Source organism: Pelophylax lessonae (genome assembly GCF_965119305.1).
Source record: "Pelophylax lessonae genome assembly, chromosome: 2".
Classification (NCBI taxonomy): Eukaryota; Metazoa; Chordata; class Amphibia; order Anura; family Ranidae; genus Pelophylax; species Pelophylax lessonae.
The window spans coordinates 92,720,209-92,864,387 of record NC_138769.1 but is presented as its reverse complement, the minus strand read 5'-3'; the positions used below and the strand labels follow the sequence as shown (position 1 = coordinate 92,864,387).

At 44.4% G+C, this 144,179-nt stretch overlaps 3 protein-coding genes across 4 annotated transcripts in view; 2 read left to right on the top strand and 1 right to left on the bottom strand.

Moving 5' to 3' along the window:
* Nucleotides 1-25,145: 25,145 nt before the first annotated feature.
* On the bottom strand, nucleotides 25,146-93,702 carry USP16 (ubiquitin specific peptidase 16). Of its 2 annotated transcripts, XM_082246625.1 has the most exons (18): nucleotides 93,685-93,702; nucleotides 86,917-86,987; nucleotides 84,917-85,098; nucleotides 81,274-81,377; nucleotides 77,689-77,798; nucleotides 74,810-74,997; nucleotides 74,623-74,718; nucleotides 66,599-66,732; nucleotides 64,063-64,150; nucleotides 60,658-60,739; nucleotides 56,082-56,173; nucleotides 41,219-41,275; nucleotides 38,821-38,985; nucleotides 31,921-32,731; nucleotides 29,793-29,884; nucleotides 27,065-27,151; nucleotides 25,595-25,751; nucleotides 25,146-25,511 (listed from the first exon to the last, which is right to left on the bottom strand). In XM_082246625.1, exons 2-18 carry the CDS (start codon nucleotides 86,966-86,968, stop codon nucleotides 25,387-25,389), a joined length of 2,622 nt encoding a protein of 873 aa, XP_082102751.1. In that variant the 5' UTR covers nucleotides 86,969-86,987; nucleotides 93,685-93,702; the 3' UTR covers nucleotides 25,146-25,386. The 2 variants fall into 2 exon arrangements, with proteins under 2 accessions (XP_082102751.1, XP_082102750.1); XM_082246624.1 differs by lacking the exon at nucleotides 93,685-93,702 and having other exon boundaries at nucleotides 86,917-86,994.
* Nucleotides 93,703-97,798: 4,096 nt separating this feature from the next.
* On the top strand, nucleotides 97,799-112,773 carry RWDD2B (RWD domain containing 2B). Its single transcript, XM_082244296.1, has 4 exons — nucleotides 97,799-98,022; nucleotides 101,631-101,698; nucleotides 102,640-103,002; nucleotides 112,397-112,773. The coding sequence occupies exons 1-4, from the start codon at nucleotides 97,810-97,812 to the stop codon at nucleotides 112,641-112,643; spliced, it is 891 nt and encodes a 296-aa protein (XP_082100422.1). The 5' UTR covers nucleotides 97,799-97,809; the 3' UTR covers nucleotides 112,644-112,773.
* Nucleotides 112,774-124,653: 11,880 nt separating this feature from the next.
* LTN1 (listerin E3 ubiquitin protein ligase 1) overlaps nucleotides 124,654-144,179 on the top strand; it is a 197,260-nt gene continuing 177,734 nt past the window's right edge. The window contains exons 1-4 of the mRNA XM_082246619.1: nucleotides 124,654-124,724; nucleotides 129,921-130,124; nucleotides 137,351-137,449; nucleotides 141,084-141,314. Coding sequence (XP_082102745.1) covers nucleotides 124,683-124,724; nucleotides 129,921-130,124; nucleotides 137,351-137,449; nucleotides 141,084-141,314 — 576 coding nt within the window. The 5' untranslated portion in view covers nucleotides 124,654-124,682. The remainder of the gene's footprint in view (nucleotides 124,725-129,920; nucleotides 130,125-137,350; nucleotides 137,450-141,083; nucleotides 141,315-144,179) is intronic.

Sequence of the window (144,179 nt, the reverse complement as noted above, 5' to 3'; positions counted from 1 at the left end):
TCTAATTTAGCAAGGTGCTGCCACCAAACTGACCTGCTTATTTTGGATGCTTGGGCTTGTGAAATGAATCAGATTGAATATTTAGAAAGTATGATAATAGCCTTGGATGATGACAAAAATCAGACTCTGTCTTATGTGAACTGTCTGGAATAATTTCTGTTATTCTTGTAATTTTGATACTTTTACCTCTTGTACGGTTTAATTAAAAAAAAAAAAAATTTTTTCTTCTTTCCATTTCCTTCTCACCCCTCGTCTTCCCCCGATTTCTTTCCACTTTCTTACATCTTGCTTTTTTTTTTTTTTTTTTGTTATCCCTTTGTTAACATGTGCTTACGCTTCTAGTCTATACTGTAATACCCTCTGGACTAGGGTCTCGTTGGCAGTTTCACACACCTACTCGTATATCTATAGATACCGTTTGTATTCCTGTTACAGTATCTCACAAAAGTGAGTACACCCCTCACATTTTAATAAACATTTTATGAGATCTTTTCATGTGACAACACATAACAAATTATGCTTTGCTACAATGTAAAGTAGTGAGTGTACAGCTTGTATAACAGTGTAAATTTACTGTCCCCTCAAAATAACAACACAGCCATTAATGTCTAAACCGCTGGCAACAAAAGTGAGTACACCCCTAAGTCAAAATGTCCAAATTGGGCCCAAAGTGTCAATATTTTGTGTGGCCACCATTATTTTCCAGCACTGCATTAACCCTCTTGGGCATGGAGCTCACCAGAGCTTCACAGGTTGCCACTGGAGTCCTCTTCCACTCCTCCATGACGACATCACGGAGCTGGTAGATGTTAGAGACCTTGAGCTCCTCCATATTCCATTTGCGGATGCCCCACAGATGCTCAATAGGGTTTAGGTCTGGAGACATGCTTGGCCAGTCCATCACCTTTACCCTTAGCTTCTTTTTAGCAAGGCAGTGGTCTTCTTAGAGGTGTGTTGGGGGTCGTTAAAGTGCCTTGCGAAAGTATTTGGCCCCCTTGAGCTTTGCAATCTTTTGACACATTTCAGGCTTCAAACATAAAGATATAAAACTGTAATTTTTGTGAAGAATCAACAAGTGGGACACAATCATGAAGTAGAACAAAATGTATTGGACATTTCAAACTTTAACAAATAAAAAACTTGCAAAGCGAGCAAAATTATTCAGCCCCCTTAAGTTAATACTTTGTAGCGCCACCTTTTGCTGCGATTACAGCTGTAAGTCGCTTGGGGTATGTCTCTATCAGTTTTGCACATCGAGAGACTGAAATTTTTGCCCATTCCTCCTTGCAAAACAGCTCGAGCTCAGTGAGGTTGGATGGAGAGCGTTTGTGAACAGCAGTTTTCAGATCTTTCCACAGATTCTCGATTGGATTCAGGTCTGGACTTTGACTTGGCCATTCTAACACCTGGATATGTTTGTGAACCATTCCATTGTAGATTTTGCTTTATGTTTTGGATCATTGTCTTGTTGGAAGAAAAATCTCCATCCCAGTCTCAGGTCTTTTGCAGACTCTATCAGGTTTTCTTCCAGAATGGTCCTGTATTTGGCTCCATCCATCTTCCCATCAATTTTAACCATCTTCCCTGTCCCTGCTGAAGAAAAGCAGGCCCAAACCATGATGCTGCCACCACCATGTTTGACAGTGGGGATGGTGTGTTCAGGGTGATGAGCTGTGTTACTTTTACGCCAAACATAACGTTTTGCATTGTTGCCAAAAAGTTTGATTTTGGTTTCATCTGACCAGAGCATCTTCGTCCACATGTTTGGTGTGTCTCCCAGGTGGCTTGTGGCAAACTTAAAACGACACTTTTTATGGATATCTTTAAGAAATGGCTTTCTTCTTGCCAATCTTCCATAAAGGCCAGATTTGTGCAGTATACGACTGATTGTTGTCCTATGGACAGAGTCTCGCACCTCAGCTGTAGATCTCTGCAGTTCATCCAGAGTGATCATGCACCTCTTGGCTGCATCTCTGATCAGTCTTCTCCTTGCATGAGCTGAAAGTTTAGAAGGACGGCCAGGTCTTCGTAGATTTGCAGTGGTCTGATACTCCTTCTATTTCAACATTATCGCTTGCACAGTGCTCCTTGGGATGTTTAAAGCTTGGGAAATCTTTTTGTATCCAAATCCGGCTTTAAACTTCCCCACAACAGTATCTCGGACCTGCCTGGTGTGTTCCTTTTTCTTCATAATGCTCTCTGCGCTTTAAACGGACCTCTGAGACTATCACAGTGCAGGTGCATTTATACGGAGACTTGATTACACACAGGTGGATTCTATTTATCATCATTAGTCATTTAGGTCAACATTGGATCATTCAGAGATCCTCACTGAACTTCTAGAGAGATTGTGCTGCACTGAAAGTAAAGGGGCTGAATAATTTTGCACGCCCAGTTTTTCAGTTTTTTATTTGATAACAAAGTTTGAAATATCCAATAAATTTCATTCCACTTCATGATTGTGTCCCACTTGTTGATTCTTCACAAAAAATTACAGTTTTATATCTTTATTTGAAGCCTGGGGGAAAAAGAGATTGGACTTTATAGGCACCAATGTAAAATGATATGTTCTTTATTAGAAAAAATTTTTTTACAAAAACACATACATAATAAACCACAAAAAGGGGGGGACATATAAAAAGAGCAACATGTCATATACATTAATAATTGCAGTATGGCGGCAGAGCCTACAAAAAGGAGTACCAGTCACATAGCCTTATCAGATATTGATTATTGTACAGTGTTCACAAGTGATACAAGGAAAACCTATATTCCTGAGGCGGCCCTGGAGAAGGGATGACCGTCTCCAAAGGGTCGTCTGTATGTAGTGGGCACAGATGTTAGGTTGAATCCCAGCTGCTCTACATGTTTCGCTTAACCTATTAAGCTTCTTCTGGAGCATATGGTAAAGACAAACATCTGCATAGAGACAAAGCATTAACGATGAATATTCTTATGTAAGGACGTAACGTTTACATTTATAATCAAACACAAAACAAGACAAGTTGTTATACAGTCATGACTGAGTAGATCTAATAGTCAGTCGGCATATAATTGCATTCTAAGGCTGCATGCCATACCCTTGTCACAGCAGAGAAATAGGAGAAAAATGAGTAGGAAAAAATGAGAATAAGAAAGCCGGGTGGAAAAGAAGGAAAAAAGGGAAGAAGGAAGTGAACTGGGGAAAGGAGAAAAGGAGAGAAACAGAGAAAGTAAGAAGGATGAGGAGAGAGAGAAGAGAAAGAAGGGAGTTGAAAAGAAAAGAAAGGAGCCTGAGCGTTTAGGAGTGCTAGCCATGCCCAGAGACATAGAGCCAGACGTAGGGACCAGGGCTTGGTATTGAAGTAGACTGGGGTATAACCGGAAAAAAGAGCAAAACAGCAACAATATACTAAGCAAAGTACATACCTGAAAAAAGATATTACAGGTGAAAGAACTTTCTGATGAATCCTGCCATAAAGGCTGGGAAAGGTAATAACGAGGGGGATCGGTACGCTGCAGTTAGAAAAAGGAGCCAGGTAGAAACGTCCAAACTATCATAAGATATAAAGCTTGGAGTGGCCTAAAATAAATGGTGTAATAAGTATGATATACAATGTTTGAAAATAAGTCATTTTAAAGGGAAAATTTAGGATGGGGATAGTTGTCCAGCACTTCACCTCCGTGCAACTAGATGGATATAGTTTGAAAAAGAACCCCAAGTTAATGCCAGAGTTAATGTTATACATATTACTTAATAAGAGTAATGGTGGTAGGTAAAGAAAGAAAGATTCCAAAAGAATATAATGGCATGCATCGATGAGCTAGAAATGGAGGTTAAGGTGCCTAAGATGAGAATTAGGCATCCCCACTATGATGGGTGGCCATAAACACCAAGCTGTGATAAAGCAGAAATAAAGGAGTTGATGAATAATACTCACATACATATAGAGCAAAATATTGGCTTGTTACTATGGGGAGTATGGTCCCATAGAGAAATCATGTGTGGCGACCAGGTGGGGAGAAAAAGCCCCAGCCTATAGACCCAAATCACAGACCAGTGAGACAGAAAGCTCACATGCCAAAGGACCTGTAAAAATTAGGAGTAATGAGTACAGTAGAGCGCCATGTAAGAGAGTAGTTATTCACCAAATCATAAAGTCTCACCAATAGTATGTTGAAGTAAAGGATCCTGATACTGCAGCGACCGTATGTGCACCCCCCCGGATGGGGATACCGCCATGTTTTTAGAGCGAGTACCGCGCTCTATTTGAAGGCCGTGGTCCCGGGTGATGAGTCAGACATGTGACATCATCAACCCCGGCCGGTGTTTCCCGCGCATGCGCGGGCCAGAGGCGTCACCATGGTGACCCAGCAAACAACTGGCCGCGTCATGACACGGGAGGAGGGAAGCTCTTGTGGGTCAGCTGACCCACAGCGCCTCCTCCTATCCACGCCAGCGGTAACGCCCATAGGCAGTCAGCCGCTGGGCGTGGTTACCCGGCCGTACGTCGGCTCCGAGCAGTCAGCGGGGATGGTGTACACACCCCCACACACGCACGGCGCCTTCCTAGAAAAAGTAGATGAAGAGAGAATGCTGGGGTAAAGCAAAAAAGTGGAGATAAAGAAAAGTATGAACATAAATAGGGACCGGGGGAAGAGAAGCGGAGGAGGGCCCCCGACAAAAACTAAAAAGGTGGTGAAAATCAAAAATATATCTGACAAGTGCGCCGTTAATCTAACCTGGGAGAAACGGGGCACTTGCATAGTATCAATGAATCCTAGCTAGATACATGTCACATACAGTGGATCGAGAGCCCATACAACCATGTGTTGGACAGTGCTGTCATAGGCGCATGGGTATGGTGCGATCGATCCATATAACCATTCATAATGATCGCAATAAAATACATGATATTGGGTAATAGTGCTGGATGTATCCAACAGTAATGTCTGAAGCTTTGAACCAGTTGAACTGAGAGGGGAGGGGGGGGGGAAAAAAGGGGGGGGGGAAAAAACACACAAGAGGGGGGGGGGGGGAAGGGGGGAAAGAAAAAAGAAAGAAAGGGCCAGAGAAAGAGCAAAGGGAGAAAGACAACTATATAAAGGGGATAAATAGCGCTGCTAGTTACGCACGAACCAACAGCGCCATTGATCCTTTACAGAAAGCATTTGTAGGAGTGCGCCTCGTTGAGCCCTGGGCGGACGTTGGCATTCAGACGTTCAATCCAGAGGGATTCCCTCTGGAGGATACGCTGATTCCAATCGCCGCCCCTGGGGTCACGGGGTATGATCTCCAAGACAATAAAATTGACATTCATAGTATTGAACTTATGGTACAGGTCCAGGTGCCTGCTTACCGGGGTGATCATCTTGCCACCTGATGAGTAGTAGATGTGGTCGTTTATCCGTCGTCGGAATTGACGAAAGGTCTTCCCCACATAAAACATATTACATTTGCATGACATGAGATAGACCACCCCCTCAGTGCCACAGTCGGCTCTGAAGGTCGGAACAAAAGTTTCGCCATTGGGTAGGGTAAATCTGTTGCCCTCGGCCACCCAGGGGCACATGTCACAGTGGCGGCATTTGTAAATGCCTCGTGGCCCAGAGGCTATGGTTTTCTTACGGCTGTAAAAGCTGCGGGTTAGGCGGTCTCGCAAAGAGGTTGTCCGCCTATAGGTGATCTGAGGTACTGCATTGACATGTTTGCCCACTGTAGGGTCTTCGTGCAATAGGTGCCAGTGTTTAGTAAGGATATTACGTAATGTGCCATGGTGACTAGAAAATTTCGTAATAAACTTAACTGGATGGTTTGAAGTCGTAGGTTTGGTACCATAGAGAAGGGAGTGTCTATCCTTTGACAGGGCTGAATTGTAGGCCTTGCGAAGGGTGCTTTTGCTGTAACCTCTCTTCAGTAAACGCGTCCGCAAAAAACCGGACTGTCTCTTGTAGTTTGTAAGTGATGTACAGTTCCGCCGTAATCTGATATACTGAGCATATGGAATGCTGCGGATCAGTGCTGGCGGGTGTGCACTGGTGGCATGCAGGATAGTGTTTCCTGCCGAGGTTTTACGGAAGAGATCCGTGGTGACATGGCCGCTCAAGTCTTTCCTCACCGTCAAATCTAAGAAATTTACTTCATGTTCATCTACAGAGAACGTGAATTGTAGGTTGAAGTGGTTGATGTTTAGGTGTTGGACAAAGTCCGTCAAAAGTTGGCGAGGACCCGTCCACACCACAAATACGTCGTCGATATATCTTAACCAAATCTCAACATATTGAGTATATTGAGATAAAGTTTCATCGGAAAAGATGTAGTGTTCCCACCCCCCCAGGTACAGGTTGGCGTAGGCAGGGGCACAACAAGTGCCCATTGCCACGCCCTGTACCTGGAGGTAGTGGGAACCATTGAACGAAAACCAATTATTAGTGAGAATGAAGGATAACAACTTGAGGAGGAAGTCATTGAGCGGCCATGTCCGGTCATCTTTTTGCTGAAGGAAGGTTTTAACCATCCCGACACCCTGCTCGTGAGGGATGCTGGAGTAGAGAGCTTCCACATCCAGTGTCACGAGCAGGGCGTCGGGAGGGAGAACCAAACCATCTAAAGTTTTCAAAAAATCAACGGTATCCTTAATGTACGATGGGAGGGCCTGTACATGGGGCATTAAAAAGAAGTCAATGAATCGGCTCGCATTCTCGGTAAGATTGCCAATACCAGAGATAATAGGGCGGCCAGGGGGAGAAATTAAATTTTTATGGGTTTTGGGCAAAGCATAAAACGTAGCCTCCCTAGGGAAGCGGGTATTAAGAAAATTATAAGTGTCTTGGTCAATGAGACCCAATTGAAAAGCCTGTCCAATCAAGTCTTTGTAGGCCGACTTGAATTTGGCCGTTTGCGAGGGCTGGATTTTCTTGTACCATGATTCATTGCTCAGTATGTCCATGCACATTTTCTCATAGTATTCCCTGGTCATTAAGACTATGTTCCCACCCTTATCTGATGCCTTGATGATCAGGTCAGGATGGTTTTGTAGCCTATCAATGATACGTTTCTGTTCTGAAGAGAGGTTAGAGCGAGAAGAAGGTAGAGGGCAGCGTTTCAATTCGCTGACGCATGCATTGAGGAATGCCCAAATCTTAGGATTAGTAGTGAGGTCCGGGAACTGGGTAGATTTAGGTTTGAATTTCCTTTTAGGTATATATGGCAAAGGCTGTGTCGTCGACAGTACATTGGCGGAGGTCCCATAAGTTGAGGAGCTGCATCCTTCCTGATCATTTTCCTCCAGAAGGAGGATTAGATCACGGAGTGCGCGAAATTCCTTCATTGTAAAACTTTTAACTCGTTCAGAGATTTGGCGTTCTTGGTTAGCCCTAACGTTAGAAGGATCAAAAATGTACCTATACGTCAAGTTCCTGCAGAACAGGTATAAGTCTTTGATGACGTCGTATCTATCCAGGGGGGCTGTGGGACAAAAAGTTAGGCCTAATTTAAGGACTTCGTCTTCCTCACTTGACAGTTTGTATGGAGTCAAGTTGATAATTGATAAATTCAAGTCGGTAATGTTAGAGTTTGACTCAACGGAAAATTTGTGGGCTGTGATGGGGCAGGGTTGAAATGTGTATCGAGAGTGGTCTGTTTGGTACCTACATTGGAGGATATGGGTGCCAAAGATGTTAATGTACCCTGTATGGATGATAAGGTGCTCGGTGCTACATAAGCACCCTGTCCTAATCCATTGGTATTGGATGCTCTCACTTGGGTTGTGACTGACCCAGGTTGCATCATCTGCAGGGCCTGTAGGGCCACATTCCCCAAATATGTACCTTGTGTATGGGTATCTGTGTCCCTTGGATTAGAGGACGTATTTGATTTGGCAGCTGGATCCTGTCCCCTTTTAGGGTGTGAGGTATGGTGGCCCCCACGAGGTGTACGTGCACGTGGGCCGCCCCTAGTTTTGGAGCGTGTCATAATGATATTAGAATGTGTTGATTGATGTGAAGTGTTTGATACTGATGACGAGTCTGATTCCCATTCAGTCTCTCTCTGATCCGATGCTAAGGTTGAGTCAGTTTGGCCATGTGGGTAACGGGGTCTACGGGAGCGTGGCGGGCCCTGCCAACGATAGGCAAACCCTTCTGAGAAGGCAAGTTGGTCTTTGAGGAATTTCGTTTGCTTTTTGTTGACAATGTCCTTGTTTAATTTAGTAAGATATTGTTTCACCTCGTCCCACTTTTTTGCATAGGACTCGTGAGTTTTGATAGCCTCATTCTTGGTATAGAGTGTGGCCAGTTCAGAATCGAGGGCCAAGAGGTCTGACTGATATTGTGCAACTAAGAGTTGACATAGCTCCAGACTGCATCTAGTAAGGGCATTCTCCCACTGGGTTTTGAAAACGTTAGAAGCATTATCAAAGGAGGGGAAAAGTTGGATCCTAAGTCCCAATGGACAAATCCCCTCTTTGATATATTTCAAAAAGAACTCTATGTGCCAATAGAGATTGGATTTGCGTTTCAATAGTCTCCTAGCAGTACTAATGTACTGATTCAATCCTATGTCATTTCTGACAGAGGTATTGCAACTTAATTGGATCTCCGCCATGTATCCTGTCCACGAATTGCCTACAAATTCCATGTTTAGACTCATTAGTTACAGACCTACGTGGCAAGATGATCAGTGGTTCCAGAAGCTAGACAGACCCCACAATTGGGGTACTACCTGGTAGAGGATGTACCTGGAAAAAAGAAAAAGAACATAAGTGTAGGGAACAAAGTAATTAGTAAGACGAGTTAGTATTGGTTCAGAGGTTATAGTGTAGTCAGACAGACAGATACAAGTAAAAAATCAAAAAAGGGGTTTATAAAATGCCTGCTTGTTGGTGAAAACACCAACGGGTGCTACCACCCTAAAGTTTAATTGGAAAAATTAGATATGTGCGCTCCTAGGTCGCAGGATGTCTAGGCGCATCAAAGAAAAGGTAAAAAAGTGCCACATCCTAGTTAACAGAATTGAGAGTGGGGGAAAAAGAGATTGGACTTTATAGGCACCAATGTAAAATGATATGTTCTTTATTAGAAAAATTTTTTTTACAAAAACACATACATAATAAACCACAAAAAGGGGGGGACATATAAAAAGAGCAACATGTCATATACATTAATAATTGCAGTATGGCGGCAGAGCCTACAAAAAGGAGTACCAGTCACATAGCCTTATCAGATATTGATTATTGTACAGTGTTCACAAGTGATACAAGGAAAACCTATATTCCTGAGGCGGCCCTGGAGAAGGGATGACCGTCTCCAAAGGGTCGTCTGTATGTAGTGGGCACAGATGTTAGGTTGAATCCCAGCTGCTCTACATGTTTCGCTTAACCTATTAAGCTTCTTCTGGAGCATATGGTAAAGACAAACATCTGCATAGAGACAAAGCATTAACGATGAATATTCTTATGTAAGGACATAACGTTTACATTTATAATCAAACACAAAACAAGACAAGTTGTTATACAGTCATGACTGAGTAGATCTAATAGTCAGTCGGCATATAATTGCATTCTAAGGCTGCATGCCATACCCTTGTCACAGCAGAGAAATAGGAGAAAAATGAGTAGGAAAAAATGAGAATAAGAAAGCCGGGTGGAAAAGAAGGAAAAAAGGGAAGAAGGAAGTGAACTGGGGAAAGGAGAAAAGGAGAGAAACAGAGAAAGTAAGAAGGATGAGGAGAGAGAGAAGAGAAAGAAGGGAGTTGAAAAGAAAAGAAAGGAGCCTGAGCGTTTAGGAGTGCTAGCCATGCCCAGAGACATAGAGCCAGACGTAGGGACCAGGGCTTGGTATTGAAGTAGACTGGGGTATAACCGGAAAAAAGAGCAAAACAGCAACAATATACTAAGCAAAGTACATACCTGAAAAAAGATATTACAGGTGAAAGAACTTTCTGATGAATCCTGCCATAAAGGCTGGGAAAGGTAATAACGAGGGGGATCGGTACGCTGCAGTTAGAAAAAGGAGCCAGGTAGAAACGTCCAAACTATCATAAGATATAAAGCTTGGAGTGGCCTAAAATAAATGGTGTAATAAGTATGATATACAATGTTTGAAAATAAGTCATTTTAAAGGGAAAATTTAGGATGGGGATAGTTGTCCAGCACTTCACCTCCGTGCAACTAGATGGATATAGTTTGAAAAAGAACCCCAAGTTAATGCCAGAGTTAATGTTATACATATTACTTAATAAGAGTAATGGTGGTAGGTAAAGAAAGAAAGATTCCAAAAGAATATAATGGCATGCATCGATGAGCTAGAAATGGAGGTTAAGGTGCCTAAGATGAGAATTAGGCATCCCCACTATGATGGGTGGCCATAAACACCAAGCTGTGATAAAGCAGAAATAAAGGAGTTGATGAATAATACTCACATACATATAGAGCAAAATATTGGCTTGTTACTATGGGGAGTATGGTCCCATAGAGAAATCATGTGTGGCGACCAGGTGGGGAGAAAAAGCCCCAGCCTATAGACCCAAATCACAGACCAGTGAGACAGAAAGCTCACATGCCAAAGGACCTGTAAAAATTAGGAGTAATGAGTACAGTAGAGCGCCATGTAAGAGAGTAGTTATTCACCAAATCATAAAGTCTCACCAATAGTATGTTGAAGTAAAGGATCCTGATACTGCAGCGACCGTATGTGCACCCCCCCGGATGGGGATACCGCCATGTTTTTAGAGCGAGTACCGCGCTCTATTTGAAGGCCGTGGTCCCGGGTGATGAGTCAGACATGTGACATCATCAACCCCGGCCGGTGTTTCCCGCGCATGCGCGGGCCAGAGGCGTCACCATGGTGACCCAGCAAACAACTGGCCGCGTCATGACACGGGAGGAGGGAAGCTCTTGTGGGTCAGCTGACCCACAGCGCCTCCTCCTATCCACGCCAGCGGTAACGCCCATAGGCAGTCAGCCGCTGGGCGTGGTTACCCGGCCGTACGTCGGCTCCGAGCAGTCAGCGGGGATGGTGTACACACCCCCACACACGCACGGCGCCTTCCTAGAAAAAGTAGATGAAGAGAGAATGCTGGGGTAAAGCAAAAAAGTGGAGATAAAGAAAAGTATGAACATAAATAGGGACCGGGGGAAGAGAAGCGGAGGAGGGCCCCCGACAAAAACTAAAAAGGTGGTGAAAATCAAAAATATATCTGACAAGTGCGCCGTTAATCTAACCTGGGAGAAACGGGGCACTTGCATAGTATCAATGAATCCTAGCTAGATACATGTCACATACAGTGGATCGAGAGCCCATACAACCATGTGTTGGACAGTGCTGTCATAGGCGCATGGGTATGGTGCGATCGATCCATATAACCATTCATAATGATCGCAATAAAATACATGATATTGGGTAATAGTGCTGGATGTATCCAACAGTAATGTCTGAAGCTTTGAACCAGTTGAACTGAGAGGGGAGGGGGGGGGGAAAAAAGGGGGGGGGAAAAAAACACACAAGAGGGGGGGGGGGGGGAAGGGGGGAAAGAAAAAAGAAAGAAAGGGCCAGAGAAAGAGCAAAGGGAGAAAGACAACTATATAAAGGGGATAAATAGCGCTGCTAGTTACGCACGAACCAACAGCGCCATTGATCCTTTACAGAAAGCATTTGTAGGAGTGCGCCTCGTTGAGCCCTGGGCGGACGTTGGCATTCAGACGTTCAATCCAGAGGGATTCCCTCTGGAGGATACGCTGATTCCAATCGCCGCCCCTGGGGTCACGGGGTATGATCTCCAAGACAAGCTGACCCACAAGAGCTTCCCTCCTCCCGTGTCATGACGCGGCCAGTTGTTTGCTGGGTCACCATGGTGACGCCTCTGGCCCGCGCATGCGCGGGAAACACCGGCCGGGGTTGATGATGTCACATGTCTGACTCATCACCCGGGACCACGGCCTTCAAATAGAGCGCGGTACTCGCTCTAAAAACATGGCGGTATCCCCATCCGGGGGGGTGCACATACGGTCGCTGCAGTATCAGGATCCTTTACTTCAACATACTATTGGTGAGACTTTATGATTTGGTGAATAACTACTCTCTTACATGGCGCTCTACTGTACTCATTACTCCTAATTTTTACAGGTCCTTTGGCATGTGAGCTTTCTGTCTCACTGGTCTGTGATTTGGGTCTATAGGCTGGGGCTTTTTCTCCCCACCTGGTCGCCACACATGATTTCTCTATGGGACCATACTCCCCATAGTAACAAGCCAATATTTTGCTCTATATGTATGTGAGTATTATTCATCAACTCCTTTATTTCTGCTTTATCACAGCTTGGTGTTTATGGCCACCCATCATAGTGGGGATGCCTAATTCTCATCTTAGGCACCTTAACCTCCATTTCTAGCTCATCGATGCATGCCATTATATTCTTTTGGAATCTTTCTTTCTTTACCTACCACCATTACTCTTATTAAGTAATATGTATAACATTAACTCTGGCATTAACTTGGGGTTCTTTTTCAAACTATATCCATCTAGTTGCACGGAGGTGAAGTGCTGGACAACTATCCCCATCCTAAATTTTCCCTTTAAAATGACTTATTTTCAAACATTGTATATCATACTTATTACACCATTTATTTTAGGCCACTCCAAGCTTTATATCTTATGATAGTTTGGACGTTTCTACCTGGCTCCTTTTTCTAACTGCAGCGTACCGATCCCCCTCGTTATTACCTTTCCCAGCCTTTATGGCAGGATTCATCAGAAAGTTCTTTCACCTGTAATATCTTTTTTCAGGTATGTACTTTGCTTAGTATATTGTTGCTGTTTTGCTCTTTTTTCCGGTTATACCCCAGTCTACTTCAATACCAAGCCCTGGTCCCTACGTCTGGCTCTATGTCTCTGGGCATGGCTAGCACTCCTAAACGCTCAGGCTCCTTTCTTTTCTTTTCAACTCCCTTCTTTCTCTTCTCTCTCTCCTCATCCTTCTTACTTTCTCTGTTTCTCTCCTTTTCTCCTTTCCCCAGTTCACTTCCTTCTTCCCTTTTTTCCTTCTTTTCCACCCGGCTTTCTTATTCTCATTTTTTCCTACTCATTTTTCTCCTATTTCTCTGCTGTGACAAGGGTATGGCATGCAGCCTTAGAATGCAATTATATGCCGACTGACTATTAGATCTACTCAGTCATGACTGTATAACAACTTGTCTTGTTTTGTGTTTGATTATAAATGTAAACGTTATGTCCTTACATAAGAATATTCATCGTTAATGCTTTGTCTCTATGCAGATGTTTGTCTTTACCATATGCTCCAGAAGAAGCTTAATAGGTTAAGCGAAACATGTAGAGCAGCTGGGATTCAACCTAACATCTGTGCCCACTACATACAGACGACCCTTTGGAGACGGTCATCCCTTCTCCAGGGCCGCCTCAGGAATATAGGTTTTCCTTGTATCACTTGTGAACACTGTACAATAATCAATATCTGATAAGGCTATGTGACTGGTACTCCTTTTTGTAGGCTCTGCCGCCATACTGCAATTATTAATGTATATGACATGTTGCTCTTTTTATATGTCCCCCCCTTTTTGTGGTTTATTATGTATGTGTTTTTGTAAAAAAATTTTTTCTAATAAAGAACATATCATTTTACATTGGTGCCTATAAAGTCCAATCTCTTTTTCCCCCACTCTCAATTCTGTTAACTAGGATGTGGCACTTTTTTACCTTTTCTTTGATGCGCCTAGACATCCTGCGACCTAGGAGCGCACATATCTAATTTTTCCAATTAAACTTTAGGGTGGTAGCACCCGTTGGTGTTTTCACCAACAAGCAGGCATTTTATAAACCCCTTTTTTGATTTTTTACTTGTATCTGTCTGTCTGACTACACTATAACCTCTGAACCAATACTAACTCGTCTTACTAATTACTTTGTTCCCTACACTTATGTTCTTTTTCTTTTTTCCAGGTACATCCTCTACCAGGTAGTACCCCAATTGTGGGGTCTGTCTAGCTTCTGGAACCACTGATCATCTTGCCACGTAGGTCTGTAACTAATGAGTCTAAACATGGAATTTGTAGGCAATTCGTGGACAGGATACATGGCGGAGATCCAATTAAGTTGCAATACCTCTGTCAGAAATGACATAGGATTGAATCAGTACATTAGTACTGCTAGGAGACTATTGAAACGCAAATCCAATCTCTATTGGCACATAGAGTTCTTTTTGAAATATATCAAAGAGGGGATTTGTCCATTGGGACTTAGGATCCAACTTTTCCCCTCCTTTGATAATGCTTCTAACGTTTTCAAAACCCAGTGGGAGAATGCCCTTACTAGATGCAGTCTGGAGCTATGTCAACTCTTAGTTGCACAATATCAGTCAGACCTCTTGGCCCTCGATTCTGAACTGGCCACACTCTATACCAAGAATGAGGCTATCAAAACTCACGAGTCCTATGCAAAAAAGTGGGACGAGGTGAAACAATATCTTACTAAATTAAACAAGGACATTGTCAACAAAAAGCAAACGAAATTCCTCAAAGACCAACTTGCCTTCTCAGAAGGGTTTGCCTATCGTTGGCAGGGCCCGCCACGCTCCCGTAGACCCCGTTACCCACATGGCCAAACTGACTCAACCTTAGCATCGGATCAGAGAGAGACTGAATGGGAATCAGACTCGTCATCAGTATCAAACACTTCACATCAATCAACACATTCTAATATCATTATGACACGCTCCAAAACTAGGGGCGGCCCACGTGCACGTACACCTCGTGGGGGCCACCATACCTCACACCCTAAAAGGGGACAGGATCCAGCTGCCAAATCAAATACGTCCTCTAATCCAAGGGACACAGATACCCATACACAAGGTACATATTTGGGGAATGTGGCCCTACAGGCCCTGCAGATGATGCAACCTGGGTCAGTCACAACCCAAGTGAGAGCATCCAATACCAATGGATTAGGACAGGGTGCTTATGTAGCACCGAGCACCTTATCATCCATACAGGGTACATTAACATCTTTGGCACCCATATCCTCCAATGTAGGTACCAAACAGACCACTCTCGATACACATTTCAACCCTGCCCCATCACAGCCCACAAATTTTCCGTTGAGTCAAACTCTAACATTACCGACTTGAATTTATCAATTATCAACTTGACTCCATACAAACTGTCAAGTGAGGAAGACGAAGTCCTTAAATTAGGCCTAACTTTTTGTCCCACAGCCCCCCTGGATAGATACGACGTCATCAAAGACTTATACCTGTTCTGCAGGAACTTGACGTATAGGTACATTTTTGATCCTTCTAACGTTAGGGCTAACCAAGAACGCCAAATCTCTGAACGAGTTAAAAGTTTTACAATGAAGGAATTTCGCGCACTCCGTGATCTAATCCTCCTTCTGGAGGAAAATGATCAGGAAGGATGCAGCTCCTCAACTTATGGGACCTCCGCCAATGTACTGTCGACGACACAGCCTTCGCCATATATACCTAAAAGGAAATTCAAACCTAAATCTACCCAGTTCCCGGACCTCACTACTAATCCTAAGATTTGGGCACTCCTCAATGCATGCGTCAGCGAATTGAAACGCTGCCCTCTACCTTCTTCTCGCTCTAACCTCTCTTCAGAACAGAAACGTATCATTGATAGGCTACAAAACCATCCTGACCTGATCATCAAGGCATCAGATAAGGGTGGGAACATAGTCTTAATGACCAGGGAATACTATGAGAAAATGTGCATGGACATACTGAGCAATGAATCATGGTACAAGAAAATCCAGCCCTCGCAAACGGCCAAATTCAAGTCGGCCTACAAAGACTTGATTGGACAGGCTTTTCAATTGGGTCTCATTGACCAAGACACTTATAATTTTCTTAATACCCGCTTCCCTAGGGAGGCTACGTTTTATGCTTTGCCCAAAACCCATAAAAATTTAATTTCTCCCCCTGGCCGCCCTATTATCTCTGGTATTGGCAATCTTACCGAGAATGCGAGCCGATTCATTGACTTCTTTTTAATGCCCCATGTACAGGCCCTCCCATCGTACATTAAGGATACCGTTGATTTTTTGAAAACTTTAGATGGTTTGGTTCTCCCTCCCGACGCCCTGCTCGTGACACTGGATGTGGAAGCTCTCTACTCCAGCATCCCTCACGAGCAGGGTGTCGGGATGGTTAAAACCTTCCTTCAGCAAAAAGATGACCGGACATGGCCGCTCAATGACTTCCTCCTCAAGTTGTTATCCTTCATTCTCACTAATAATTGGTTTTCGTTCAATGGTTCCCACTACCTCCAGGTACAGGGCGTGGCAATGGGCACTTGTTGTGCCCCTGCCTACGCCAACCTGTACCTGGGGGGGTGGGAACACTACATCTTTTCCGATGAAACTTTATCTCAATATACTCAATATGTTGAGATTTGGTTAAGATATATCGACGACGTATTTGTGGTGTGGACGGGTCCTCGCCAACTTTTGACGGACTTTGTCCAACACCTAAACATCAACCACTTCAACCTACAATTCACGTTCTCTGTAGATGAACATGAAGTAAATTTCTTAGATTTGACGGTGAGGAAAGACTTGAGCGGCCATGTCACCACGGATCTCTTCCGTAAAACCTCGGCAGGAAACACTATCCTGCATGCCACCAGTGCACACCCGCCAGCACTGATCCGCAGCATTCCATATGCTCAGTATATCAGATTACGGCGGAACTGTACATCACTTACAAACTACAAGAGACAGTCCGGTTTTTTGCGGACGCGTTTACTGAAGAGAGGTTACAGCAAAAGCACCCTTCGCAAGGCCTACAATTCAGCCCTGTCAAAGGATAGACACTCCCTTCTCTATGGTACCAAACCTACGACTTCAAACCATCCAGTTAAGTTTATTACGAAATTTTCTAGTCACCATGGCACATTACGTAATATCCTTACTAAACACTGGCACCTATTGCACGAAGACCCTACAGTGGGCAAACATGTCAATGCAGTACCTCAGATCACCTATAGGCGGACAACCTCTTTGCGAGACCGCCTAACCCGCAGCTTTTACAGCCGTAAGAAAACCATAGCCTCTGGGCCACGAGGCATTTACAAATGCCGCCACTGTGACATGTGCCCCTGGGTGGCCGAGGGCAACAGATTTACCCTACCCAATGGCGAAACTTTTGTTCCGACCTTCAGAGCCGACTGTGGCACTGAGGGGGTGGTCTATCTCATGTCATGCAAATGTAATATGTTTTATGTGGGGAAGACCTTTCGTCAATTCCGACGACGGATAAACGACCACATCTACTACTCATCAGGTGGCAAGATGATCACCCCGGTAAGCAGGCACCTGGACCTGTACCATAAGTTCAATACTATGAATGTCAATTTTATTGTCTTGGAGATCATACCCCGTGACCCCAGGGGCGGCGATTGGAATCAGCGTATCCTCCAGAGGGAATCCCTCTGGATTGAACGTCTGAATGCCAACGTCCGCCCAGGGCTCAACGAGGCGCACTCCTACAAATGCTTTCTGTAAAGGATCAATGGCGCTGTTGGTTCGTGCGTAACTAGCAGCGCTATTTATCCCCTTTATATAGTTGTCTTTCTCCCTTTGCTCTTTCTCTGGCCCTTTCTTTCTTTTTTCTTTCCCCCCTTCCCCCCCCCCCCCTCTTGTGTGTTTTTTTCCCCCCCCCTTTTTCCCCCCCCCCCCCTCCCCTCTCAGTTCAACTGGTTCAAAGCTTCAGACATTACTGTTGGATACATCCAGCACTATTACCCAATATCATGTATTTTATTGCGATCATTATGAATGGTTATATGGATCGATCGCACCATACCCATGCGCCTATGACAGCACTGTCCAACACATGGTTGTATGGGCTCTCGATCCACTGTATGTGACATGTATCTAGCTAGGATTCATTGATACTATGCAAGTGCCCCGTTTCTCCCAGGTTAGATTAACGGCGCACTTGTCAGATATATTTTTGATTTTCACCACCTTTTTAGTTTTTGTCGGGGGCCCTCCTCCGCTTCTCTTCCCCCGGTCCCTATTTATGTTCATACTTTTCTTTATCTCCACTTTTTTGCTTTACCCCAGCATTCTCTCTTCATCTACTTTTTCTAGGAAGGCGCCGTGCGTGTGTGGGGGTGTGTACACCATCCCCGCTGACTGCTCGGAGCCGACGTACGGCCGGGTAACCACGCCCAGCGGCTGACTGCCTATGGGCGTTACCGCTGGCGTGGATAGGAGGAGGCGCTGTGGGTCAGCTGACCCACAAGAGCTTCCCTCCTCCCGTGTCATGACGCGGCCAGTTGTTTGCTGGGTCACCATGGTGACGCCTCTGGCCCGCGCATGCGCGGGAAACACCGGCCGGGGTTGATGATGTCACATGTCTGACTCATCACCCGGGACCACGGCCTTCAAATAGAGCGCGGTACTCGCTCTAAAAACATGGCGGTATCCCCATCCGGGGGGGTGCACATACGGTCGCTGCAGTATCAGGATCCTTTACTTCAACATACTATTGGTGAGACTTTATGATTTGGTGAATAACTACTCTCTTACATGGCGCTCTACTGTACTCATTACTCCTAATTTTTACAGGTCCTTTGGCATGTGAGCTTTCTGTCTCACTGGTCTGTGATTTGGGTCTATAGGCTGGGGCTTTTTCTCCCCACCTGGTCGCCACACATGATTTCTCTATGGGACCATACTCCCCATAGTAACAAGCCAATATTTTGCTCTATATGTATGTGAGTATTATTCATCAACTCCTTTATTTCTGCTTTATCACAGCTTGGTGTTTATGGCCACCCATCATAGTGGGGATGCCTAATTCTCATCTTAGGCACCTTAACCTCCATTTCTAGCTCATCGATGCATGCCATTATATTCTTTTGGAATCTTTCTTTCTTTACCTACCACCATTACTCTTATTAAGTAATATGTATAACATTAACTCTGGCATTAACTTGGGGTTCTTTTTCAAACTATATCCATCTAGTTGCACGGAGGTGAAGTGCTGGACAACTATCCCCATCCTAAATTTTCCCTTTAAAATGACTTATTTTCAAACATTGTATATCATACTTATTACACCATTTATTTTAGGCCACTCCAAGCTTTATATCTTATGATAGTTTGGACGTTTCTACCTGGCTCCTTTTTCTAACTGCAGCGTACCGATCCCCCTCGTTATTACCTTTCCCAGCCTTTATGGCAGGATTCATCAGAAAGTTCTTTCACCTGTAATATCTTTTTTCAGGTATGTACTTTGCTTAGTATATTGTTGCTGTTTTGCTCTTTTTTCCGGTTATACCCCAGTCTACTTCAATACCAAGCCCTGGTCCCTACGTCTGGCTCTATGTCTCTGGGCATGGCTAGCACTCCTAAACGCTCAGGCTCCTTTCTTTTCTTTTCAACTCCCTTCTTTCTCTTCTCTCTCTCCTCATCCTTCTTACTTTCTCTGTTTCTCTCCTTTTCTCCTTTCCCCAGTTCACTTCCTTCTTCCCTTTTTTCCTTCTTTTCCACCCGGCTTTCTTATTCTCATTTTTTCCTACTCATTTTTCTCCTATTTCTCTGCTGTGACAAGGGTATGGCATGCAGCCTTAGAATGCAATTATATGCCGACTGACTATTAGATCTACTCAGTCATGACTGTATAACAACTTGTCTTGTTTTGTGTTTGATTATAAATGTAAACGTTATGTCCTTACATAAGAATATTCATCGTTAATGCTTTGTCTCTATGCAGATGTTTGTCTTTACCATATGCTCCAGAAGAAGCTTAATAGGTTAAGCGAAACATGTAGAGCAGCTGGGATTCAACCTAACATCTGTGCCCACTACATACAGACGACCCTTTGGAGACGGTCATCCCTTCTCCAGGGCCGCCTCAGGAATATAGGTTTTCCTTGTATCACTTGTGAACACTGTACAATAATCAATATCTGATAAGGCTATGTGACTGGTACTCCTTTTTGTAGGCTCTGCCGCCATACTGCAATTATTAATGTATATGACATGTTGCTCTTTTTATATGTCCCCCCCTTTTTGTGGTTTATTATGTATGTGTTTTTGTAAAAAAATTTTTTCTAATAAAGAACATATCATTTTACATTGGTGCCTATAAAGTCCAATCTCTTTTTCCCCCACTCTCAATTCTGTTAACTAGGATGTGGCACTTTTTTACCTTTTCTTTGATGCGCCTAGACATCCTGCGACCTAGGAGCGCACATATCTAATTTTTCCAATTTATTTGAAGCCTGAAATGTGGCAAAAGGTCGCAAAGTTAAAGGGGGCCGAATACTTTCGCAAGGCACTGTATGTTGGAATACTGCCCTGTGGCCCGGTCTCTGAAGGGAGGGAGGGGTTCATGCTCTGCTTCAGTATGTCACAATACACTGTAGCTCCCCAGTGCCAGTTTGCTTGACTGTAGGCAAGACACACTTGTCTTTGTACTCCTCACCTGGTTGCCGCCACACACGCTTGACACCATCTGAACCAAATAAGTTTATCTTGGTCTCATCAGGCCACAGGACGTGGTTTCAGTAATCCATGTCCTTAGTCTGCTTGTCTTCAGCAAACTGTTTGCGGACTTTCTTGTACATCATCTTGAGAAAAGGTTTCCTTCTGGGACAACAGCCATGCAGACCAATTTGATGCAGTGTGCGGCGTATGGTCTGAGCACTGACAGGCTGACCCCCCCACCCCTTCAACCTCTGCAGCAATGCTGGCAGTACTCATACGTCTATTTCCCAAAGACAACCTCTGGATATGACGCTGAGCATGTGCACTCAACTTCTTGGGTCAACCATGGCGAGGCCTGTTCTGAGTGGAACCTGTCCTGTTAAACCGCTGTATGGTCTTAACCACCGTGCTGCAGCTCAGTTTCAGGGTCTTGGCAATCTTCTTATAGCCTAGGCCATCTTTATGTAGGGCAACATTTCTTTTTTTCAGATCCTCATAGTTCTTTGCCATGAGGTGCCATGTTGAACTTCCAGTGACCAGTATGAGAGAGTGAGAGCAATAACACCAAATTTAACATACCTGCTCCCCAATTATACCTGAGACCTTGCAACACTAACGAGTCACATGACACCGGGGAGGGAAAATGGCTAATTGGGCCCAATTTGGACATTTTCACTTAGGGGTGTACTCACTTTTGTTGCCAGCGGTTTAGACATTAATGGCTGTGTGTTGAGTTATTTTGAGAGGAAAGCAAATTTACACTGTTATACAAGCTGTACACTCACTACATTGTAACAGTGTAACTTCTTCAGTGTTGTCACATGAAAAGATATAATAAAATATTTACAAAAATGTGAAATACTGTATGTACTACTCGCTTATGTGGAAATGTAAGCACTTTATTTGCCTTGGTTGCCCCCTCTTAAGAATCACATTTTGCCTACATGTCTCGTTTTACTTTTAACCTTTAATAAAATAGATTAAACATTATTAAAACATAAAATGAAAAAGTGTATTTTTTCCAAAATACTTGCGTTTGAATAACCGCTGTGCATACACCATGTGACATAAAAAATAGCAAAACCCACCATTTTATTCTCTAGGGCCTCTGCTTTAAGATAAATATATAAGGTTTGCGGAGGATGCTCGGGAGGATCAGGAGCCCTAAGGCTACATTCACACCTGAGCGTAGCGTTTTTCGCGCGTTTTTACCGCGATTTTACCGCGATTTTTGCGGCGATTTTTACCGCGATTTTACCGCGATTTTTGTGCAGGCGTTTTTAGATTGAATAGAGATCAATGGAAAACGCCTGTAATCTGCCCAAAAAGAAGCTCATGTACTTTTTTGAGCATTGGGCGTTTTGTATACAGCTTCAAAACGCTCAGATGTGAACAGGGGCCATTGAAATGAATAGGATTTGTCTTGTTGGGCGTTTTGAGAGCTGATCCTAGAGCAGAAAAACGCCCCAAAAACGCCTACATGTGAACGGAGCCTTCACGTTTTTATTAAAAAAAATTGTTTTTATTATTTATAGTTGTGTTCAAAATAATAGCAGTGTGTTTAAAAAAGTGAGGAAAGCTCAAATTCTTTATAAATACTTTTATTTCCAAACATGCAAATGCATTGGGAACACTGCACAGTCTATTCCAACTCAAAACATTAAGGAAAATGTTTCAAATGTGTTATTACTTTACATAAAGTGAAGAAAAATGAATATTAGGCTTTTCCAAAAAAAAAAACAAAAAAAAAAACAGCATGTATGCATTTTTCTAGACTGAAAAATGCTTGAAGATTGATCTTTCCTGTGAATCACTGAACTAATATTTAGTTGTATAAGCACTGTTTCTGAGAACTGCTTCACATCTTTGTTGCATGGAGTCGATCAACTTCTGGCACCTGTGAATAAGTATTCCAGCCCAGGACGATTGCACTACATTCCCTATTTCTCTGCATTTCTTGGTTTTACCTCAGAAACAGCATTTTTTAAGCCACCCCACAAGTTTTCTGTTGGATTAAAGTCTGGGGATTGGGCTGGCAGCTCCATAATGTTAATCTTGTTGGTCTGGAACCCAGATGCTGCTTGCTTAATGATGTGTTTGGGGTCGTTGTTTTCTTGAAACACCTATTTCAAGGGCATTTCCTGTTCAGCATAAGGCAACATGACCTCTTCAAGTATTACGATATATTCAAAGCGATCCATGATCCCTGGTAAGCGATAAATAGGCCCAACACCATAGTACGAGAAACATGCCCATATCATGATGCTCACGGGACCACGTTTCACTCTCTTCACAGTGTACTGTGGCCTGAATTGCAGTGTTTGGGGGTCGTCTGACAAACTGGTTGTGGCCCCTAAACCCAAAAAGAACAATCTTGCTTTCATCAGTCCACAAAATGTTGCGCCATTTCTCTTTAGGCCAGTCAATGTGTTCTTTGGCAAATTGTAACCTCTTCAGCATGTTGTCTTTTTCAATAGGACTTTGAGGAGGCTTCTTGCCGATAGCTTGGCTTCACATAGGTGTCTTCTAATTGTTACAGTACTCACAGGTAACTTCAAACCTTCTTTGATCACCCTGGAGCTGATCATTGGCTGAGTCTTTGCCATTCGGCTATTCTTTGATTCATTCAAATGGTAGTTTTCCATTTTCTTTCATGTCTTTTTGGTTTTGGTTGCCATTTTAAAGCATTTGAGATTATTTTAGCTGAGAAGCCTATCTGTTTCTGCACTTCTTTATATTTTGTCCCCTCTCCAATCAATTTTATAATCAAAAGTACGCTGTTCTTCTGAACAATGTCCGGAACGACCCATTTACTCAGATTTTCAGAGAGAAATGCACGATACCCGGCATGTACATTTGCTGCCTCCTTAAATAAGGGCCACCTGTTTGACATCTGTTTTTTCACAGACTGAATGACCTCACTAATTGAACTCCACACTGCTAAAATTTTGAACACGCCCCTTTCAATTATTGATTCAGATACACAGAATCAGCAGCATGCTTGTCATGACTGTGGGGTCTGTTGGTTTTCTATTACTCTACTACACATACTAGTAAATTATTTGCCATGTAGAAATATAAATTTATACCAAAAAAAGTGATTGATCTGGTTAGTGATGTTGGACTTCTATTATTTTAAACACAACTGTAGTAAGTAGCCGTTGTACCCTTAAAGTTGGCTATAGATGGATCGAAACATAGCAGGTTCAGCAGGGACTGGCTGAATTTCGATCCATCTATGGCTATTCTGGTTCATGAGAAGTCGATCTAATTGATCAACTTCTCACAAACGAGCTTGTCGGAAAATTTTGGTTCGAGCAGCGCTGACCAGTGTATTCCAACAGCGGAGGAGTGCCTGCTTTCAGAATACAACAACATAGCAAAAAGAGTTCTTCTATCCCAGGGGTCTTCAAACTATGGCCCTCCAGTTGTTCAGGAACTACAATTCCCATCATACCTAGTCATGTTTGTGAATGTAAGAGTTTTACAATGCCTCATGGGATGTGTAGTTCTGCAACAACTGGAGGGCCGTAGTTTGAGGATCCCTGCTCTATCCAATTAACTTATGCGGATGGGAGAATCTGCTCAGGTTTTGCTCAGATCAGCCCACTGGCTGTTAAAAAACCCATAAATGGCTAGTTTTAGACAGAATGTGTGTAACTACAGAATTGACAGTTAAGGAAAAAAAAAATAATAATAATACCTGAAAAATGAAGACACTCAATTTATAGTAGAACAGAGAGGGAATTCAGTTCTTTTTATTTGGCAAAACTGACATGCATGGTAAAACCAAGCACTGCATTTTTCTTGATTGCAAAGTTGACATAACTAATTGCAAAATGTAATAAAAAAAAGGTCTTGTTTGTACTTATGATTGCATATAATTTATTGCATAAGTACTGATGTACAATTATCAGGGCTGATAATAAAGAGACATCTGAAATGGTCCCTCAAAATAAAATAGCTATGCTTGTGCTTGTATATACATATTTCATACATGGTTTCCAAAATTGTAGGCAAATTACTGAAGTGCACCTGTCTGCCTTCAATGGAAGTAGCCACTTTAGCAGGTGGTGTCCATACTGAGTATTTGAGGTTTGTTACAATCTTTTGACAACAGTAAGCAATGAAGATTGGTTCAGACCCATCATAGCTACCTTCACTGACGAACACTGAGGGGGCATCTGAAGTGCACCTGTCATTTAGCAGTACACAAAAAGTTTTGCTTAAGACCTACTTGTTGAATATGTGTCTGGGCATACACATATATACCCCCCCCCCCCAAAAAAAAAAACACAACATAGACTACATTTGTACAATTCAGTGTGCTCCTAACTTCCATTTGAATGGACAACACAGAGCCTCTGTTGCTCTGAAGTTCCAAGAACTACTGTCAGCCCTGCCTAAGTTCTAACCCCCCCCCCCCCCCCGTCTCTATAACATAGGTGTAGGTATTCTGTAGTCTAGCAAGGATGAACTCAGGCAGGGCTTGGGATTTCAGTGCTGCTAGGGCAGCATTGTCCGCTCAGTCCATGAAATTAGGAGCTCACTGGATTTCTCACAGAACAACTGTTTTTTTCTGTACTTGCAGCATTTTTAAATGCACAAAACAGGAAGCAATGTGCAGGTATTGCAGAGATGTACTAAATATATATATTTTTCCAGACATTTACTTTATGTCTTTTTAAGCCCTACATCCACCCTGTTTTATGTAAGAGTAACAGTGTGCTGAAGCTGGGGGTAAAAAACTGGAAAGGAGATGAGCCACCTGTTCAGCTTTGGTTTATCCTTTGCATTTCTCCCTGTAACTTCAACGGAGAAAAGAATGGCGTCTCTGCCATTCCCTACCTTATTCCTGTTCAGTTCTAAATGACAGGTGCACTTGCACAATAAATATTTCTTGGCAATAGAGATTTTAGCAGATCCATCTGCATGAGTTACAGCATCCTCTCATAAAACAGGAGGTAGGCCTGTGAGGTCAGCACTTTGTTTAGTGGTACCGCTTGTACATGGCTGTCGCTGATGTGGAACCAATGACCCTTTGTAGACTCTGTAATCGGCACTGCAAAAAAGCAAAAGATAAATTAATGCTCACACCCATTTACTATTGGGTTCACCTTCTAAACCACCCACATATTATCTTACCTTCAGGAAGTACTCCCCGAACTACAAGGTCACACAGGTGAGGGTTTGGGGTACGTGATTTTACATAGGCAGTGTAGTGTCCAGAACGCATGGTCCCGCTGTGTTCAATTACACCATACAAGGAGTACAGAAGTCTGTCCTCTCCATCAGAGATATTCTGGAAGGGGAGAAGGAGTTAGAACATTCTATGTTCGGATGTTTTTAGCCTACCACGTCAGCAGTTTTAAACAACCAATTAGATTTTCTCTTTCTTGTCCATCGAGGTACACAGGAAGTCCTAAACTTTTGGTTATATTGCCACTTACAGGAATGGACACTGGCAAAAATCTGTTGGCCGGCCCAGGATAACACCTCCTACTACCAGTATCTGTTTTGCTAGTGTCATAGAAGGGTAGCCCTCTTGAGTTTTAGCTCTAATTGCAGCTATCTGATACAGTACTGCATTAGTCCTCTGCCTGCCTTCGGGAGTACTGCATCTGGACTAAATGGCAACAACGTGGTAATAAGTGGCCCCCTCTGTGACAACATGACAAAGGGCAGCCATTTCCTGCCATGACAAAATAATCTGTTATTGATCCCACGTTCATTAATGGCACACATTCTAGCTAACTGTAAATTCTACAAACTGGCTATAACAGCTTTGAATGGGGGGACCATATCTGACCAGTAAAAAAACATCCATTTCCACTGTAAGGCCTCATTTAGGTTAGCGGATGGAGAGTAGCAAAAATGTACAGTTGAGACCCGCTTAACGCCCTCCTTAAAGTGGTTCTAAAGGCAGAAGGTTGTTTACCTTCATGCATTCTTTGCACTACGATAAAAAAAAACCTTCTGTGTGCAGCAACCCCTCCCCCCAAAACTTACCTGAGCCCCTTCACGATCCAGCAATGTGCACAAGAGCTTCGGCTCTCTCCCTCCTCATTGACAGACAGCAGCAGACGCCATTGGCTCCCACTGCTGTCAATCACAGGCAGTGAGCCAATGAGGAGAGAGGGAGAGGGGCAGAGCCACGGCTATGTGTGTGAATGGACACACAGCGCAGTGGCTCCGGAGCAAGCCTGCTCTGGGGGCACTCAGCAGAAGGGAGGGGCCAGGAGCGCCAGTGGGAATCCCGAGAAGAGAAACATCAGGGCTGCTCTGTGCAAAACCCTTAATATCACTTTAAACTGCAATAGGCAGTGTACAGGGATGTTTTCATGCCACGCCCGAATTGACCTGAAGTGTCGAACACTACACATGCAAGTCAATAGGGAAGCACCACAAATACCCTGTGTGCAATGCATGTGGTTGCGACGTAATTGCCGGCACAAATAGGGTTACCACTGCTTCCTCACCACCTTTTAGTAGCCTCTGGAGCATGATCCTAACGCAGATCAGGCTTTAGAGGCAAGGGAGACCGACGCATCTGCCCTAATAGTGGTGTTATTAGCAGAAACATTGGTGACACATTTTGTGCCAACTGCTACTGACCTTGCATTTTACTGTACTGAAGGGAGCCAGGTCAATGACTTCCGGGAACTTGATGTGTTTGTTAATCTTGTGAAGATTGAAACCGTTCTGGGGATTGAAAGAAAGAAAGTTTACCACTGTAGTTAGTTTCAAAACAACTAAAAATCAGACATTTCAATGGCCTAAACTAGCCTCTCAACCTTTTCAACACAGAGGCACCCTTAAAATAACTTTCCAGTCTCAGGGAACTCTTGCTAAAAATGACTATACCTACAACCCATAATACATTAGTGAGATGGTCAGTGAGAAGAATGCTCCTTACACTTGTGGTCATTGGGAAGAATTATCCCCTACAGATAGCTGAAGGGATCAATGGTGTCAGTGGGAGCTTCTTTGAGAGGCACAAATTGCTCATTGCTCAAGGAACCCCTAGCAAACTGTGAAGGAACCCTTGTGTTCCATGGAACCCTGGTTGAGAAACCCTGATCCAAACCCTACAAAGGTTATTGGTGCTGTGTCATGTTAATACACCTCTATTGAAGCTGAACTCAAGGAAAGCATCTAAATCAAAAATTAAAATCAATATAATATAAGGGCATTTTTGACCTACAAAGGATCTGTGACACTGTTCAGGCAGTATTTTCATCCAGGAACCCCTGCCACACAGAAAACCCAGGTCCCTGACCAAACTGTTCTACACTGCAAACGTACTGACTGGACAGTGAAGGAAGACAGTGATGAGTATTCAGTGTGCACCCAACTCTTGTAAGCATGCACACAGTATTAGAGAAACAGAAATGTGCACTGCAGCACAGCCTGTCTGGATTCTACTCAGTGACCTAGCTGCCAAACGGGAAAAGAAGAAAATTTGGCATGTAGTGCCGGCCACTTGCTCTAGCCACTGAAAGTCTAGCGATGTACAGGTAACGTCGCTGGATGAAAAGTGGTTAAAAAAAAAAAAAAATTGTTTACTTCTGCCCTAGACTGAAAGTGACATCATGATGTCGCTCCGGTCCTCCAAGGTTATAGAGGTGATCAGAGACCATCTGGTCTTTGTTCGCTTCTGTGGCCAGCCGGCCGCACTGTTGGATCGTTTCTCGGGCACACCGGTAAAAACGGTAAAACTTAGACACACCTGTGGGAATGGGGGGAGGGGAGAAGATGCCCTCTCCTGCCGCTTCTAAAAGCGACCGAATGACTAATGAGCCGCTTGGACCGCTTTCATGAGAAAGCCAGCCACCAGCTGAACAAGAAAATACCAGGGTTATGGCCGATAGCGTCAGCCATAACCCTGGTTAACCACTTGCAAACCACAACCTATACAGCAGGTAAAATAAGTTACCATTTTAGTACACATAACTTAATTTCTGAACTTATTTGTTTTGGTGTCTTTTTATGTATGGATTGCATGGGTTGTTACAAACATGTGGTGAACATTTTAGGTCAATAGCACCTTTAGAAACATATTTAGATAGAGAAATGGTGACATGTTAATACTCATTTTACCTGCTGTATATACGTGTAGCACTACCCCCTAGTGGACTGCTGAGTATTACACTTTAAGGATTCCCCTGCGTTACCCGTAGCAACTGTTTGCAGAAACTTATCACTAAGTTCTTGGCTCAATCAAAGATCAGTCCAGGGGATGATGTTTTTGTGGTTTTATTTAAATTGGGATGGGAGAAGGGATGAGTGGGATACTCCAACTGTTAACTATTCACAATGCTGAGGACTTCTGACTTGAGAATGCGGCAAGGCCGCTACTTCATCCTGCCACTTGAATGAAGATGAGGTACAGTATTTTTCTTCAGAGTACTCCCCTAGTACCCCCTTTCTCACTGGGCTAGCTGACACCCGTCCACTGACTCTACACTCCGGAGTGGTCTCCTTCCTGTTCAGACCCCTGGGCAAGTTCCTCTGTACTCACAGACACTGTTTTTCCAGATTCTGCTGTGCCCCAACTCCTGTAGTGAGCTTCTCCTGGACCTCTGCGTTTGGTCTCACACCCCTGAAACTCCAGGCCAACTGTCTGTGACCACCACCAACTGCTGCAGAAGAGGAGGCAGCTGCCACCCTCCTTCTGGGACTCTGCTTCCCGCCCAAAGACCTCTACCTCATGTGCCCATGGGTTTTTATACCCTGACCCATAATGCACCACTGTCTTTGCCAACCCACTGGGACAGTACCAAAAGCCTGTGTACCATCGGTCAGGTTTCCTCCAGCATCCAACGTGCCTCCCCATTGGATCAGCTGGGGACACTCCTTGAGACCAGATGAATACACAATGGGCACACTGAGCAGACCTGACTACACATATGTTTTGCCTGCTGCTCGTCTGATAAGCAGACAGAGCCAAAACTACACTCTCCGACTAGCACCTAACTAGCAGGGTGCTACATACGTATTGCGGTCAGCAAGTGGTCAAACCAAATTTTCGAAAAAAAAAAAAAAAAAACACTTTCTCACCTCTAATTTAATCAGCCTAATACTGCTAACGGGATTATCTGAACTAAACAAAGGCATCTGATATGGTCCCCATGAACAAGGTTCCTACAGGCAGGTGCCCAGATTGCTTGAATGGCAAGCAAGGCCTTCTCAATTCCTGGATGTGCGGCCGTTTCTTTTCTTACAAGGCCTTCTCAAGAATCCATTTATGGGTGCAAGAAAAGTAAAACATTCATAGTCTGTACCAGTTTATCACCGACATCTGCATTGCATTCTTCAATTGACGCCACCAAACAAAACATACCTGCTGAAATCTCTTTAAATGGAGGGTTAGGATAGGAGGCGGAGCTGAGACCAACATTTGTTTCTTGGCGTTAGTGTAAACAAACTTCTTCTCTACGGAGAAAAGACAGAAACTTCTGTGAATTCCACAACTATGAACACCTACAGCTGCAAAATTCATGTTGATTGTGGATATAAAGGTTCTCGATCTAATTATTTCAGTAAAAGGTGTCACAATGGTGGGCTGGTCTCATATCTCTTGACGTGTCCAGCAACAACTATCTGTATCTCTAACTGCTACCCCTCTAAGAAAAGGTCCACAACACAAAAACTAAACTTCAAGGGATCTCTCATTAAAGTGGCTATAAGCAGATGGATGGACTTTCAGTGGGGACACTTGGTCCACTGACAACTGTCTAAGACGGTATTTCTTAACTTCTGTTGTCAGGACAGGAAGAAAAGGGAAATATCCCCAATGGGAGAAACATGGCAATAAAACTTAGACAGAGTTAAGGTTCAACCCTGACATGCTCAATTTATGAAAAAAAAAATAAACTTTGGGCTTTATATAACCTTTAACTCTTGCAGTTTTTATAGACTCTGGGCACGAGGCACAAGGGCCGAAGGAGGACCTCTGCAAGGTTTAACTGCTAATTTTGCCTGATCCTGAATAAGCTGAATTACTAGCCCTATTCTGAACTCTCCACTTGGACCTCTCCTCTGCTGTCGGATATCCGTGGGATGCGTTTGGGCCCTCGGCATTCTCACATACAATGCAGGACCATTGTCCTGAACTGTACATGACGACACTGAAGGGCTGCAACCGGTCAGGTAGAGAAGAGATGCAGTTTGGTGGGACTGGTCATGCAGCACAGAGGAAGCTTACTGGAGTGAAGAATAAGAGAAGTATTTCACCATTCTAATCCCCCAAAATAAAATGAGCAGTTCATCCTTGCAGTGCAGGGAGGGACCCAGTGCAAGGGTAACTTTAGCTTTAACCACTTAAGCCCCAGAAGATTTTACCCCCTTCCTGACCAGGGCCTATTTTGCGATTCGGCACTGTGTGATTTTAATGGACAATTGCGCGGTCGTGCGACGCTGTACCTAAACTAATTTGACGTCCTTTTTTTCCCACAAACAGAGCTTTCTTTTGGTGGTATTTGATCACCTGTGCGATTTTTACTTTTTGCGCTATAAACAAAAAAAGAGCATCAATTTTGCAAAAATAACAATATTTTTTAAATTTTTTTATATGAAATTCCCCCCAAAAAAATGTAAAAATCAAAATTTTTTAACATTTTAGGCCAATTTGTTTTCTGCTACATATGTTTGGTAAAAAAAAATTGCAAAAAGCGTATTTTGATTGGTTTGCGCAAAAGTTATTGCGTTTACTAAGGGAAAGATTGTAATTTTTGTTGTTTTTTTTTAACGCGGTACTGCGACATTGTGGCAGACAGATCGGACCCTTGACTGACATTTTTGACACTTTTGGGGGTACCAGTGACATAACTGCAGTAATCAGTGCTATACATATGCATTGTTACTGTAAAATGACACTGGTAGTGAAGGGGTTAAATTTGAGAGGGAGGGGTTATGTGTGTCCCTAGGGGCGTGATTCTGTGATTGGCTGTGGCTTGAGGTGTATGAACAGTGATCAACGGTCCTACATAGTAGAACCGTATGATCACCATTCATACACAGGGGAGAATGACAGGCGGCTTGTTTACATTAGCCGCCTGCCTTTCTCCCTCTCCACCTGACAATCGCGAGTGACCGGCGGACATCGGGTCCGCCGGTCACACACGCGGGGGGGGGGGGGGGGGGTCCGTGACCGCGCTTCCCTAGACCCTCACAGGCTAGCGACGTAGCCCTACGTCGCTCTGCCTGTGAGGGGCTGACTGCCGACGTAAATAGTCGTGCGGCAGTCGGCAAGTGGTTAAAGGGAAATGGTCATGGAAATCTGAAAGATAAGTCAAACTCTTTCCCATGTAGCTTGTCCATGACCTACATTAGCAAAAAAAACCTGCTCATAGCTGCAGCCAGTAGCACAGCCTACATTAAATCTTACAGGCTCAGACACCTCATTTTGACCTCTACTAAAAATCCTAACACCGGATGTGTGTAATATATGCATTCCCAGCATTACCTACCTTTATTGTTATGTTTCATTGTCTTAGCCTGTCTCTGTGTACATATATTACACAGCAGTTGGTTGTTGCCCACCAGGTCCTCCTTGCGGGTAAACTGATAGAGACAACTGAGGACTGACCACTCATCCAGCTGAAGCTCCTTTCGGTCTGCGAGGGTGCAGAAGGCAGTTCTGGGGTCTTCATTCACCACTTCATAGATCTGTGCAGTGGGCACTTCCTCTATAATTTGAATCTCAATGTCATTAGGTTCAAAGTCTGAGCTCAGATTTAGCCTTTCTAGATCTGAACTCAAATTAAGCCGATTTAGGTTTTCGGTTAGCTGGCTGTCCACTGAATCCTGTTCTGCCTCAGGACTCTCAGACCTCTCGTCTTGCACCTCATCACTGTCTATGTTGGGTTGATTGACATCTCCGTTTTCAAGAACGGCAGTCACTTTGTTGCTGGGCTGACCCTCACTTTCCAGAGTAGACTCAGACTTATGTAGGCTTCTCCGGTTCAGATCAGGACTATTTTCCTGTTCTTCTGTCACAGAATGATTCTGGTTTTCCAGAATTGTATAGCTAGCATCAGCATTACTTTCCATGTTCGTCTGGCATGGTTCTTTGTTTTCCAAATGTCCTAGATCTTCCTCTTTCTTTTCCATATCTACCTCACTGGTTAAACCATTGGTTGAAGTCTCTTCTTGCTGCTCACAGTTATTATCCGGCACATTGTTATTGTCAGGGATAAAGTCTTCATCCTCATTATTGCTCACATTCGGATCATTCAGCAGCAGGGTCTTATCATTTAACTTCTGCTGTCGCCGCTGACTCTGTGGAACGGTAACAGATTTCAGTCAAAAGATTCTAATATAGCTTATAAAAGAGGAGTAGAATAAGAGAGCATATCACAGAGTGCATAGCCAGTATGATTACAATCACTTCTAAAAGAAAAAAAAAAAAAGAAAAAAAAATACTGCCACACCGATTCACGTTTACCATATTCCAGCTATTGGGAGACCACCCTTTAACAGTTTGTACCACCTAAGGTGTTACATGGTTTTCCGCGCCATGTGATTGCTGTGGTCGGCTGTTACAGGCTCCCACTGGCTCCTGATGTGCTGTGGGTGACAAGTGAGCATGCACCCAGCACAGGACAGCAGCACCAGCTGTACACATATGTGGCAGCTCAGCTTTAAAACCCACCACCATATGTCACATATATGCGTACAGCCAGCATTAAGGAGTTAAGGTATGGTGTGCCCATACTTAAAGTGTTACTAAACCCAGGAGCCTGCATTCACTATATCTGGTCTCCCACAGTACACAGAACATGGAAATGCAATTATTTTAGTAAATATAAATTGCTAAATACCTTTTCTCATCAGCAGTATATGGCAGTCCTGTGACTTCTATTAGTACCTGGGCAAAGCTTGTAGAAGTAGTTTTCATACTGCCCTGGCTGTCCTATTAGGATGCAGGACGCCTGACAATCTGTCTGGACAGTGCCGATTGGCCCTGTGCTGATCACATGCACTCTCCCAGGAGAAAAAAAAACTCTCTAGCAATACACACCAAACTGAACATGTGCAGTGTGACTTTATTTACTCTGTCTTATCCAGACATGTTTCGGGGGCAATGCAAGAAGGGGAGGAACTGTGCATACAGGATCAAACAGCCTTTTTTCACAATGCGGATGATTAACTCCTTAGGTTCCACAGTGAGTATAACAATCATGCTTTACTTCATGTTGTGGGTTCAGTAACACTTTAGGTTGCCTCCACTCCCTCACCTCGCTCTTCTGCAGCTAGCAAGAACAACTGGCACTTCGGAATGTGGGAACATGTGACATACAATGTCGCTCCCCTGTAACAGTGCCTGGGCCTGCAGCCAATCGCTAGGTCCGAACACTGTCATCATTTGCCCTGGTCCTGGCCCAGCTGATTTCAGCGATAGCTTCGATGGAGGAAGATGACAATGCCTCTTAAGTATTTTCCTTACCTGCTCAGCCAGTACCTGGTTCTGTCAGTTCTTCAAGTTAATCTGTGGTTACAACTACACCAACAGTAGACAGGGAACCACCATTTAAACCCATTAGAGACATTCCTCTATCTTTTACCCACAACGTGGTATTTTTTGTAGGTATCACATCTGGAATACAAGGGTCTGGATTGTCAGGGGCTTATCCTGCAAGAAAGCCTTTCTGGTTTTGCGTAGGTTAAAAGGTGGTGTTGAGGCACAGTCGTTCCTTCTTTTCACCTCAACCAGAACATTGTTCTTCCTTCCCCATCTTCAGAAGTCAGCTCCAGTTCACCAAAAGGATATTTTCCTTGTCTGGATTTGGTTTAAAGTGATAATAAATCTTCAGCTTTAAAAAAAAAAAAAAAAAAAAAAAAAAAAAGGAAAAAACACAAACGTCATACTTACCTGCTCTGTTCAGTGGTTTGGCACAGAACGGCACCTATCCTTCTCTGCTCGGGTCCCCCGTCAGCGCACCTGGCTCATCCCCTTTGACCAGTGCCCCCAATAGCAAGCCACTTGCTATGGGGGGCACTGGTGCATGCTCGCTCCCGAGCCCTGCTGTATGTGTCCATAAGAAACAGAGCCGCGGCTTGGCCCCACCCCCCACTCCTGCTACTCTCTCAGCTAATGAGGAGAGGGAGTCCCGGGACAGCCAAGGCTCTCGTACACATGGCTGGATCGAGAGGGGGCTCAGGTATTAGGGGGGCTGAGGGGGGGGGGGGGGCAGCACACAGAAGGTTTTTTACCTTCCTGCATAAAAAAACCTTCAGCTTTTACAAACACCTTAAGCTGCGAGAGTCTCTCTCTCAGCCACTGCTTCTTTAAGAGATAAGTACAGTCAAAACCTAACGCTAAACCTGCTTTTTGCCACATTCTAATACTATTCTATCTAACCCTATAAAATCACTGTACTTTTCTTTTCTACACACGATCCAGACTGGTCTCCTGCGATGGAAGCCCTGTGCAGGAGTGGACCGACAATGGCTGCGAAATGAATGGGAAGCGACATCACCCAAAGACTTACTATGGGGCTTCCGTTGTCGAGTGCCTCCCCTGCTCCCACCTCCACGCTGAAGCCGCCGCTGACAGATCAGCGTGGGACTGGACTGGATCGGGTGTAGAAAAGGTAAGTACAGTAATTTTTGCTTTACAGGGTTAGATAGAATAGTCTTAGAATGTGGCAAACAGTGGGTTTTGACTGGACCGATTCCCCTTTTGCAATCCGGGATTGACTCCTAAGTGTCCTCCAGATTTGTGCTCCTCCATCTCTAGGTGGCTCAGGCAAGCCATAATTCAACTGCAGGAATCTTAAAGTATAACAAAAGGCAAAACCTTTTCTTTTTTGTTTTAGACAAGAGTGGAGATGAATTAGAACACCTGTCAGGTTTTTATTGCTGCCTGTACCCCCTTTTTTTTGTAATTAGTTTATTTAACAAAAGTTGCATTATACAGACCAAGGTAGGGGTAAAGCAAGAAACAATGACGTAAGTATGCTAGTAACAAATATTAAATATTGAAATCAAGACTACAAAAGGCAGCTCAACAGATCGGAGCATACACAATTTGACAAGTAAAAAAAAAAAAAAAAAGACCCGATGTAGTACTGCAGCCCTGTGGGATAAAGAGTAAAGAATACCAGGGTCGGTAGAGATCCCCGGGCGGCCAATATAACCCGATAATGGAACAAGATCTACCAAACATGGTCAGATAGATATAAGCAGCAAGGAAACTGCAAGGGAAGGGTTTCCAAGCTAAATGTGTACATACAGAAGGAGAGAGCAACAGAAAGGAGAAGGGAAAATATGGACGGAGATAAAGAAAGAGACAGCACATACAAAAGGAAGAAGACAAAAACTTGGAGAGTCAGAAAGACGGATTCTCTCACCCAGGGCCTTGCAACAGTCCTAGAAAAATCAGCCAGGTTGGGAGAGCTGGTGTAGATAGACATCAGTGAAAACAAAGGGTTGCCATGACCTCCAGGTGTCACGAAAAGGACTCCTCCCAATTGTGGAGGGTAGCTGTAAGGTCCTCAATGTTCTTAAGTTCGTTAATTTTAAAGAACCAAAGAGACCAAGTATGGGTGTACAGACCTCCAAAACAATGGAATGCATGCCTTGGCCGCATTTAAAAGCTGGATGGTAAGAAAGGTCTTGTGTCTTTTATTTTTTTAATGGGCCATTGCATCAGGTGCAGCAGGCATACTGCAGGGTTGTCTGCCAGGTCAACATTAGTCAAGTGTTTGATAGTAGTAGCCACCCATGCCAAAATGGTTTAAGTTTTGGGAATTCCAAGAAAATTTGCAACATGGTACCCTGGCCAACATTGCCCTGCCAGCACATATCAGGCACCTGCAGGAAGATACGGTGTAGAGTCGTGGGCACCCTATACCACCTTGTCAAAATCTTAGAACTGGCTTCTTGTACCTTCGTGGCTATGGAGGATTTCTGTGCAAACTGAAGAATTCTTCCTTTTGAGAGTCGGTAAATTGCATAGCAAGATCGGATGTCCACCACGAGAGGAAGGTAGGGGTAAAGGCAGGCGCCATTCGAGTCAGGGCAGCGTATGACAAATTGGTTCCGTCATATGACATATACATTCCAGCTCAGTAAGCAGAAGAGAGATACCTGGGATACGGGAGCATTTACGGAGAAAATGCCAAAGCTGGAGATCACTCCAAAAATCTAAGGGGGTCTGCAGCGGAGGCAAGTGCAGCGGAGGAGAGTTTGCCTTCTGACCCCAAGAAATCCCAAAGATATAGATGGCCGCCAGGCACCACTCGAATAAACTGGGGGTTCTGGAGACCAGGCTCAAATTCAGGATTGCCTAAAATAGGAATGCCTGTAAAGAAATTCTCCCTCTCTAATTGTCCTGTTTTTTAATTATCATTGAAAGTGAAAGTAAACAAAAATCCCAAATTTTGGGTTGTCCCCAGAAACATGAGAGGGGAAATCTTCTAATGGGGACACTAGTTCTGGTGACCTGTGGGTCCCCAAGGAATTCCCTTAATTAGCAAGGATTTCCTGTCACTTCCTGTTTGGCGATGGGACAGGAAGTGAAGAGAAATCTCTGCAATGGGACACATATGGCAAAAAAAATAATCTGATAGGGGTTATAACCCTTCCTTACTCTATCAAAAAAAAAAAAAAGTTTTGCCTATAGTTCTACTTTAAGAATCAGGTTCCACTCCTTCCTGTCAAGGCGCACTCTACTATTCTGTGAATGCTTTTTGGGCTTTTCCGCATTAAGCAAATGTTTACCAGATTTTTAAAGTTGCCAACTGGTCCTCTATTTACACATTCTATAAAATCGACATTGCAGCCTTATCTGATGCCATCCTGTTTTTTTCTTGGGCCTGTTGTCAATGGTTTGCTGTGTTGCCCACCCCACAGTAGGACTGCTTTTGGATGTCCTGCAGGTGAAAGACTTCCTGTGTCTCTTAACCACTTAAGCCCCGGAGGATTTGGCTGCTAAAGGACCAGGGTTTTTTTTGCGATTTTTTACTGCGTGACTTTAACGGACAATTGCGCGGTCGTGCGACGCTGTACCTAAATGAATTTGACGTCCTTTTTTTCCCACAAACAGAGCTTTCTTTTGGTGGTATTTGATCACCTGTGCGATTTTTTGATCACGCGCTATAAACAAAAAAAGAGCGTAAATTTTGCAAAAATAACAATATTTTTCAAATTTTTTTATATGAAATTCCCCCAAAAAAAATGTAAAAATCAAAATTTTTTAACATTTTTCGGCCAATTTGTTTTATGCTACCTATGTTTGGTAAAAAAAAATCGCAAAAAGCGTATTTTGATTGGTTTGCGCAAAAGTTATCGCGTTTACTAACAAAGGGAAAGATTTTTGTCATTTTTGGTGTTTTTTTTTTTAACGCGTAATGGCGGAGATCTGCGATTTTTTTTTCAGTACTGCGACATTGCGGCGGACAGATCGGACCCTTGACTGACATTTTTGACACTTTTGGGGGTACCAGTGACATTACTGCAGTAATCAGTGCTATACATATGCACTGTTACTGCAAAAATGACACTGGCAGGGAAGGGGTTAACTTTATTGGACAGGGAGGGGTTAAGTGTGTCCTAGGGGCGTGATTCTAACTGTGCAGGGACATTCCTATTGGTGTAAAAGCAAAGATCAACCGTTCTACATAGTAGAACGGACAGATCTTCACTTTTACACAGGGAGAACTGACAGGCAGCTTGTTTACACAAGCCGCTCTGTCTTTCTCCCTTCACAGGAGCGATCGCAGTGTGACTGGCGGACATCGAGTCCGCCGGTCACACGCACTGACTTGTCTGTGAACGAGCCGCGGCGGGCGCGCGCCCGCCCGCAATAGGCTCGCAAGTCAGTGACAGGCGAGTGACGTACCGATACGTCACTCTGCCTGGCCGGGGCTGACCGCCGCAGTATATAGTCGTGCGGCGGTCGGCAACCGGTTAATGAAGAGGAAAGAAAATAGGATCCTGTACTCACTGTCCACTGAGGGACATAGGTCCCAGCCCTCTGTGTTTATGATCATGCTCTTTGTACTTTTTTTGCTACAAAACGGAGGCATGGAGGTAGTAGACAAGGTTATGCTGGGCTGGCCTACCTTATTTACCAGTGTCCTATCCTCCTGTAGGCGAAGTTGAAAAACTTAATGTGTTCCTTATTTGGACAGCAAGAAAAGGATTTTGCGGAAAAAATTTTTATGGAAAAAACAACAGCAATTCTAGATTTTACCCTAAAACACCACTTGCTGATGACAGCAAATATCACACCCTGCCCCTACAGCTATAATACTTTAGGTATTTTATATATTTATGGGTGGACAGACTTTAGCCTACACAATGGCAAGGCAATATTGTTTTCGAACTTCACTTCAAGAGAACAATTTACATTATTGACTGACCTTGGCTTGTTTTTTGGCTTGTTTTTTTGCTTTCTTTTGAAGGTGTTTACTTGGCCCCGAAGGAAGATCATTCCGGTCTTTTACATAACTGTCATTGTCACTTTCTTCTTCACTCTTTTTTTCACAGACCACTTTTGCTGATTTTGCAGTATTTTTCTTGGCAGGCTAAAATAAAAGCACATTACAATAACAATTTGTCACATAGACTTATGGGACAAGTTAGACATCCCCAGCCAATAATGGACAGATTCTTCTTTTTCGTTGAACAGATAGAAACTGTTGCATAAATAACACCTTTACGAAAAGGGGAAAAATGCCCTTTTGTTTAAAGAGGAACTAAACCTCAAAAAGTGAAGAATGGAAAATGTTAATTGTGACTAAGCAGTACCATGATAAACGTACCTTTTGTCTTGAATTACTCCAGGCAAAGAAGAAAAGGCACTCCTGTGCCCATAGTCTCATAACTGTGCAGCTGCAGTGTGAGATCCAAGGCACTGCTACCTCTGACTTCTAGTCTTGGGAGATTTGGTGATTTCACTATTGTACAGTTATATCAAAATGTTTTCATGCTTTACCCGCTTGCCTACTGAGCACTTTTACCCCCTTCCTGCCCAGACCAATTTTCAGCTTTCAGCACTGTTGCACTTTGAATGAAAATTGTCCGGTCATGCAACACTGTACCCAAAATACATTTTTATAATTTTTTTCACACAAATAGAGCTTTCTTTTTCATAGTTTGTAATACAATTTTGCAAACAGGTACTTTTTCTCTTTTACTGATATGCGCTGATGAGGCTTCACTGATGGGCAGTGAACATGTCCCTTTTACACAAGACGGTTATCAGCTCTCTTCTCTCCCCACGCTGTTAGCAAGTCGTTAAATCATTTGTTTATATGTGTTGTGTGTAAATATGTACGTACAGTAAGTGGGGGAGCCATGTTTGCTTGCTGCATATGTATGCTGTTCTCTGCCTTTTGGCTAAGATCAAGTGTAGTATCTGTTCTTATCAGTTGGTATGGACCTCAGCTAGTACCAGTATGACCAAAACCCGGAGCGCTCAGAGTATTGAGGTATGGGGAGTAGGTCATCTGGGAAAGCATGTGGGGACCGCCGCCTTCTGATTCGAATGGGTTGAACTGTCCTAACCAGTTTGAAGGGAGCAGGAAAGCCGGTCTGACTGGGTGGCCGGTGGAACTGCTCCTGGATGTAATGGGCCGAGAAACAGGATGGCGAGAGGAGGGCTTTCTCTCCTGGGTTTTGATCTGGCCTTGCAAAAGGCCTGTCCCCAGTGGTAGGTAAGCTCTCTCTAAGCTGTCCAGGTTCCGATGTCTGCTGGTGGGGATAGGCTACACTCGGTCTGGCCGGGGGCTGAGATTGAAAAAGCCCGTGGTGTAAGTGCCCCTGGGGTGGCAGCCCAGGGGTGCCTTAATTCTCACTGGTGAGAGGCAGCTCGCCTTGAGTTTTTCGGCACCTTGGTCACTGCACCATGCACACCTTTTTCGCACCTGCCTCTTGGGACAGGCCTTTTGGCTTAGAGCAGAGAATTTTTTTTATTTTGGCCGGAAGGCCTGCCTTGGTTCCTCATATGGCACCAGAGCACTTTCCCCACTTCCCCTTCCCCCACTTCTTTGTTTGTGTGTGATTTTTCTTTGTCGTTTTGTCACTTCACTTTCACCTTTTTTTTCCTGGCATGACTTGTAGGGTGTGGGTCCTCGGGCCCAGCCTTGAGTCTTGGGAGGGGGTGGATATGGCCTTCTGGCTTAGTTCGCCCTCTCTCATGGGGTCTCCCTTCGGGGAAGCCCCACCAAGTACTTGGGGAGGGCTGTTTCGGCAGTCCCCCTGGAGAATGGGGTCTGTCTGGTTTCGGCCAGACAGACCATAGGAAGTACCTTAAATCCCTGTCACGAGATTTGCGCCCCAGGGGATCGAGGTTAGGGTCCTACCTCTTCGGAGGGAAGACCATTTCGCACACCCTGTGCACTTTTTGTGTTCTCACATTTGCGTGTGTGCACTTTTTTATGCACCGGGTGTAAGTCTTTTGAGTGTGTTTCACACGCCACGGGCTTTAAAAAAAAAAAAAATATGTATGCTGTCCTTCCTGCTTAGTAGGGCTTCATAGTGTTTCTACTATTCTTCCTGTCTCAGATGCACAACTATTAACTTTACACAGCAAAATCTTTGAATGGCCTTTCTGCTTATAGATATGTTGTCAGAAGTTGTTCAGCAAGGATAGTCACTGCGCTGCCTGACACAGATAATGACAATAGTAATGTAAAATGTCTCTTCACGTTAAATAGAGATTCCCTATAACAAACCCTTTCTTTAAAAAAAAAAAAAAAGTACAGGTACCAAATGGGAATGTATAATAAAATAGTAATAGTAAAAATGCCTTCTTACCGAGTCATCCAGGACAGGGAGTGAAAGATCCAGAAAAGGCTCATGGACTAAAGATACCTTAAAAGAGAGAAGCATAAAGAAACAAATTACAGAAGAAGTTGTGATAGAACATTCATAGAAAGACCCAAAGACACTGTGCAGTCAATGCAGATCAAAGCAGCAATTTCTGAGGACATGCGCTCAGCACTAGGTCATCCTAGAAGAGTGTCTGCATGCTATCAGTTTTGTCTCCAAGTATAGACTTGTTTATCTACAACCCCTGTGCAGAGAGCCCAGCACAGAAAAAGCTGTACAGAATCATTCCACACGAATGTGCCCTGTAAAAAAAGAGTATTGCACCTACAATCATCCTGAAGACTCTCAGGGGAGGCAGCAGATGCTAGAACATAATGGATGTGACATGTTCAAAAAGAAAAGTTAGGCCAGACAGACGATTCAAACCATTAATGGGCATGCTGAATGTACAACCAGCCTGCCGTATTCTCTTGCGATTATGGCTAGTGGCTTCTATAGCCGCTAGCGATAATCACCGTCTTCTCCAGGCGGGGATGGCTCCCCCCGTCCAGAGAAGTCAATGGCCCGGCAAGAGGGTTTCCTGCATCAACACTGTCTTCTCTCCGTGTATGGTCGGCCTTATCCTTTCAATAAAAGGCAGCTCTGCTTGTTTAGCATCAACAGGGCAAACCAGATAATGGGATTGCGTTAAAAGCCCATTTTACCCTTATTAGTCATTATTGGGAAGGCAGGGTCTTCAAAAAAAACCTGTTGGCCATTTAAAGTGTGCTTTAAACCACTGCGGATAGATAGGCTTATATTGCACAATAAACCCTGTATGTCTCTGCTGTCTGCCAGCAATGTTTATAGTGATCTGGGATTGTCCAGCTCATTGTATATTCTTGGCAAACCTTGGTGCTGAGATTAATTAACTCCTGTGCGTATGTGCAGGAGTTACATCATCCTGAGCCTGGATGGAGATCGGGAGAATATGTCTGAGCGACCTTTGCAGCATTGAAGTCTGCCATATTGTATAAATATGCTGTGCACAACTGCATAATATAACTAATGCATATTTCGTTACGCTTTAATGCTTTTAAAATTAGAAGGCCTTCACAAAAAAACAGCCAATACAAGACACCAGTTTCTAATTTTGTAAGCCAAAGAAACCTTCACTGCGTGCCTTCCTGAAACATGTTTCACTTGGTCACTGAGAAAGTAATGTTACTTTCTAGCTAAGCTATAACACGGTTCAATAAGCGAGGCAAGCCCTAAAGTTATAGTGTCACTAAATCCACATGATTAAAAACTATCAATAAGTGGTGTATTACATGCTGTTCACACTCAGTCACTATAAGATTTGTTTTCTGTATTCTGCAAAAACGGAATTTTTGTAAAATCTTACTTGTAAAATTCCTTTCTCTGAGTCCTCCGACAGTCGCCGCCTCTTCATATTCGTCACATATGGGGTATTAGACTTTGCTCCGAAGGAGTAGCTAGGCAACAGAATATGTTAACAATAAAGCTTTTAACATATCCCACCCTCAAGGGGTGGTCCCCTCAGTCAATACCCTCCTACTTCCTGCAACCATATCTCAGTTTTAGTGGAATAGCAGTAGAGTATACAACCAAACCCCAAAAGAGGGGCGGGGGCGGCGACTGTCGGAGGACTCAGAGAAAGGAATTTTACAGGTAAGATTTTACAAAAATTCCGTTTTCTCTTAAGTCCTCCGACAGTCGCCGCCTCTTCATATTCGTCACATATGGGGACGTCCCAAAGCAGTGCAAACATGGAGGGGTGGGAAACGCATCCGCGCCGAAAAGGCAACGCAGTCTCCGCATCAAAGAAAGGAACCTTACCAAAGGAAGGAAACCAGCTGGGCAACAGTAAAAAACAAGTGCTCAACAGGAGCAACAACCCAGGAAAAGACAAAAAACCAGGGGATACAAAAACTATCCCAACAGCCAGGAGTCCCCAACAAGGGACCCTATGGAACAGCCGCACTAAGAACCTTGCGGCCAAAGGAAGCATCCGCCGATGCCTGAACATCTACTTTGTAGAATTTTGTGAAAGTGTGCACGGTCGACCAAGTCGCCGCCTTACACACCTGGGCTACAGAAGCCCCATGATGACAGGCCCAAGACGTACTCAAAGATCTAGTAGAGTGCGCCTTCACAGGTACAGGAGGAACCTTACCCTGCAAAGCATAGGCCTGTTCGATGGTCTGCCTGATCCATTTGGCGATGGTAGAGGCCGAAGCCGCCATGCCCTTCCGAGGACCCTCTGGAAGAACAAACAAGGAGTCCGTCTTACGAAAAGACTCAGTCGATTTAAGGTAAACCCTTATCGCCCGAACAACATCCAGAGAATGCAATCTCACCTCCTTTGGATGTTTAGGCTTCGCGCACAGCGAAGGCAAGACAATATCCTCATTAAGATGGAATTCCGAAACTCGTTTCGGAAGAAAAGAAGGATTAGGTCGCAAGACCACCTTATCCAAATGAATAACCAGGTACGGAGACTTGCAGGACAAAGCCGCCAGCTCCGACACTCTGCGAGCCGAAGTGATCGCAACCAAAAAGGCGACCTTTTTGGACAACATAGACAACGAGATCTCCCTGATCTGTTCAAAAGGAGCACGTTGTAACACAGATAGAACGAGATTCAAGTCCCAAGGGGGCAAAGGATCCCTCCTAGGAGGAACCAGATGCCGCACACCCTGAATAAAAGTGCCAACCAAGGAGTTGGAAGCCACGGGACGTTGAAACAGAACGGCCAGCGCAGACACCTGACCCTTTATCGTAGCCAGCGCCAAACGCTGATCGACACCCGTCTGAAGGAAAGACAGCACACGGGAAACCGAGTACGTGCGGGATGAAAACCCCCTGGACTCACACCAGGCAAAATAGGCCTTCCAAGTACGGTAATAAACCTTCCCCGAGGAAGACTTCCTCGCGTTGATCAAAGTATGAACGACCTCTGGAGAGAGACCCTTCTCCTTCAGGACCTCGGTCTCAACAGCCAGGCCGTCAAAGCCAGCGACTGTAAAGCAGGATGGTAAATCGGTCCTTGAGACAGTAGATCGTCTCGAAGAGGCAGACGCCAAGGGGCGTCGACCGCCAGATTCACGAGGTCTGCGTACCAGGACCGGCGAGGCCAGTCCGGTGCCACAAGAATCACCGTGCTGCGTTCCGAGTGTAACCTGCGAAGGAACCTGGACAGCAACTGAATCGGTGGAAACGCGTACATCAGCCTGTACTGACGCCACGGGGCCACTAACGCGTCCGACGCGTCTGCCCGAGGGTCGCGCGTCCTTGCCACGAACCTTCTCACCTTGTTGTTGAGACGAGACGCGAACAGGTCCACATCTGGAAGACCCCACTTCGCGCACAACATCTGGAAGACAGCCGGGTGAAGAGACCATTCCCCCTGATCCAGGGTCTGGCGACTCAGATAGTCCGCCTGCCAGTTCTCCACCCCCGGGAATGTGAACTGCCATTATCGCCGGGACATGAGTCTCGGCCCAAGACAGAATGTCGGCCACTTCTCGAGCCGCTCGGGCACTCCTGGTGCCCCCTTGGTGGTTGATGTAGGCCACCGCCGTGGCATTGTCCGTCTGCACCCGAACCGGGCAGCCCTGCAGCCGGTCCGTCCAGCGATGAAGACAGAGATTTATCGCACGCAATTCCAGAATGTTGATCGGAAGGGAAGACTCTCCCTCCGACCAAGTCCCCTGGGCAGACAGAACGCCCAGAACACCACCCCAGCCCGACAGGCTGGCATCCGTGGTGATCACCGTCCACGAGACAGGACGAAACGACTTGCCCCCGGACACCATCGGGGACTGGAGCCACCACAGAAGGTCTCTTCTGGTGCGATGACTCAACGAGATCTGAAGATCCAGAGATTGAGGTCGCCCGTCCCACTTGGACAGGATCTCCGCTTGGAGACCCCGCGTGTGAAACTGGGCGAAGGGAATCGCCTCGAAGGCCGAGACCATCAATCCCAGACATCTCATGCACGTCCTTAAAGAAGAGTGCGGAACGTCCCTGAGGGACCTGACTTCCTCCTGAAGAGTTCTGAGTTTGTCTTCCGGCAGGAAGAGCTTCGCTTGTACCGAGTCCAGAATCATTCCCAGGTAGGGAAGACGAACCGACGGACTCAGCGTCGACTTTGGAAAATTCATCGTCCAACCAAACTCCTGTAAAGTTTGCATCGTGACAGACAGGTCCTCCTCCAGACCCAGGCTGGTCGCAGACCGAACCAGGATGTCGTCTAGATACCCCAGGACAGAAATGCCCTGGGCCCTCAACAATGCCAGAACCGGTGCAAGCACCTTGGTGAAGACCCGCGGAGCCGAGGCGAGACCAAAAGGCAACGCCACGAACTGGTAGTGATCCTCCGCAATGGCAAATCGAAGGTACCTCTGGTGACCTTCGAAAATGGGGATGTGAAGGTACGCATCCTTCAAATCGATGGAGGCCATGAATTCCCCCGGAACCAGGGCAGCCACCACCGACCGCAGGGATTCCATGCGGAACTTGCGAACCCGCACAGAGCGGTTCAGAGCCTTCAAGTCCAGAATCGGACGAACCTTGCCCTCCTTCCTGGGCACGGTGAACAGATTGGAATAAAACCCCCGAAATCTGTCCCGATGAGGCACCGGAACCACCACTCCCTGAGCCCTCAGGTCCCGCACCGCCAGGTGCAGGTCCCGCAAACGCTCTGGAGACAGTTGAAGATTTGAGGGAAAAAATCTGCTCTCCGGCCGAGAGAGAAACTCGATCTTGTAACCAGATCGAACGATTTCCTGAACCCATCTGTCCCGCACACGGGCCAACCAGGGCTGAAGAAAACCGAGCAAGCGTCCCCCCACCCCAAAACTGGGTGAGGGCACCCCTTCAGGCCGAACTGTTATGGGCTGCAGATCCGGATTGGCCGGACTTCTGTTTTCCAGACCAGGGCTTCTTCTGAGAGCCTTGACCTTTGAACGGCTTGCCCTTGTAGTGCGGCCGAAAGGCACGAAAGGACCCCTGAGGGGGCCGAAAATTAGCATGCTTCTTCCCAGAAGCTCCCTTAGCTTTGGGGAAATGGGGCAAGAGAGTGCTCTTACCCCCGGTGATCCCCTTAATCAACACATCCAGGGACTCCCCAAAAAGGCGAGACCCATCATAAGGTAGATTGGCTAAGGTCTTACGTGAAGACTGGTCCACCGACCAACATTTTAACCAAATCAGGCGGCGAGACAACACCGCCACACTGTGCACACGTGCAGCCAACGGAACCAGGTCCAGGTCCGCATCACACAGATACATGACACCCTGGTGGATTTGATCCACCATATCCAGGGTCGCCGGTGAGGCCGAATCGGCCACTAGGACGCGCCTTAGCATCTGCGTCCAACTTGCGATCGCCTGGGCCACCATGAGAGAAGCAAACAGAGCCTTAAGCATAGAACCCGTAACAGAATAAGTATGACGGGTAAGAGACTCCAGTCTCCTATCCGTGGCGTCACGGAACACAGGGGAATCCTCTGCAGGAATCGCAGTGGCTTTGTTTAAAACCGCAAATCGCGTGATCCACTGGGGGTGGCACACACCACCTTTCATCAGTGGAAGGTGAAAAAGGATAACGCAGCTTGAATCTACTTGGTACAGCAAAAGGTTTGCGTAGATTGCGCCATTGTTCCTTAACAGCGCGCTGAAAATCATCATTGCAGGGAAAAACCTGCGGCGTCCTGCGTTTTCTCTGCGTCCCATAAGCCGCCAAGGCGGCGGGGGGACACACCTCACCCTGCAAACGCAGCGTTTGCTTTATGGAAGCAATCAACTCATCCATGATTGCAAGCTCTTCAGGCGAGCCAGGGGGAGAATTATCAACCCCCTCAACTTCAGCCTCCACCTCAGACCCTATTAGATCAAGAGAGGAGCGGGACCCCGATAAGGAGGCCCCCGCCATAACAGCCCTATCACCTTCACCCTCAGAATCAGAGGAAAGAGCAATTCTGGGCCTTTTAGTAGATTGAGCAGCCACCAGCATCTGCACCTGAGCAGCAAGGCCAGCCACAATAGTGGCTAAATCCCCCCCTGGGGGGGAGACAGCGGTCCCCTGGCTTTCCACCAAGGCTGTAGGAAATTTTCCCTCCTGAGAATCCATTGCCCCTGTAATGCCAGACAACAAAGGGTTAACTGCCCCTTTTAAGCAAGCGCGGCAAGCGCAGCCCACCGCACCACACTCAAGCACAATAAGACCCCCACAGGGAATATGCAAACTGAACACAGGCAATGGATAGCAAGAACAGAAGGGTAAAACCTGAGGAGACCCTCGCCGCTGCTGCTGCCTCGATCGGTGTCCCTGGAAAGAGGAAGTGATGCTGCCAGGGCGCTCTATGTAAGCCTATGGAGGCTACAAGAAAATGGCCGCCAGGCATGTAAAACATGCGGCCGGAGCGGGTGTAGGCAAAATGGCGCCGATTGGCGCCGAAACCGCCGCTCCACAGTGCAGTAAAAACACACATTACATTCCAGTCAGAATACATGTCAGATCGCCGCAGCGATCGCTGTATAGTGCCCAAACATGCCAAAAAACATGCCCCACAGCACACAGCTTCACACACTGATCAGCCTGACACAGACAGTGTCACACATCTCCCCCCCCCCCCTTGCAGCCCACAGCATGCAGCCGAGAGATAGGGAGACAAGCAGTGTGAATAGAGGCAGGTTACACAGTCCCAGACTGACACCCCCCCAGACAGACAGGTCCCCACATAAATACACTTACCTCACATGGCGTGGGGGACCCGCACAGGCGAACAAGCCGCTGCACATGAGGCAGGGAGAGTCGCATTCAAGACGCACAAAATGGGGGTTAAGAAACCGCACAGCGTCCAGTGAGGTAGCCACCTCACCAATCATCCCTGCACCGAACAGGGATGGGTCGTTCACTGTGCCAGGAGCGTTACCTGGCTGAACGCTCGATGGCAGACTGGGAAGCCACTGACCCACGACCTGCGATCAGGGGGATCAGCCCGAGACCCAGTCTGCATGATCCTCTTCATCCGAAGAACTAACTAATGCTGACAAAAATAACAGCTAAGTAAAGGTAGAGAGAAAACTCAAACAAAATTTTAAAAAGAAGAAAGAGTCTGGGGCAGAAAGCCCCAGCACAGAAAAAGCCAGCCACTCCTGACAAGCTAGACATTAAAACTGAGATATGGTTGCAGGAAGTAGGAGGGTATTGACTGAGGGGACCACCCCTTGAGGGTGGGATATGTTAAAAGCTTTATTGTTAACATATTCTGTTGCCTAGCTACTCCTTCGGAGCAAAGTCTAATACCCCATATGTGACGAATATGAAGAGGCGGCGACTGTCGGAGGACGTAAGAGAAAAACCTGGTTGATCCTGTTCTCTATCTCTCCCTTCTGTTCATGTCCCCCGTTCAGCTAGGGATTTTGCAGAGCAGTGCTAGCAGCTCTGCACATGCTCAGTTTTTATTGAGCTTTTATGCTGAGCATTTCCTCCGTATCACATCGGAGCAGCCCATGTGACTATAGACTCACAGATGTGGGTGTATACACAGTGGTAAATGACAGCCCACTCCCTCCCTCCTAAACACAATGGGGGCAGGATATTGCATGTAGATTGATGGAGGCTTTGCCTCCCTTTTATTCTAAGACACAGGCTGGAGGGGCGTGACACAGCCTGTGACTGGCAGAAATCCACCCACACCAGGTTATTGCCAAAAAATAATAAAGATTTGATTTCAAATATATATTTGTATGAGACTTTAAAATCGTTTTTTGATATGTATTTTTACTATGTATTCCAAAGGCTGTGCTTTTTATTTTGAACATGTGACCATCAGCAGAGGACTAGAAGCTCCTCCTGTTTATGTTACCCTGCAGACAGGTTGGGAAGGAGTTGGGTCATGTGACAGCTGTATATAATTTAGGAAAAAGGTACTTGGATGATTTTTTTTTTTTTCAGGCAAAACCTAACACTAAACCTAAAGGTGCTCGTGTATTTAGTTGGACGCCGTGCCATCAGTGTCATGCCCCCTGTGATGAAGTCGGAAGGACGAAACTAGTCAGGGCGTGACCTGACGGCGCCAACTTACTATACAGTATCGTTGCAAGGAGTGATAGCAGACCCGAAAGGAGCACGGACCACGGCGTGGAGCCTGGGAACGTCCCCGAACGGTGCAGTATATCCTCCGCGATGTTGTTCATGCCTTTGTAATTATGTTGAAATGAGAGTGGCTTTCTTTTTAAGTGGATGCAATGAATTAAGTGTTTAAACAATATTGCACTAGTGGGGTTTGTGCTTTCTCTCTCACATAATTCGGAGTACACTGGTCCCCCCTCATCTTTGTGAAGCATTCAGGATTATCTATGGTGGAAATTGCTGACATCTAGTGCGTTTGCTTATCCACGAGAGTGGCTGAGCCATTAGTGTTGGTGAGTGTGATCTACTCCCCCTTGCTTGCACGGTGGTGGTGTTAAGAGGTGACCCGCAGTACATCCACTTATCAAGTTCACATCCCATCAAGTTCACATGTTTGGATGCATCTATTTATGGATGGACATTCTGACGTCTTGACGGACTTTTACTGTTGATTGTTCATCATTGTGACTTCATGTGTAACTGCTGAGTAGAAGGGCTGTTTGCACTTATACTCTGTTGATGGTGAGAGGTTACCACCATCTTTTGCGCTACTGGTTACACTTATATGTTTTACATATTGTTTGGTTGCCGTTTTTTATATACTAACACTAAACCTGCTCTCTGCCCCATTCTAACCCTAATCTAGCGAACCCTGTAAAGCAAAAATCGCTGTACTTACCTATTTTGCAGTCGATCCAGTCTGGTCTCCAGCGGCGGAAGGTCTGTGCAGGAGAGGAGCGACAACGGCTGTGAAATGACTGGTAAGTAACGTCACCCATGGAGTTACTATGGGGCTTCTGTTGTTGGCTGGCTCTCCTGCACCCTCCTCCACGCTGAAGCCGCCGATGGGACCTGGATCGGCTGCAAAATAGGCAAGTATAGCGATTTTTTCTCTACAGGGTTAGAATGAAGCAGAGAGCAGGTTTAGCGTTAGTTAGATTTTGCCTGCACATCCTCCGCACCTCCTGCTCTCACCACTGTCAGTCTGCAGTCGTGATCGGGAAGACTACCCTGCAGTAGAGTGATTTGAGAGCAAGGCTTGAAGCGCTCATGGAGCGCAGTGTGGAAGGGATGACGTCGATGGCGGTGAGGAGGATGGTCTATGTGGACAGCTTTATCCCAGATGCCTGCATACTTAGATGTCCCTGTTTTAATCATCAACCATGTGAGTTGCTAAATGTTGTACCTTCATTAAATGTAACCATATTGCTACACTTAGGAGGTGCCTCTTTTCTCTTTTATACTGTGACGTGACACTACTTGTATATCAAGACATGGCTTGTTTATCAAGTCAAAATTTATTTTAAAATTTTGCTTGTCTTGCAAAAACGCTCTCAAACCAAGTTACTCTCAAACCAAGGTTTTACTGTATGACATTAAATTATAATGTTAAACATACGAAAAAATGTATCGGCTATTTTAGTGTATATGTATATCTTAGAAATGCAATACAGTGTTCCCACAAAAAAATCACCAATTACATAACAATATGATTGGGAGCACTTAACACGTTTCGAAATATAATTTCTTTTCATTTTTCAGGGGTGTATAACATGTGGAAACATAATTTCTACAATGAGAACAAATCATTACAAATCGCTTGACATTTATAATCATTACATAATATTTAATATTTTTATTTACTTTCCATCAAATGAATATGAATATCGTGGGTTAAAATCAATAAAAATCCAAAGTAGTCACTACTTTGGATTTTAACCCACGATATTCATGATGTGGCCATGTGTCATATAAGCAAGCAGGTATTAGGCTCTGTTCACACTACTGTGACTTCAGAGATCCCAAGTTGCGTGACATGTGAAATCCCATGTTATTCAATAAGAGTTATTCTAATTAGCACTACTGAAATTGCTCCGACTTTAGAAAAGGTTCCTTCAAGGTGATTTCTATCTGACTTGTGCTCATAGACTTTAATGGAAGTCACCTCTAAGTGGGATCCTCATCTGTATTGATGTGATTTGGATCCGACATTACAAAAATTTTACCCAGGAATTCACTGACAGTTGTTTCAAAGTCGCAGAAAAACTAATTATTACCGGTTAACTTGATTGCCAGGAATCTTGTAGGATGGCTTAATGAGAAATAGGCTCCTCGCACCTAGCGCAGGAAACACAATCCACATCAGTTTAAATACAGGTGAGACCCTGAGTAATAACAAATAACTAAGCCACAGCTAATTTCCTACCTACCACCCATACTACAACATGTAAAATAGGGTGGGTAGCAGCGCCGTCCTGGAAGATTCCTGGAAATCAAGTTAACAGGTAATAACTAAACTTTTTCCCCAGTCACCTTCCAGGACGGCCTAATGAAAGTGACATTATAGAAACCATACCTGCTAGGGAGGGACCACAGCCTGAAGCACATTTTTCCCAAAAGCTAGGTTGTTAGCGGATAAGAGATCCAGAAGGTTATGCTTGACAAAGGTCTGAAAACTCAACCAAGCTGCTTTGAAGATTTGGATCGGGTAGCACCTGCCCTTTCAGCATAAGGATGTAGCCAAGGTCCTGGTGGAATGGGCTCTAAGATTTTGGGTAGCTTGAAGCCCGGCAGTTGCATAGGTCTCAATGATTGCCGCCTTCATCCATCAAGTGATGGTAGTTCTGGAAGCTGCTGAACCTTTTTTGTGCCCCGAGTATAAAAGGAATAGATTAGGGACTTTCCTCCATTCCTTGGTGCGCTCAATGTAATATAATAAGCACCACCTTACGTGAATTTTATGAAAATCTTCTTCCCTAGGGTTGCTAGCTTGCCCACAAAACGATGGGGGATAATGATTTCCGGTGACCAATGAAAGTCCGTCAAAACTTTGGGAAGAAAGCCTGAGTCCAGCGATAGAATTACTCTATTGGGCAGAATGGAGCAGTATGGTTCTGCTATGGACATCACTTGTAGTTTGCGGACTCTTCTAGCCATGACCAGCCACTAAGAGCGCGGTCTTGTTGGTTAATACTTTTAACATACTTTCCTTTAACGGTTCAAACGGCTGTTTTAAGAAACTCTGAAGGACCGCAGACAAATCCCACAGGGGAAACTTATTGGACTGCGGCGCTCCACTCCTTGAGACAGCCTTGATGAATCTTCTTATTAGAGTATGTTCTGCCAATCTGAGATCTAGGAAACTGGACAATGCTGCCACTTGTACACTCAAAGTATTGGGGGCTAACCCTGGACCAATAAATCGATCCTCTCTGGCAGCCTCCAGGGTGTTGCTATTGACAGTTTCTGTAGAGTGGCAAACCATGACCCTTTTGGCCAAACTGGAGCAATCAGAATTACTTTCGCTTGAGGATTTGACTTACAGAATCACATTTGGTATGAGCCTGAACGAAGGGAAAGCACACAGGAGACCCTCTGACCATGGAAATGCAAAAGCATCCAGATCCAGACTGCCCAGGTTTCTGTGAATTGAGAAAAAGTATTCTAATTTCGCATTTTTGGATGAGGCGAACAGGTCTATTAGAGGTCGACCCCACATCTCTGAGATTGCCTCGAACACTTCCTGATTCAAACTCCATTCCGTGTGACAAATCTTTTCTCTGCTCAAGAAATCCGCCAGAGGATTCAGCTTCCCTTTGAGGTGAATAGCTGCCAGAGAGGGTGTTTTATTCTGCCCACGTAAGGATCAGTTTTTGCCACTTCCATGAGGGAAGGGGACTGCATACCTCCTTATACACTGACAGGGAGAAATTCTGCAGAATTCCCATGTGTGCTTGAGCCCAGGAGATCGCTGGGATAGATGCCGTCGTCAGACACAAAAGCCTAAATTTCCCTGATGGATACTGCCTGTCTCAGTAGTAGACTAGAGATTTCTATCTTCAATAGATCTTTCTTCTCTTCCGGCAAATATATTTTTGCTTCCACCGAATCTAGTATGTACTATAGAAAGACGATCTTCTGCGATGGTTGCAAATTAGATTTTTCAGATGTTCACAATCCACCGCAACGATTTCAGATGGTTTATTGTGTAGCTTAGGCTTTTCTGCAGTACTGTGAATGACTCTGTAAATATCAGCAGATCATCCAGGTAGGGTATTAAGGCTGTAAGGCTTCTGCCAGGACCTTCGTGAAGATCCTGGAAGCAGATGCCAACCCGAATGGAGGACGTTAAACTGGAAAAAGATGATCTAGTCTGGACCTTTCATTGCAAACCTGAGGAAGGGTTTGGAGCAGCTTCTGATCGGCGTATGCAGGTATGCATCTTTTAGATCGATCGTGGACATGAAAGCTTCTCTGAATAATAGCCCCCTTGTTGTGAAAATCATGTCCATCTTGAATTTTTTGTAAACAACACTTTTATTGACTCCTTTTAAATTCAGGATCAACCTGTATTTCCCCAAAGGTTTCCTTCTGATGAACACATGGGAATAGAACCCCTTATACCCTTGCTCTCGAGTGATGGGGGAAAGGATCCAGAAACTCCTGTATTAGATTTGTCATGGCCGCTACCATGTCTGAGTCCTTTGGCAGTGGAGTCATCAAAAATCGCCTTGGGGGTATTTGATAGAAATCTATCCTGTAACTGTTGCCAATTAGATCCAGAATAAACTCCTTGGTTGTAACCTTTTGCCAAGAACGTAGGAAGGCCCCCAGCCTCGCTCATACCATGCAAGGGGAGTCATTGGCTCTTGTTTTTGGTTTGTGAGGGATTAAACAGAAATACCCCTCTGCCTTTACCCATCTTCTGTTGCCAGGGTCTACTTAGGTCCCTTTTGCCTGTGTCCTTCTGACCGATTTTGCTGAAAGGACGAAAAGGCTTTTTGGACTGTTGTCTCTTTGGATTTGGAAAGCCTTTCTTATCAGCAGACCTCTCCAAAACTGAATCCAGGTCTTCACCAAATATTAAGCTCCCCTTGAACGATAATGAGCATTCATTTGCTTTAGACGCTGCGTCTCCTGCCCCGCCTTTAAGCAAGATCGCTAGCCTGGCCTCATTTATGAGAGCTGTACATCTAGGTGAAAACCTGATGGCCTCTGCGGAAGCATCCGCATTATAAGCCATGGCCTTGTTGAAGATTGGAGTGAATCCAAAATCTCCTCTTTAGGGGTGTCTTGCTGTAGGAGGATCTTTAACTGCTTCAACCCTGGCTACACAGGTGGATGAAATGGATGGTTGAAAGTTAGCCGCACCTGCATCCCATGCCTTCTTCAAATAACCTTCCGCCTTTCTATCCATGGCTTTTTTAAGTGCTCCTGCGTCTTCAAAAGATAGGTCTGATTTTCTTGCTACTTTGGAAAGAGCTGCATCCAGCTTTGGACATTTCTCCCATAACGCCGCATCCTCTTTCTCAAAAGGAAACCTGGGGAGAAAGACTTTCTCTCCATTCCTGCAGTATGGTATCTTTCAAAGCAGCGTGTAAGGGGAACGTTCTTGCCTGTTTGATTGTAAACCTGCATAGAGTTTATCATGTACTGACAAACTTTGGCTCTCTTTTTCTTCTAACTCCAAAGTATCGTATATAATCTTGAGTAAATCATCTGTCTCGTCAGAGGGGAACAAACATTTTTGCACCCAACTTGCTTTTTATTCCCTTACTTTTCCTTCTTCAGCGGTAGAATCTTCACCCGAGTTGTCCTCCAGCTGTTCCAGCAGCCCCTGTCCTTCTATGACCGGTGCAGATGCATGGGCCTGAGGTGCCGCGCTAGCGTATTAAGTACTGGGCTGAGACACGTCTGAAAGACCTGGCTCTTGCAGAGAAGATCTAAAAGACTTGAATGTTTTTTTTTAATATAGAGCTAGTTTCTTTTTTAGCTAGAGCATCAATGCATCCTTGGCAAAGCACTTTTTACCCAGAAGGAAGACAACTTTTGCTTGCACGAGGCATATTTTTTTTTGGGAATCTCCCCCGAAAACCATCCCATCTTTATCATAGAGGCTCCTGCCCTGCAAGGCACAAGTGAACACTGACCGGTAAAGAAATTGCCAAGTGCAGAAATCCAAACGACACACAAAAGGAGAGAGGAAGATCACCAGTGACCCCCACACCTTTGCAAGCTAAGGCAGTGTACATGACCACAGCTACCACTAGTTCCCCTCCACCAGTGTCAGGTAACAGAGCTGATGACCCTTCATTACTCGCTTACCTTAGGGCCAGGATCCACACGAGTCCCTTGATCCACCTCCTCTGCAGCAGCCACCTCCATTGATGTGCAGGGAGTCTGGGCTTGCAGGATCCTTTAGGTGCCTGGAACATCCGCTGGCACAACCACTTTGTCCGTCCCTGAAGGTTCCAGACCGGCCCTGTGGATTGGGGAACTGGTCCAGTGCTCCCCAATGTGGTCCATACCAGAGGTACCGGGGGGCCCCGAGTTCCCCAGCTGCCCTTCCCCAGGGACACTGTCCCAGTTTAGGAGAGGCCAGGGTCGGGAGGCTTCTGCCACCTAGCACGGAGGCCTGATAGCATGATGTTCTCTCTTGAAATTATCCTGTCTGGCCGAGGAAACACAAAATACTGACGGTCTCTGGCTCTTACCTGTATTTAAACGAATGTGGATTGTGTTTCCTGTGCTAGGTGGGAAGAGCCTATCTCTCATTAAGCTGTCCTGGAAGATTCCTGGAATATATGTAGGGATGTTGGTAACTAGCAACCTTACTTCATGAATTGCTATAGTTCCACTTTAAGGAGATCTTTGCAGCAAAATCTTTATAGCAAACACAGTTCAAAAGGAGAAAAGTGAACATACTGTGTGGCAGGTCTCACACATGATTGTGCTTGTCAGCTCTCCTCCAAATAAGCGGTCAACAAAGTTGGGGATAGCTCTTCTTTTTTCACAGTCTAATAAAGAGAAAGAGAATTAATGTCACACTATTTATGCTTTTCCATCAACATTATATTGTAAATACTTTCCAGGAAAACTAGAAGCAAGAATTTGCGCAAAGCTTCTATTTCAGATAATGTTTAACAGCCAGACCACCCAAAACTTGTATTCAGATTTTGGTAGATGCTGCAGAGATAAACCTTTCTTCCATCCTTTCTCTGGAACTCTGGCTGCACACCTGCTGTGGAAGTTCTAAGCAGCTCTGCTGTCCCTGCTGGATTATATATATATATATATATATATATATATATATATATATATATATATATATATTATATTATAATATATTTTTTAATGTTAATTTTATTTTTAAGCTTTCTCTTTTTTTTTTTTTTGATCACTTTTCTTACTATTACAAGGAATATAAACATCCCTTGTAATAGGAATAGTGCATGACAGGTCCTCTTTATTGAGAGATCTGGGGTCAATAAGACCCCACGCTTCCTCCAGCTAAAGAAAGAGCTAAAAAAAAAAAAAAAATGATCTTGTATTTTTTGCCGAGTCCATGGCACTATTTACAACTGCCAGGCCGGACTTGACGTCATAACGTCGCACCCGGGCCTCCGAGAGTCATAGAGACTGCCGGGAACAATCTAGTCCTCAGTATTCTCTATGGGAAGCTTCCGCCGCTGGCGAATTCCTTCTCCGAATTGCACTGGCGATCTGGTAGAAGCACCAGTGGGAGGGGGGAGTCCCCTGTAAGAACAATCAAGCAGATGGAACATCAGAAGTGGTTAACCACATAGAAACATAGAATGTGTCGGCAGATAAGAACCATTTGGCCCATCTAGTCTGCCCAATATATCTGAATCCTATGAATAGTCCCTGGCCCTATCTTATATGAAGGATAGCCTTATGCCTATCCCATGCATGCTTAAACTCCTTCACTGTATTTGCAGCTACCACTTCTGCAGGAAGGTTATTCCATGCATCCACTACTCTCTCAGTAAAGTAATACTTCCTCATATTACTTTTAAACCTTTGCCCCTCTAATTTAAAACTGTGTCCTCTTGTGGTAGTTTTTCTTCTTTTAAAATATGCTCTCCTCCTTTACCGAGTTGATTCCCTTTATGTATTTAAAAGTTTCTATCATATCCCCTCTGTCTCTTCTTTCTTCCAAGCTATACATGTTAAGGTCCTTTAACCTTTCCTGGTAAGTTTTTTCCTGCAATCCATGTACTAGTTTAGTAGCTCTTCTCTGAACTCTCTCTAGAGTATCTATATCCTTCTGGAGATATGGCCTCCAGTACTGCGCACAATACTCCAAGTGAGGTCTCACCAGTACAGCGGCATAAGCACTTCTCTCTTTCTACTGCTTATACCTCTCCCTATACATCCAAGCATTCTGCTGGCATTTCGTGCTGCTCTATTACATTGTCTTCCCACCTTTAAGTCTTCTGAAATAATTACTCCTAAATCCCTTTCCTCAGATACTGAGGTCAGGACTGTGTCAAATATTCTATATTCTGCCCTTGGGTTTTTACGCCCCAGGTGCATTATCTTGCACTTATCCACATTAAATTTCAGTTGCCAGAGTTCTGACCATTCTTCTAGTTTTCCTAAATCCTTTTCCATTTGGCGTTTCCCTCCAGGAACATCAACCCTGTTACATATCTTTGTGTCATCAGCAAAAAGACAAACCTTACCATCGAGGCCTTTTGCAATATCACTTATGAAGATATTAAACAAAATTGGTCCCAGTACAGATCCCTGAGGTACCCCACTGGTAACATGACCTTGTTCTGAATGTTCTCCATTGACTACAACCCTCTGTTGTCTGTCACTCAGCCACTGCCTAATCCACTCAACAATATGGGAGTCCATGCTCAATGACTGCAGTTTATTGATAAGTCTTCTATGTGGGACAGTGTCAAAAGCCTTACTAAAATCTAGATATGCAATGTCTACTGCACCTCCACCGTCTATTATTTTAGTCACCCAGTCAAAAAAATCTATAAGATTTGTTTGACATGATCTCCCTGAAGTAAACCCATGTTGTTTTTCATCTTGCAATCCATGGGATTTAAGATGTTCCACAATCCTATCCTTTAATAGGGTTTCCATTAATTTGCCTACTATTGATGTCAGACTCACTGGTCTATAGTTGCTCGATTCCTCCCTACTACCTTTCTTGTGAATGGGCACGACATTTGCCAATTTCCAATCTTCCGGGACGACTCCTGTTACTAATGATTGGTTAAATAGATCTGTTAATGGTTTTGCCAGCTCACCACTAAGCTCTTTTAATAATCTTGGGTGTATCTCATCAGGACCCTGTGACTTATTTGTCTTCACTTTAGACAGCAATCTTAGTACGTCTTCCTCTGTAAAGACACATGCATCAAATGATTCATTAGTCATCCTTTCAAGTGGAGGTCCTTCTCCTTTTTCTTCTGTAAAAACTGAACAGAAGTATTCATTAAGGCAGTCGGCTAGCCCTTTATTCTCTTCTACATACCTTCCGTCCTTTGTTTTTAATTTAGTTATTCCTTGTTTTAATTTCCTTTTTTCATTTATATATCTGAAGAATGTCTTATCCCCCTTTTTCATAGACTGAGCTAGTTTTTCTTCTGCCTGCGCTTTAGAAGTTCTTATAACTTGCTTGGCCTCTTTCTGCCTAATCTTGTAGATTTCCTTCTTGCCTACCGGGCCAATTCTGACACTTTCCACATAAATGTAAAAATCTACTTTTTTTTGCTAGAAAATTACTTAGAACCCCCAAACATTATATATATTATTTTAGCAGAGGCCCTATAGAATAAAATGATAGGTGTTGCTAGAGCTGCACAATTCTGGATAAAATGAAAATCACAATTCTCGACGTAACATCATCTATCGCACTATACAAAAAAATAATTGGGCTAACTTTACGGTTTCGTTTTTATTTTCATTTATTAAAATGTATTGCTTTGAAAGACCGCAGCGCAAATATAGTCGGACATAAAATATTGCAATTACCGCCATTTTATTTTCTAGGGTCTCTGCTAAAAAATATAAATATTATGTTTGGGGGTTCTAAGTAATTTTCTAGCAAAAAATGTCAGAAAAATGCTTAGTCTTTAAGTGGTTATACTACCCTCAAGATACAATGTTTCTTTTTATCTCAGTGCTGAGCAATGTTGTGATAAACTTTGCCAGCTGTCTATTTTTTTTTTCTGAGCAGAGAACGGCTCTACACCTGTTGAATAAATCGTGGAAATGCCAGATTAAGATCGTGAGGGGGGGTTGAATCAAGCTTTTTTTTTAATGATTAATCATGCAGCTCTAGGTGTTGCAGTCTTTTATGTCACACGGTATTTTTTGCAGCATTTTTTTTTTTTTTACACTTTGATGAATTTTATTTCACACAAACAGAATATGTTACCCAGTTTTTTGGTAAAATATAAAAGATGAGGTTATGCCAAGTAAATAGCACTAACATGTCAAGCTTTAAAATTGGGTCTGCCTGTGGTACGGCACCAAATTTTTTTTTTTTTTTAACTTGTCAGGTTGCTTTACTTGATAGTAACTGCAGATAGAAGTTCATCTCTGTACTGTAGGTGAATGAAACAGTGTAGATACAAAGTCACAATGTTACCTTGCACCTCTATTTAAAACGATAAACACTCAGTCAGATTCTTTTTTGACAGCAGCGACTAGATCTGTTGTACTCACACAACAACTTCCAGCTTTGAATAATCAGAGCCAAGAATTGCTAGGTAGTGTGCGGGGGCGTGGCAGTGGGGCAGAAGGACTAAACATACTACACATGCCCTGTATACTTTGATGCCCAGTGTCCGCAACTAGTTAAAAACACCTTGGGTAGCCTTAAAGTGTTACTAAACCCACAACAGTAAAATCAGTCTGCATGTGCAGTAGCGCATGTTTGTTATACTCACTGTGGAACCTAAAGGGTTAAACCTCTGCATTGTGTAAATAGGATGCTTGATCTTGTATGCACAGATTCTCCTCTTCTTCCACTGACTCCAAAACATGTCCGGATAAGACAGAGCCTTTGGAGTCAGGCTGCACATGCTCAGTTTGGTATGTATTGCTAGAGTTTTTATTTTTCTTGGGACAGTACATGTGATCAGCACAGGGCCAATCAGCACTGTCCAGACAGAGGGTCAGTAGCCCTGTAGACTCATAGGACAGCTCAGTGCAGTATGAAAACTCCTACAAGCTTCACCAGGAATTGAGAGAAATCAAAAGACTGCTATATACTGCTGATGAGAAAATGTATTTAGCAGTTTATATTTACTAAAATAATTGCATTTCCATGTTCTGTGTACTGTGGGAGACCAGACATAGTGAATACAGGCTCCTGGGTTTAGTAACAATTTAAATGCTATAGCAGCTTGATGAATTAGGGCCTGGTGGGAAATCAACTGAACCACAGAGCTCCAAAGCAAAACAGGCTAGACAGAAACACAATATGGTTCTCACATATACACAATCATACCTCTGACAATCTTTTTAACTTCCCCATCCTCAATCTTCTCTGATGCAGCCTGTAATATCTTCGAAATAGCTGAAGTTACCCTCTACAATAATTACAAAGGAAAAAGATATGAAGTCATAAAATAGCATTAATGATTGCGGAATCTAGCTTCAATTAGAACAGACAGTCACACCACTGCTTTTTTTTTCCAACTCAGTCTCAAAATGTTCTCTATAGGGAGAGGTTTTGTTTATGGGTGACTTCAACATGCGTGACATTAACTGGAATTCTCAAACCGCTATTACAAGCAGGAGGAGGGACGTAATGGAAGTGAATGGGGTTTCTCTAAAACAGTTAGTAAAAAGCCCAACCCGAGGTGATCAGATTCTAGACCTAGTACTGACAATTGGGGATTCCACTGTCTGATGTTTAGGTGGGAGAGAATTTGGGTCCTAGTGATCACCAATGTCTTTGGTTTGATAGTCATATCTAGAGAATGTTGTTCTTGGGATAAGAAGCCCACATCCCTAGTAATTGTACAAAAAAAACAAACCCTCTGGGTGGGACTTTGAAGGGCATAAAAAATTAAAAATATGTTTAGAAAAATTGTAAATTTTATTACATATGAAAAATGCATATTAGATGCAAACAGGTGCGGCTGTACATTACACAATAATTACACCGTCCGAGAAGGAAACCACAGGCATTCTGACTGTAAATACATCATAGGACAGGTAGAAGCAATACCCTGGGTTTTTTTATGCCCTTCAAAGTCCCACCCAGAGGGTTTGGATTTTTGTTAGTTTGATATTAAAACAAGAACTGAAAAATCATACACAAAAACAAAAGTTTTAGATTTTATAAAGGACAAATTTTGCAGAAATAAGGACATTTCTAAAAAATGAATTGAAAGGTCGGGGGTAAAATGAGTAAGTAATCAATGGGCACTATTAAAGTCTACCATCCTGGAGGCAAATCAATTATATGTCAGGCAAGTTAGTAAGAATAAACGGAAGAAAAAAACAATATGGTTCACTAAAGTGGTAAGTAGGATAGTAAGGCTACGTTCACATCTTGGCGTTGCCATTACAGGCGTTTTTATGGGCGTTTTTACAGGCGTTTTTTGTGCAGGCGTTTTTAGATTGAATAGAGACCAATGGAAAACGCCTGTAATCTGCCCAAAAAGAAGCTCATGTACTTTTTTGAGTGTTGGGCGTTTTGCTCACAGCGTCAAAACGCTCAGATGTGAACAGGGGCCATTGAAATGAATAGGATTTGTCTTGATGGGCGTTTTGAGAGCTGATCCTAGAGCAGAAAAACTCCCCAAAACGCCTACATGTGAACGGAGCCTAAGGCTGCATTCACATGTCAGCGTTTGGATCGCGGGCAGAACCGCCGCGGTTCCGCCCGCGATCCGGAGATTATTGCAAATCGCGGGACGCCTAGCGTTGCCCGTTGATTTGCAATAGCCCCCCAAACGCCGAGCGATGTTGCCGCGATTTCCGCCTGCCGAATCGCGGCAACATCGCGCAAACAAAATCGCGGGACGCAATACGCTCCAAAGAAGTACAAGAGCTCATTCACACCTAAGACCTTGTAGCACTAAGGAGTCACTAAGGAGTCACAAGACACTGGGGAAGGAAAATGGCTAATTGGGCCCAATTGGGACAATTTTCACTTAGGGGTGTACTCACTTTTGTTGCCAGCGGTTTAGACATTAATGGCTGAGTGTTGAGTTATTTTGAGGGGACAGCAAATTTACACTGTTATACAAGCTATACACTCACTACTTTACATTGTAGCAAAGTGTCATTTCTTCAGTGTTGTCACATGAAAAGATACGGTGTAAGGGGTGTACTCACTTTTGTGAGATTCTGTATATGTAAGTGATATAATTAAAGATTTGTTTGGCAAGGTATTAATTTTTGCTGATGATACAAAGGTGTGTAATAGGGTTGATATTCCTGCAGGGTTCTGTAACATGGAACATGATTTGGCATTGCTGGAAGATTGGTCAAAGCAGTGGAAACTGCAGTTCAATGTTTCCAATTGTAAAGTAATGCACCTAGGGAAAAATTGTACAAATTTGGGGGTACGGTGTTGGCCAGCACTACAGAGAAAAAATATTTGGGGGTACTTATTTCAGGTTATTGCAAAATGAGCAAACAGTGTGATCAGGCAGTGGGAAAAGCAAAAAGAATTCAAGGATGCATCACTAGAAGGATCACCAGCAGGAGGAAGGAGGTTCAGATTCCTCTTTATAGATCTTTAGTGAGACCTCATTTAGAATAACTGTGTCCAGTTCTGGAGACCTCACTTACAGAAAGATATTGATAAAATAGAATGAGTCCAGAGACGGGTTACAAAAATGGTGAAAGTTTTGGGGAATAAAACACGTCCAGAGCGACTTTAGGAACTTAAAGTTATTGTAAAGACAGAAGGTTTTTTTTTTTTTATCGGAATACATTCTATGCATTCAGATAAAAAAAACTTTCTGTGTACAACAGCCCCCTTTAGCCCCCCTAATACTTACCTGAGCTTATCTCGATCCAGCAATGTTGCACAAGAGACTCGGCTGTCAGGGACTCTCCTTCTCATTGGCTGAGACAGAAGCGGAGTGCCATTGGCTCCCGCTGCTGTCACATTTAGTGAGCCAATGAGGAGAGAGGGGGGCGGGGCCTACCTGGGGCTCCGTGTCTGAATGGATACATGGAGCTGTGACTCGGCTCAAGTGACCCCATAGCAAGCTGCTTGTTGTGGGGCCACTCGTCAGGAGGGAGGGCCAGGAGAGCCAAAGAGGGACCCGAGAAGAGAAGGATCTGGGCTGCTCTGTGCAAAACCAACTGCACAGAGCGGGTAAGTAGAACATGTTTGTTATTTAAAAAAAACCAAAAAAAAACAACACTTTACAAATCACTTTAATATGTACAGTCTGCAGGAAAGAAGGGTAAACCTTGGATTGAAGGATTGAAACCTTTAAATACATCAAGGGGGTAAAGAAGGTTCCGGAGGGCAGTTTTTTCAAAATGAAACCAAAATCAAGAATATGGGTACATGACCTCAAACTAACAGGAGAAAAGTTCAAAACGAATCTTAGAAAATATTTATTTTACTGAAAGGGTAGTTGATGCTTGAAATAAACTCCCAGCAGAGGTATAGAGACAGTCAACAATAAATGGGTTCAAACATGCTTAGGATAAACATAGATCTATAGAAAAATGGGCAGACTCGATGAACTACTCTGTCTTCTTCTGCCGTCACTTCTCTATCTTTCTGTTACATTTAGGTAATGCAGATTTGAGTAACTGGAGGCACCACAATTTTAGGCTACATCCCCCAGACTGCTCGGTCTTCCAGTACTTTGCACAATCCAGAGTTGCCTGTACCTGGTCTAGAGATACAGCGGCAGTCAAAACTAAGAAATACCTGTATCTCCTCTCCTCTCATTCCATCTAGAAGGTAGCGGAGAAGCTCCTGGCTGTCTTGCTGCTGGTACCCCCTGAATCGGACGGCTCTGGAAAGAAAAGCAATGCAGACACTACTCATACATTGGCTAAGTAGAAACCACCTAACTCACACAAAGCAGTAAGAGTAAGACATTTATATAAACTGAGGCTACAACAAATAAATGTAAAGATTACATGGAAAACCGGTTTAGGGCTAATAAAATGTATTCTATTTACAGGTTTTAATGCTATAAGTGTATAGGGGCAGCCATGTGTCTATAAACACAGCCATGATGTGCCGTTTTACTAGCAAATGTGCAAGAGATTCTTAAGATGCACAATAAAATATAACCCAGCTAGCTTATAAAAAAGGATAAAAGATTACCAATGTATATCCTAGATTTAGCTAGGATATACCCCAAGTAGAGCCCTTGATTAAAAGCCATGATGGCTATCACTGAAAGCAATTTTCAGCAGTGCAAGTGAGACCAATCAGTGGGCTGCTACTGCTATCCAAAAAAAAAAAAAAAAATGCTTGAAGCAGAACTCCAGCCAAAAACAACAAGATAAAAATGAACAACCTATTAACCTGTTTTCTACCAAGTTACATCTAAAACCCCTTGCCGGCGCCTCCTGGCCCTTTAAGAGGCTCCAAATGCCGGTAGGGGGAGGTGAGCATTCTGATCATGTGACCACTGTTTGCCTGTCACATGATCAGAAAGCTCCCAATCGCAAGTATGCATTCAAAGCTTTCCAGTAGCCACCGGGTTCCCGCGTTGGGAGCGTGCTCTCACATGTGGCCGCTCGGCGGTAAAGCCCACCTGCTGAGAGGCCACATATGTGTGTATTGCCAGCAGGAAGTGGGTAAGTGACGTATCAGCTGCCTGTTTTTCACAATTCCTCCTACATACACCAACAAGGGAGCACTTCTCTCTCTGATACCAAGGATGAGGCTCTATTCTTCAAATTTACATCATCGATGGGGCACTATTCCTTCCACTACATAAACACAGACAACAGAACTGATAAGGGCACTATTCTTCCCATTGACACCAACTGATGGGGTGCTATTTCTCCCACTCACACCAAAGATGGGGCACTATTCCTCCCATTGACATCAACTGATGTGGCACTATTCTTCCCATTGTCACCAACTGATGAGGCACTATTCTTCTCATTGACACCAACTGATGGGATGCTATTTCTCCCACTAACACCAATGATGAAGCACTATTCCTCCTACTCACACCAAAGATGGGGCACTATTCCTCCTACTCACACCAAAGATGGGGCACTATTCCTCCTACGGATACCAAAGATGGGGCACTATTCCTCCTACTGATACCAAAGATGGGGCACTATTCCTCCTACTAACACCAAAGATGGGGCACTATTCCTTCTACTGATACCAAAGATGGGGCACTATTCTTCTTATTGACACCAATTGAATGGGGCACTATTCCTCCCATTGTCACCAACTGATGGGGCACTATTCTTCTCATTGCCACCAACTGATTGGGTGCTATTTCTCCCACTAACACCAATGATGGGGCACTATTCCTCCTACGGACACCAATGATGGGGTACTATTCCTCCTACTGACACCAAAGATGGGGCACTATTCCTCCAATGGACACCAACAATGGAACACTAATCTTACCATTAACATCAACTGATGGGGCACTATTCTTCCCACTGACACCAAGAAGTGGGGCACTATTCTTCCCATTGACACCAACTCGTGGGGTGCTATTCTTTCAAATGGCACAACTGATGGAGCACTATTCTTTCCATTGACACTAACTGATGGGGCGCTATTCCTCCCATGATGCCAAATGATGGGGTGCACTACTCCTCCTACTGACATTAACAACAGGGCATCATTCTTCTCAAAAACACTGATAGGGCATCATACCTTACCAACTAACCACAGGTGCCATGCAACGTTTTTGTCTCACTGATATCCAAGCCTGGGGCATTGTTTACATCTACTGAAAAAGAGGCATTGTCTATTCCCACTGGACATAGTCTGGCCACCTAAAGTTCTGAACTGGATTTCCAGAATCCTGGTGCCCAACCTGTTGCCCTTTGGCATATGACATGTGGCCCTCAGACCTCCACCAGTCTGTAGGGGAAACGTTGATTGGGGTAAAAGCATTGATCTCTATTAGACGCATGTAACATGTTCTCAGCTTCGTGTGTCTTCTGCAGCATTTCCCCAGCCAAAAATGTAGCATGTCCACACTTTTTGATCCTCATTTCCTTTATTAGGTCTGCAGTTACTCAAAGTCCTCTCAAGCAGTACACAAAATTGAACATTATGAGGCCCCCTTCAGCTCATAGGTTGACAACCACTGCTCTAGAAAGTTTGGAGACCCTTGTTTCATACAAATTAGAGGAAAGGAAACTCTTGGGTAGCTTGCTCCCAGTATATATTATGCATTAATGCCATCATTAAGTGCTGTGATAATTTCTTATGTTCAATAGTAAGCGTCACAGTCCTGGTACATACTCACTTTTTACAGACCTGAGAGAAAAGCTCTTTAGGGGTTACAACCCCTTTCTTAGTCTCCTGCATCTCAGTAAGGAATTGCCACATTGCCAAGGTAAGGGGTCCGGGTTGCTGCTCCAGGGTGACTTCTCGTGGAGTCTGAAATAAATCATACAGAGGCTCAGAAGACTTTAAAATGTATGTATGTATGTATGTATGTATGTATGTATGGAGTGCCCTGTAGTGCATTTGCACATCTTTCCCAGCAAGGAGTATTATCTCCAAGGGTTAGAAAGGCTGGATTCATCTCTTTTTCATGGATAGTGTAGGACCCACTGATAATGGGGTACTTTGACGCAGTAGTGGGCTTGAGCACGATATGGCCATATGGTGGGACCAAATCCCCATTTTTATTTATGGATTGTCTTCAAATTTGGTAGTAATTTCTTTTGCATGTGTGCGCTATTCTTTTTTAATATACATGTCTTTTGGTTCATAGCTGTACCAGCTTTAGAAATACATGGGTATGCTCCCCCAAATTTTTTGCATGTATGTATGTATGTATGTAATGCCAGAGTTTTTTTTTTTTTTCTTTAGTTTTGGATAGAGCGTGGAAATATAAAAACACCCATCAGGTTTTACTGCTATGTCCCTGCTGGGGAGATTCCGCTCTCCACTGTCATCAAGACAGTGAGTGATGGGAAATCCAAAAATTTGTTGTGCTTTTGGGACAGGCAGGGAAGGGAAATCTCCTGGAAAAAAAATCTGACAAAGTCTGCCAAGTAATAACTGCCCTTTACACACCTTTGTGTTTAAGCACTGTAATAGAGGATAAATCACAATAAATACCTGTTTTTCAAAGATTTATTAGCGGTCATGTGCCCGCCATCTGTCTTTTTGAGTACCAAGGAAGGGGCCAGAGCCTAGTATTGAAAGTCAGCTTTACAGGACTGTTGCGAGAACAAATAACAAGGATCTGAGAAAAAGCAAATGTCAATCAAATGCTCTGATCTGCCCAAGGAGGTAGTGCTGCATGTGACAGCTAGGAACATCCTAGGACACAATATGTCTTAAACTGGCCATAGATGGTTTGAAGCTTGACCGGTACAGCAGGGACCGGCTGAGATTCGAACCCTGTATGTGCAGGCTGATTGATCAACTTGGGTACAACCAACATTCAGATCTTCCATGCGATTATTGGCAGCGACTATAGCCACCAGCAATAATCTCTGTGCTTTCTCCCGGCTGGGATGGCTCCCCTAGCCCTCAGAACACAATAGCTCTATGGGAGGGATTCCCCTATCAACACTAACAACTGATTGTGTTGATGGGGGAATCAAGTGATTTTCCAAATAATCACACTGTCTATGGCCAGCTTTAGACACCATTTTGATCTGGAGCATATGCAGTAAGTTGGCAATACTGCAGAAGCTAGATAAGCATGCAGATTGTTGCCACTACAAAGCAGAAAAAGTGAGACACTGGTAAGGTCAATATATTTTATATATTACATTTTTGTAACGTATTTTTGTTTTGGGTTTACAACCACTTTAATCATTGTCTACTCTATCCAAAAAAAAAGGTCTGGCTTTACAAATACTTTAATAGGCGGTATATGGATGCAATGAGAACAACTAATGGAGAGTATACACTGCTGAAAAAAATTTAAAAAGAACCCTTTTTATTCAGAGTACAGCATCAAGTCAAATAAACTCCTTTAATATTGATATGGTAAGTTAAGTAGCAGAGGGGGTTGTTAATTCGTTTCAGCTGCTTTGGTGTTAATGACATTAAAATAGGTGCACTAGGTGGGCAACAATGATACAAACTCCTTACAGGTGGAAGCAACTGACATTTTGTTTCCCTACTCACGTTTTCTGACTGTTTTTTCATTAGTTTTGCATTTGGCTAGGGTCAGTGTCACTAATGGTAGCATGAGGCGATACCTGGATCCTGATAGTGTGCAAAAGATGATTAATCAGCGCTGACCAATAACCAACTGATAACCCCAATTAATTGCTAAATAGCTAGAAAAGGGGACCAAAGGCTGCTAACATAAAGTGCATTCACCTAACACCAGAGATGTTCAAAGAAGTATAAGGTATGTAGCGCCAAAGGATATGATAAATAAATTCAAACAAAGTGAATATCAAATGCCAAAAAATATATAAAACATTTATATAAATAAATATATGAATATATATCACAATCAAGGTGCATGTGCTCTTAAATAATGCGATAGTAAAAATGATCCAGGTGATAAAAAAAAAACGAATATCCGTGATAAATGAGATACAACCTAATGGATGATTGCTATCATAATAAAGTGCTCGTGCTGATAATATCTAATGATGAAACATTAATACACAAGTGGGAATTAAATCAGAAAATTGTGCAAAGTCCATAAAAAATAAATCAACAATTTCTTCCGTGCTGTGCTGATATCCAGTGACCAGGTGCTGGTGCTTAAATATCATAAAGTGACTTGGTGCATTGATAGTAATGAGGGCCGCTCACCTCATGGTTTGGCTCACAGATTATAATGAGCCAAACCCGCTTTTTGCACACACAGGTGCTGTGTAGTAAGGGATAGGTTACTTCCTCCTGTCCTGTCCTGGAAAAAGGTGCTTCAGGTGTGGTGTAATGGCCAGACCCGCAGTGCCAAATGACACAGTAAAGGGGATAGGATGGTCACCTCATCTCAAACATCTCTCCACCGTCACGATTGGGTGCATATGTAAAATAAACACAGCAATCTAGTGCTCTCTGTAGCAACTGGTTTATTGGGGTAAAAAATACAATAAAAAACTCACATGGACTGGCACTCAGCCAGTGCAGGCATGGACAGCGATAGTGGGTGCCACAGCGTGTGCAGGCTCCTCCCCCATACGCATTACATCGAAACCACGACTTCCTCAGCAGGGTTTTGCATTTGGCTAGGGTCAGTGTCACTACTGGTAGCATGAGGCGATACCTGGACCCTATAGAGGTTGCACAGGCAGTCCCAACTCCTCCAGGATGGCACATCAATACGTGCCATTGCAGGAATGTTTGCTGTATCTCCCAGAACAGTCTCAAGAGCATGGAGGAGATTCCAGGAGACAGACAGTTACTCTAGGAAAGCTGGACAGGGCTGTAGATGGCCCTTAACCCATCAGCAGGACCGGTATCTGCTCCTTTGTGCAAGGAGAAACAGGATGAGCACTGCCATTACCTCCAAAATGACCTCCAGCAGGCCACTGGTGTGAATGTCTGTGACTAAACAATCAGAAACAGATTTCATGAGGGTGGCCTGAGGGCCCAATGTCCTCTGGTGGGCCCTGTGCTCACTGTCCGGCACCATGGAGCTTGAATGGCATTTGCCATTGAAAACCAGAAATGGCAGGTCTGCCACTGGGGCTCTGTACTTTTCAAAGATGAAAGCAGGTTCACCCTGAGCACATGTGACAGACGTGAAAGAGTCTGGAGAAGCCGTAGAGAACATTATGCTGCCTGTAACATCATTCAGCATGACCGGTTTGGTGGTTGGTCAGTGATGATCTGGGGAGGCATATCCATGGAGGGACGCACAGGCCTCTACAGGCTAGACAATGGCACCCTGACAGTCATTAAGTATCGGGATGAAATCTTTGGACCCTTTGTCAAACCCTACACTGGTGCAGTGGGTCCTGGGTTCCTCCTGGTCCATGAAAACACCCGGCCTCATGTGGCAAGAGTATGCAGCCAGTTCCTGGAGGATAAAGGAATTGATACCATTGAATGGCCCCCACGCTTGCCTGACCTAAATCCAATAGAACACCTCTGGGACATTATGTTTCGGTCCACCCGACGCTGCCAGGATGCACCACAGTCTGTTCAGGAGCTCAGTGATGCCCTGGTCCAGATCTGGGAGGAAATACCCCAGGACACCATCTGTTGTTTCATTAGGAGCATGTCCTGATGTTGTCAGGCATGCATACAAGCATGTGGAGGCCATACAAACTACTGAGTACCATGTGGAGTTGCTGCAATGAAATTTCAGCAAAATGGACTAGCCTGCTGCATCATTTTTTCACTTTGATTTTTGGAGTATCTTTGAATTCAGCCCTCTGTAGGTTGATAATTTTCATTTCGAACAAACGATGTGGCATCCTTTCCTTCCTAACACATTACCCAGTCCATATCAGTATAGATATCCAGCATGATATTTTTTCCCATTGAGATCTATTGTGTTTTCAAAGCGTTCCTTTAATTTTTTTTTAAGCAGTGTAGAATTTGGATTGGATTTTTTAGTTACATATTTTTTTGAATCACCTTTATTTTAATGATGATTTATTGGCTTCAGTAATGACCCAGAACTGAGTCCCAAAGTGTGCAAGCCATTGGTTTACAATGACAACCAAGCAAAAAAAAAATTTCAGGAGATACCAACAAAAGCTGCCAACATATTTACTTTAAGGCTCCGTTCACATGTCAGTGTATGGATCGCGGGCAGAACTGCCGCGGTTCCGCCCGTGATCTGGAGATTATTGCAAATCACGGGACGCCTGTGCGTTGCCCGTTGATTTGCAATAGCCCCCCAAACGCTGAGCGATGTTGCCGCGATTTCCGCCTGCCGTTTTGCGGTAACATCGCGCAAAAAAAATCGCGGGACGCAATACGCTCCAAAGAAGCTCTTGTACTTTTTTGGGCGTAATGCGTCCCGCGATTTTTTTTTGCGCGATGTTACCGCGATTCGGCAGGCGGAAATCAGGGCAACATCGCTCAGCGTTTGGGGGGCTATCGCAAATCAACGGGCAACGCACAGGCGTCCCGCGATTTGCAATAATCTCCGGATCGCGGGCGGAACCGTGGCGGTTCTGCCCGCGATCCATACGCTGACATGTGAACGGAGCCTAAGAGGACAGGATAGGGGGAAAAAGTTTCATACTGGGCATGCAATGACTCTTCTGCTACTGCTGTGTGCTGCACTAGTAATCATAATATTTAATATTATTATTATACAGGATTTATATAGGCTACATTCACACCTGAGCGTAGCGTTTTCGCGCGTTTTTTTACCGCGATTTACAGGCGTTTTTTGTGCAGGCGTTTTTTGATTGAATAGATACCAATGGAAAACACCTGTAATCTGCCCAAAAAGAAGCTTGTGTACTTTTTTGAGCGTTGGGCGTTTTGTAAACAGCGTCAAAACGCTCAGATGTGAACAGGGGCCATTGAAATGAATAGGATTTGTCTTGTTGGGCGTTTTGAGAGCTGATCCTAGAGCAGAAAAACTCCCCAAAAACGCCTAGATGTGAACGGAGTCATAGTGCCAACAGTTTGCTAAGCACTTTACAACGCAAGGGCAGACAGTACAGTTACAATACAATTTAATACAGGAGGAATCAGAGGTCCCTGCTCGTTAGAGCTTTAAGGAGAAGAACAGCCAAAGTTTGTTTGTTGTGCACCCCTGTGTCCTGTTTTCAAGAGACAGTAAGCTAAAGCCCGCTGTAGGCTGATGTCACAGAGCCGGTCCAGGCTTGGGAAAAATCAAGACCATATAGTCGGGATCCGCCCACATACATGGACCTGCACCCAGCTTAGCCTTCCAGCGAGCCGCTGAGAGTGTGAGCTGGCGACTCGCGCTCCCTCCAAAACCCAGCTCTCCACTGAGCGTGGGCAGTTTGGGCACAGCATAGAGTGATGACTGACAGTCACCAGCTCTCTGCTCACGGAGCTCTGAGGACCGAGCAATCAGTGGTGTTTGATCGCTCAGTTCTCAGTTTTAGAGCCAATGCTGCATCCACATAGGTAAGTATTATTATTATAAAAACAAAAACAAAAAAAAAACGATTCCCATTCTTCTCTTTTAACCACTTCTGGACCGGATGATTTTCCCCCTTAATGACCAGGCCATATTTTGCGATTCAACACTGCGTTACTTTAACGGACAATTGCGCGGTCGTGCGACGCTGTACCCAAATAAATTGATGTCTTTTTTTCATGCAAATAGAGTTTTCTTTTGGTAATATTTGATCACCTGTGCGATTTTTATTTTTTGCACTAAGAAACAAAAAAGAGCGACAATTCTGGAAAAAAAAATATATATATTTTTCACTTTCTGCTATAAAACATTCCCCAAAAAAAAAAAATGTAAAAATATATTTTTTTTTCAGCGTTTTAGGCAATTTGTATTCTGCTATATATTTTTGGTAAAAAAAAATCCCAATAAGCGTAGTTTGATTGGTTTGCGCAAAAGTTATCATGTCTACAAACTAGGGGAAAGATTTGTCATTCTTTTTAATTTATTTTTTTTACTAGTAATGGCGACGATTAGTGATTTTTAGCGAGATTGCGATATTGCGGCGGACAGATCGGACACCTGATATTTTTGACACTTTTGGGGGGTCCAGTTACATTACTACAGTAATTAGTGCTAAAAATATGCACCGTTACTGTACTAATTACACTAACAGGGAAGGGGTTAACCCAGGAGCAATCAAAGGGTTAAATGTATGCCTAGGGGGTGTTTTCTAACTGTGTAGGGGGTGGGCTTATGGAATCATCACAGGCACCTGTGTTCCTAAATCGTAGGAACACAGGAGCCCTGTGAGAGCACCAGGTCGCTTGACATAACAAAAGCAATGTTAATCAATCAGTGCCGTCTTAATTGGCACTACTGAAGTCGCTCCGACTTCAGAAAAGGGTCCTGTACTACTTTGAGGCGACCTATGATCCGACTTGTCCCATAGACTTCAATGGGAGTCGCCTCCTTATCTTAATTGAAGCGACTTGTGATCCGACTTTCCAGGAAGAAGAAAGAGATTAGCCAGGCATTCCCCACATTGCAGCCATGCCTATATGATATATATATATATGTAATGGTATATATATTCCATTATCTCTGCTTGGTCTGTGTAAGTGGCACTGGTGGACACTGATTCGTGGCACTGATACGTGGCACTGGTGACACTGATTCATGCCACTGATACGTGGCACTGATACATGGCACTGGTGGACACTGATTCGTGGCACTGATGGACACCGATTCGTGGCACTGATACGTGGCACTGGTGGACACTGATTCGTGGCACTGGTGGACAGCGATTCGTGGCACTGGTGGACAGCGATTCGTGGCACTGGTGGACAGCGATTCGTGGCACTGGTGGACAGCGATTCGTGGCACTGGTGGACAGCGATTCGTGGCACTGGTGGACAGCGATTCGTGGCACTGGTGGACAGCGATTCGTGGCACTGGTGGACAGCGATTCGTGGCACTGGTGGACAGCGATTCGTGGCACTGGTGGACACATACGTGGCACTGGTGGGCAGTGGCACTGGTGGACAGTGATACGTGGCACTGGTGGGCAATGAGGAAATGAGTAAAAAAAAAAAACAGAAAAGGGGAATTAGGTCACAACACATCATATTCTGGTTGGCCAAACACAAAGTCGTCTGTCATAAAAGTGGTGCAAAATTCACAAGTCGCGCTGAAGTCTCGGTAAAATCGCAGTAATGTCACGGTAAAGTCGCGGTAAAAAGTCGCTCCGACATGGGGCGACTTATGGTCGCGGCAGTGTGAACCGGCTCGGATGATTACTGAGAGAACAACGGTCTGCTGTGTTTACAATAGCAAATGTAAATATTGCTCGGGCGATGGTGTCGAGATGGACAGTAGCCGGCATCCCTAATATGGACTTGGAAAAAAGGCCCCCAGGGGATTTCTTTTTCTTCCATGTTTACAATAGCAGACCACCGTTCTCTCTCCAAGGGGAGCGATTGCGGGACCCCGCACCTCAGCTTCCTCGCGGGCGAATCGGGGCGCGTACCCCCAAGATCGCTCCCGCGAATCTGCTGCCATATTTAGGCGGCGGCTGGTTGGCAAGTGGTTAATTACAACTGTGTTTGGTCTCAGCAGCCATGTGCTTGTTCTTTGAAAAAGTGCAAGAGGCCAGAAAATGCAGCAAAGCCAAGAATCACAGAATGATAAATAAATTAATGAAAATTGCACAGCAATGGTCACATGTAGACAACAAGAAAATAGTGAACTTGTGCCGTGCAGGTGACAGGTCCTCTTAGTACACTTACAGATTGGCAGTCATCAGGCACTTGGACAGTTACAGTTTTTCCTGGATGTTTGACTTCATTCAGCAGCTCCCGCAGGGTTGGCGTCTGAGACAAATTCTGTGAGCAAATGGCAGAAGAGAGTTTTATACCAATTACTGCTATGCCCTTGTCTTGAGTCCTATGACAGACAAACGCTCACAATGCTGACCTGCATCACCGCATTGAAGAAGCATGTGTTCCCCAGGTTGCTGAGCCCTTTCACAGTGACCTCCTTGTTGTCATTCTGTGTGTTGGCTGCATTGCTACTCTTCGCACCCCTGTTGGGATCTTCTACCACCTGAGGTTCTTCCTTCTCCTGCTGGTTTTCAGAATGAGGATCATCTTGGCCTGTCTGAACTATTTCACAAAATAGAAACCATTTTATACCAAACATCTACAGAGGGATCTGGGCCCAATAACAGACTGTGGTAACAATTATGTTCGGACTCCTCTCCTGTACTTATATTGATGACTCTGATTTCACTGTACATTGTGAGCTTCTCACAGTGTGCATTAAAAATTGAAGCAAGTCAGAGAGAGCCAGTCTCATTTTCTGGCTAAAAGATGTCCAGCATCATCTAGTCCTTTTCTCCCCAGGCTTACTGTTCCTGGACCACCCGTTAATTTAATTGATTTTTTGAGTGATTGAGGGTTGGCATCATATCTAGGCATTACCTAGTGCAGTCTGTATGCAAATGCAACCTGACTACAAAGCTGTCTCCTGTAGGCTGACACCCACCCATGAAGGCATTCTGATATTTACATATTTCTTTGCTTCCATCAGGACTGAGGGCTTTTGATAGGAGTACTTAGTCAGGATGCAGTGATGTTTTCATCCTGCTGGTGCCTCCTACCAGACATGATCTGCCTGCATTGCATACAGAATCACAGCGACCCAGTGTGTAGATGTCTAAAATACGATGTGTAAGGAAAACAGAGAGTAAGCAGGCAATGCATACACTGCAGAAAATAACATGTTTGACTAAGGGCTCTTTCACACGGCCGTTCAGTTTCTTTTATCCGCTCCGGTGCTTTTTTTTTTTTTTTTTTTTTTTTACACGGAGCGGATTGTGTCATCCGCTCCGTATTTCCGCATATCATCCCATCCGTTTGCGAATGATATACGGACATAATGTAAGTCTATGAGGATTGTGGATGTCAGCGGATGACACCGCTGACAATCGATTTTGCTTCCTTTCCGTTTTTTAAACGGAACAAAAATAGTGTTCTGTTCCGTTCCAAAAAAACGGAACAGAACTGAAAGGACACAAATCGGATGTCAGCGGATAGTCATTCGCTTACATCCGCAATCCCATAGACATTCATTATATCCATATATCACCCGCAAACGGATGGGGTGATTTATGGACATACGGAACGTCCGTGTGAAAGAGCCCTAAAGCGGAACTACACGCCTGAAAATACTAACCTTCACCTTTCTGTATACGATGGTACAGTGCCAACATCGCTTGCCGGCCACTGTCATCTTCTCCACAGGCTACTCCAGTGTGCTGGGTTTTAGGGTGCCTCTTGATTGGCGAGGGGCTTGTGAGAATGGGGGGTTCAGTCAGTCATTCAGGTACAGCTAAAGCGTCCTGGGAATGCAGGCTGAGCTATGCATGCGCAGCTCAGTCTACAGAAGACTGTGAGCAGGTAGGTGAGTGACTTAGGATGTCTCCTGCAGTAAAGAGCTGCCTGCTCGCAGTTTAGTTCCCCTTTAAGGGATTTAAAAACATTTATTGTACATTTCTAACTTGAGTTTTCTTTTGAACAACAGTTAAAGAGGAAGTAAACCCTCCTCTGCAAGTTGTACCTATAGGTAAGCCTATGATAAGGCTTACCTATAGGTACTGTATATATCTCCCAAACATGTATCGTTTAGGAGATATTTAGCTTGCATGCAGCCAGTGACATCACTGGCGCATGCGCTCTGAAGGAACGGCCGCTCGTGTCGTTCCTTCAGAGCCCAGTGCCGTGAAAGTCAGCTCCCGTGCACATGCGTGGGAGTGACATCACCGCGGCTTCAGCCAATCAGAGGGTCGGATGCCGCAAACCCAGAAGAAGAGCGACCAAACATGTCGCCTGTGAGGGAAGTGAGCGAGCGGCACTGCGGGGCTTCATTCTAAGGTATTTCATAATGAGCTAGTATGCGATGCATACTAGCTCATTATGTGTTTGTCTTTCAGGTGTTTGTTTTTTTTTTTTTTTTTTTAATTCTGAGGTTTACTAAACCTCTTTAAATCTAATGTGGAATCTGTTTAGTTCCACGTTAAGTTTTCACTTATTCATTATAAATACATTTATATTAGCCTAGGTTCACACTAGTGCTGCTGCATCATTGTGTTCTTCGGTACATTTTACACGTCGTTTAATACTTTATGCATTTTTTTGTTGGAGAAAAAGAATAGATTTATACACAAAGCTCTGCCAAAAATGTATTAAGAGCCAGTTCCCACTAAAGAAACGTAGTCCAGATGTGTTCCAGATGCTTTTCTGCATGCACATTTTTGACTCGTTCCAGTGCGTTTTTGATACAGTCCAGTGCATTTTTTCATCCCCTCTTTTTTTCTTAACCTTAAAATAATAACGTGTGTTCCAGTGCATTTTTGGTGCGTTTCAAATGCGTTTTACAGCGTTCCCATACAGTCCAGTTCCAGAAAAATGTAGCATGTTCTACTTTTTTTTGCAACTGGAAAGCACTGGAACCACAAGCACTGGTGTGAACTATGCCATCGGAAACCATAAAACCTACTTTTCATGCGTTTATGATGCAGAAAAAAATGCACTGGATTGCATGTGGTGTCAACTGGCCCTAAACGCATGCACATGCATTTTACATACATTTTCCATGCTTTTCCATTGATGTCTATGGGGCCAAAAACTGTGAACGATCACCAGAGAGAATAATGTGATTTCCATTGCCGTGCATGGCACACACAGGGGAAGTCACACTAGTGTGAATGTGGCCTTACTGGACATAAAACCAAATGCAAATGGGATTGCATATGCTTAAAAATGTTCACCTCACCCAATGATATAATAACAAACCTGTGTTTGAAGTCTTCACATTTGCTTTTGACTTTTTTTGGATATAATCCACCAATTGCCGCAACCGCCCGGAGCTGCTGTACTGAACCTCCTCATCACAAAGGTAGCACCTGCCATCGTAATCACAAGGAAATCCACAATCAAAACCAAACATTTCATTGTAATGATTATTATTTCAGATTTCTCTATATATGCTGCCATCAATATTAACCTCTTACCAACTGCATAACATAGTTATCCGGCAGCAAAGTGGCTCTCCTGCGCTGGATCATATATTTAGTACGTGATCTGAGACTTCCGGGTAGGTGGCGCACCACTTCTGTTGTGATTAGTCACAGCACAAAATTAATCAACGGGTGCCAGCCAATGGATATGCGTCGGCACCCGCCGATAGGCGAGGAGAACGACTTTGCCTAAGCAAACAAACCAGAGCTGTGTCCCGTCAGTTGGGATGTGCTGGATTTCATTTCTCAGCAAAGCAGGGAATAAAATACAGCACATTCCTTAGTAAAAGCACCACATAGTAAACACAAAAACACTGGCTAGGCACACATTTAACCCTTTGATCGCCCTAGGTGTTTAACCCCTTCCCAGCCAGTGTCATTAGTACAGTGACAGTGTATATTTTTTTTAGTACTGATTACTGTATTAGGGTCCTTTCACATGGAGCGGACCGTTATTTGCTCTGCTCCGTCACTTTTTTTTTTTTTTTTTTTTACGGACACGGATGACACTTGTCCAAATGTCCGTTTATCATCCCATCCGTTTTCAGATGATAAACCGAGATAATGTATGTCAATGGGATTGCGGATGTCAGCGGATGACACCGCTGACATCCGTTTTTGCGTCCGTTCTGTTTTTTTTAAACAGAAGAAAAATAGGGTTCTCTTCTGTTCCAAAAAACGGAACTGATCGGAAAGGATGCAAATCGGACGACAGCGGATGGTTAACCGCTGACCTCCGCAATCCCATTGACCCGCAAACAAACGGGATGAAAAACGGAAATACGGACCGCCCGTGTGAAAGGACCCTTAGTGTCACTGCCGCAGAATCACAGTCCTAGTATAAAAAATAAATAAATAAAAATTCCAGTATATATACACCATAGTTTGTAGATGCTATAACTTTTGCGTAAACCAATCAATATATGCTTTTGATATGTAGCAAATTACATATTTGCCAAAATTTATGAAGAAATTTATTTATTTTTTTATTGGATATGTTTTATAGCAGTAAGCAAAAAATATATTGTTTTCTTTTAAATTGTCTTGTTTTGTTTATAGCACAAAAAATATGAAACCCAAAAGGTGATCAAATACCCTCAAAAGAAAGCTCTATATGTGGAAAAAAAGGGGCAAATGAAATGTATGTACAGCGTTGCATGACCGCACAATTGTCAGTTAAAGGCATGCAGTGCCTTTTAGAAAAAGTGGCCTGGTCATACGGGGGTAAATCTTCTGGAGGTCAAGTGGTTAAAGCGTCTGTTACCCCAACACTTCATATTCCTGATATGTGCCTGCTGTACCATGTACTTGTATGAGAAAGTATCCTGTTCTCTTTGTATTGCTTCCTTTATGTGAAATTCCTGGTATTCCTGCCACTCCCTCTGCTTTCCTATTAAAAACTGACCACGCTAAGCAAGAGTACACAACATGGTCAGTTCTCTAGCTATGCCGGGAACTCAGCCTGCTCTCCTCCAATGTTCAGACTTGTCCTGACACGCCCCCGTTGCACAGCCATTCACTGGGAAGCTCTGTGTGCTGCTGCTTCTACTCACCCCTATGCAGCTAAGAACAGACGGAATGTGATCACTTATAAAAAAAAAAAAAAAAAAAAAAGGGAAAAATAGTATTTATATACTTTTTTTTTTAATCTATACAAAAAAGTTTTGCCTTTCACTTCTATTTTAACTACCATTTTTTGCAATATGGCACTGAGTTAGTTACTTTAACTGACAACTGCCCAGTCATGTAACGCTGTACCCAAATAAAATTGATGTCCTTTTTTCCCCACAAATAGAGCTTTCTTTTGGTGGTATTTAATTACCTCTGCGATTTTTGTTTGCGATATTAACAGAAAAAGATCGACAATTCTGAAAAAAAATAAATAAAAAACTATATTTTTAACTTTCTGCCATAAAACATTCCCAATAAAAATTTCTTTAAAAAATTATTTGTTTTCATCAATTTAGGCCAATTTGTTTTCTGCCATATATTTTTGGTAAAAAAAAATCCCAATAAGTGTATATTGACTGGTTTGCATAAAAGTTATTGCGTCTACAAACTAGGGGAAAGATTTATGTCATTTTTATTTTTACTCGTAATGGCGGCGATCAGCGATTTTTAGCGGGACTGCCACATTGCGGCAGACAGATCGGACACCTGACATTTTTGACACTTTTGAGGCGACCAGTGCTAAAAATATGCAGTTACTGTACTAATGACACGGGCAGGGAAGGGGTGAACACCAGGAGCGATCAAAGGGTTAAATGTGTGCCTAGGGGATGCTTTTTTAACTGTGTGGGGGAGGGACTTACTGGATGAACACAGAGACCTGTGCTCCTAAATAGGAGGAACACAGGGTCCCTGTGTTCATCACTGACAGAACAGCGGTGTGCTGTGTTTACTTCAGCAGACCACCATTCTGTCTCCATGGGGAGCGATCGCGTAAGCAGGCGGACATTGCCTCTGCCAGACCCGCTGACTGGCTCCCCCTCTAGCCAACTGGCGCTTGCGTGCACATCCGGTGGGGCGCACGTGCCATCCCCCCCACTAACTGCTACATTGCACATCGTTTTGCTTAACAGAGCAGACCTGCCGCAGTATAACTACAGCGGCTGGTTGGCAAGTGGTTAAACTGAGTGGTTTTACAATCACGTTAAAGCAGCTCTATCATTAGGTGTTTACTTCCCACAGATCAATAAGACACAGACTGCATTGCCAGGAATACAAAACCTTGTATAACCTTGGATAGTTACAGAAAGCAGAGTGGGGCTTAGTGTCTAGTAATTGGAAAAAGTTGGGATAAGATTCAAAGTGTCCCTACCTCTTTAAAGCTGAACTCCAGGCACAAAATTTTTTATTTAAATGTGTTACTTAATAGCCACATTGCGTGCACCAAGTGCCTTTCCAAACCCAGATATTTCCTTATAAAAGTAGTGGTGACATCATCACTCTACTGTACATAGCCTGTGCAGAGGGCAGAGCCATGGGAGGGGCGCAACAGACCCCGCCCACTTCAGGCTGCCTGCAGAAAACTACAGGAGGGGGCGGTGACAAGACCAGTCACCCTGCACAAAGAGAGAGAGCAGCAGTGACCGGTCTTTATTACAGGAAGCTCCTACACAGAGGTCAAGTGTCATACTACATAACTGCACAGATCTGGAAGAAATAAACAAAAGCATACCAAGAGCCAAGAACATGCATCTATTATTGGGACAATATTTGCTTATCCCAGGGTTCAGCTTTAATTGATAATCAGTATTAATCCCTATCACATAATCACAGGTGTAAAATACATAGCAGTAACCCATACATTTGTGCCTACACCTATATACATGTGTCATAATACAGAAGTATAGCTTACCATACATTCCAGTCACAAACACTGAGCACCAGGCAGTGTGGTTCTGATCTCGGTGTGTTGTAGTGGTTTAGCGCATGCTGATGTTCTGAATATCTGCCACATCCCTAAAAAAACGATGAAAGCCTGGTTAATGGTCAATGGAGATCACAAACTCATAAAAGCAGGAATCCCTGACATGCGTTTAGCTGCACTGCATCTGTAGTAGAGGGTGGGGAAACCAAGAAATCATCAGGCATTCCTCTAGACCAGTGGTCCTCAACTGCGGTCCTCAGGGCCCACTAACAGGCCAGATTTTAAGTATTACCTTGGGGAGATGCAGACTGAGTACTGCAATCACTGAGCTGCAAATTATATCACCTAGGATGGATTTCCGTTATCTTGCAAACCTGGCCTGTTAGTGGGCCCCGAGGACCAGGATTGAGGACCACTGCTCTAGACTACACTATCCACAATCACCTACGTGAAATTATATGCAATAGGGGTATGGGCAAGGCATAGCTAAAGTTATTCAGGAACTGCATGATTTTAGCAGTTTGTATTTGTAGCCCTTCTAATCAAACCCGTATGTGAAGCAGACACCATCCTCATCCTCAGTCCTCATCTGCAGGTAACAGTGTAGGTTGCTGGCAACCTAAATGTAAATAATGCTGCCCTTGGTCTGTAATGACAGCTCTCAAAGCACAGAGAAGGAAAGGAGTGAGTGGTTATATATGAAAAGTTGCTGGATATTCCCAGATATTATAAAAGGAGCCAAGCGCTATATAAATCCTGTATAACAATAATAATTTGCTAGAAAAATCAAAATTACCAGTTATGTGGAACTGAGAGCAAAAAGTAAAAAATTATAATGTCTCTTCTACAATAAAATACACTTACCTGCCTGTTCGCAGTGCCCTCTAGAATGTACACTGAGCTGCACATGTGCATGAAGTTTGCAAGGGGGACTGATATATTGCAGGGGATCGACATCATACAGCACTGAACAATCAAGATGCCCAAAGACCAGCACCAGGGAGAAGATGGTGGTACAGGACCTCACAAGTGTCAGACCATTGGAGCATAGGTGAGTGTTTGGAGGAAAAAAGTCCTATCAAAGCTCTAAGGGCAATGACATAACTCTGGGGATAAGTGTACATATGTCTTTTGGCTCATGTGATGACTCACTTACAGGTGAGCCAATCTATGTACTTATACTATTTAACATACAAGTAGAGAAAGTCAAAGAAAACCTGTCTGTCCCTCACGTGTACTAGGAACCCTCCTGTTCTTTTCTTGTTGCCCCAGCAAAGTCTCTCTGCAAAAAAACTGGATTATTGACTTACCGTAAAATCCTTTTCTCTTAAGTTCATTGACGGACGCAGTTCTCTCTGATTCATATCAGTAGGGTTATACTGCCCCCTACAGGAGTAGGACACTAGGCAGAAAAAAAGTTCTGCCTACGCCTATGGGCAGTCCCGGAGGGTACACCCTCTCTCTTCCTGCATAGCATGTCAGTTTTGTATCAAAGCAGTGTCAGAAAGTAACACCAACCCAACTGAAAATAGAGGGGCGCATACTGCGTCCGTCAATGAACTTAAGAGAAATGGATTTTACGGTAAGTCAAAAATCCAGTTTTCTGTATCGTTCATTAATGGACGCAGTTCTCTCTGATCCATATCAGTAGTGACGTCCCAAAGCAGTGACATAAAATGAGGGGTGGGAACAGCAGAAAAGAACAAGTCCCCAAGGCTAAACATAGCCAACCAGGCAACATAGGACTCAGCCGAACAAAAGATGAGGCCCACTTGAAACAAACAGTAAACACCCTCAAGGAAGTCCAAAAGCCCAACAGACAGCAGCCAGCAAAAAAACTTTGCGGCCAAAAGAGGCATCTGCAGATGCCAGCACATCCACCTTATAAAATTTGGCAAAGGTGTGAATAGACTACCAGGTAGCCGTCTTGCAACCTTGAGCACAGATGCCTACAAGGCGAAAAGCCCAGGAAGCACTAGGCGCCCAAGTAGAACGCGCCGAAACAGGGAAAGGTAGGACCTGACCCCTAATTGAATAAGCCTGCATCACCGTCTGTCCGATCCATCCGGGATTAGACTCAGCAGACGCAGGCAGTCCCATGCACGGGCCATCCATAAGTACAGAGAGTGAGCCTGACCTACGAAAAGACTCAGTAGTCGCCATGTAAACCTTGAGTGCCCACAATCTAAACAGAGCAAGCAATGCACATTCCTAAGGATGTGAGGACTCAGGACACAAGATGGGAATACAATGTCCCCATGCAAGTGAACACCAGAAACCTCCTTCGGAGGGAAGGACGGATCCGGACGAAGTACCCCTTGGCCCCATGATCAACATATAGGGAGAATGACAGGACAATGTCGCCAGTGCCAACACCTGTACGCAGAGTGACAGCAACCTAGAAGGCCACCTTCTGTAATAAGGTAGGCAGGAGATACAATTGAATACTCGCAAACGGTCTTAAAGAACCGACTGCACCAAATCAAGGTCCCCAGAAGGTGACGGAGGTCGCACTGGAAGTACCAAATGTCGCACCCCCTGGAAGAAGTCACGCCCCAGGGCACAGGCGGCCAACGGCCTTTGAAAGAAATTTGCCAAAGCCGAAACCTGATCCTTGACAATACTCAAGGCCAACTTTTGATCAACTCCCCGTTGAAGGAAGCCAAGATCCGGGCCACCGAGTAAGAGTGAGGGGGAGCCCACGCAATATACGACTGTCTCGTATGATGAACAAAAATCACCCTAGAAGTCACTTCCCACGCTTCAAGCAGGGTGGGAATCACTGAAGCAGCCAAATCCCTGTCCTTCAGCACCTGGCTTTCAACAGCCAAGTCGGCAAGGTCAGGGACCGTAAAGTCGGACGGGAGATGGGCCCTGGAGACAATAACTCCTCCCTGAGAGGAATTCTCCAAGGAGCGTCTGCGGCTAGCCTGACCAGGCCGGCATACCTACATAAAAAATGTACTTCCATGCCAGGACCAAAGATCCCAGCAAGGAACTAGGTCCTTACTCCTGACTAGGCAGATTAAAACTGACATCCTATGCAGGAAGGAAGAGAGAGGGTGTACCCTCCGGGACTGCCCATAGGCGTAGCCAGAACTTCTTTCTGCCTAGTGTCCTACTCCTGTAGGGGGCAGTATTACCCTACTGATATGGATCAGCGAGAACTAGGTCCATCAATGAACGATAGAGAAATCTACTTTTCCAGTAACTCAATTCCTGCATACTGCCAGGCACCCTCCCTGCCTCATGGGACAGTAATCGAGCTCAGTGATTGGTCACTAAGGCAATGAACACTTCATTCTGGAAGAGCAAAGGAAGGGTCCAAATTCCTAAAAGCAACAGACCTATGCTGTAGCGCAGGGGTATTCAAACTGTTGCCCTCCAAATGTTGCAGAATTACAAGTCCCATGAGGCAACAAGACTCTGACAGCCACAAGCATGACACCCAGAGGCAGAGGCATGATGGGACTTGTAGTTTTGCAACAGCCGGAGGGCCACAGTTTGCATAACCCCGCTGTAGCGGGTTAAAGGTGGTTCTACTATTAAAAGTAAGATGTGTTCCTAGAATACAGTGGGTGTTTTCTTTTGTTGGGAGACAAATTCCCTTTAAAAAGGATAAGAGTCTTACCCTATGTCCACATTTCAGACACAGCCAGATCACTTGTGCTTCTGTTTGCTCTTCTTCCTCATTACTGGTTTTCTCCTTGGTCTCGGCTTGGCAGTCCTGGCATAGCGTCCAGTCCACATTCACCAGAGCCTTTTTCACTGCTCCTTCCTCCAAGCCCTTCCGGATGTGCTTACATGCGGGTTCTGATAAAGGAAAAGCAAGCATTATACACATAATAGATGCAAACATAACGCAGGCTCAGCCCAATACACTTCTTTGTGAATGGGGGCTGTCAGTCGAGATATTCAATACAAACAATAACTAAAAATGACACCATGCTACTGATATTTACTGGAGATGTCGCAGTTTGTCTGCCACCTGCTATTTTCAGGCTTTTTTCCCCCCTTTATTTTCACCTGGTGATCCTGCAAATAACACACCTCCTGTGTCTACACTCATTTCTCCACTGTATCTATGGACTTCAAACATGCCTGCCCTTGTTCATCTCCATTACATTTTGGATTGATGGGATTGGTAGTCTCCACAATAAAGACAACTTTTTGGTGCTTTCAGTTCACAGGAAGCGACAAGGACAAGATCAGATTAAAGCACATTTTCAAAAGGTCCTGAACGCCCATAAGGCAGGAAAGATCAGCGATCATGTGACCACTGTAATTGGCTGTCACAGTGGCCACATGATTGGGAGCTACCAATCGTTTGTGGGGACCAAGAGCAGCCTTTGACAGCCCAGTCACTGCGCTGGGAGCATGCAGTAAGCGCATTTTAAGCATAAATCCATTAGCCGCCTAGTGACTCATATGTGCGGCACCATAGGGCAAGAAAGATCAGCGATCATGTGACCACTGTAATTGGCTGTCACAGTGGCCACATGATTGGGAGCTGGTTTTACCAGATACCGATCTTTTGTTGGGACCAAGAGCAGCCTTTGACAGCCCAGTCACTGTGCTGGGAGCATGCAGTAAGCGCGTTTTCAGCATAAAAACCATTAGCTGCCCAGTGACGCATATGTGCGGCAGCATAGGGCAAGAAAGAGCAGCGATCATGTGACCACTGTAATTGGCTGTCACAGTGGCCATATGATTGGGAGCTAGTTCTACCAGATACCGATCGTTTGTGGGGACCAAGAGCAGCCTTTGACAGCACAGTTACTGTGCTGGGAGCATGCAGTATGCGCGTTTTCAGCATAAAAACCATTAGCCGCCCAGTGACGCATATGTGCGGCAGCAAAAGGGTAGGCTTATATACTTACATGCTGCGATTATGCGTTACGTTTGCAGCAACAGGCTAAACTCTAACTGCAGAATGTCATCATTTAGGAAAACTAAACATTTCTTTTTCTGCACTTCCACCCCTCCTGAGACATTGGTGACATATCCATGCCTCCCAGCTGCCTCCAGGAAAGGCTACATCACCAGGGAGAATAGTACATTCACAGTTTCCCTGCACATGTACACATCATCAATGGGTCAGCGCAGAAAACTAGGAAGAAAAAGCCGGCCACCAATGGAGGTGCAGGCTTTCCAGCTTGTAGTGGACGGAGGAATGGATTTCGGGAACATAACAATTCTTATTGCTTCTTGCCTAAATAATGATTATCTGTTTCACACACGTTAAGCTTAGTACACACTATTCGTTTTTTTTTTTTTCGTTCAACCTAGTGGGCTGAAGGAAAAACCTAAGAGCTCGGGGGGACCACTGTACTAACTATCCAATGTTAGTACATTTATGTCCCCTGCTGAGCTATTGTTTCCTGACACGGAAACTGATGCCCCCCATATTGGCTTAGAGCGCTGATCGGATTCCGATCAGCAGACCTTTTGCGCCCATGTCCCGATTGGCCGGCGTCTGTAGGACTGGCTGCAGTACACACAGGCTGAACGTTGGCTGGTTTCTATTGAACCGCCCAATGCCACCCAATATTCGGCCCTTTAGATTTTATTAGTGGAAGAGCACTTTAGGTCTTCGTCCAACTTTACAAGAATGCATTTTTCCAATCATACCTGTAATCACTGGTTCAGGTGTTGGGAGGTTCCGTCCTTTCTTCTTTACCATGATACCGATTTAGCACTTCCTACAAACACAACAGCATTAATCAAAATCTTTATTTTATTATTTGATTTTTACAGGATAGAAAGGTAATAGTGTGTTACAGATCTGAACAGACAGAATGTGGATTTGGACAAACTGGTCCATGCATCTCTGATCTCATTAATTTCTAGGGAATATATTGATGGCCAATCTCTACACCACATGAAACCAATGGGAGGACTGTTGGGACAGCAGGGTTGGGTTACATTTACAGTGAAAGAACTCATTATCATTTTCTCCATGTGTGCTTTGAAATGTAACATCAAGGGAATCAGAATAAATGCTTTATTTTCTAAGTTTTAGATAAGGTATAGGATGAATGGAACTGTTTGGGGAGATTTCACTTCACTTCCTCTTACAGAGACAGGATGTGAGTAGAAGTTGCTCCCACTTGTAGGATAATTCTCCCCCCTTAGACAGTTGTTACTGGAGCAGGCTTCTCCATTGGAAGATTTCCCTTCTATTCCTGTTCTGTTGACAACTATAACATTTTGAAATTCCCATCATCTTCCTCCCTAGAACAATTGTCATCCAGGCAATCTAAGAGGGTGAACCTCCCCAGCAAAAATATAGAATTACTGCTGTTGGCTAGAAATACACCTCAATGTGTCCATGCAAGGCAAAGCAGTATATGTACTTAAAGCAGAACTGTGGGTAAAACTTTTTTTCCCCCGTGCAGTGGGGCTGTGCAATGCTTAAAGGGTAACTCCACTTTCATGGGGGAAAAAATAGCTAATAAAGAAAAAACAATATAGCGTATACAATTTCGACACAAGTCATATTGTAATTGAATGTTATTAAAAATGGGCTTTCCTTTTCAATCTGCAGCGCTGTAGGTTTCTGTAAAATGCAATACAATATGGCTACCTGGAGCTGTTCTGTACACAGAATGTATACTGACCACACCCCAGAAACATCATTTCCTGCTTGTGTGATTGGCTCCCCAATTTTCCCAGAAGTCTGGACTAAGATACAAGTCAGATTTTTGGCATCCCTTGCAAAAAAACATTTAATTTATGGTGAGGTACTTCCAAGAGGAACATGTCTAAAGGGATGCAGAGCCCTGCAGCTGCACAGCTGATTGATAATTACGAAACCACTCCCATTAGACCCACTCAGAACAGAGAAACAATTATTTCTTCTGAATAATAAAAGGTAGGAATCTGTAGCAAAACATTTTTTGCCTGCAGTTGTGCTTTAACCCAACCCCCGTGTCTGAACACTTCTGAATTCTTGGAGGTGGGACGGATCAGTAATCATGTGACCCAATGGCCTAAATCCTTAGTCATGTGATATGGCTTGTCCAGTCTTCTCTCTTCTGTCCTACAGAATGGAAGTGTTCTTCATTGGGGATTTGCAGCATCACCTGATGGACACCCGATAAAGGACACTCTCATTGGGCCCACTGACACCTCCCATTGGTGAGATTTATAAAAGTAAACTCTACTTTTTACACCATAGTTACATAGTAGTTGAGGTTGAATAAAGACAACAGTCCATCGTTCAACCTGTGCAGGTGAGTGTGTGTGTCAGTGACGTGATCATTTCCCATAACCCTGAATGTTGTGATCTGTGAGATGCACATCCAAGAGTCTTTTAAAAGTAGCCATACTGCTCGCAGCTACCACCAATTGTGGAAGAGAGTTCCACATTCTCACCGCCCTTACAGTGAAAAACCCCCTACGTAGCCTAAGGTTAAACCGCCTCTCCTCTAATCTTATACGTATCTTCTTGCACTCCTTGAGACTAAATCGTTTTTTTTTTTACCTATGCTGGAATCACCACTGAGGTATTTGTAAATCGCTATCATGTCCTCTCTCAGACGTTTCCACTCTAGGAAGAATAAATTAGGTGCTTGTAATCGCTCCTCATAATTAGGGCCCTCCAATCCCCTAATTAGTCTAGTTGCCCTTAGTCATGTTATACCCATATTTAGAATGAAACATGGTTGCAAGCAGAACACCCTCGTAACCCCCCCCCCCCCTTTTGACCATGAGCATGGATTCTTTCTCCACTGCAGCTGTCAATTTTTGGAATTGGTGCGGCAAGGAAGGCCTCTGCCAACAGCTGCATCATTCCTTCACATTGATCTGTAAAGAAATGAACTACAAATCCCTTCTGACTTGTAATTCTCAATGGAATTCAAGCATAGGTAGACTTAGCCTTTAAAAAGTCCTAAAGTACACCAGTGGCGGCACGCTGAAAAAAGTGGTGGGCTGGCGTCCATTCTGAAGGAGATGCTGAAGGACTTAGGAGGGGATTTGTTTTTTTTTAAGAAATGGTAAATGGGTGGAGGGGGTAGGAAGAGGAGGCATTTTATTTTGCTCAGAAATTGACTTTAACCACTTTACGGCCGCTTAACACATATGTGCAGCTGTAAAAAGGTGGTGGGCTTTAATGCCCCCACAATGCACATATACATCATTGAGCGGCCGATGTTTATGTGCTGAGTGTGAATTCACAGAACAAAGACGGAGCTGTCAAACAGTTCTCGGCCCAGGCTAAAAATCAGTAGCCGGCGGACCGGTGTAACGTTAAAAAACCATACCCCGTGGAGAAACCATACCCTCGTCACTTCCGGGCTGAAACAGCTGAGCAGCGCAGCAGTGCGCATGCTCAGAGCCCCGGATACGTGATTGAACATTAAAGAATTAGACAAGTGCGCATGCTCGGTGGGCATGAAATTCTCACGGCACTGTGTCTAATGTAAAACTTGCGGCGCTTACATTAAAACAGCTCATCTGAAACGTAAATCATCTCCGCTCTTCGCCCTGTCACTGCCCTCATCTCCGGTAATAAATATAAAAGCGGTGGCGGGTGTATGTGATGTAAATGTGACGGCGATCGTGGCTTCGTGATCCGCTTTTATATTTATTACCGGAGATGAGGGCAGTGACAGGGCGAAGAGCGGAGATGATTTACGTTTCAGATGAGCTGTTTTAATGTAAGCGCCGCAAGTTTAACTACCGTGAGAAATCCATACCCTCCGTAGCGGAACCGGAAGTGACGAGGGTATGGTTTTCTCACGGGTATGGATTTTTCACAGAACACCGGCTTCCGTTTATGTGAACACCGACAGTGGTCACATGATCGCTTCAACACTGTGAAAACTCCAAGTCACATTGCTGGAGATTATATGTTTGGAAAGATACTTAGTAAGGGAGCGTCCGGTCAATAGGGATACTGATAGTGCCATGTTCTTTATGACAGCGCTTGGAACTCATCATGGAGTCACAAAATAAAGTGCTTCAACTTATCGCCTTCAGCAAATGAATTACAATGACCTATTTCAATATCTACAGAACAGAAGCAGGTGGGGATCTACAATACAGATTGCTGTGATATTTGCACTATAGATAATGAATCTGCAAAGGATTATTCAAACTTTTTTTTTTTTTTTTACACATTAAAGTGGTTGTAAACCCTAACATATACCTAGTGACGTGATTGGCCTCCAGTGATACACAGAGATGAAACAAATCCTCCTACATAAGTTGTACCTGTTTATCTGTAGATGTATTTTATCTACAGCCATTCAAAGTCCAGAATTTATGAAGCTTTGTCTGAGTGTACAGGAAAAAAATAGGCGGAGAGCTGAAGAGGGAAGAGACATTCCCCCCTCCACACAGCAACAGAGCTGCGGCTGTCAATCAGTTGGAGGTCCCTCCCCTGTCACCATTTTTCTCTTGGTGTCAGGAAAACTTGTCAGAAGTGACTCATGCTGATAGCAGAGGAATGAAGCAGCAGACAGAAATGACACTTAGTGCTTTTATTGAGGCAAGTATAAACTATAGAGGGATATGCTTTGTTCATAGTCATGTCTGAGGTGTCAACCACTTTAAATAACTCTAAATACTTTTCATTTGTATTATATTTGTCTACAAAATGCAGCTGAACATACAGGATCACAGGCAACGTCCACATATATACACATACATAGGAATAGGAGTCAACTAGCTTGCTTTACTGGGTGTCACACAGCACCAGAAAGCACCGGCCGCTCCTATACACTAAAACACAATGTGATCACCTAGAAGGCGGCTTTTAAACTATAGAGAGATTAGCTTTGCCTGCCAGTTCAAAGAGCTGCAAGATAACTAACAGCAAAGTCTGGGGAACTTCTGTAGCATCAAACACCTATAAGGCTTCACACGTTTGTAATAAGCAAAGATTTCATCAGGGACCATGCACACCTGTGCTCTGCATTAACATGCATGTTACTGTGCATTCCCATAAAGCACCCGCTCTATGCATGTCATTCACTGTGAATGTCACCCCAACATACTGTACAGTTAAAATGTAAAAGTGATTTTTTTTTTTTTTTTAAGTTTTAGATAGAGTGGAGAAGGGTTAGAGCAGTGGTCACCAACCTTTTGGTCTGCCCGGACCTCTAAACTCACAATTTTAAATCCCGTAGGCCACTAACGTAAATTTTACATGCCTTATACACATAATGCCCCAACTCTCTGCCCCCCTCCCCCTGGATCACACTGCTGCCTTATACACACTATTCTCTGTCTCTCTGCCCCTCTCCCCTTGGATCACAATGCTGCCTTATACACACAATACCCTGGCTCTCTGCCCACCTGCCTATGGATCACACTGCTGCCTTATACACACAATGCTCCGTCTCTCTGCCCCCCTCCCCCTGGATCACATTGCTGCCTTATACACACAATGCTCCGTCTCTCTGCCCCTCTCCCCCAGGATCATAATGCTGCCTTATACACACAATGCTCTGGCTCTCTGCCCACCTGCCTCTGGATCACACTGCTGCCTTATACACACAATTCTCTGTCCCCTCCCCCTGGATCACATGGCTGCCTTATACACATACAATGCCCTGGCTCTCTGCTCACCTGCCTATGGATCACACTGCTGCCTTATACAAACAATACTCCGGCTCTCTACCCCTCTTCCCCTGGATCACACTGCTGCCTCATACACAAAATGCTCTGGCTCACACTGCTGCTTTATACACACAATGCTCTGGCTCTCTGCCCACCTGCCTATGGATCACACTGCTGCCTTATACACACAATGCTCCATCTCTCTGCCCCACTCCCCCTGGATCACATTGCTGCCTTATACACACAATGCTCTGTCTCTCTGTCCCCCTCCCCCGGGATCACACAGCTGCCTTATACACACACACAATGCTCCGTCTCTCTGCCCCCCTCACCCTGGATCACACTGCTGCCTTATACACACAATGCTCCGTCTCTCTGCCCCCCTCACCCTGGATCACACTGCTGCCTTATACACACAATGCTCCGTCTCTCTGCCCCCCTCCCCCGGGATCACACAGCTGCCTTATACACACACACAATGCTCCGTCTCTCTGCCCCCCTCACCCCCGAATCACAATGCTGCTTTATACACACAATGATCCGTCTCTCTGCCCCACTCCCCATGGATCACACTGATGCCTTATACACAAAATGCTCTGGCTCTCTGCCCCCCTCCCCCTGGATCACACTGCTGCCTTATACACACACAATGCTCCGTCTCTCTGCCCCCCTCGCCCTGGATCACACTGCTGCCTTATACACACTATTCTCTGTCTCTCTGCCCCCCCTCCCCCTGGATCACACTGCTGCCTTATACACACAATGCTTCAGCTCTCTGCCCCCCTCCCCCCGGATCATAATGCTGCCTTATACACACACAATGCTCTGGCTCTCTGCCCACCTGCCTATGGATCACACTGCTGCCTTATACAAACAATACTCCGGCTCTCTGCCCCTGGATCACACTGCTGCCTCATACACAAAATGCTCTGGCTCTCTGTCCACCTGCTTCTGGTTTACACTGCTGCTTTATACACACAATTCTCTGGCTATCTGCCCCTCTCCCCCGGGATCACACAGCTGCCTTATACACACACACAATGCTCCGTCTCTCTGCCCCCCCCCCCTGGATCACACTGCTGCTTTATACACACAATTCTCTGGCTCTCTGCCCCTCTCCCCCTGGATCACACTGCTGCCTCATACACACAATGCTTCAGCTCTCTGCCCCCCTCCCCCTGGATCACACTGCTGCCTTATACACACACAATTCTCCGGCTCTCTGCCCCCCTCTGGCCAATTGAGGCCAAAAACCCAGGAAGAAGATGACAGCAGCTTTCAAGGGGTGTAACCGTCCCATTACAGGACAGTGAGCTCCTTCATTCAAACCCCCTCACATCCCTTCTCTCTTGCCTGATGCAGTAGCTCAGGAGCCTGAGGGGGGGGGGGGGGGGGTGTGAGTACATGTCAAAATTGTGTACCGGCTCCTCAAAAGTGCCAATTGAAGAGGAGCGGGGGACGAGTCCTTAAAGCGCAACTTCCCCTTTTGGGTGGAGCTCCGCTTAAACAACTAGGCATCTCTTAGCAACGTTGTCGGAGTTTTCCAGGAAGGCCTTTCATGGCGGGATCAACATAAATTATTCTCACAGAAGCTGCAGAATGACAAATAGTGACAGAAATGACATCAACAGCCGAAATTTTACTGATTGCATTTACACACTGCATCTCTCTCTCTCTCTCTTATATATATATATATATATTAAAATCTAGGCTGTTAATGTCATTTCTATCACTATTTGTCAATCTGCAGCTTCTGTGAGAATAATATATATATATATATATATATATCCTGTGTATGTCAGGCATGGTGAGTTACAGATGACTACCTACCCGCAGAGGTCAGTCCAGAGCCAGCATATGGCAAAGAGCGGAGATTGGCGGCCCTGCTCGGTGTGTTCTGTAATACGGATAGTGATTGGATGGATTTCTCCCGACCTTTCCGCCTCACCGGCACCCTGCCACCCAGTCCATACGTTACACCGGTCACCGGCTCCACAGCTCTCCCCCAGCACTCCGGTGATGCAAGGAAAGAGAGAAACAGCCTTACCAATCTTACACCAAAATATTGTCCCCAACGTCGGAGCTTTAGTCTATTACTATCCGCCATCTTCTAGAAGACCAGTAACATAGAATGTGAACTGCGGGGTCCACAGGAAAATGTCCTCTAAATGAAGACAACATAATCTGTAGCACCCGTTCTCTTTAGTCTGAGAAAATGAAATCCCTCATGAGGCGTCAGTGGCTGCCTATTGGTTGAACAATGACTGACAGAATGACGCAGAGTATGTTATCTTCGCTTCGCCGCCATTTTCCTGTGGACCTGGCAGTACTTGTTCTATGTTATTGTCTTCATGACAGATACTAATTTAATAAAGCCAATCAAATACTCAAATAATGTCCCCGACTGAGGAGCTTTATTCTTTAAGTATCCTGCATGTTCTAGAACACCAATAACATAGAATAGGCACTGCCAGATCCACGAGAAAATGGCTGCAAAACGAAGACAACATAATCTGTGTCACTCTTTCTGTCATTTCTTATCCATTAGACAGCCACTGACGCCTAATGAGGGTTTTCACTTTCTCAGACTGAAGAGAACGAATGGTACAAATGATGCTGTACCAGCAGAAAATCCACTTCTGGGTGGAACTCCGCTTTAAAGAATAAAACTCCTCAGTCGGGGACATAATTTGGGTATTTGATTGGCTTTATTAAATTAGTATCTGCCATGTTCTAGAAGACCAATAACATAGAACAGACACTGCCAGGTCCACAGGAAAATGTCCACAAAACGAAGACAACATACTCCGTGTCCTTCTATCAGTCATTGTTTATCCAATAGGTAGCCACTGCCACTGACGCCCAATGAAGGCTTTTCATTTTCTCAGAGTAAAGAGAGCGAGTGGTACAGATTATGTTGTCTTCGTTTTTGTGGCCATTTTCCTGTGGACCCCACGGTTCACATTGTATGTTATTGGCTCTCACATTGAATAGAATAGCACTGCTGATTCCACAGGTAAATGGTCATAAAACGAAGATAACATTATAAGTATTCTTCAGTCTCTTTAGAATTTAGAAAGGCGGTGTTCTGTCAGAATAGCGAACCCTTCGGATTAGGAAACGGAAGTGACGTTACATCAGATGCGTGTGCGTTCCACCAAGGCGCCGGTCAGCGCATGCGTGAACTGCTTTCCCCCTTTCTGTACAGCTCCTCCCTGCATGCAGTGATAGGATCTGCAGTGCACAGATAGAACGGCTGCAGGGGAGAGGGGCGGGGCGTCCTTTCTCTACCAGGAAGAGAGGAATGAGCGGCTGGCTGTTTCCTGATGCTGGGGCATGTTATAGTACAGGAGACTCCTGTGTGGATACAGGTCTGGGTAAAATACAATTGAAAAGCTACATTTTTTTTTTTTTTTATTAAAGGAGAAGTATGGGCAAAGCTCTTATTGTTCATACTTATGCTGTGGGTCAAAGGAGTGCACTTAGTTCTGTACTTCTCTGACCCAGATTCAGCCAGCAGGGGGCCCAAATCCACTGTCTGCTGACATCACATGGAGACAATCCAGGCTCTGCAGGGATCCTCACAATAATGTCGGGATCCACCCAGATGTCTGACCCGGAAGAGGTCTCAGCCTCGGAGAGCCGGAACCAGCGCCTCCACAACCCGGAACTCCAGTGAGCTCAGGAGGGGCAGAGCAAAGAGCTGCTAACTGGTGGTCCCGACTCCCTGCTCTGAGAGCAGACCTAAGAACTGAGCGATCCTCTCTCTTTGATCGCTCAGTTCTCACATAGAGGGAGCAGGGGACAGCCGCAGCATCGAATCCATGCTGCATCCACCTAGGTGAGTATGAATGTTTATTTTGTGAAATACCCTACTTTTTTTAATACTTCACCTTTTATTTTCATCTTTTGTTGCAACTCAGTGCTGTTGATCTCCTCCAACCACTTTGCAGCCACTAAGAGGGGTTTTAACAACCCATAACTAAAATAAGAGAGTTGGCTTTAGATATACTTTAATCAAGAAAACCTCTTTCATTTGTTGTGCATGTTTGATCTGTCTGGGCAGTTTCTTTGCTGTAACGTAGATGTGTTCGTCTGTGTCGATTACTGTCATGTAGAAGTTCATTAAAGCGGACTTCCACCCATTTTTAATATGTTGGATTACATAGCTGTATGTAATCCCCTTTTTAAAACGACTTTTACCAATGGAAACCTTCTTTTTTTTTTTTTTTTTTTGCTAGTAAATACCTTATTTTCTGGTTTATTCCTCCTCTCCTCACTTCCGGGTCCGATCGGCGATGACGTCATTCGGCGATTCGCAGTGTCTGCTGGGATGTATTCTATTCCAGAAATCTCGCAGTATTACCCAGGAGCTGAGCTGTACTGTGTGTATTCAGGCCGTTCTCTGCCCCGCCTCCGCCCCGCCTCCTCTCAGTGAGCGAGGACTGAAAGCATCATATCCTCACTGAGCTCACTGAGAGGAGGCGGGGCAGAGCACGGCCTGAATACAATACATAAAGTACAACTCACTGAGAGGAGGCGGGGCGGAGGCGGGGCAGAGAACGGCCTGAATACACACAGTACAGCTCAGCTCCTGGGTAATACTGCAAGATTTCTGGCATGGAATACATCCCAGCACACACTGCGAATCGCCGAATGACGTCATCGCCGATCGGACCCAGAAGTCAGGAGAGGGGGAATAAAGCAGAAAATAAGGTATTTACTATCAAAAAAAAAAAAAGTTTCCATTGGTAAAAGTCGTTTTAAAGGGGATTACATACAGCTAAAGTTACGAAAATGGGTGGAACTCCACTTTAATCAATAACTTGGGGTTGGATGTTCCTGGTCTTGCACCCCCATCAGTTGATTAGGGACAGACTTCTTCAGGGGTAGACCTATTTTTGAAATCCCAGTAAACTTTTTTTTTTTTTTTTTTTTTTTTCTTTCATGCTATGTTATTATGCATATGTCAGTATTTTATATGGTGGTTTACATATCTTTGTACGTATTATCCCGGTCAGCAGACTGTTTCTGTGATACCCTTTATTTTTGCTATTTACTACCCTGTTTCCCTGAAAATAAGCCCTACCTACACTGAAAATAAGACCTAGCTTGATTTTCAGGGATGGCTGCAATATAAGCCCTACCCCGAAAAATAAGCCCTAGTTAAAGTCCTTGTAAAAACATGTAATCCATTTTTTAAAAAGATTATATAATGTGTCTCCTTTTGTAACTTTATTGTGGAAAATACCTTATTTACAGCGTCGCTGGGCGTTCACGTGATCTGCTGGAGATCTTCACCTCTCCTCCCTTTGCAGTGGTCGGAGCGGGGCTGATGTTAGCAGGGATTTCAGCCCCTCCCTCTGCAGTATTCTGAGCCGGGAAGAAGAGCTCCGGCGGGCCACGTGAGCGCCCAGTGGCACTGTAATTAAGGTATTTTCCACAATAAAGTTACAGAAGGAGACACACTGCACCATATATAGTCTTTTCACAAAATGGATTACATCATTTTACAATGACTTTAACCAAGGTTTATTTTTGGGATTACAGAATGTCATAATGCTGACAGGGGGAGAGAAGACCGAGGGCCCCAGAACTTTTTACAAAACATTTTATTGTTTTATTCCAGGTTTTTTAGAAACAGGCACAGCACAAGCACGGTGCTGTCTATCATGCTTTAAAGAATCAGGATATATTTTTAGGGTTACAACCACTTTAAGATCGTCATTGTACATACCGTAAATATATAAGACATCCCCTGAAAATAAGCCCTAGTGTGTTTTTGTAGCCAAAATGATTATAAGACCCGGTCTTCTTTTTGGGGAAACGCAGGTATGTCTTCTCTGCTGACTTATACCTGATGATATGTATTATCTGGTATGCAGAATAAAATTTTTCTGATTAAAGGAAACAAAAAAACAATAACTTTTTTTCTTTTACAGATCCTCATTCATAATGTTAAGCCAAGAGGAAGCGGAGGCTCAGATCTCCGAGCTCGACCTTCTCTCCAGCATGTTCCCCAGTGAAGAAGAGTTTGCGGTCACTGATCAGTTGGCATTGGCAGAGCTGAGAGAATTTGCAGAAAAGCAGACAGCAGTCACTCCAACTTTTACAATTCAGTTCACATTGACTGTGAAACTCGGTGATAGCAATGCAGACAACATCCAGGTAATGTGGGTTGTGTTATCCGGGTCTAAACTGCAATTTGTATGGGTGTTGCAGTGATAGAACATGGACCCTGGAAATCAATAAAGCGTGACTAAGGCAAGCCATAGATGGAGCTATTTTGCAAATTGCTCAATTCCCCTTTCAAAACAGTCAGTGTTGATGGAGAAATCCCTTCCTCTGCACTATTGTGTTCTGCTGGCAAAACATAATGACTACTGCTAGCAGCTATAGCCGCTGATAGTGATTGCATGAAAAAAACCCATCAGGCTGGTTGTACTGAAGTTGATCAAAAGAGCAACTTCAATACAACCAGCCTACCCATAGATGGATCAAATCTCTGCTGGTCCCACCTGAACTGGCATTTGATCCACCTTTTTCTTTTAGTTTTGGATAGAGTGGAGAGGGATTACAGCACCTGTCATTTTTTATTGCTGTCTGTGCCCCCCCTTAGGAAGATTTACCCTCTCTATATGTCCTGATTGCCATTATTATCGAAAATGGAAGTAGAAGAAAATCCCAGATTTTGGGTTGATATTAGAACACTAGTAGAAGGGAAATCTTCCAATGGTGACACACTGGGATTCCCTGACTTTGGAGGGATTTCCTCTCATTTCCTGTTTTGGCTGTGGAACATTTCCCCAATGGGACACAGCAAAAAAAATAAATAAAAAGCTGATAGGGCTATAACCCTCCCTTACGCTATCCAAAATAGAATGATAATATGTATATAAATCTATCCAACACTGACAGAACTATGAATAAAAGAAGGGTGTGAGGTAGGCACTTCTCTGGTGTGTGTTCAATCAAATAATAACCGAAGTCCAATATGAATGCAATAGCAATGAGTACTAATAGATACATAAATATTTTTCTGATTTAAAAAAAAAAATATTCATATAATGATAAGAAAGTGCATGGTGCTGGATAAAAAATACAACCAAGTGCTGCAAATGTGATGCTCTTCCTTAGCCACTAGAGGGAGTGGCGTGCACAAGATGTAAATGTGAAATTAATTGTTGGAGTATGCTGCCACCTCTATATTTCCAAAGGGAAGTATTTAAATGAATAAAAAAATATATAAAAAAAGGTGGTGAGGTTGGTGCTTCTCTGTTGTGTGTTCAATCAAATATTTAACCAAAGTCAAATTTGAATGCAATAACAATAAGTACTAATAGATAAATAAATATTCATACAATGATAAGAAAGTGCATGGTGCTGGATAAAAAATAAAACCAAGTGCTTCCTTAGCCACTAGAGGGAGTGGCGTGCACAAATAGATATGCAAAATGCAAATGTGTAAGATTTCCAGTTTTGGCTGTGGGACAGGAAGTGAAGGAAAATTTCCCCAATGGGACGCAGCAAAAAAAAAAAAAAAGCTGACGGGGTTATAACCCTCCCTTAAGCTATCCAAAATAGAAGAAAAAAGTTTTGCCTTTGGTTACACTTTAAGTGTCATAGATACTCTTTATAAATCTGTCTTGCGGTACTGACACAAATTGCGGAACTTGTGACATTTATGAACGATAATGTGTATATAAATCTATCCAACGCTGACAGAACTATCACAAACCTCTCTGCTGGGAAGAGGCAGACATTTAGGCTTCATTCACATTGGTGGCAAGTTTGCAGATGGATTGCTTTTTCCAAAGCTGATTGTTGCATGTTTTTGTTTTTTCGATCATTAGGGGGACTTGGCATTGCAAAACTGCTCTACAACCACATGTCAAGCGGTTGGCATTCAGTTGCGGGGCATTCCCATTGACTTGGTAGTAGACGCATTTGGCAATCGGTACCGCCTGCCAGATGTGACATGCTGAGTTAAATTTGCTGCTCCGGCAAGCATCATGGCTAGTGCGATGTGTGCAGCGTCGGTCATGGTATTTTGTAGGGGTGTAGTAATAGCGTGCACCAACAGCCTTCTTTACCACTCCTTTGTCACTACCCTACACACTTCAATAAACAATCAATTTCTTTTCTGAATTGCACACCAAATAATAATGGCTAATAAAGGGTCATCCAACACGTTGCAGTCTAACCTTACAATCTCTTTACAATCAACCTTAGATCTACTAAAACAATGTAATTTGGGCCTCACCTAATCTATCCAATCAATTTGTATCCACAACAGGTCTAATGGAGATTCTCAGGGCTTTTTTTCTCAGGAACTAGGTGCAGGAACTACCCCTTTCCCATTCACTCCACTCCTTGTCACCACCTCTGAGCACTGTTCCTTGGTTCCACTCCTTACACACCTCCCAGGACAATTCCTTTTAGAGAATACAGAACCATGTAACATTTGTAGGACTAAGGCTGGCCATACACTATACAATTTTCTTGTTCAACTTTCCTTTAGATTTACCAAAACCATGTAATATAGGGTCAAACCTAAACACTTTACATTTGTATTCAATCAGGCAGCCCTTGCACTACATAGTTTAAGGTAAATCTAAAGGAAATTGAATAAGAAAATTGTATAGTGTATGGCCAGCCTAAGTCGTTTGTATGGAACACGTCATTAAGAAGAAAGCAGAAAAATGGATCCCCTGCAGCCAGCAACATTAAATACAAACAATGGGCCACCTGCAACAAAATACCCCCCCCCCCCCAGCAACAATATTCTCCTTACCTCAACAACCAATCTCCCCTCAGCCATCATCAATGGACCCCTCCCTGAACAGTAGATCCCTTCCAGCAACAACAGACCCCCCCAGGAACATAAGACTCACCCCCATCAACAATAGTGCTGCCACCAGCAACAAAAGACCCTCCTGCAAAAACATTTCCCCTCCAGCAACAATGGATCCCACAGCAGCCAACATCAACAAACCCTCCAGCACACCCCAGCACCCCTTGCCATTACATGAATTCAGTGCTGGAGGTGCCGGAACTGCGTTCCTCCACGTTCCCCCTGAAAAGGAGGGGGGAAGGTGAACTTCTGCTTGGATCATCATGCGATCCAAGTGGAAATGGGTACCAGTTAAAACCAGGTACTCTCGCCCCCCCCCCCCCCCCCCCAAAAGTGACATTTAGAGAAGGGGGGGAGGGGAAGGCCTTTAAAGCGGAACTTCCCCTTTTGGGTGGAGCTGCTTTAAAGTGATTGTAAAGTCTTGTTTTTTTTTTTTTATATAAAATAAACAAACATGTTATACTTTTTACATAGTAGGTGAGGTTGAATAAAGACTAAAGAGATTTTAGTTTTAGGGTGGACTAACATTTTAATTGAACAAACTGAAGTTATCAGCTGATTGGCTACCACGCACAGCTGCACCAGGTTTTGCACTTTTTATCATTGTAACAAATCAACCCCCTAGTCACTGCTGTCTTCTCTGATTGTTCACTGGATCATAGGACTCCTGCTCTCCTCTTTACAGGCTCATGGTGGGGAACCAGCAGAATTTCTGGCAGGCCCCTCTTCTTCCTCCCCTGCATACCTTCCTTTAATCAGGGCTCTCTCCAGACAACTTAGAGGTGCCCCCTCAGTCCCTTCCTTCACCAATGGCTTTAAAGTACCTTCATTTGTTGTTTTCTCTTTTACTTTGTTGTACTGCTGCTAATAGTAGTGTTTTAGTATTTTTATGTTTTCACATAGACCTTCTCTTTTTCTGCAGGATGTATTTTCCCTACATTGTTCATACCCGCCTCACTACCCAAATGTCCCACCGGAAATTGTAGTCAGGTACTGTGACCATGCATGCATTCTGTGTTTTCTACAAGTATATCATTGAAATAATGTAAATGATTACTCCCCCCTCTGTCTTCCTTTACTACACCTTCTCTTATGTCACCTATGTCATTTCTGTTTTCTTCCTTTTTTTGGTTGCTTTCCATCAACCCAACTCACTCTTTATGCCCCTTACCCTTCTAAATTACCCTTTTAACCTACCTCTATTACTCTTCCCTCTCCCTTTCTACCCCCTCCTCCCCTGTTTCCCCCTTTTTCTATCCTTTCCCCATTAGATGGTGGCTACTGCAGCCAGTTATTTGCCACATTTTCCAGACTGCAAGATATACCGGCTATGGCCTATTTTTAAGTTTTTTTGATTTGCCCGTTATTAGTGGTTTATTTACACTATAGGCTTCCACTGCAAAGACAATTGCATATCCATATGTACCAACTGCCTCATTCATCACAAAGGAGTAGTCACTATTGTTGTCTGTGCTTTTTCATATCAGAGCTACTCCCTGATGGCTGCTGATACGATGACTGGTAGAATAATGATCAAGAAACAGCAGGGGAAATAGAGGAAACACAGATCCACAGAATGAATTAAGCAGAAGCAAGGAGATCCCTTTACTGCAGGCCCTCAGGTACAGCTTCCTCTCCACCAAGGAGAACAGTGAGCAGCAATGTCACTCCAAATCCCCTAAAACTAGCAGTCAGCAGTGGTGCCTTATATGATTTTGCACAGCAGTTACAAAACTGTTAGACTCAAGGCACAGGAGTGCCCAGGTATTGGAAGACACCTGCTATAGAAGGAATTAAAAGCTAAAGGTACCTTTTTATAAAGTACTGCTTAGGCACAGTCAACATTTCTAGGGGCCACAGTAAGTTAGTAGATCTTCATTTTATCATACTTGTTCTACTCCTACAGAAAATAATTTTTGTTTTAATTACAGATCGCCATGCCTGGTGCGGTCACAGCAGACTCAGCTTCATTCAGATCTGAACACTTATCTAAAAAACAATTGCCAAGGAGATGTGTGTATTTTAAGTGCTGTGGAATGGGTTAAAGACAATGCTTCTACCTACGTGAACGTCGTGTCCCCCACTGATCATCAGAAAGGAACTGTGATGACTCCTGAAGACAGCATTTTCACTAGGTTATGGATCTACAGTCATCACATATACAACAAACAGAAGAGAAAATATATCATGGAATGGTCAGAGGAGTTGGGGCTCTCAGGGTTTAGCATGCCAGGGAAACCCGGCGTTGTGTGCGTGGAGGGGGCACAAGAGTCTTGTGAAGAATTTTGGTCCAGGTATGTAGTTGGAAGTACTTGTGTACTTAAAGACAATTTAAATGCACGCAACCCCCTCTATTGGCATAATTTAGCGTTCTCACTCTTGTCTGCTGGCTTGACCAGCACGCTTTTAGATGGAAAAACCCACCAGGTATGGAGCGCATATAAAATTACTCTAAAACCTCCCATTATAAAGTGCTTAGTGTATGAGCATCTAAAGAGTGTCACATGGTTGAGTAGAGGGGGTTAGGTCAGGTGGCAGCTTTTCCAACTGTAGGTTTATTGTGGTTTGTAAACGTTGTGACTGACTCCCCTCATCCTTCTCCTTCCCTTCTCCTTAAGAGTCGGTTCACACTAAGGCGACACGACTCTGTACTACTTCGGGGGCGACTTGTGCAGTGCCATGCACCACGACTTCGGAGCGACTTGCAGGGACTTCACATAATGGAAGTCTATGCAAGTTGCTCCGAGGTCGCCCCGAAGTAGTACAGGACCCTTTTTCTAAAGCCCCGTACACACGTACTGATCGTCGGCAGAAAAGCTTCGGCCGACGACCGATCTGCCGATTGTAGGCTTGTTAGTATGATGCCTCCGACAGCCGACAGCGCACATTCGGCCAAAAAGAATGCAAGCATTAAAATTTTTGTATGCCGACACCAGAGCGGCCGATTGTTCGCCAGTCAGTACAGATTTCGGCCGACAGACCGCAGATTTGCAAGACTGGGCATGCTCAGAAAAGGAAAAACACAGGGAAAGTTAACCATTACATGACATCACTTCTGCAGTCGGCTGTAGTCGGCGGACAAAATTCTTGTGCAGTCTTTTGCACTTTTCAACAGACACCGACAGCCCTGGACAAAAGACGGCCGATCGTTCGCCGACGATCGGTACGTGTGTACGGGGCTTAAGTCAGAGCGACTTGTGTCGCTCCTATTAGAACGGGTCCTGTAGCGGTCAATGGACCGCGAGGGAGCGCGACTTGTCAGGCTGACAAGTCGCCTGACAAGTCGCGGCAGTGTGGACCGGCTCTTAAACCACAGTTTATCTTGTAAAACATGTGATAAGATTAAAAAAAAAAGGTTGGAAACCACTGCTGAAATTTCTAGCTTCTTTTTGATCCTATTTGGCTTGACATATACTTTAATTGCTACTGAGCAGTGGGTAGATTGATTCATGCATTGTGGGGCTTGAGGTCACTTGTGAGAGTTCTAAGATATAGCCAGTGTAACTTGAACTCTACATATGAGAAAAAAAAAAAATTTAAATAAGAAAGTACCTAATAGATCCAGCTGTGATAGAATTTATAGCATGCATGACCTCTTAGTATGTTATAATATTGCTTGATAGACTGCTTAAGCATGCCATTAGTACTCTTGCCTTCAGCCCAAACATAGTTTCATAAAACAGACTATAGTTCTAAGGGTTAAAACTGAGTTTTCTCAGATCGCCTTTCAGGACAGCACCTGGAGAGAGCGCAGCTCCACCCAATTCACAGGAAACACTGCAAGATAAAAACTCCTCCTCTTCCACCATGCCTCAGTCATTTGTGTTTCCTCCTCCATGGTGGAAGCATTGCAGGAGCTTGGTGGAAGGGCTGCGCTCTCTCCAGGGGGAGAGGAAAAGTTTGATGCCCATTTTTGTTGATGTATATCGAGGACCATCCCAGCTCCCCTCCCTGAGTACAAAGGGGGTACGCTCCGGAGCCACTGACCTCTCTCGCTCAGGGGAGCAGAGACCCTTCGGAAGATCCTTGTCCGGGTGTCGGGGGTCCGCGGTTCGGCTGCTTAACCGGCAGCAGGCGGGGAATCGTTTTTTCGTTTAAATTTCCCGTATTTTTCGGACCCTGATCCCGGGGACGCGTGGCGTCAGTTCCGGTGGACGAGACTTCCGGAGGGGGCGTGGCGGCTCTAGCTCCGGCCGCATTCGCAGGGGTCAGGAGGCAGGTCGAAGGTCGGTGCTTCCGCTTCCGGTCCACAGCGGGGGACGCGGGAAAGCAGCATTTGAATGTACAAACATTCGGAGAGAATCTGTCAGCACGCTGCACCTTTTCTGACATGGAAGAAAGGATTGCAGCATCGGTGGAAGCAGGCACCGCCAGCACCGGCCAGGCTCAGGTAGGAGAGGTACAGTGGTGCCTCTTTCCCTTACTATTGAGCTTTATTGGGTTTTCTGTTTTGCCTCCTTGGGAGTCCTGCCCTGCAGTTACTGAGTATACGGTTCTCGGTCTTGCAGGATATGTGTTTCTGGGAATCTTGTTACTTTTAAAGTGGGTCACTGCTTTGTTAATCACTAGAGTGGTGGTTTTCTTAAATGCTTCATGGGGATTCATGGTGGCTTCTCTGTTTATTAGGTTAAAGCCACAGTGAAAAACCAGAGCCCCAACACCAAGAAGGAAGTGTCCTTTGTGTTAAAACCCACTTAAGAGATTCCTGGTGAAACCCCTCTGCAGTTTGCAGTAGTAATTTCTTTGGGTGTGGTCGATGCTCATAGGCATGAGTTCAAGGCCCAACCATGATAACACCTTGTGTGCTCACAGCTGTGTGTCATTATAAAGAGACTGTTCAGCTGAATAGTGAATTTATCCATTTATGGCACCCTATCCTCAGATTACCAAACAATCGGTGCACTTCTAATCACTGTATTAAGTGTTTCAGAGGATGAAAGGGCGAATGTGCTCTTGTTCCTCAAAAAGTTCAGAGTGGCTGAATCCTCTAGATATAAATCGTTAAAGATCTGGGAGCGATTTATTCCATGTTTGAAATGGCTATCCATAATGGAAGGGGTCTTTCCGGGCCATAGGGTCCTTACAGGGTCCTTGGAAATTAATTGAAGGACCCAGAGGGGTCTCTTTCTTTTCTAAAATCTCTAAAAAGGAGGTTTCCCTTTGAAGGGGATCAGACACATTTGTGGAACACAAAAACCCAGAGGCGGTTTTCTCACAGGTGTCTTGTCGCACGGATGGCATTTGAGGATATGGGGATATTAAAGACGCCATGGATAAAAGGGCAGATTCTCTCCTTAAGAAGGCTTGGAATTCTACTACATCCAGCCTAAAGCCGGCCATGGCCTCCACGGTCGTAGCCAGAAATCTAGAGTGGTGGCTCGACCAGCTCAAGGGACATATGGAGGCTGGTGCATCAAGGAAAGATCTCCTGGAGTCTTTCCTGCTGATCCTAAAAGCAGTAAATACATGGCTGAGGCTTCTGCTGAAACGATCATAATGTCTGCCAGGCGGCAGCCCTCGTCAACTCTGCTCGAAGAGCAGTTGGTTGAAAAATTGGTCGGGAGTTTCAGCCTTTAAGGCCAAACTTTGTGGTTTGCCCTTTTCTGGTGACTTGCTTTTGGGCCTGAATTAAAAACAATTCTTTGACAGAACGGCAGATAAAAAGAGCCTTTCCGTCCAAAAAGAAATCGATCCCAAGCAAGGGATTTCGTCCTATCCCGCAATCCAACAAAAAGCGTGAACAGGACCAGAGACCCAGATGGGCCTCTCAGAAAGGTAAGGGAAAAAGTGGAATTCTCTTTACCTCCTGACAAGCAGACCCAAAGCAAGTGACAGCTGCCTTCCAGTGGGGGGAAGACTTTTAGGGTTCCTCCCACGGTGAGAAGAAGTGTCCGCAAGCCCCTTTGTAAAGAACGTTGTGGCTTAGGGATACATGCTGGAGTTCCTGGAGACTCCTCCAAGCAGATTTTTTGTTACTCTCAAGGGATCCGGAATGTCTTGTCAGCATGGCCGAGTGGTCTAAGGCACCAGACTCAAGAGTTGTTTCTTCACCTTGTGTGGTGAAGCTTCCTCAATCATGTCTCTGTGGCAAGAGCTGATTCAACAGGAAGTACTCTTTCAAGTTCCCAAGGAGTAACAAGGCCGTGGGTTTTTATTCACACATTTTTCTGGTAAGGAAACCCTCAGGCAAGTATCGGATGATCTTGAATCGGAAGATTCTAAACAGATCTATCAGGTACAAACATTTCAGAATGGACACCATCTACTCGGGGACCAAGCTGCTGTTCCCAAACTGCTTTTTGGCATCTCTGGATTTGAGGGTTGCTTATTTACACATCCCAATACATCGAGACTACCAGAAGTTTCTGAGGCTGGCAGTAAATCTGGGGGAATCGGTCTGGCACCTGCAGTTCAGAGCCCTCCCCTTCGGTCTTTCATCCTCTCCCAGGGTGTTCACCAAAGTGATGGCAGACGCCCTAGAGTCTCTGAGGCTGAAGGGTATTTCCATTGTCCCATATCTAGACGATCTGCTAATATTTGCAGAATCCAAAAGCCAGATGTTGGGACACTCAGGACCACCTCAGGGGTCTGGGGTTGCTCAGGAATGTGGAGAAATCCAGTTTAATTCCATCCTAACAGATAAAACTTCTCGGGTACAGGATAGATTCTGTCCTCCAAAAAAGTCTTCTTACCACAAGAGAAGATAGTGAAGACCCAGAATGCCGGGGCCCGGATGCAAACCAATCATCAGGTTACAGTCAGGTCAGCCATGGCAGTTCTGGGCTTGCTCACAGCTGCTATCCCTGCTGTACAATGGGCAAGGCTACATTCTCGCCTCCTCTAAAGAGACATTTTGCAGAAATGGTCACATCTGGACCCTCTGGAGAAATTTGTCAATTTCCACAAAAGCAAAAAGGTCTCTGTGGTGGTGGGGGAATTCCAGAAGTCTGGAAGACGGTCTGCAGTGGTCCTTCCATTCGGACAAACTTCTGACCACGAACTCCAGTGCCTGGGGCTGGGGAGCCCACTTAGATGGTCGGACAATGCAAAGGACATGGTCCAAAACAAGGCCAGGAGGTCATCCAACACAGCGGGAGTTGAAAGCCATTTTCCTAGGTCTTTGGTCTTTTCAACAGGCAGTCAAGGGCCATCATGTCCAAGTTCTCTCGGACAACATGACAGTGGTAGCTTACGTGTCAAAACAAGGAGGCACAAGAAGCAGGCTGCTTTCCATATCTGGCAATCCAGCTCTCCTGGGCGGAGAAAAATCTTGCCTCCTTGACAGCTGTTCACCTAAAGGGATCACAAAATCTTCTGGCAGTTTTACTGAGCAGAAGAAAAGTACTGGAATCAGAATGGAGTCTGAACCAGGAAGTATTTTTGGAGATAGTGGAAGCCTGGGGACTTCCCCAGATAGATCGGTTTGTTTGTCAACAGAACGCCAAGGTCCAAAGATTCTTTTCCCTCCACAGGGAAGATCAGGCCTGGGGCTTGGATGCTCTAGCTCATCCATGAGACTTCCCTTTGTCTTATGCTTTTCCTCCGTTTCAACTAATCCCATTAGTTCTCAAGAATTTCAGGGAGGAAAAGACAAGTTTAATCCTGATCACACCTTTTTGACCAAAAAGGCCTTGGTTTGCTCCCCTGGTGAATCTGGCCTCACGGCCTCCTTGGAAGCTCCTATCCAGGAGAGATCTACTAACACAGGGGAACCTGATTTATCCGGAGTTTGACCGTCTACAACTGACAGTGTGGTTTCTGAGGAAGGCCTCCTAAGAGCCAGAGGCCTGTCGGAAAAGGTCATCTCTACCCTTCTCTCCAGTAGAAAGAAGGTGACCAGTGACATTTATATGAAAGTCTGGTAAAAGTATAACTCCTGGTGTTCCAGCAACAACTTTGAGATTAAAAGTTAGTTTCAGTGCTGAAGTTTCTCCATGAAGGAATGGAGAAAGGACTGGCAGCCAGCACTCTAAAAACGCAAGTGGCGGCTCTTTCAGTTTTTTCGAAAGGACATTGTCCCAAGAGACTTTAATTAGAGAGGCTTCTCTGAAGAATTTGGTTTTGAAAACTATCTTCCTGATAGCTATTACCTCGGCCAGAAGAATTAGTGAAATTCAGGCCCTTTCAGTGTCAGACTCCTTTCTGACAGTTTTTTCAGATCGAGTTGTGCTGCGTACAGACCCAGCATTTCTTCCAAAGATTGCTTCATCTTTTCAAGGTCACAAGAAATTGTGTTACCAACCTTCTCCTCAACTCCTAAGAATACTTGTGAGGAATCCTTTCACACATTGAATGTGAGGAGATGTTTGCTTCAGTTCCTCCTCGTAACTAAAGAATTTAAAAAATCAAATACATTATTTGTTGTCTTCTCGGGATCTCGCATAGGAGAAAAAGCATCTAAGAGCACTCTAGGCAGATGGCTCAGAGGGGCTATTGAGCAAGCTTGTGTAGCTCAAGGTGAAGAACCTCCAGAAGGCATTCTAGCACATTCCACAAGGTCTGTGGCAACCTCATGGGCTGAAAGGGCCGGTGCTTCGCCTGAACAGATCTGCAAGGCAGCTACCTGGTCCAGTTTCTCAACCTTCCTTAGATACTACAGGTTGGACTTGTTGTCAGCTCAGGATCAAGCCTTCGGCAGAAAGGTTCTGCAGGCAGTGGTCCCACCCTAAGTGTAAGTTACTCGCTTATCCTCTCCAGGTGCTGTCCTGAAAGGCGATCTGAGAAAACCTTAGTTACTTACCGGTGACGGTATTTCTAAGAGCCTTTCAGGACAGCAGCAGCTACCCCCCCTGGTTTTTTTGTTTATAATCTTTTGTAAATGTTTAACCTGCGGTAGTTGTTGTTTATGTTCTATTTTTTCCAGCATGTCGGAGGTTACTCTAAATGACTGAGGCATGGTGGAAGAGGAGGAGTTTTTATCTTGCAGTGTTTCCTGTGAATTGGGTGGAGCTGCGCTCTCTCCAGGTGCTGTCCTGAAAGGCTCTTAGAAATACCGTCACCGGTAAGTAACTAAGGTTTTCCTTTAGTCCCGGTTCACACTTCTGCGATGCGGGAACGCTGCGAATATACAGCGTGATCCCACATCGCATCCGCACCCCTGGCAGTTCACACTTCCATATGCGATACGCAGGGGGTGTCAAATAAAAGTTAACAACACCCCCAGTTGAGATCGCATATTGCAGTGCGATCTGCAAGTTCACACAGGATCGGATCGCACTAGTGTGAACCACCATGCGATCCAATTCTGCTGCGGATAAAAAAAAGGGTCATGTGCGTGTTTAGTGCGGATGCGGTGCGAATTCAGCCATACAAACTGTATGGCTGAAATTTGTACCGCACAGAGATCGCATGTCATTTAGGAGCAGTGCGCTCCGAATTACATGCGATCTCTGTGATCGCACTAATGTGAACCGGACCTTAAAGCAGATATTATAGTATTTTTTTAATGTGTTAGATATTCCACTTAAAGAGGTTCTTCAGTCAGTTAAAAAATAAAGTCAGCAGCTACAAATACTGTAGCTGCTGACTGTTCATAAAAGGAGTTTTACTTGTCCAGGGCTCTAGCACTGTCCTCACCTGGAGCAGGTCTTTGGCAGTCTTCGGGTCCCTGGCTCCACCATCTTGGTTGTGGGAATCTGGTTATGACTCCCTGCGGCTTCATAGTCTGCTTCCCATTGCACATGTGCGAGTTGTGATTTGAGAATAGTCCCACAACCTGCTGGGACATTTGATGTGTCCCAGGAGGTTGCAGGCAGGGTGGGGGTGGACTGGACTGGAGTGAGTACCTGCCAGGAATAGGTACTCACTCTCCAAAGTAAAAAAAAAAAAAAAGTGGGGGAGGATTACAAAAAGTGGAACCTTCCTTTAAAGAGAGAAGTTCTGCCTTAATTTAAAACTTGAACAGTGTATATTAATGTTTATAAAAAACTCTTGTACCTCGGACATATCTCCTCTCTTTGAGACCGTGTTTCCCTCTAATTGAAATTCCAAATAGATCCATACAGAGTAGGGCCAATAACCCATGTTCAGCTGCGGATGTGATATGTGCTTCAGCTATTGAGCTCTGTGAACAATAGGCTAACCATAGCTTGGTAAACCTGAAAAAAAGCCTATAACTTTTCCTATTGGCTGGAATTGGTAAATGGGGATGGGTGTGTGTGCATATATGTGTGTATGTATATACGAGGTGTGTCTATTAAAATAACTCACCTTTATTGATATGTATTACAAATGTAATGCTTGTCCCCTTCAATATATTCGCCATTTGCAGTAATACATTGCTAGATAGAAATATAAAGCACCCCGCGCCCTTTAGCAAAATACAACAGCAGCAAGCTCAAAATACTGGAAAGTTTAAAACAAATATACATAGAGCAGCGCTAATGTAAAAGGTTATAGTACTATATGGTATAAATATAGTCCATATCAAATGTATACCACAAGAAGTGCAGGTAGAAGGGTCAGCATATTTTCACCTACGTGTATACCAACAGAATGATGTGAAATCCCAGCTACCACACACTGACTCTTACCAGAGGATGGCGGGGATACAGCAGTAAGCGGTTATGGGACCGCTAAGACCCTCTCGAACCAGACACCTCCAAATGAAACTTCAGCCTTTAAAATCTTCAATCTCCAGACTTAACACTGAGATGGTGTGTGATAGACAACTGAATCCGGGGTGTGAAGGGGGCCTTGAAGACGTCGTAATGAGGAAACGCGTCTGGAGGAGCTAGCCGAGCGTTGCCTGCATCTCACCCGGAAGTTTGGCGGTCGGCCATCTTGTTGGTTATCCATTGAAGGAACACCGCTGCCGAATTGCTCTTGTCTTTTTGCTACCAGCTTACATTGTATATATCTGGGTGAGTGCATACCCTAGACATTTTAATAAAGGAATTGTTTTAAGTATAGTGCACTATGGGCCTTTTTCCTTCTTAATATCTCCCCGCTTTATGAGGTGTATTGCTTTCAAGTGTGGATTTGGTTGTCCATCACGCACCATCTCAGTGTTAAGTCTGGAGATTGAAGATTTTAAAGGCTGAAGTTTCATTTGGAGGTGTCTGGTTCGAGAGGGTCTTAGCGGTCCCATAACCGCTTACTGCTTTATCCCTGCCATCCTCTGGTAAGAGTCAGTGTGTGGTGGCTGGGATTTCACATCATTCTGTTGGTATACACGTGGGTGAAAATATGCTGACCCTTCTACTTGCACTTCTTGTGGTATACATTTGATATGGACTATATTTATACCATATAGTACTATAATCTTTTACATTAGCGCAGCTTTATGTATATTTATTAGTAATACATCGCTGCAGTCTTATTTTCCACTGGTCGAAGGTATGGAGAAAATCAATTTCTGTCCGCTGTTTCAACACATCCGCCATTTTCTTCTTTACAGCATCAACTGATTTAGGGTTTAAAAACACAATTGCTTTTGTTATTTATAGTACCCAATCAGATTCTCCCAGTCTTGATAAATAAGGCCCCATTCACACCTGTGTCTTTTAGGTGTAGTGCACTAAAAAAAAGTCCTGCATGCTGCATCTTTGACGCACTATTATCAAAATGCACGTCCTAGAGATCAGTGGTAGTGCGCCTAAAACGCACCACGCCAAATAATGCAGTGCACAAATGTGAACTGGTCCTTTGTCTCAGTATGCCTATAAATTATCTTTTTTGCTTCCACAGAATAAGAAAACTGACATGGAAGCGGATATTAATCCGACATAGAGAAGATGTCCCTTTGTCTTGTTCCCCTTCAGATGTGCACATAAACATCCAGAAGCACCGAAAATTCCCTCCTCTTAAGGAGATGGCGTTTGATGCGCACGGAGCCCGGGGGAATCACATGGATCTGGGTCAACTCTATCAATTTCTCCAGGAAAGGGGGTGCTCGGATGTCTTCCCCATGTATTTTGGGATTGAGGGACGATAGGAAACAAGTTGAATCATGATTAGACTTCTGGATGTGAAGAATATTTCTACACTACACTCTGGACACTTTCTTACTGCAATAAATTTTTTCATGATTTTAAAATATTCTTAATAAATTATATTTTACTTTTGCTGCACAGTTTTACGGAATAAATAAAGCCCAGGGCACACTTATGTGCAATCTGGAGAAGGGCTGTCCCATGCCCCGTGCTTTTTGTGAATCCTCTATCGCTCTTTACCCTGGAGGATGGATATAATGTCCAATAGGGAGTTGTGGATAGAGCGGAACAGCCCTCCCAGTCACAATGATTGACCAGCATTACATTTTGGTAGGATTGTTATGTGAATGTCACGTCCTTTTAAAAATGCAGATAAAAAAGTAATACCGTGTTTCCCCGAAAATAAGACCGGGTCTTATATTAATTTTGGCTTCAAAAACCACACTAGGGCTTATTTTCAGGGGATGTCTTATTTACGGTATGTACAATGACTATCTTCAGATGATTGTAACCCTAAAATAAATATCCTGATTCCTGATCCCTTAAAGCATGATAGACAGCACAGTGCTTGTGCTGTGTCAGTTAGCCCTCTCTATGTTCTAAAAAGCCTAGAATAAAACAATAAAATGTTAAAAAAAAAGTTCTCCCCCCCTCTCGTCTCAGAAATCAGCATTATGACATTCTGTCCAATGCTTATGTTTATTCATTCCCAAAAATAAACCTTGGATAAAGTCATTGTAAAATTATGTAATCGATTTTGTCAAAAGATTATGTAATGTGCAGTGTGTCTCCTTTTGTAACTTTACTGTGGAAAATACCTTATTTACAGCGCCGCTGGGCGCTCGCGTGACCCTCTGGAGCTCTACTTTCCCTTGCTGAATACTGCAGAGGGAGGGGCTGAGATCAAGGATTTTACTAGGGCTTATTTTGCAGCCATCCCTGAAAATCATACTAGGTCTTATTTTCAGGGTAGGGCTTATTTTCAGGGAAACAGGGTAAGCAGGGAACTAGCAACTCTATAGATTTAATATAGAAGAAAATTGCATATACAGTGCCTTGCAAAAGTATTCGGCCCCCTTGAACTTTTCAACCTTTTGCCACATTTCAGGCTTCAAACATAAAGATATAAAACTGTAATTTTTTATGAAGAATCAACAACAAGTGGGACACAATCATCAAGTGGAACGAAATTTATTGGATATTTCAAACTTTTTTAACAAATAAAAAACTGAAAAATTGGTTGTACAAAATTATTCAGCCCCTTTACTTTCAGTGCAGCAAACTCTCTCCAGAAGTTCAGTGAGGATCTCTGAATGATCCAATGTTGACCTAAATGACTAATGATGATAAATAGAATCCACCTGTCTCCGTATAAATGCACCTGCACTGTGATAGTCTCAGAGGTCCGTTTAAAGCGCAGAGAGCATCATGAAGAACAAGGAACACACCAGGCAGGTCCAAGATACTGTTGTGGTGAATTTTAAAGCCGGATTTGGATACAAAAATATTTCCTAAGCTTTAAACATCCCAAGGAGCACTGTGCAAGCGATAATATTGAAATGGAAGGAGTATCAGACCACTGCAAATCTACGAAGACCTGGCCGTCCCTCTAAACTTTCAGCTCATACAAGGAGAAGACTGATCAGAGATGCAGCCAAGAGGCCCATGATCACTCTGGATGAACTGCAGAGATCTACAGCTGAGGTGGGAGACTCTGTCCATAGGACAACAATCAGTCGTATACTGCACAAATCTGGCCTTTATGGAAGAGTGGCAAGAAGAAAGCCATTTCTTAAAGATATCCATAAAAAGTGTTGTTTAAAGTTTGCCACAAGCCACCTGGGAGACACACCAAACATGTGGAAGAAGGTGCTCTGGTCAGATGAAACCAAAATCAAACTTTTTGGCAACAATGCAAAACGTTATGTTTGGCATAAAAGCAACACAGCTCATCACCCTGAACACACCATCCCCACTGTCAAACATGGTGGTGGCAGCATCATGGTTTGGGCCTGCTTTTCTTTAGCAGGGACAGGGAAGATGGTTAAAATTGATGGGAAGATGGATGGAGCCAAATACAGGACCATTCTGGAAGAAAACCTGATGGAGTCTGCAAAAGACCTGAGACTGGGACAGAGATTTGGCTTCCAACAAGACAATGATCCAAAACATAAAGCAAAATCTACAATGGAATGGTTCACAAATAAACATATCCAGGTTTTAGAATGGCCAAGTCAAAGTCCAGACCTGAATCCAATTGAGAATCTGTGGAAAGAATTGAAAACTGCTGTTCACAAACGCTCTCCATCCAACCTCACTGAGCTCGAGCTGTTTTGTAAGGAGGAATGGGCAAAAATTTCAGTCTCTCGATGTGCAAAACTGATAGAGACATACCCCAAGCGACTTACAGCTGTAATCGCAGCAAAAGGAGGCGCTACAAAGTATTAACTTAAGGGGGCTGAATAATTTTGCACGCCCAATTTTTCAGTTTTTTATTTGTTAAAAAAGTTTGAAATATCCAATAAATTTTGTTCCACTTCATGATTGTGTCGCACTTGTTGATTCTTCACAAAAAATTACAGTTTTATATCTTTATGTTTGAAGCCTGAAATGTGGCAAAAGGTTGAAAAAGTTCAAGGGGGCCGAATACTTTCGCAAGGCACTGTACCTAACCGAGACTGCTAATGCATACAGATCATATGGTAATAACAAAGAACCAAAAACTAGCTACACATACAGTGTTTGCATATATATTGCATATATGTTTTTAATGAATGTACACAACAAGAAAACATGCAGTATTATTTCTGTTATATACATTTTGTAATATTCCTCTTTTCTGTTTGTATTGTAATATGCTGATATGGCTCCACATCTCCTACTGCTGCCTATAAATTTGCCACTATGGGGATGATTTAGGGCCCTTTCACATGGGCATTCCATATGTCCGCAAATCATCCTATTTTTTTTTGCGGATGATTTACGGACATAATGTAAGTCTATGGCATTGCGGATGTCAGCGGAATACCATCTGCCAACATCCGATTTTCTTTTTTTCAGTTCTGTTCCGTTTTTTGGAACGGAACAGAACCCTATTTTTCCTCCGTTCAAACAACGGAAAGGAAGCAAAATCGGATGTCAGCGGTGTCATCCGCTGACATCCGCAATGCCCATAGACTTACATTATGTCCGTATATCATCCGCAAACGGATGGGATGATATGCGGACATACGGAGCGGATGACACGAGTGTCATCCGCTCCGTGAAAAAAACAAAAACAAAAAAAGACCGGAGCGGAGAATAAAAACTGATCGCCCGTGTGAAAGAGCCCTTACTATAACTGAAGTGTACAAATTGTGGTGCAGCTGTGCATGGTAGGCAATCCGCTTCTAGCTTGTTCAATTAAGGTTTTGCAAAAAAAAAAAAAAATCTGGAAGCTGATTGACTACCATGCACAGCTGCACCAGATTTTGTACAGTTCAGTAAGGCCCCTTTCACACAGGCGGACCGTTCAGATGCGCCTGTCCGTTTTTTTTGTTTTTTTTTTGCGGATCTGAACGGATGCCCCATGCATCTCTATGGGGCATCGGATGTCAGCGGAGAAATGTCATGACAAATGACATCCGATCTGATCCGTCAAATCTGGACAGATGGAAACCCTATTTTCCATCTGTCCAGCGGATCGGATCAGATGAGAATGGATAGACGGTCCGTTCCCATCCGATTCTCCCATAGAGAACAGCGGGACCTGGCAGCTCTGTCTGCGCACACAGCGAGGAGACAGAGCTGCCATCCACCTGCTCAGCGGGGGATCGGCAGATCGATCCCCCGCTGAGATAAAAGGAGTCTGCCGACGGACCGGAATGTTTGAAAGGGGCCTTATAGTAATAGATTTTGTATGTTGCTATCTTATGTCTCTTGGGCAATGTGCGGGTGCACCTCATTTCCATATTGGGGTTGGCAGCCCTAGTGCTTTAGCTGCCTTACCTCTTAGTTACTGCTGCTAGCCAGGACCTGGGACACACTGGAAATCACGTCCCTTCCAGCTGTACGTCAGTCCAGTTGCATCAGCTTTTGGGAGTCTGTGGCTTGCATGATTAGGGAGAGGTAGAATAAACCCTTTTACAAATGGGCTTAAAATTGGCCAGTTGAGCAGGAACCAGCCAACTTTCAGCCCACGTGTACAGCTGTCTGTTCTATAGAAGCCGATATCATGACTGGCTTCATGGTGGAAAACCAGCATCTGTTGTGTTCTAGGGGTGGGGAGCAGTCCCCTATCCGAATACAAAGGTACAGCAGGGGAGATCGCTGTACTAACATCGCTTGTGTTAGTGCAGCGATCGCTCCATTTTTTTTGTTCAGCCTGCTGGGTTGAACAGAAAAAAAAACTTGTATATGCCAAGTTTTAGCACAAGGTCCTCCTTAAAAAAAGGGGTATGTGAGCACAAAAGATTGGGTTAGAAACTTAATTTTCTCCTTGCCTACTGTGCTATTGGTAACTGTCTTTGCACCACTTCATATATTACATTTTTGCATTAATCTTTGCATATGCTCCTAATTTTATTTTATTAATGCCATATTATCTGTATGCATTACCAGTTAGGTACATGCTATTTTTTTTCTACATTAAATGCGTATTGAATCTATAGGTGTGCTAGTTCTTTGTTATTGCTTTTGTGATATTTTGGGGTTAAAGGTAAGGTTGCACTGATACCGAAAGCTGTGCGATTCCTGTCCCAATCACATGCCATTTCCAGCACCTCTGCTGTGTGAACCCAGACTGAAGTTGCTTCGACAAGCCTGGGTTCACAGGAGCAGTGGGGGAAACCACATGTGATTCAGACAGGAATCGCACCGCATTTCTGTTAAAATCGCATGTGATTCTTTGCAGTGCGATTTGAGCCCATTCATTTTGTATGGGCTGAAATCTCACCGCAAAGATATTGGCTTCAGGTACTGGAACATTTGCATGAGTACTCATGCCAATGCTTAGTATCGAAACAAATACTGGTATCGGTGCAACCCTAGTTAAAGGGTAACGCCCTCTTTTGGACCTCTAACACCCTCTATGCTTTATGTACCATGCAGGGGCCAATCTAATCCATTTTACTGACAAAATGCAGCAACATCTGTTTAATATTGGCATATAGGGATCAGCAACAACACACGTGAACAGTAGTGCATGGCTGCTGTAAGCAATGCGGTTTGGAAAGCGAGCAGGGGAGGTTTTCGAAAAACTTGTGAAGATGTGCATAGTAACTTCAGCTTTTTCAGTTAAGCTTTGCCAATGAAACTTAGAAGCTGATTGGTTACTATACACAGCCGCACCATATTCTGTATGCACCAGTTTTAGTAAATCTCCCTCATTGTTTTATCTGCTCTGTAGTAGCTGCTGCACGAAGCAAGTAAGTAATCCTGCTTGCTGACACCTACAAAACAATCTAGTTCATTATCTATACCAGGGGTCCTCAAACTTTGGACCTCCAGCTGTTGCGGAACTACACATCCCATGAGGCATTGTAAAACTCTGAGATTCACAGACATGACTAGGCATGATGGGAATTGTAGTTCCTGAACAGCTGGCGTGCCATAGTTTGAAGACCCCTGATCTATACAATATGTGAAATAAAGTCCCCATGTACAAGGAACACACCAAGGACTATATCAGCAGACCAATACAGGAAAATATGTTTTTGCAATCATTTTTTTTAAAATGATATAACTTTTTAATAATACAGTCTTTGTTTTACAAATTCATTTTAAGGGAACATGTTTTTTTTTCTTTTTTTTTTTTTTTTTGCATTGGCCAGGAATCGAACCCGGGGCGCCCCCAGAGGTAGCCGAGTTAGCTACCACAGCACCAGCGTACCAATGCCTAGGAACGTGTTTTTTTTTCTTTCTTCATTATGGTCAAAACTAAGAAGTGCATTAAATTAAAAAAAAAAGTTTCCTTTTGAAATAAAGAAATGGCTGATTCATAGCTTCAGCTTGACTCAGCTGTGAGCACCTTCCTGAGACAAGTTTCAGAAAGAGGAAAACAGAGGCTGACACGACACCCTCTCTCCTCATTCCTCTTGCCGTTGCTTGTCTCAGGAAGGTGCTCACAGCCGAATCGAGCTGCAGATGTGAATCAGCCGTCTCCTTCAAAGCTGTTGTCGGATCAGCAGGGCTAAGAGGAAAGGGGGGCCATGTAAGTACTCCTCCTACCTAGGGTTAGAAAGTACTTATAAATGTGGGACAAAGTGCTACATAGTAACATACATAGTAGTTGGGGTTGAATAAAGACAATGGCCCATCCAGTTCAAGTTGTGTAGGCTTGTGTGGCCGTAATTATTTCCCATGCCCCTGAATGCTTTGATCCTTGAGATGTACTTCCAAGAGTCTTTTAAAAGTAGCCATACTTCCCGCAGTTACTACCATTTGTGGTAGAGAATTCCAGTCTTGTAGCCCTTACTGTAAAAAAAAAACCCCTGCGTAGCCTGAGGTTAAATCTCTTCTCTAATTGCATTGTATGGCCTTGTGTCCTCATGCATTCATTGAAACTGAATCGTTTTTTTCTGTGCTGAGATCACCGTAGAGGTATTTGTAAATCGCTATCATGTCCCCTCTCAGGCGTCTCTGCTCCAGGGAGAATAAATCAAGCGCTTGTAAGTGCTCTTCATAATTAAGGTCCTGCAATCCCCTAATTAGCTTAGTTGCTCTTCTCTGGACTCTCTCCAGTTCCAGCACATTCTTCTGAGGACTGGCGACCAGAACTGGACAGAATACTCCAGATGTGGTCGGACCAGAGTTTTATAAAGTGGTAATGGTACATGTAGGACAGAATTGTAAAATAACATTGTAGTGATAAATTTTCTTTAAGTACTAGGACCTAGTCTAAAGAATAGTTTTTTTTCCCAGATTGAGTAAGTACCTAGGTAAGGAAAATACATCCTAAGCCTAACTTAACCACTTGCTTACCGACATACTGTACATATATAAATGCCTGGTCAGCAAGGGCTGCCCCCCCCCCCCCCCCTTCAGCCACCACCTATGGTGGTTCCTTGGCTCTCCTGTTCCTCTGGGGAACCCGGGACTGCAATAAGCAGTCAAGCTTCACATAGATGAGATGGAGAAACATCCCTTCCCTGATCCCCGCTGTGACAAATAATCGCAAAAGTGATAAGGATTTTGCCAGTTTCAGAGCTATTGTTCCCTGGCGGTCACAGCCAGGGAATCAGCTAACCGAGCAAACTCTGTGCTTTAAATAATAGTGAAAAATGAAACACTAGCCGCGCACAGATCAAATTAGCCAAAACATCATAACATATGTATTAAGAAATAATATAGTGCATATGCAATCCAACAAATATCATATAGTGAATTGTAGTAAGTAAAGAAGTCCAATGTAACTGGGAGCAACTCAACAGAAAATATAAGAAACAGTCCACAAAAGAATAGTGATAATTGGATGATCCAGTGAGATTCCAGTGCCTACTGAATGAGGAAACACCCAGAAGATCTACCACCTCTGTGCTCCACTCCCCTCAGCCAAGCAACTCACCCCCACTTATTGCCCTCCACTCTCGTGGGTCGGGCTAGCAGCGCTAGAATATTCCACCATGGCAATCAGGATGAAGATAACCATAGATCCCTGGTTATTGGGCAACCTCTTTTCCGCTCATTGCATGTAAAACAGAACAGAAGAGCCCTTCTAGTGCAGTAACGTAAAGACACTTTATTCAAAATAAAATCCACTAAATTGCACGTACATGTGAGATATTTGTAAAGCGAATCAATCAAGAAAACAATAGCTAAGCGGGGATTTGGGTGCTCACTCTGGTCCTGACGCCGCGGCGTTGTAATGCTGGAACCCGAGGGACACCTCCGCTCACCCGACCGATCCTCCGGTACGTCGTGTGGCCACACCGCTGACGCGTTTCATCACTTCCTGACTTTGTCAAAGGGGGGGGTTTGTGCTTGATTAGCCACTACTTTGGAGAGCAGAGGAAACATCAAGGGTCTAATAGTACCCGTCTCCTGTTCAAGTTATCACAACAGGGCTTGTTAATTCTCTTGCAATAAAGTTAAATTAAAAAAAAATACATTTAAATGGAAATAGTAATAATAAATAAAAAAAAAAGAACAGCATGCAAATGTGTGTGTACGTCTGGCACACATGTAAGCAGTGATTTCTCCACAGATGTGATGTATTGCCATGAACAGCAGTGATAGTGATAGCAATAATTCTAGGGTCATAATTCACAATTAACTCTACCCTAACAACCTCGAAAGGCTTTTAAAGTGTCACCTATTGACAATTTTAGGCACTCTAGTTTGTTGGCATTTCTCAGGTGTGCACAATTTGCAATCTTGACATGTTTGGTACATATTTACTTGAAGCAAAATCATTTTTTATGTTTTACCAAAAAATGGGGTATTATATTGTGTGTGTTTGCACTAAAATTCAGTGAACTGTATTTTTTTCTGAAAATTTGTCTGTGATAAAAGGCTGCACAAATATTGTGACATAAAAAAAAATGCAACAGCCACTATTTTATTCTCCAGGGACTCTGCTTTCCGAAAATATATTATTATAAATAAAATTATATTATTATGAATAAATATAAAGTTTGGGAGTACTAATTAGTTTTTAGTTTTAGATAGAGTGCAGAGGGATTAGAATGCTTGTTAGTTTTTATTGCTGTTTGTGCCCCCTGTTAACCACTTGAGGACCGCCCCACGCAGATATACTGTGACAGGGGGACCCTCCTGCGCAAACCGACATACCTGTATGTCGGCTCCTGGTCTGGGGTGTGCTGCTGGCGACCTTCTCCCACTGTGATTGGGCACAGTAGGTCCGGCGGGTGCGATGTCCACCGGGACCCGCTGATCGTTCGAAGGAGAGGCAGGACGGCGGTCTGCCTATGTAAACAAGGCAGACCACCATTCTGTCAGAAAGGCAGATGGAGATCTTTGTCCAGATCTCTGTCTTCCTCCAGTTAGACCATCCCCACACAGTTAGAAAGCACTCCCTAGGAGCACACTTAACCCTTTGATCGCCCCTGATGTTAACCCCTTCCCTGCTAGTGTCATTAGTACAGTGACAGTGCATTTTTTTTAGCCCTGATCACTGTATTGGTGTCACTGGTTCCCAAAAAGTGTCACTTAGTGTCAGATTTGTCCGCCACAATGTCGCAGTCCTGTTAAAAATCGCTAATCCCAACCATTACTAGTAACCCCGCCTCATTAATCAGCTGTTGCCGCACAGGGTAGTGTTTCTTCCTGGAACCCTGCCTCATTCATCAGCTGTTGCCGCACGGGGTAGTGTTTCTTCACGGAACCCCGCCTCATTCATCAGCTGTTGCCGCACGGGGTAGTGTTTCTTCACGGAACCCCACCTCATTCATCAGCTGTTGCCGCACGGGGTAGTGTTTCTTCACGGAACCCCGCCTCATTCATCAGCTGTTGCCGCACGGGGTAGTGTTTCTTCACGGAACCCCGCCTCATTCATCAGCTGTTGCCGCACGGGGTAGTGTTTTCTTCACGGAACCCCGCCTCATTCATCAGCTGTTGCCCCAATGGGTAGTGTTTCTTCACGGAACCCCACCTCATTCATCAGCTGTTGCCGCACGGGGTAGTGTTTCTTCACGGAACCCCGCCTCATTCATTAGCTGTTGCCGCACGGGGTAGTGTTTCTTCACGGAACCCCACCTCATTCATCAGCAGTTGCCGCACGGGGTAGTGTTTCTTCACGGAACCCCGCCTCATTCATCAGCTGTTGCCGCACGGGGTAGTGTTTCTTCACGGAACCCCGCCTCATTCATCAGCTGTTGCCGCACGGGGTAGTGTTTTCTTCATGGAACCCCGCCTCATTCATCAGCTGTTGCCCCAATGGGTAGTGTTTCTTCACGGAACCCCACCTCATTCATCAGCTGTTGCCGCACGGGGTAGTGTTTCTTCACGGAACCCCGCCTCATTCATCAGCTGTTGCCGCACGGGGTAGTGTTTCTTCACGGAACCCCACCTCATTCATCAGCAGTTGCCGCACGGGATAGTGTTTCTTCACGGAACCCCGCCTCATTCATCAGCTGTTGCCGCACGGGGTAGTGTTTCTTCACGGAACCCCGCCTCATTCATCAGCTGTTGCCGCACGGGGTAGTGTTTTCTTCACGGAACCCCGCCTCATTCATCAGCTGTTGCCGCACGGGGTAGTGTTTCTTCACGGAACCCGGCCTCATTCATCAGCTGTTGCCACGTGAAATTATCTCGGCTCCAACCCGTCAGACTTCCCTCATCTCTGCTCCAGGAAAATGTAATCGGCAGCGGTCTATGTAAATACAAATCACGGCTACAGTGTTTTACAACGTAACAGTCACTCATTTGGGATGCCGCACCTGCTGATGAGGGAAGTCTCCGAGAAGATTTAATTTTGTGGATGGGCATGCACAGTGGGACGCGTTGCAACAGCTGATAAGTGACGTGGTGTTAGGTTAAAAAACACTAACCCATAAAAATTCCCTACCCACCGCAGCTGTGAGCATGCGCACTGGCAAGCTGCTCAGCTGTTGAATGACGTACCCTCATAGGAAGTGACGAGGGTAGGGAATTTTTATGGGGTAGGGTTTTTTAACGTTACACCGGGTCTTCTCTTCGGCGGCGGTGGAGGTAGGATTCCAGGTCTCCCGGTGGGACGGAAGACCCGGGTGAGTGGTAATGACAGCCGAGCGGCTTCTCAGCCACATCAGTTGTCATTACAAGTCAGCCGACTGTTGGCTATGGATGCCGTTACCGGGGTGATGCCTCTAGCTGCAGGCATCACTCCGGTACAGCACTTTCCCGAAGGCAGCCAGGACTCCGATGCACGGGGCAGCGGCTCCAATTGCTGCCTGACACCCACGATCGTTCCCCGCTGAGAAAGAAGGACGGTCGGCTGTTGTAAACACAGCTGACCGTCCTTCTCTCTGGAATGGTCATAGAGCCCCTGTGATCCTTCTATATAGGATCACAGGTGTCTATGATCATTTCAAAAGCCCAACCCCCATACAGTTAGAATCACTCCCCTAGGCTTACATTTAACCCCTTGATCACCCACTGTGTTAACCCCTCATTATTACAGTAACAGTGCATATGTATAGCACTGATTACTGTAGTAATGTCACTGGTCCCCCCAAAAGTATCAAAAATATCAGTTAGGGGTCCGATCTGTCCGCCGCAATATCGCAGTCCCATTAAAAATCGCAGATCGCCACCATTACTGGTAAAAAAAAAAAAACAATAAAAATGACATAAATCTTTCCCGTAGTTAGTAGACACGATAACTTTTGCGCAAACCAATCAAAATATTGCGATTTTTTTTTAACAAAAATATGTAGCAGAAAACAAATTGGCCTAAAATGTTAAAAAATTTAGATTTTTAATTTTTTTTTTTTGGAATGTTATATAGTAGAATGTGAAAAATATTGTTTTTTTTTTCAGAATTGTCGCTCTTTTTTAGTTTATAGCGCAAAAAATAAAAATCGCACAGGTGATCAAATACCGCCAAAAGAAACATCAATTTTATTTTGGGTACAGCATCGCACGACTGCGCAATTGTCTGTTAAAGTAACGCAGTGCCGAATCGCAAACAATGGCCTGGACTTTAAGGGGTAAAATCTACTGGTCCAGAAGTGGTTAAAGTAGCGCAGTGCCAAAAAGCAAAAAAATGTCCCGATCATGAAGGGGGGTAAATCTTCTGGGGGGGGGGGTCAAGTGGTAAACCCCATTGTTCCATGGACAGTAAGCAGTAAGAGTAATCTGTCTCCATTACTAGAACACTCAGCTGGATAACATCTGCCCTGTCACGTGGTCTTAACTCCAAGCTCTCTGTCTGTGAATTGAGCGCCTATGTCACGGATCGGGGTGAGGGCGGAAGACTGGCAGCGGGGCCTGGAGATAAGTGAGGACGTCATGGTTAGGCTTCAGGTGAACTAATCAATAGCCGATTTACCGAAGGTTTTTACGGGAACACCGGTGGTGAGTGAGCTGCTGGCGAAGTGTTTGCCGGTGATAAAGAGCGGAGGATGGGCGGAAAGAACAAGCAGAGGACAAAGGGCAATGTTCGGGTGAGTACCGGGATCGATTAGTACGCCTGTGCTGTGCCAGGCATGGTGGGGGAGTCAGCTATTCCCAGTGTGGTGATAGGAGACTGGGGGTGGGGAGGGCACGGGCCACAGTGACCAGGGTGGTGTACAGTGTGTGTGAGGCCTAGGGGAAGGATTGGGGTGGGGGGGGTCCCACATGGGAGATCAGGGGGGGCTCCATAGAGAAATCATGGCAGGAAGATCATTTCCTAAGGCCCCTGTCACACTTGTGCGATTTGGGATTGCGAAGTCACATGACAAGTCGCACTCCGTGATTTCCAATCATTACCGTTCATATCTGTGCGACTTCAAGCTGCAACAACTTCAAAGTATTCCCTGCACTACTTTGGTGCGACTTTGATGCGTTTTGAGGTCCATAGACCTAGGGATTGCTTCAAGTCCAGTCAAAATTGCGGCGAAAAAATTGCGGTAGAATCACGTGACTTTTAGGTCGCACAAGTGTGAAAGGGGACTAAAGTAGAACTATAGTAAAAACATTTGTGTCTTTAATTTTGTATAGAGTAAGGAAGGGTTATAACCCCCTGTCAGGTTATTTTCTGCCATCTGTGTCCCATTGGTGAGATTTCCCCTCACTTCCTGTCCCATAGCCACAACAGGAAGTGAGGGGAAATCCCTGCTAAGGAAGGGTTATAACCCCTGTCAGGTTATTTTCTGCCATCTGTGTCCCATTGGTGAGATTTCCCCTCACTTCCTGTCCCATAGCCACAACAGGAAGTGAGGGGAAATCCCTGCTAAGGAAGGGTTATAACCCCTGTCAGGTTATTTTCTGCCATCTGTGTCCCATTGGTGAGATTTCCCTTCACTTCCTGTCCCATAGCCACAACAGGAAGTGAAGGGAAATCCCTGGTTGTCACCAGAACTTGTTTCCCAATTGGAAGTTTTCCCCTCTATTCCTCTTCTTGTCTGTTTCTTCCAGCAAGGCAGTATCATAATATGCTGGTATGCACATAATACTAGCACATTGTGGAGACACATGCCTTGAAACGAAGCCCTCCAGCACAGCTGCAGAAGCTTCCGTCTTCACCTGCTCCTCCTTCTGGGTTTGCACGCTGCAGCAGCTTGAAAGGCCGAGCCACAATGATGTCACTCCCATGTCACATGAAAATGCGCCCCCCCCCAGGAGCCAACATGATATTTGGACCTCTGCTAGAAGAACATTTTACTGATCAGACCTCTGTAATATGGAATGAAATACCTCTAGCTTACACATTTTGCATGGATGAATTAACCCCTTCCGGACCGCCTCACGCAGATATACCGTGGCAGGGCGGCCCTCCTGTGCGAAATCACATACCTGTACTGGGTCTGGGGTGCGCGTGCCACCGGCAACCCACTCCTGCTGTGATTGGACACAGCGGGAGCCAATCAGTGCGTCCGGCAGGCCCAATGTTCACTGGCACTCAGCAATCGTTCTTAGGAGAGACAGAACAGCGCTCTGCCTATGTAAACAAGTGAGAAGGGACGATGGCGATCTCGTGTTTCTGATAGGAAGGAACACGGAACTCTGTCTTCCTCCACACAGTTAGAAAGCACTCCCTAGGAGCACATTTAACCCTTTGATTGCCCCTGATGTTAACCCCTTCCCTGCCAGTGTCATTAGTACAGTGACAGTGCATATTTATTTTAAGCACTGATCACTGTATTGGTGTCACTGGTCCCCAAAAAGTTGTCACTTAGTGTCAGATTTGTCCACTGCAATGTTGCAGTCCCGCTAAAAACCGCTAATCGCCACCATTACTAGTAAAAAAAAATTCCATAAATGTATCCCATAGTTTGTAGACGGTATAACGTTTGCGCAAACCAATCAATATACGCTTATTAGGAGTTTTTTTTTTACCAAAAATATGTAGCAGAATACATATTGGCATAAATTGATGACAAAATTTGATTTTTTTTTTTTTTTTACACTTTTCTATTGTTTGTTTTATAACAGAAAGTAGTAAAAGTTGTCTTTTTTTTCTTTTTCAAAACAGTAAGTAATTTTTTTGTTTATAGAGCAAAAAATATAAATTGCAGAGGTGATCAAACACCACCAAAAGAAAGCTCTATGTGTGGGGGAAAAAAGACACCAATTTTATTTGGGTACAGCGTCACATGACCGCGCAATTGTTAGTTATAAAAACAGTGCCTTATTGCAAAAAATGGCCTGCTCATGAAGAGGCGCTAAACCTTCCGGGGCTGAAGAGGTTAAAGCAGTTTTGTGATTTTTACCCACAGGTAAGCCTGTACCTGAACGGGAGGGGAAGGGCGTTCATGTGACCGGTGCAATATATGAAAGCAATAAGGTACAAAGGAATGATTTTGAAAGCTTAAAAGGATAGAGAACGATTTCTTTTGCTCTATAAGGCCTCTTTCACACTGTCCGCTCCGTCGCCGGACTCAGTTTTTCTCAGCGGGGATCAATTCGCCGATCCCCGCTGAGCAGGCGGATGGCAGCTCTGTCTCCATGCTGTGTGCGGAGACAGAGCTCTCAGATCCCCGCTCTCCTCTATGGGGGAATCGGATGAGAACGGACCGTCTGTCCGTTCTCATCCGATCCGATCCGCCAGACGGATGGAAAATAGGGTTTCCATCCGTCCGGATTTGACGGATCAGATCGGATGTCGGTGGACATGTCTCTGCTGACATCCAATGCCCCTTAGAGATGCATGAAAGATTCCCATAGGTGTGTGACCAGCTGTGTGTGACGTCAACGTGTTTCGCGTGCGTAACGCACACTTCTTCAGGACGTCATTGTGTGGGCGGGAAGGTGTTTTTAAAGGGGTATCTCTTGATTGCAAATCAGTCACCGCTGATACAGAATAGCAAAGGTACCTCAAACAGATAGCCCTACCCACTTTTCAAGGGACGCCATCTTGTGGATATATAGGGGTATTTAAAAACTTTTTACAGATATTGCGGTTCCAGAAACGTCCACAGATGGGGCAATCTGCAGATTGGTCTATTGACGCAGAGAGTGCATTTAAACAGAAGATAATCAGTGCAGTCCCGTGCCCAAACAGGCCTCCGTTATAGTGTAAACATGGATAGGCAGACCAGGCAAGGGACCTGTACCGAGGTACCATTCCCGTCATATTGGTCAAGACTGAACAGGGAGTTAGTCAGTGTGTATATAGCTCAGAACGGAAAGTGTATTCCCAGTAGTTGATACATACAGTACATTTAGGTGAGGAGAAGGAGGGGAGGACAGTGCATTCCAATGTCCATCCTGTCTCCTATCATGTTATTAATATAAATACACTTATTAGAAAAGGAAAACACACTTAAATAGTGTTCCTGTCATATTGGTCAAGACAGAAGGCTTACCTATAGGTAAAGTCATCAAAGTGAGTTTACAACCACTTGAAAGCCAAAATAAACTTTAACTTAAAAAAAAAGCCAAAAAAAAAAAAAGCTCCGTTCTCCAAGGGCATAGAGACGAGCGGCAGCCATCTTTGCCTCGCTTGTCTTCCTGCACTGGTAACGGCCACATCGGATCGGTCTCGGGCTTTACCGATGGGCCAGGTAAGCCTGGCAAAGACCGGGAAGCTGCAGGAGGGGAGGCACCATTCCTGCTGCTTCTAAAAGTGATCCAGCGGGGAATCCGCCTGCGGGACCAAGTTTATCTTACAGAGAACCGGCCATAGTAAAAAATGATACCAGGGCTATGGCCGCTAGCTGCTGCCATAACCTTGTTATTTAACGTCAAAGTAATGATGTATTTTTACTATGGGCCGGTCGTCAAGTGTTTAAAGCGGAGTTCCAGCCATTTACTCACCTGTCCAACGGTCCAGCGATGCGGCCGCCCGAAGCCTCGATCCTCTCCCTCGGCGCCGGCATCACTGCTGTGGGCACCTGGCTGTTACAGTTTGCGGCTTCACAGCCGGGTACCCACTGCGCATGCGCGAGCCGCGCTGCGCGCCGTGATTGGCCGGTGTTCCGTGAAAAAACCATACCCCGTGAAGAAACCATACCCTCGTCACTTCCGGTCTGAAACAGCTGAGCAGCGCAGCAGTGCGCATGCTCAGAGCCCCGGAGACCTAATTGAACATGAAAGAATTTGAGAAGTGCGCAGCATGCTCGGTGGGCATGAAATTATCACGGCACTGTGTCTAAAGTTATACTTGCGGCGGGTACAGTAAAACACTTCGGCTGCAACATCAATCATCTCCTCTGCTATCGCTGTCACTTCCCTCATCTCCGGTAATAAATATAAAAGCGGCGGCTGGTGTATGAGATGTAAATGACGGCGATCGCGGCTCCGTGATCCGCTTTTATATTTATTAACGGAGATGAGGGAAGTGACAGGGGAAGGAGCGGAGATGACTGATGTTGCAGAGGAGATGTTTTAATGTAAGCGCCGCAAGTTTAACTACCGTGAGAAATCCATACCCTCCGTAGGTGCACCGGAAGTGACGAGGGTATGGTTTTCTCACGGGTATGGTTTTTTCACGGAACACTGGCAATCTTCTGGGACCTCTGACGTGTCCCAGAAGATTGCAGGAAGGGAGGGGGAGAGGAGAACTTCCGTTCAGGGTGCCGCGGCGCTCCGAGCGGAAGTGGGAGCGGGTACCTGTCAAAACTAGGTACCCGCTCCCCCCCCCCAAAAAATGACATGCCAAATGTGGCATGTCGGGGGGTCAGGACTCCCTAAAGCGGAAGTTCCACTTTTGGGTGGAACTCCGCTTTAAGGTGAAAAACCACCTTTATTACAGCTCCCCCCAGATCCCCCCCCCTTTTTTCTTACCTGAGCCCGACCCCATCCAACAATGTGCATGAGCTCAGTGGCTCCAGCTGTTATCGCTCTCCTCATTGGACAGATTGATGGCTCCCGCTGCTGTCATTAAATAGCTGCGACATGGGAGCGGGGAGCAGGGCCGAGTCCCCCTGTCTGTCAATGGATGCAGCAGTGGGACTTGGGAGCGAGCACGCATGGTTGCTTCCATAAAAAGCAGCTTTCAGTGGGGGCACCTGATAAAGAGGAGGAGCTTGGAACGCCGATGGGGGACCCCAGAAGAAGAGGATCGGGGCTGCTCTGTGCAAAACTATTGCACAGAGCAGGTAAGTAAAACATGTTTGTTATTTAAAAAAAGAAAGAAAAATTGACTTTTACAAGCACTTTAAAACCGACATAACATGGAGTTGATTTCCTCTCTAATCTAAAGTTTTTCTTTGTAGCCATCTAGCAGCGGGAGAGCGGCAGAACTTCTGGCTAAGGAAAGAGGCACAGTCCCGGGCTTTATCGGGTTTGGAACATCGCAGAGCGACTCCGGTTATGTCCCTGCTGTGCAGGGTGCCGAGGAGGTGGACTGCCTCGTTGATGCTGATTTCCGAATGGTGCTGCGCAAGCTTTCTAAGCGAGACGTCACCACAAAACTAAAGGTAGGTCAACAAGGACCAATTTCTATCAAGAAGATGTAGCGAAGGGCCCTTTCAATCTGTGTGTTGATTTAATGCTCAGTTAGGTGGCCCATTCATTTCTCTCACAGCACACTTTGATACAATAAAAAACTGACCTGACTGCTTAATTTTACCTTGGCTTACCACAATGCAGGACGTGTTGTGGTGTGCTGTTGTGTGGATGTTACCCACTACTCTTATAGGGTGTTATAGTGCTGTTCAAAAGAAATGTAATCATACCATGGGTTTTGTGCATTACTGTGCCACTTGTAATGAAAATAATGCAACATGAAGGTATGAATGGTTGCTTATTTAAAATTAAAGCTGAATTCCAGGGAGATTGTAAAGCTACCCTTGCAGTGCCCCCCCCCCCCTCTTTGCACCTTTGCAATGCATGGGATGATGCTGGGTCTTGCCAAGGCAAACACTAAGAAGAAATTTTACCTAACTTATCCCTCGCTTTCATATTCCTGCGATGCTCTGGGTTATGGGCGGACCCCCAGAATCCCCTCCCTAAAATGGTTCTAAAGGCTGACGGTTTTTTACCCTAATGCATTCTCTGAGTGCAGCCCCTCCTTATACTTACCTGAGTCCAATTCCATCCCGATCCAGCAATGTGCACGAGAGCAGCCTCTCTATTGGCTTTCCCCCTGCCCAAAGCTCAGGAATTGCAGAGGAAGCCATTGGCTCCTGCTGTCAGTCACAGCCAGTGTGTAGGGGGGGGGGGGGTGGGTGAGGGGTGGGATCTAAGCTGGCTTGGGAGTGAGCCAGCACAAGTGCCCCCATAGCAAGTGGCCGGATCGGGCTCAAGAGCGCCAGCGGGGGATACGAGAAGAGGATGATCGGGGTTTCTCTGTGCTAGACCATTGAACAAAGCTGGTAAGTATGACATGTTTGGTTTTTAAAAAAAAAAAAGTAAAGGTTTACAATCGCTTTAAAATGCAGGACTGTTGGTCCTGGATTGTACGTTATGATGTCAGGGTGTGACCAGCAGATGGAGCGCCAAAGCGAATTGCCTTCAGGGGACCAGATGCACAAAGAAGAGAAGCCTGTGGAAGCACAAGGTAAATAAAACTCCTTTTTAACTTCTTGCCAACCGCCCTCCGCAAATATACTGTATGGCGGTTCGCGGGAGCACTCCTGGGGGCGCGTGCGCACCGCCGGAGGAGCGGGAGCACCCCCGTTAGGCCGCTGGGAAGCCGATCCATAGGGTCCGCGGCAGTAATTGCCGTTGGGCACCCACGATCACTCCCCGTGGAGAGAGAACGACATTCTGATATTGTAAACACAGCAGACCGTTGTTCTCTCTGGAATGAACACAGAGAGCCTGTGTTCCTCCTGTTTATGGTCACAGTTCTCTGTGTTGATTCCACAAGTCCCTCCCCCATACAGTTAGAAAATACTCCCCTAGGCTCGCACTTAACCCTTTGATGGTCCCTGGGTTAACCCCTTCCCTGCCAGTGTCATTATTACAGTAACAGTTCATATTTTTAGCACTGATTACTGTAGTAATGTCACTGGTCCCCCCCCCCCCCCCAAAAGTGTCAAAAATGTCAGTTTGGGGACCAATCTGTCCGCCGCAATGTCGCAGTCCCGCTAAAAATCTCAGATGGGCCGCCATAACTAGTAAAATAAATAAATAGAAATGAGAAATCTTTCCCCTAGTTTGTAAATGCGAGATGTTTTGCGCAAACCAATCAAAATATGCTTATTTGGATTTTTGTTTTTTACCAAAAATGTATAGCGGAATACAAATTGGCCTGAAATGATGAAAAAATCTGATTTTTTTTTTTAATTTTTTTTTTTTTTTTTTTAATTTTTTTTTAATTATTTTTTTTTTTTTGGGGAAAGTTTTATATAGCAGAAAGTTATAGCGCAATAAATAAAAATTGCACAGGTGATAAAATACCACAAAAAGAAAGCTCTATTTGTGGGGAATAAAGGACATCAATTTTATTAGGGTACAGTGTCGCATGACCACGCAATTGTCTGTTAACCACTTAACGACCAGCCACGTAGATCTACGTCGGCTGACTTTGAGTGGTTATACCGGGATGATGCCTCTAGCTAGAGGCATCATCCCGGTACCGTTGTTTGAAGCCGACGGTCGGCTTTCCGTCGGTAACGATCGATGCGGCTTTGCTCGGGGCTCCCGTCCCACCGGGAGCCCCAAGCACCCAGCCGGCACGTCCGCCGGCTGGATGGAGTCCCGATGAATGCCGGAAACGGCATCGATCGGGTCTCCGATGACATAACCCAGAGGCGGCGTCCATGACGTCACATCCGGGTTACTCTGCTGCAAAAGGCGGCAGATTTGAAAAACATCTGTATGCAAAAATGCCGTTTTCGGCGTTTTGCATACAGGGAAGTGTAGTGGAGGGGTCTGGGGTCTTTTAGACCCTCGATCCCTCCATAAAGTGTACCTGTCACTACATATTGGTGTCACAAGGGATGTTTACATTGCTTGTGACAGCAATAAAAGTGATCAGATTTTTTTTTTTTTTTAAAAAAAACCTGTAATAAAGTTAAAAAAAAAGAAAAAATAAATAGGAAAAAAAAAAAAAATAAAAAATTTAGCCGCCCCCGTCACCGTTAGCTCGCGCACAAAAAAAACGTATACGCAAGTCGAGCCGCAAATGAAATCGCTGTTCAAACCACGCATGTGAGGTATCGCCGAGATCGCCAGAGCTCCTCTTCTTTTTTTTTTTTTTTTTTTTTTTTTTTTTTTTTTTTTTTTAGTGCAGCATGGAGAACCGCCACAACATTGCACAGTGCTGTTCCCAATAAAACTTGAAATTACAGTTTATGACATTTCAATAGAGATCACACAGCAATGAAAAGGGAACTTTAAGGTGTGCTGTATTCACACACAAGCGATAGTGCAGTGGCAGAACTACCAGGGTTGCAAATGCTGCATTTTGTGCAACTTGGGGATGGTATTCTGCCACTTGGGGGGACCCCAGGCCTCCTATAACCCCCCCACCCCATTCCTCGCCATTGCTTTCAATTCCACCTGACCAGTGGATCGCTGTCCCCCCCCCCCCCCGCCTGATTTCTAATTTGCTGGCTCCAGTACTGTACATGCACCGCTCTGGAGGCGGCCGATTTAGTAATCTGCTGTGCTCAGCTCGGACCGCTGGTCAAGTGAATTTGAGAACGACTTCAAGGAGCGGGCGCAGGGAGAGAGGAGGACCAAAAGATTTACAGGAAGTCAGTGTGTGGCAGCTTCAGACCACACACAGTCTGTGGGACACTCAGTCACTCTGTGGGGGGGGTCACTGATGGTGTAAGGATACTCCCCTCTTACATCAGTGAACCCTTGACCTCAGTGTATTCACTCTGCAGACTCTTTTTTGTAAAGGGGAAATCCTGATATAAAGGGGTCCCTCCCCCTTACTTCAGAGTTCCCAGCATTAAATCAGAGTAAGCAGAGGTCACCCTTACAGTGCAAGGGGAAACTTTGTGGACTCTGAGGTAAAGAGGAACCCTGCAAGATCTGATGTAAGGGGGGGCTCTGAAGGCCTGAGAAACTCTTACATCAGGGTTCCCCTTTATGTCGGGGTCAGCAGGGGTTCCCCTTTACGTCGGGGTCAGCAGGGGTTCCCCTTTACGTCGCGGTCAGCAGGGGTTCCCCTTTACGTCGGGGTCAGCAGGGGTTCTCCTTTACGTCGGGGTCAGCAGGGGTTCCCCTTTACGTCGGGGTCAGCAGGGGTTCTCCTTTACGTCGGGGTCAGCAGGGGTTCCCCTTTACGTCGGGGTCAGCAGGGGTTCCCCTTTACGTCGGGGTCAGCAGGGGTTCCCCTTTACGTCAGGGTCAGCAGGGGTTCCCCTTTAAGTCAGGGTCAGCAGGGGTCCCCCTTTAAGTCAGGGTCAGCAGGGGTTCCCCTTTACGTCAGGGTCAGCAGGGGTTCCCCTTTACGTCAGGGTCAGCAGGGGTTCCCCTTTACGTCAGGGTCAGCAGGGGTTTCGCCTTTACGTCAGGGTCAGCAGGGGTTTCGCCTTTACGTCAGGGTCAGCAGGGGTTTCGCCTTTACGTCAGGGTCAGCAGGGGTTTCGCCTTTACGTCAGGGTCAGCAGGGGTTCCCCTTTACGTCAGGGTCAGCAGGGGTTCTCCTTTACGTCAGGGTCAGCAGAGGTTCCCCTTTACGTCAAAAAGTGGAACCCTGCGGACTCTGTTGTAAGGGAGAACTCTGTAAAGGGCCCCAGGCTCGGGTCAGAGGGACCATTATATTTTTTTTGCACTGGAGCCCTGAAGGTTCTAGACACGTCTTTGCGGTAGTGTTCCCTGCTGGCGTGAATGGGCTGCGATCAGTAAATTGGCCGAAAAACACAGCTTTCAAAGCGATCGTACGACAATCTTATTAGTCAACAGCTTTTGAGAGCCGATCACGACAGTTAATCCGAAATTATCCGAAGGGACAAACCTGAAAAATTTCCCCCTGATTGTATGGTTTTTGTTTAATCAATAAGTATTTGTCCCAAAGAAAAAAAACGGAAGAGCAAGACCATACAATGAGCAAGACTCAGAAATGACCATACAATACAACACAATCCATCACTTCTGAAGTTGTATTCTGTCGGACGGGAATTTCCTGAAGTTTAGTAACCTTTTAATTTTTGATATGAGACTAGCATGTAAAAAAACGGTCGATCATTTGTCTGATATTCTCATTGTGTGTACCAGGCTTCAGTGTTTGATTGCTTTGCGGTATACAGTAGTGTTCAGCAATGTTTGACACCGGAATAATGATGTCTGTGTGTGCTGCTGCATTTTCATTGTGCAGTGAGGGCAGGCTGGGGAGCGTCCAGGACCAAGGTACAATATATTGTTTAACTGCAGCATAGAGTGAGGTCACTGACTTTGCTGTGCTGTGGTAAAAACCCAATAGAAGAAAAGAGCGCACTATTCTATTGTCTTTTCCCTTATTGTGACTGTTTTTCCAGCTTCCAGCGCCTGCTGACCAAAGAGAGCTACAAGGTGGTGCTGAACTGATTTCATTACCTTCCTTTGATGGAACACCTCTGAACTTTCTCGATCTTTTGGGCATGAGCGCAAGAACTGTTCATTACTTTTATGATGTGTTTCAGTGGTGCATTTCTTCTATTTGTATTTCAATTATTAATTCAGCTCTAAGCATCAAGATCAGCTTGAAGTATAAGTCTACAATAAATGTCTCTGCTTACAGAAGTTCATCTTTTTCATTTTCTGTATGTGAGTGTAAAGCTGGCTATCGTTTATACAATTTTTTTTTTTTTAATTTACCTTTTAACTAAGTAGTTCAAGGGCCTGCCTGATTGCCTACAATTTCAAAGTATTTAGGTTTGACCTCATATTATATGGTTTTGGTAAATCTAAAGAAAAATTTGTATAATGTATAGCCAGCTTTAATCGATCAGTCTTGTCGACAGCTAAAATGGCTGTCCTAATTGACATTCTTTTAAAGTGGTTGTAAAGGCTGAAGGGCTTTTTTTCTTTTTTTTTTTTTTGAACCTTGAAGGTAAAAATCCTTCTGTGTGCAGCCCCCCCCCCCCCTCCAAGTCTCTATTCACCTATATGCAAATTGGATGTGTTTTGAACCGCATCTGATTCGCATACCATGTGAAATACCATTGTTTTCCATTGAAGCTGTTCACATATATGCGGTACATCTGCAGTGCGATTATCTGAGCACTGCGGTATAGTTCAGGTGCCAATTCCAGGCTGATTGAATTCTATGGGAAGGCTTCTGAACTGCACATGTGTTCAGCATTCAGTTCAGGATTTCAGCACGGATATGTCCGTTCCAGGAGTTCAGCACGGATATGTCCGTTCCAGGATTTCAGCACGGATATGTCCGTTCCAGGATTTCAGCACGGATATGTCCGTTCCAGGATTTCAGCACGGATATGTCCGTTCCAGGATTTCAGCACGGATATGTCCGTTCCAGGATTTCAGCACGGATATGTCCGTTCCAGGATTTCAGCACGGATATGTCCATTCCAGGATTTCAGCACGGATATGTCCGTTCCAGGATTTCAGCACGGATATGTCCGTTCCAGGATTTCAGCACGGATATGTCCGTTCCAGGAGTTCAGCACGGATATGTCCGTTCCAGGAGTTCAGCACGGATATGTCCGTTCCAGGATTTCAGCACGGATATGTCCATTCCAGGAGTTCAGCACGGATATGTCCGTTCCAGGAGTTCAGCACGGATATGTCCGTTCCAGGATTTCAGCACGGATATGTCCGTTCCAGGATTTCAGCACGGATATGTCCGTTCCAGGATTTCAGCACGGATATGTCCGTTCCAGGATTTCAGCACGGATATGTCCGTTCCGGGAGTTCAGCACGGATATCTCCGTTCCGGGAGTTCAGCACGGATATCTCTCTTACTACAGGAGTTTACACCCTTTATCTACTATGTATTGACTGGCACTGAAAATGCAGCTGTGACAAAAAAAAAAAAACAGTCCTGGGCCTACCAAATTTGCATAAGAACCACATCAAAAATGTACCTGAACCACTGAATAAATGCTTTTTTAATCACACTCAAAACAGAAATACAATTCACACGTCAGACATGTGTGAACCCAGCCCTAATACTTACCTGAGCTCCCTCTTGATCCTCCGATGTGCCTGAGTGCATTGGCTCTCCGGGGACTCTGCCTCCTCATTGGCTGAGACAGCGACTCCCACTGCTGTCAGTCACCTCCAGTGAGCCAATGAGGAGAGAGAGGGGATGGGGCACGACTCCGTGTCTGAATGGACACACAGAAAAGTGGCCTGGGAGCGCTCCTGCTTGGGTGCCCCCATAGCAATGCTTTTGGGGCACTTGACAGGAGGGAGAGGCCAGGAGCACGGGCAGGGGACCCGAGAAGAGGAGGATCCAGGCTGCTCTGTGCAAAATTAACGGCACAGGTAAGTATAACATGTTTGCTATTTAAATAAAAAAAAACAAAAATACATTTTGGCTTTAATGGTACTTTAACAAGTGCCTCTTGTTCAGTGCAGAGTTATTCATATGTTGCATGAACCCTGTACACTGTGCAGCCATTCTGTCATATTAGAGTATTGCTTCAAGTGGTCTTTTCTTTATACTTGGCTAGCAAGTAGGACTGCTAATAAAATTATTAGTAACTTTGAGGTAGAATATTTTTAGTTCTCAGCAAACTTCTTAGGGTTATGTCGTTACTTTATAATTTGAATTGGTGTATTTTTTATTATACAGGCAATGCAAGAGTTCGGAGCAATGTGTAAAGAGAGAGAGATAGAGGCCGTCCGGGGTGTCCTACCATATTGGCCCAGAAACTACTGCAAAATATCTCTGGTACGTAAAGTGTCATTTGTATGGTGGCAGGAAAAAGCACTTCTGCTTCCAATGTTGCTACCTGTTAGGGTAGTGGGTTGGCATTAGTCAGGGATCCTCTCTCACATACTAGAGCTGCACGGTTCTGGATAAAATTGAGAATAACTATTTGTTTTTTTTTTTGCCTAAAATAAAGGTCGCGATTCTCTCACAATTCTCGGTGTAACATCTCTCACATTATACAAAAAAATTGGGCTAGCATTACTGTTTAGTTTTGTTTTTTTGCAAATTGCGTTTGAACAACCATTATGTAAATACAGTATGACCTGAAATATTGCAACGACTGCCATTTTATTCTCTAGGGTCCCTGCTATTAAAAATATATAGAATGTTTGGGGTTCTAAGAAGTAATTTTCTAAAAAAAAAATACAGATTTTTAACTTGTAAGCAACAAATGTCAGAAAAAGGCTTATGCCTCGTACACACGCAACGATTATCGGCCGAACAATCGGCCGTCTTTTGTCCAGTGTTGTTTGTTGGTTGAAATGTGCTCTAGACTTGCACTGGACTTTTGTTGGCCAACAAAAACCAACTTCAGAAGTGATGTCATGTGATGATTAACTTTCTGTGTGTTTTTTCTTCTCTGAGCATGCCCAGTCTTGCTCATCAGATTTTTGTCTGCCGAAATCTGTACTGACTGAGGAACAATCGGCCGTTGTGGTGACGGCCAACAAAAATTTTATAGCCTGCACACCAGATTTTATTCGGCCGAAAAGTCGGAGTCGGTTGTCGGAAGCATCATACTAACAACCTGAAAATCGGCCGATCGGACGGTGGCGGAAAATTCACGGCCAACAATCGTTGCGTTTGTATGAGGCTTTAGTCTCTAGGTGGTTAAACTGACCTCATTTACAGACCGAAGTTCATCCCTTTGATCTAAAAGACTGAAATTATACGTTTCTCTTTATCTCTCGGCGTTGAGCAATGTTGTGATAAACTTTGCCGGCTGTTATTTTTCTTTGACAGCTGTGAGCATGGAACTGCTCTGCACTGTTCCATGAATCTTGGAAATACCAGATTAAGATTGTGATGGGGGTTGAAACAAGATCTCGTGTTTTTTTTTTTTTTTTTTTTTAAACGATTAATCGTGCAGCTCTATCACATACACATGCTGCAGCAGTAGTGTGCAGTAAGGAGAGGTGATCCCTGTATTTTCTGGTTGTTGATCTAGAAGCTTACAATCGAACACAGTACCCCAAGCTGACGTTTAATCTATAATAATCAATTGTAAATTATTAGGGTGTCCCCACACTATCTGACTTCAGGTAAAGCTGTATATTTGCTGTGCTATCCCTTTATTATTATTTCAATAGATTGATTTTTGTTGTCCACCATAGATTGCAAGCCTCTTAAAGAATGGATGTGACCCTTAATCATCTGAGGTCATATGCTCTTATAACAATGGGTCATCATATAGGTGATAATGAGTTGCCTCTGCTGCGATATCCGCAGATTCATAAGTATCTCAGTGGACATGCCATAACATGGTTCATGAAAGCAGAAGAGAGGCACTATACACAGTGTAAATGGGCAAGGCAATATTTTATATGTGTGTGTATATGTATATATATATGTGTGTGTGTGTGTGTATGTATGTATATATATATATATATATATATATATATATATATATATATATATATATATATATATATATATATACTTTTAATATGAACAAGAATGAAAAAAAATGCAAACATTAAAATTGCACCACATACTTCTCAGGTGGGCACGATGACGTTACTCTTAAGATCCGCCCACAGCGTTTTGTCATAGATGAGGTTGTAATGGGCAGGGACTCGTGGTAGAGATTTACTAGAATTGGAGCCTGCAAAATCTGGTGCAACGCTGCAAAGAAACCAGAATCCACTTCCAGGTTTTATTGTCAAAGCTTAATTGAACAAGCTGAAGTTAGAAGCTGATTGGCTGCTATGCAGAGCTGCACCAGATTATGAGTGCTCCAGTTTCCCCATAAAGTACTACTGAACCTTTGCGAAGGTAAAGGGTAGAGGAGGTAGATTAGTTCTTTGAATAAGAATAGTTTGAATTGTGAAAGTGAAAATCTTCCACTTGTCTGCAAAAACAATAAAAAAATGTTGATTTACTATAAGCATTTGAATAAGCTCCTTTGTGACAGGTACTGCCAGGGTAGGAAGTGAAGGGAAATTTCTCTAAAGCTCATCTTAGATGGATCGAAATTCAGACGGTTCGATCGTTCGATCAACTTCTGTCAAACGGGAAGGTTTCTTCCTTGCTAGCTAGACAAGCAGGCTGTCCCTCCCTCCTTAGCAAGTGCCTGTCTGACATGGACCTAATGGGGATACAGAAAAGAAAGTAACCCTTTCCTCTGAGCATTCATTGGTTGGACAATAGGCTAAAACAGAAAATGGGAAGAAAAAGGATTTGTGTTGGTAAATCTAAAAGAAATGATATAATACTATTGTTGCATGTGTGGCCAAACCTAGAGCCTCCATGGCAGTCAGGAGTGAGGGGGGGGGGGGGTGGAAACATGTTAGGACAGAACATGGTTAAGTCTCCCAAAGCACACTGAAATGTTTAAATGAAGGGACTATAAAGAAGGGTGGCATTTGCCTACTCTGTCCTTTACAACGTTGGTCTCCGAGGGCTGGATGCAGCCCTTTGCTTGCTTTTATCCAGCCCTTGGGGCACTATTCCCCCTGCAACCTTCAGAAACAGTGGGGTATTGTTCCTCCCACTGGCACCACCGGTGGGGGCACTAATGCTCCCGCTGGCACCACTGGTGGGGCACTAATGCTCCCACTGGCACCACCGGTGGGGGCACTAATGCTCCCGTTGGCACCACCGGTGGGGGCACTAATGCTCCCGCTGGCACCACCGGTGGGGGCACTAATGCTCCCACTGGCACCACCGGTGGGGGCACTAATGCTCCCACTGGCACCACCGGTGGGGCACTAATGCTCCTGCTGACACCATGACATTTTTTTTCTCCCACTGGTGACCATTCGCCCCCCCCCCTAAAGTTTGAAGGACAGTAAACTGGCCATTTGTTTGGAGACCCTTGCTTTACAGCATCTGATCTTCTTCTAAAACAGGTTTTGCTTGAGAGGACAGTGGAAATACATTCTCTATGAAAAAAAAAAAAAAGTATTGTCAATATGTTTTTCCAAAGTCCAAAAATAAATTGGGGTAATTATTAGAAATCTGAATTGCCGCTCATGAGCTAAACTATGAAATCCGGTTTGCATTGAACGTTTCTGCTCTGTAAGCTGATGTGTGCTGGTGGGAGATACTTAGTTAATGGGATGACTTGCAGCAGGCATAACCTGTATGGTGGTGTTCACTACTGGACCATAGACAAGGCAGGAGATGATAAAGACTGCAGTGTTTGAGGCCCTAAAAAAGTGTTATCCCCTTTTCATACTATAAAATCATAAAGCAGAGTGGATGGATTGCAAGAGATTGCAGCTCTTTTGGCAGAACAATTCCGATGTGTGTTTAAACCATTTTTAGTTTGGCTGGAGTAAGCTTTTAGTTTATCTCAATATGTCTCCTCTGAACCTTTTTATTGCAAACCAACATTGACTCCGGATGTTTTTCTTCTATCCCACTGCAGGATCTTGACCGCAGAGTGCGGGAGGCCACTCAGCAAGCCTTTGAGCAGCTGATCCTGAAAGTGAAGAAAAACTTGGCCCCTCACTTGAAGAGTTTGATGGGCTTCTGGCTCATAGCACAGTGTGACACCTACTCACCGGCAGCCAGTGCTGCCAGGGCCGCCTTCGAAGCTGCATTCCCTCCTCATAAACAGCCGGAAGCCCTGGCCTTCTGCAAAGACGAAATTCTGAATGTGAGTTGATGTCATTTCAGGGGTTACAGACATGAGCAGGGTGTAAACAAGTCCTCCAATAATAACATTCTTGCAGACCTGTGCTTTTTTAAAATTAATCACGAAATTGGCATGCAATTATCAGGCTACTAACAGCATTAAAAACAGATCTGTGTGAATAACTAGCTGGTAATGCAAAATGTCAAGCGTCTAATAGATAATGCCCTTCTGTGATTCCTGGTCTACATATCTGGGGCACTGCCATTACTGATAATGAAGCTGCAAAAGTTTAGCTTCATTGTGATGGAGCAAGTATACATTGACAGTCAGAGTTGCAATTTCTTTCTCCAGGTACTCATTCACCTATTTAGTTATGCAATTTCCCTTAGGGCCCTTTCACACGGGTGATCCAATCAGGTCCGCCTGTCAGTTTTTCCGGCGGACCTGATCTGATGGTCCATGCATTCCGATAGACCAGCTGGTGTAAACGGACTTGTGTTTGTTTACACCACCTACAATCAAGTCCAGGTAAAAGAAATAGGAGTACTGAATCCTCTTTCGTTTGGGCCGACCAGACCGGAGACACCAGCAGGTAAACAGACAGCGGGGTCCGTTTACTCCCAGCCGGCCATAGAGCGGAGCTGGGTCTGTCTGTGTCCACTCCTAAACTGAGTAGACAGGGACCTGTCATCCGCCCTGCTGATACCCATGTGAAAGGGCCCTAAAACTGCAATTCCAGTCTGAAGGGAGAGTCAGTCTGATTGCGGCTTTTACTACCTGTGATGTGCTCAATGTTCTGTAAAATCAGTCTACTGCACATACATGTTTAGTGACTCGTGTATGGTAAGTCAAGGGTAGGAGGTGTCTTTCAGTTTACCTAGCCCCCTGATTATCCAAGGTGAGTATTTGTATTCAAGCTGTCGGAGCATTAAAGGGGCTGGTGTAGTAAAACTCACATTGTGGCAATGTGCAAAAGAGGAAGGAATGTACTGGAGATGACCTAATCATACAATAGTTATTTGAGGAACTGATTAACCACAAAATAAGCATTGAACACAGAATGCATGACTTGACAAGATCAATAATCTACCAGGGGTGGAGTTTGGAATTTCATGTAGGGGATCCCAGATTAATATTATGGCTGCCTGAGGGCCTGAAAGCAGAGCCGAGGGATAGTGCATTATTAATTCTGAAACCTATAGCCATGTGGGCTAGCATTTTTATGGGCAATTTATAATGGTGGCTGAACATTTAGGCTGGTCGTTCATTTAAAAGGTTATGTTCACTTTATAAAAAAAAAAAAAAAATGCACATATTTTTATGGGTTAGAAAATGTTTTTATCCTTTCCTGGAGCGGATGCATTGTTAGGCTCCTGCAGAATCTCAGTATAGCTGTGTGCTTGAACCTCCTATACGGGCAGACAGTTACTGGAGATCAGGAAGATCAATAAACAACGAGAGTGCTCTTACAGTTGATTGGGAACTACAAGACATCTGCCTCAGTGGAATATGCTAGACGTAGTTCATTCATTCACAGATCGTTGTGAATGGATGCCGTGCCTGTGTCGTGGGCAGAGCCGCGCTCGGCCATTCTCTCTATCTATATCTATATCTATATCTATATCTATATATATATATATATATATATATATATATATATATATATATATATATATATATATATATATATATATATTTATTTATCTCACAAAAGTGAGTACACCCCTCACATTTTTATAAATATTTTATTATATCTTTTCATGTGACAACACTGAAGAAATGACACTTTGCTACAATGTAAAGTAGTGAGTGTACAACTTGTATAACAGTGTAAATTTACTGTCCCCTCAAAATAACTGAACACACATCCATTCATGTCTGAACCACTGGCAACAAAAGTGATTACACCCCTAAGTGAAAATGTCCAAATTGGGCCCAATTAGCCATTTTCCCTCCCCGTTGTAATGTGACTCGCTAGTGTTACAGGTCTCAAGTGTTACAGGAAAGCCTTTTGACGATGTTCTAAAATTGGATGTGGCTTAAAATAGGACTGAACTAAAAAAAAAAAATGTAGAATTATAAGGAGCATTTGGAAACTTTAATTATGCTCAAACAGTACCCAGAAAGATATACCTTTATGATGTGAATTTCTCCTGATAGGCATGCCTGTGTCTTCAGCCTCTTTGCTGTATATCTGCAATGTGAGATGTGCTGCACTGCTGCCTCAAACTGCTGGTCTTAGGAAATGTGATGTGAGATTTGGGGATGTCACTATGGTGCTGCTCACTGTTCTTGTTGCTGGAGACTCTGACATGATAAAGCAAAGCTCAGCCACTACCATGAAGGCCACCTCAACACATAGATCCAGTGTAGAACAATGAACGATCAGCTGCAGAGAGACTAGAGGCCATAGTGGTGATTAGCCATACCTGTGTATAGGAAGAAGTTACCTGTACTGAAAACATGGGCTGTAAGACATTAATATTTGCATGCCTGCTCCATATTATCTGCATAGTCATGATGCAGTAATAGTTTACTAGCTGGTGGAAATAAAATGCATATTTTCTGCATATTTACTGCTTCTAGTATATATTTCCCATTGTTGCTATGTCACAAGCAAATAGGGAATTTCTATTTGGCTGATAATGCCATATAAAGGGAACCCGACAGATTGTAGTTACTGTCTTCAATCAGGTCCAGTCAAGTGTTCAAATAAAACAATAATTCCAGACATTGACAGGTTATACATAGTTACATTGGTCCAACTTGGACCAATGTAACTATGTACAGTGTATATACCATACCTGGCCAATGCAGCTGAAAATCACATGAAATAGACACAGCTACCCCAGCTAGGGCCCTATATGGAGCAGCTGCTCTTCTGAA

Bases quoted from the DNA above. Each gene is read 5' to 3' on its own strand.
- USP16 (XM_082246625.1), bottom strand. From the start codon at position 86,968: ATGGTAAAGAAGAAAGGACGGAACCTCCCAACACCTGAACCAGTGATT. The intron at 77,799-81,273 runs GTAAGCTATACT...TTACGATGGCAG, and splicing joins GTTTGTGACTGGAATGTATG to GTGCTACCTTTGTGATGAGG. The intron at 29,885-31,920 runs GTAGGTAATGCT...TTTTCTCCGTAG, and splicing joins AATGAAACATAACAATAAAG to AGAAGAAGTTTGTTTACACT.
- RWDD2B (XM_082244296.1), top strand. From the start codon at position 97,810: ATGTTAAGCCAAGAGGAAGCGGAGGCTCAGATCTCCGAGCTCGACCTT. The intron at 98,023-101,630 runs GTAATGTGGGTT...CTTTTTCTGCAG, and splicing joins GCAATGCAGACAACATCCAG to GATGTATTTTCCCTACATTG. The intron at 103,003-112,396 runs GTATGTAGTTGG...TTGCTTCCACAG, and splicing joins TGTGAAGAATTTTGGTCCAG to AATAAGAAAACTGACATGGA.